The sequence below is a fragment of the Nannobrachium achirus genome (genome assembly GCF_963921795.1).
Source record: "Nannobrachium achirus genome assembly, chromosome: 9".
NCBI classification, from domain to species: domain Eukaryota; kingdom Metazoa; phylum Chordata; class Actinopteri; order Myctophiformes; family Myctophidae; genus Nannobrachium; species Nannobrachium achirus.
The window spans coordinates 17614996-17759174 of NC_137818.1; the positions used below are offsets into that span (position 1 = coordinate 17614996).

Consider the following 144179-nt stretch of genomic DNA (forward strand, 5'->3'; position numbering starts at 1 on the left):
AAGGGATCAAATAATCATAACCTGCCATCCCATGCCAGTGACAGACATACATGCAGACAGACAGACAGCAGTGCTATCGTGGTGTTAACATTATTAAGCGTTACCTCTTACTCAAAAACTTTTTCAGATAGCAAAATACATATTAATTTGGGGGTCTCAAGTTTCAGAAGATGGCCACTGAGACACATGAATTGGGATGGCTCTTAAAACAATTATAGATTAATTAAGAGGTAACGCGTGATAACACTACAGCACTGCTGTCTGTCTGTCTGTCTGTCTGTCTGTCTGTCTGCCTGTCTGTCTGTCACTGGGATGAGACGGCAGGAGAGACATCGTTGTTGTTTTGTTGAAGATTAATTGACATAAGAAGCAATGTCAAACAAATGTCATGAAGTCATTCTCAAACATTTTCATGTCAAGGACCCAGAAATGACAATACGTATTTGTCCAGGGACCCCCATCTGAAAAGATCTTGTGCTATGATTATTTGATGCCGTAATCCTGTAATCCCTATATGAGAGCAGTGGATTCCCATTAGGATGTTGGGTGTTACAAAGATATGATCAAACGTATAAACACATGTTTATAATTCATTCTACATGATCACAGATCTGATAACAAAGTGATCCCACTGCTGCTTTTGTGGTTTCAAAACTATTCCCTAAAATCCAAATCTTATCCCCAGTAGGCTAGGGCAGGGGTCTTCAACGGACCCCTTAGCTGAGAGAGATGAATCAAGGACTAAAATTGAAGCAGAATTATTGCTCATGGAAAATCCAGACAACTCTGAGGTTGAAGATTTATCAGATGGTGAGGATAATGATCCTGCTGTGGATGAAAACATTCTAACGTGATTTTAACCCTCAACTTCACTGAATGTAGAAGTCTGTGGTTTTACTGGTCAGCTCCCAGTACAACAGTAGCAGACTGTGGTTGTACTGGTCAGATCCCAGTGACATAAAGTAGAAGACTGTGGTATAGTCAGATTGGGGCGGCAGTGGCTCAGGGGTAGAGAGATCGTCATTAGAACGCAGAGGGTTCCCAGTTCGATTCCAGGCTCCCCCAGAGTTAGGGTCGAAGAGTCCTTCAGCAAGACTCTGAACCCCTAGTTGCTCCTGGTGAGCAGGTTGGTGCCTTGCATGTTTTCCTTGTGAATGTAATGCACAATCTCTAAAGCACCTTGGATAAAGGCGCTATATAAATGCACCATTTACCATTTACAGTGACAGTAGAAGACTGGATGTACAGGTCGGCTGAGCTCCCAGTACAACAGCACTTTCGGATGGTAAACAACATATTAATTTGGGTGATAACGTGTGATAAGCATGTTATAAGCATGTTGTTTGAGTAAACAACATGACAGCGCTACTGTCTGTCTGTCTGTCTGTCTGCCTGTCTGTCTGTCTGCCTGTCTGGTCTGTTATGGGATGGGACGGCATCGTTGATTAATTGACACAAGAAGCAATGTCAAACCAACAAATGTCATAAAGCAGGAGTGGCTCTCAAACATTGTATGATTAGGCCTATTTGATCCCTTAATCCCTTTAATCCCTATGATAGCAGTTTGTTCCCATTAGGATGTTGAGTGTTATAAAGATATAATCAAACGTATAAACGCATGTTTATACGTTATACATTTTACCTCTGGATATGACGCTGAGCACGTGCACTCAACTTCTCTGGTCGACCATGGCGAGGCCTTTTCTGAGTGAAACTGAGCACTATAACATCCACAAGCTCTGTGATGTCATCATGGAGGATTGGAAGCTCTGGTGAACTCCATGACCAAGAAGGTTAAGGCAGTGCTGGAAAGTAATGGTAGCCACACAAAATATTGACACTTGGGCCCAATTTGGACATTCACTTGGACATTAATGGCTGTGTTGAGTTATTTTGAGGGAACAATTACACTGTTATCCAAGCTGTACACTGTATCAAAGTGTAATTTCTTCAGTGTTTTCCCATGGAAATATATAATTCAATATTTGCAGGAATGAGAGAGGTGTACTCACTTTTTGTGAGATACAAGATAATGTGTAAGCAAACAAAAATCCCTGCTTAATCTGTCTCAGCTAATGGGTCTGCTGAAGACCCCTGCCCTAGCCTATACCAGGGGATCAGATTTGGATTTGGGGAATAGTTTCGAAATCACTTTGGATCACTTTGTTATCAGATCTGTGATCATGTAGAATTATAAACATGCGTTTATACGCTTGCATTATATCTTAATAACACCAAACATCCTAATGGGAATCCACTGCTCTCATAGGGATTAAGGGATCAAATAATCATGTATTTTTGACATTGCTTCTTGCGTCAATTCATCTTCAACAAACAACAACGATATCTCTCCTGCCAATCCCAGTGACAGACATACAGGCAGACAGACAGCAGTGCTATCATAGTGTCATAACAGCTTATCACGCGTTACCTCTTAATCTATAATTGTTTTGAGATCCATCCCACTTCATGTGTCTCAGTGGACACAGAAATTACAATATTCATTTGCCCAGGAACATCCTGATAGGTAAATGTGTTCATTGCAACCGTCAGGGTCGCAAGTTACTATGAAAAGCTCCACCGCCTGTCAGTCTGTCTGTCTGTCTGTCTGTCTGTCTGTCTGTCTGTCCGTCACATGTCACACTTTTGCCCTGCTCATATCTCCGCCACAGTTGCCCCTATACATCATTTGTCTTCTAGCGCCACCATGATTCTTGCAAAACACATTTTTGGACACTGCTCTTACAGATTCTGCCCTAAAATCACACAAAGCGGTACACAGTATGTCTAGAGTCATGTAATCAACATGAATCTGTCCCATTTCCCATATTCCCTCCTGATTGGCTACCATTGCCTTCTAAAGTTTGTGTATGCGACCTGACGGTTGCTTATCTCCCAATTAGAGAGTCTTACTGGTAGTTAATATTGTATATTGCGGCATAGCTCAGGGGTAGCTTAGGGGTAGAGAAACCGTTATTAGAGCACAAAGGGTTCCCGAAGGGTTCCCAGTTCGAATCCGGGCTCCCCCTGAGTTAATGTCGAAAGGTCCTTGGGCAAGACTCTGAACCCCACATTGCTCCTGGTGAGCAGGTTGGTACCTTGCATGGTTTCCTCCGCCACCGGTGTATGAATGTGTGCGTGAATGGGTGAATGTAATGCACAATCTCTGTAAAGCGCTTTGGATAAAAGCGCTATATAAATACACCATTTACCTTTTTTTTTTTTTTTTATGGATAAATATTGAACTTGCATTACTGTTTGACACAGTGGACCAGGGCCATACCACTGTCTGGGTGCAAAGTGAACATGCACTCTGTACTTGATCCGCTCTTTTCCCCCCTCCGATACATAATACACACAGTTGTGATCAAAAGTTTACATATACTTGTAAAGAACATGTATGTCATGGCAGTTTAGACTTTCCAATCATTTCTAAAATTCCTATTTTTCTGAGATTGATTAGAGCAAATACTTAGGCCTATTTGTCACGCAAAAAAATCACCAAGTTTATTTTATTTTCATGAATCTATTATGGGTTTTCTGAAGATTTGACAGAATCTGCCGGGAATTAATTCTGTTGTCAGATGAAAACACAAATTAAGGTGCCGCTTCTGGAGCAAGGGCTTCCATCTTAGATGGCAGGTTCTTAACCCATGGTGATGTAAAACATGTTTGACTGTAGACACTGACACCTGTGTTCCAGCAGCTTCTAATTCATTGAAGACCTGCTTTTTGGTGGTTCTGCGTTTACTCATCAATCATTTTTGACCCAGCTGATTTTGTCACATTTCATATTAGCATTGGTGTATATTTTCGACTTTTATCTCTTTGTCCTTGTCATCCCCTCCGGTTTTCCTTTTTATTTTTAAATAAACTTTATTGAAAATTTCGATTTACAATCCTGCCCTAGCCTATACCAGGGGATTTTGAATCCACAAATGCAGCAGCGGGATCACTTTGCTATCCGATCTGTGATTATGATTATTTGATCCCTTAATCCCTGTAAGAGAGCAGTGGATTCCCATTAGGATGTTTTTGGGTGTTATAATGATACAATCCAGCGTATAAACGCATGTTTATAATTCTATTTCATCACAGATCAGATAACACTGATGCTTTTGTGGTTTCGAAACTCTTCCCCAAATCCAAATCTGATCCCCTGGTATAGGCTAGTGTATATCAGGGGTCTTCATAGCTGAGAGATTAAACTATATTTTTAGACTTGTTTTACTGTCTATGACCACTGTTATATCTTTTCATGGTTTAAGAAACACAGGAGAAATTACACTTAAATACAAAGTAAAGTAGTCAGTGTACAGCTTGGATAACAGTGTAATTTTCATTGTCCCCTCAAAATAACTCAACACAGCAGGGACGTCCAGAGAATGTATAGAGAGGCAGGGGTTGAGATTTGTAAAGGGCCTTTTGGTGAAAATATCAAAAATAGCAGACCTCCAAGCCCACTATTCGGCTATTTTCAGTGCTTGATACCACACTGAATAAGCACAATCAAGTCAATACTGAATATGTGGTATAATGGCATGGATTTCTACACAGAGAGCTTTCAACATAAGTTGCTGCACTCAAGTTCAGGAGAGTTTGGACATGTCAATTCTCTTGAATGCTTCCTTCAGGTATGGCATAGAAAGAGGATATTTGCATTTCTTTCACCATAGTAAAAACTGCTTTCATGGTCTGGAGAGGGTACTTTTTTTTTTACAGATGGATAAAAGGGCAGGGGCTCAAGCCCCCTTTGATGTCTATGTGTGCACGTGCCTGCTACACAGCCATTAATGTCTAAACTGCTGGCAACAAAAGTGAGTAAACCCCTGTGAAAGTGAAAATGTCCAAATTGGGCCCTGCAATATTGTCAATATTTTGTGTGGCCACCATTACTTTCCAGCACTGCCTTAACCCTCTTGGGCATGGAGTTCACCAGAGCTTCACAGGTTGCCACTGGAACCCTCTTCCACTCCTCCATGACGACATCACAGAGCTGGTGGATGTTAAAGATCTTGCGCTCTTCCTCCACCTTCCGTTTGAGGATGCCCCACAGTTGCTCAATAGGGTTTAGGTCTGGAGATATGCTTGGCCAGTCCATCAACTTTATACCTCAGCTTCTTTAGCAAGGCAGTGGTCGTCTTGGACATGTGTTGTTTGTTTGCCATTGCTTCTTGTGTAAATTAATCTTCAACAAACAACAATAACAACAACATCTCTCCTGCCGTCCCATCCCAGTGACAGACAGACAGGCAGACAGACAGTAGTGCTATCATGGTGTTATAACAGCTTATCTGGCGTTACCTCTTAATCTATAATTGTTTTTAGAGCCATCCCACTTCATGTAGTGGCCACTCTGCTTCTCAAACCTGACACCCACAAATTGTCAAAAGAAATAAGCCCCGCCCACCCAGCTTCGCACCGCCTACTATGATATAAAGAGCAGCCGTCAACATGTAGTCAGCAGTCTGCAGCACTTGACTTCACTTAACTGCAATAGCTCAACAACCCACTCAACTCAGTCTGCTTTTCATTTGAGAAAAGTTTTAATAGGCCTGAAAAAAGTCTTGGAGACGCACATATTGTGTCATTTACTCCAGTGTGTGTTTTTTTTAAAGCTACAAACACACTTTATACTCCAGAACCAGAACCACCAGACAAGAGAAGCCGATCCACGTCCACAGCAGTTACAGAACCCTTGCTGCGTTCTTAAAATCCAGCGGGTGTTAAGATCCATGGAGGTGGCCACAGGGACGGGGTTGGTGTCGTACGATCACCACCACCACCAGCAGCTGCAGGACTTGTTCCGAGGCAGCGTGATCAGCCCCTCTTACAGGCAGCTGAGCGACTCCATGCTAGCCGTCGAGGAGAAGACCGTGGACCTCTGTGCAGTGTACCTGGACCCCCAGCAGCTCCACCAGCACAACCTCTGTCAACAACAACAACCGCTGGCCATGGCGGATGCTCACCAGTACCAATACCAGCAGCAGCAGCAGTCGTTCACCGATTTCAACTCCTACAAGAGCTGCGCATTTATGAACGAGCTGGAGTCGAGTCAGTGCAGCAACAGCAACTTCACGATCAAGGAGGAGCAGCAGTCCTACGGCTACGGAGGAGGAGATCTGGACTATCTGGAGCTGCAGGAGGAATTCAGCCCAGAAGTTCTGGAGAGCTGCTACCGTGCCATGGAGGAGATGGACGGCGGAGGCTTCGACTGGCCCTATCTCCAGTACCAGTCCGGCCCGTGCAGCGGCGGCAGCCTGGGCAACATCTCGTCCACCGCCTCGTCCACGTGCTCCAGCCCGCCGGGGACGCCCTCGTCGGCCTCGGCCAACAGGTCGCCCGGCTATTCCTCGCTAGAAGAAGCTGTGTCGCCCCCAGGCAAGAAGAAGCGACTGGACAAGGACAGCGAGGAGTACAAGATGCAGCGGGAGCGCAACAACCTGTCGGTGCGCAAGAGCCGCGATAAAGCCAAGGTGAGGATCGTGGAGACGCAGCACAGGGCGCGAGAAGTGGCGGCAGAGAACGAGCGGCTGAGGAAGCGTGTGGAGCAGCTGAGCAGGGAGCTGACCACCCTGAGGAACTTACTGTCTGCTACCGGCCAATGTTAGTCGATTAACCGGCCGCGCCGTGCCCAGCAGTGTCGATTAATCGATGCCCCCTCCGGTTAATTGAAAATTGACTTGAATGCTGGCTTTGAGGGATTGACCATTTTTATACCTCATTAGCCTATTATGGGTTGATACAGAGAAAGTGGACTGTAGGCTATCTCTTCATACCATGAACTACACTAAATGTCTTATCCCCAATATGTATTAATGTATATATGTATGTGAATGTGTATATAGTTATTTAATTGCTATTTTATTTTTGCTTGGCATTTTCAATTCCAATGTAATTTTGTAATTTGACCCCATTAGGCAGTGACTAATGGGGATCTTAAATAAACAATAAATAAACAATAAACCATAATGGTAAATGGACTGCGTCTATTTTGTGCTTTTAGTCAGGGGATATCAAAACATCTTGGAATACCAAAGTATTTCTTCACCACAGTGTTTGTGAAGGTGTCCAGAAACACATCTCACAAAAATATTGAAACAAATGAAATTCAGTTTCCCAAACTGTGATATAGCTGCTGAAAGTTGGGGTCCCATTAACTTTACCAAAAACACACAAAAATAAACCTGCTTTAAGTCAAACTAGGGGTTTTGAATCCATTGCAAGCATTTGTTTTGCACAAAAAAACACTCCTTGGGCTAAAAACGTCCATAGCCAGGTCATCGGTCACAAACCATTTTGTATGTTTGGGCTGGTTTAGCACAAGGAATGTTTTTCATGCAAAACTAATGCTTGCAATGGATTCACAATAATGAAAAATCCATAGTTTGAGCCCTCGCATTCTATTTAGCGCCAACAATCAGAGAATTCTTGTCCAAAGTTGATGGCAGTGTATGAGAGCAACCATTTAAAAGACATACATGGAGGTGTTCGGGTGGTGCAGTAGTAAAGTCCCTGCCCACCACCATGGAGGTTGTGGGTTCGAATTCACCCATGATGCATTCAGCTTTGTCGGGCGTCTAAATTTAGTGGGGGGGAAAATACCCCGGACATGACGTGCTCCCAAATGATATTCAAGCCATGCTGTGACTGGTTGTGACATAAATTCTCTGATATTGACTGTTGAAAAACACGGCTTTCTATTTCTAAGTTTGCAAAAGGAGATCCTGTCCTTTGGTCTTGTGGGTGGCCACAGCTGAATGGGTAGAGATGCTGCCTGAGAAACAGAAAGTCCCAGGTTAGATTGCATGCCAGCTCTGGCTATTTACTGTATGTGTTGAGGTGTCCATGTCATGAGCAATCTGAGCACCATCATTTAGGTGAATCTGAATAACCAGGTCTCCCCTTTCCCCTTATGCCAATGCACTCTATCTACCAAACTTGTATTTTAATTATACATTCCAAAAGGGGTTTCCATTTCTTTTGTTTTGTTTTACACTTTGAAATATATTTTTTAACACAAATCTTGTATGGGGGTCCCTGGCACGAGATCTTTTCAGATGGAGGTCCGTGGTCAAATGAATATTGTTAATTGGGGGTCCTTGACAAAAATGTTTGAGAACCACTGCTGCTTTATGACATTTGTTGGTTTGACATTGCTTGTGTCAATTAAGCTTCAATAAACAACAATATATTTATTTTTGTTTCTGATTGGAGACATCTTGTGTAGAGATAACCTTAACCTACATAATACATAATATCTCACACGGAAAAAGTTTGTCAACAAGTTAACCTTTTGTATTTGTGTGTTCATGTGTAACTCCTGGGGTTCAAACACGGGTCTCCCACTTGAATGTCCATCATCTTAACCACTAGACCAAAGGGATATCCCTGTGGACCAGAGGAGATACTAGACTTTTGACACCATCAGGCTGAGGCAGTGAGTCACTGTGCTACACGTAACTAAAAGTTTATCTTGCAGGCTTTTGGTTGCATAAACGACGTTTAACGACAGACAGACAGACAGACAGGCAGACCGACAGCAGTGCGATCATGGTGTCATAACAGCTTAATCACACGTTACCTCTTAATCTATAATTGTTTTGAGAGCCATCCCACTTCATGTGTCTCAGTGGCCAGTGCTGAGCCATCCAAACTTGACACCCCTAATTAATGGGGGGGATTACAGGGATTAGGGGATCAAATAATCATAGCCTCCCCCCCACTTCTCCCAAGGACCAGTGGGAACCCCCCCACTGTGTGACCACTCAAAGTGGGGTCTGAGGTCTTTAAGGTGGTTCCAGGGGGTCCCCATAAAGAAATCATCTATAGCCCATAAAACCATCAAGTTTAACCCCTTGATTCTACATAGACTATTGGAAAATAGAAGATCCAATCTTGTTAGATCTTGTATATCAGCTTATTTTGTATATATACTTTGGAATATATTTTAACCCAAATCTTGTATGGGAGGGTCCCTGGCACAAGATCTTTTCAGATGGAGGTCCCTGGGCAAATTAGTATTGTCATTTCTGGGTTCTTGACATGAAAATGTTTGAGAATTACTTCATGACATTTTTGTTTGACATTGCTTCTTGTGTCAATTAATCTTCAACAAACAACAACGATGTCTCTCCTGCCGTCTCATCCCAGTGACAGACAGGCAGACAGTAGTCATATCATGGTGTTATAACATGCAGCTTATCACGCGTTACCTCTTAATCTATAGTTGTTTTAAGAGCCATCCAACTTCATGTGTCTCTGTGGCTACTTATACGCCAGTGCTGAACTTGGTTTAATTGGCCACATAGACACACGGATAGCTCTCAAATCAATTATAGATTAAGAGGTAACGCGTGATAAGCTGTTATAACACCATGATAGCCTCGACGACTAGCCTGTCTGTCTGCCTGTCACTGGGATGAGACGGCAGGAGAGACGTCGTTGTTGTTTGTTGAAGATTAATTGACACAAGAAGCAATGTCAAACAAACAAATGTCATGTAGTCATTCTCAAACATTTTCATGTCAAGGTCCCAGAAATGACAATATGTATTTGTCCAGGGACCATCTGAAAAGATCTTGTGCTATGATTATTTGATCCCGTAATCCCTGTAATCCCTATATGAGAGCAGTGGATCCCCATTAGGATGTTGGGTGTTAGGGTTAGGGTTATAAAATCAAACGTATAAACACATGTTTATAATCCTACATGATCACAGATCTGATATCAAAGTGATCCCACTGCTGCTTTTGTGGTTTCAAAACTATTCCCTAAAATCCTAATCTTATCCCCTGTAGAGACTAGGGCAGGGGTCTTCAACTGACCCCCTTTAGCTGAGAGAGATCAATTACGGACTCTAATAAAATTGAAGCAGAATTATTGCTCATGGAAAATCCAGACAACTCTGAGGTTGAAGATTTATCAGATGATGAAGATAACGATCCTGCTGTGGATGAAAATATTCTAACGTTATTTTAACCCTCAGCTTCACTTGTGTAGCTGCATACTGAATTGATCAACAGTAGATGGTTTTACTGGTCGGCTCCCAGTACAACAGTAGCAGACTGTGGTTGTACAGGTCACTTCCTATAGTACAAAAGTAGTAGACTGTGGTTACTGGTCAGATCCCAGTGACATAAAGTAGAAAACTGTGGTATACTGGTCAGATTGGGGCGGCAGTGGCTCAGGGGTAGAGAGACTGTCATTAGAACGCAGAGGGTTCCCAGTTCGATTCCAGGCTCCCCCAGAGTTAGTCCTTGAGCAAGACTCTGAACCCCTATTGCTCCTGGTGAGCAGGTTGGTGCCTTGCATGTTTTCCTTGTGAATGTAATGCACAATATCTAAATCGCCTTGGATAAAGGCGCTATATAAATGCACAATTTACCATTTACAGTGACTAACAGTAGAAGACTGGACGTACAGGTCAGCTCCCAGTACAACAGTGAAGACTGTGGTTGTACAGGTCAGCTGAGCTCCCAGTACAAGTTGTACTGGGAGCTCAGCTGACCTGTAACAACAGTAGAAGACTGTGGTTGTACAGGTCAGCTCCCAGTACAACAGGTGGCAATAATCCCAATCGCCATGGACCGCAGTCGAGTTGCACAGGAAATGTCACCCAATAGTGGTGGAAATCTGTAGCCTCCGCTATTTGGTATTCTCACCAATTAGTCATCTCACCCTCACCACCCTTCAAACTACCCAGGCCCGGTTCCACAGGGGTGCTCAGTCCTGCTAAGCACCCTCAGTTTTCAAGTGGAGCACCCTCAGATGAGATTTAGAAAAAGTAATTTTTTTAATTTTTTTTTTTTTTTCGTTTTGTCTTCTAAGTTAGCTAACAATGGCATGTTAGCTTTGAGAGAACCTGCAGCTTGCGCCTCCCCTCCTCACTCATTAGTGAAGCCAAAAGGTGTTAATAGTCGGCCAACGGTAAACAAAGCTTTTGTTTGGCTCCTACATTTGCATGCACATGACATGCATGCACGCACGTGTGATGTGTGGGGGGCTGACTATAGGTTAACTTAGCCCCCCCCCCAGGTTAGACCTATGTTTAATATTTTTCTCAACATTTTCTTGTCAATTATACCAATTCAATGTAAAGGAGCCTTTGGCATGAGAAACATAAGTTTACATTGCCTAAGCAAGTATCAAAATAGTAATACAATAAAAAAGTATATATGTATATATTTTTATTTTACTATTATACATTTTTACTATTTTCTACTTTTTTACTATTGAGAAGCATACTGTTTTATAGATATAAATCCGATAATGCTGCTATACATTCCCCGTTTTCTTTAACTGTTTTTATTATATTTTGACTCTTGCTTGGCAATGTAAAAAGATGTTTCATCAATAACCCAATAAATCATCGTATTTCTCACGCCGTCAAATCACCAGCCGTCACAAAGTGGAAAACTGCGTCAACTCAAGTGTCACTGACTGAGACATCCACTTCGGCCGCGATTTGAGCAACAAAAAAGGGCTTAAAATACAGTATCTGATTCTGAAGTAATGATTAGATGCGTCGCTGTGTGTGCGTGAGCGTCTGGTGTGAGGAACGCATCATTCTCTACAGTAAGATCGACAGGCGACAGGAGGATCTACTAGCCTACAACATTAATTCAACACGTCCAAAATGCCCATTGCTTACTAGCAGGCAGTTTAAATGAGGAGGGACTTTTGGATGGATGCGTGTGCAAAAAGAACAGATCTTCAAGCAAAAGACGTGTTACTTGCAGCTTAATGTAAACATTTATCCATAATTTTCTCATCCTAGTAAAGCCAGATAAAAGTATCAAACTCCCTGTAAAATGCAACAGAATACAGGAAATAACATCTACTCTTTTAATTTTTTTCTGGGGGAGGACCCCCAGACCCCCCACCAAAATGATCCACAGTATAGGCTATTAACTACGTTTCTGCCTCAAAATTACATATTATTGAGGGTTAGATTTGGAGAATTAAATAACACCCACCCAGTGCAATATACTGTACCTGGTTGGTGTAATAGTGACTCCAAGGGTCGATAAAATTATAATAATATTAAACCTAAATTATTGTAATATTTGTTGAACATATAGGCCTATATATCATTTTTTTATATTTCTTTTGAGGCACCAAAGCAGTGGGCACAGTCTATATATAGACAGGCTACAGGGGGCGCCGCTGCAGCTGCCGCGCTTTATTGGACATAAAACATTTTCAAATATATGGGCATCCTCACTTAAAAGGGGGGCACCCTCAGCCATTGTGGGCACCAGCCGGGCCTGAAACTACCGTTCCATGTTTGTTTGTTTGATTGATTGATTGATTGATGAATACTTGTGTGACCAAATGGACACGAATAGTATTGTTGAATGAATTAAAGTGACAACGCCACTCCCAATTACAGGGTGGGAGACCCGCCTAACTTATGCATTTACTCTGTTATCGTTATGACCACATAAATAATCCCCACTCAGGATGACATGACAGACAGAGGCTTTTGTGTGTACAAAACCATTAACATCTTTATTCACATAGCAGTATTAAAAGGCTCCACTATTGACACTGTGTGTCTGTACCACTTCAATGGACCGGGGGAACAATAATAACACTTGATAGAATCACACCACTGCAAAAGGGTTAAGAATAATACAGCTAAGTAACACTGCACACTGTTAGTAAAACCGACTTAAAACACTGCACACTTAACATGGGGAAGGGGCAAGCACGGTCACTAACTAGGTGGTACAATAAATGAAGACTCTCATAAAACTGAACAAAAGGAGGAGGCACTTGAGCATAGCAACTTCTAAAAATAACATGAGGAAAAGAGCAATGGCTGCTTTGCTGACCACATCCGTGTCACCAATACAGCCTGCAATATACAAATGCACTAATTAGTTCCCATATACAATTCACATTACATAATGCATATTATACTGGAGAGCTCAGCCTCATACCTCTTGGCCCGAAGCGCTTGGGCACCCAACAGGTAGGAACATGAGCTGACCAGGAACATCTGGGTATAGCGATGGCCCTCTATAATATAATACAGAACATAATTAGTTAAACACCCAAAACGGTATAAAGGTTTAACTCCCATGAACAATGGTTGAACACCATAAACCATACAGCAACAATATATGCACATGGACTTTGCTGCTAAAGTACAATGAACATAATTTACTGCCTACCTCAAGACTCTGCTAGTGCATGCGTGTTTGGTTTCTGTTTATCACACCAAACACAGCAAGTCCTGTCCAGGACCACCAGAGAATCTAGAAGTGCAGCAACATCAATGAGTACTTGTAAAACTCGTCATAAAACCAACAAAAGATACATAATCTACAGTGTCAGGCATTTGGTAACATACCTCTTGTAGTTATAATAATTTGCACGCAGCACCGGCACCTGCCGACGCTCACAGCTCCAGGCAACAGCCTCGGTGCACGAGAACAAACGAGACTCAGCTGTTCTCACGAGAGCCCTCTTATAGACGCTCTGCTGTGCTACCGTAGCCTGCTCTGAGCTCCCAGGTCCTAGAGTCCCACCCGTCACATACACCCCCACTTTAAAAGGTTGCCGTCCCGGCAACATCAAACTCGGGGCCAACGCACAGTGGTAAAAACCCAGCCATAAAGCAGCAGGGGGTGAGTCTTGACTCAAGAAAGGGGATGCCGTATTTTCCCCCCATTCAATTTTCCTCAGAACACCATTGAAACCAACTTATTGACTGTTCAGCTCCTCTGGAGAAGACATTTGTAAAGGGACAGACTGTTCAACTCCACTGGAGAAGACATTTGAAAAAGGACAGACTGTTCAACTCCACTGGAGAAGACATTTGAAAAGGGACAGACTGTTCAACTCCACTGGAGAAGACATTTGAAAAGGGACAGACTGTTCAACTCCACTGGAGAAGACATTTGAAAAGGGACAGACTGTTCAACTCCACTGGAGAAGACATTTGAAAAGGGACAGACTGTTCAACTCCACTGGAGAAGACATTTGAAAAGGGACGGAGTCTCACACAGATGAAGGCTGCCTGTTCAGCTGCCAATGTCTAACGTACAGACAGTGACTTTCTCACCTCCTCCACCCAACCTCCTAGTCCTACAGTCAACCCATCCTACACTATAGCTCCTGAAAAGCGTGGGCATTTCCTTTCCCTTGGTGCATATACATAAACCCGCTCAGGTGGTACATCATTGCTGACAGTGTTAGCAGCTACATGGCTAGATAGACCAAGGGCCTCTACATTCACCATCTCATTACCCCTGTCTTTGAGACAATTATGCTCTGCCAGTAGCTGTTTGACAAGTGCAGACAAAGCCTTGATTTGATCCTCAAGTTCACCCATTTTAATTTCTCACTGCCAAAATGTCAATAGCGGCACCAGAAATGTCCACAGAATGCATCCATAGGGTACTGCAGCTAGAGGGCGGTGGATGTCCTCTTGTTCTCCTCCTGGACAACCACTGCTCTTTTCCTCCCCAACCTGTTGCTCTACAAACTCAGTGCCTCCAAATAACACAAAAAGCCTCCGTGTCTACTGCCGACTAACGCCAAATGTGACCAAATGGACACGAATAGTATTGTTGAATGAATTAAAGTGACAACGCCACTCCCAATTACAGGGTGGGAGACCCGCCTAACTTATGCATTTACTCTGTTATCGTTATGACCACATAAATAATCCCCACTCAGGATGACATGACAGACAGAGGCTTTTGTGTGTACAAAACCATTAACATCTTTATTCACATAGCAGTATTAAAAGGCTCCACTATTGACACTGTGTGTCTGTACCACTTCAATGGACCGGGGGAACAATAATAACACTTGATAGAATCACACCACTGCAAAAGGGTTAAGAATAATACAGCTAAGTAACACTGCACACTGTTAGTAAAACCGACTTAAAACACTGCACACTTAACATGGGGAAGGGGCAAGCACGGTCACTAACTAGGTGGTACAATAAATGAAGACTCTCATAAAACTGAACAAAAGGAGGAGGCACTTGAGCATAGCAACTTCTAAAAATAACATGAGGAAAAGAGCAATGGCTGCTTTGCTGACCACATCCGTGTCACCAATACAGCCTGCAATATACAAATGCACTAATTAGTTCCCATATACAATTCACATTACATAATGCATATTATACTGGAGAGCTCAGCCTCATACCTCTTGGCCCGAAGCGCTTGGGCACCCAACAGGTAGGAACATGAGCTGACCAGGAACATCTGGGTATAGCGATGGCCCTCTATAATATAATACAGAACATAATTAGTTAAACACCCAAAACGGTATAAAGGTTTAACTCCCATGAACAATGGTTGAACACCATAAACCATACAGCAACAATATATGCACATGGACTTTGCTGCTAAAGTACAATGAACATAATTTACTGCCTACCTCAAGACTCTGCTAGTGCATGCGTGTTTGGTTTCTGTTTATCACACCAAACACAGCAAGTCCTGTCCAGGACCACCAGAGAATCTAGAAGTGCAGCAACATCAATGAGTACTTGTAAAACTCGTCATAAAACCAACAAAAGATACATAATCTACAGTGTCAGGCATTTGGTAACATACCTCTTGTAGTTATAATAATTTGCACGCAGCACCGGCACCTGCCGACGCTCACAGCTCCAGGCAACAGCCTCGGTGCACGAGAACAAACGAGACTCAGCTGTTCTCACGAGAGCCCTCTTATAGACGCTCTGCTGTGCTACCGTAGCCTGCTCTGAGCTCCCAGGTCCTAGAGTCCCACCCGTCACACTTGTGTAGAATGTGTGTGTGTGTGTGTGTGTGTGTGTGTGTGTGTGTGTGTGTGTGTGTGTGTGTGTGTGTGTGTGTGTGTGTGTGTGTGTGTGTGTGTAAATATTCTGAGTAAAAGTCTGGTATTCAAAATGTACTTGAGTCCAAAAGTATTGGTATCCTTATGATATCGTGATAAAGTAAAAGTTTTCAATTAGGCCTATCCTATGTATCAAATATGGGGCTAAAGTGGTTAATTCGTGTTTTAAAATATAATATTTTTTAATAGCAAAGTAACTAGTAACTAATGTTGTAAAATAACTGTAATGGAGTAAAAGTACAATAATTGCACTTGTGATGTAGAAGTTGAAAATTGGAAATACCCCAAGTAAAGTACAGTAGCCTACTTGAGTAAATTACTTTACTTAAGTCACTACACCTTTGCCCACATGATGGTCTGCATGCACGCGTGCCATTTCATGGGTCTGTGCATGGCTCATATGCAACCTTGTTGGAGACACTGAAAATATTGGAGCAGGTTAAAACAGTCAGTGTAGATCAGAGGTGCATGGGCAACATCTCTTTCCAGGGGGCCATAGGCCTACTGACCTTGATAAAGGACCACACATTGGACAATTGAAACTTGAAAACATTGTGCTGAATTAAGTTAACACTGCATGAATTTGATAGACACGACAGAAATACATATAGCCTATTTTGCATGGTGTTATGAATTATTTTGGATAATATGCATCCTGTTATGCAGACTGTTTCACTGTTACATTATAAACATTTAACATTTGAGTACACAGATGGAATGTACTCAAATGGTGCATAGGCCTACATATTAATAACTAATAATTAATTGGAGTTACGTTAAATTGATTTCCCTAAAAAAACATAATGCTACCTTTTAACATGTAGATTTTATGGGGGTAATTTAGTTTTTCTTGAGGACTTCGGGCGAGGGCCGTATTGAGATGGTCAAATGGCCAGGTCTGGCAATCAATCAAAAAAATATGATCTAAATTGGCGGAACTTGAAATGAAAACGTTTGAGAAGCACTGCTGTAGGCTATAATAATCTGCATACATATACTGGACATTATCTAATGCAGTGGTTCTCAAAATGCATGGACTGTATACACATGGAACCAAATGAACCCAAACGTTTGAGAAACACTGCTCTTAGAGCAGTGCTCTAAATAGCAGGAGTAGCCTATAACTGGAGTAAAGAATGTGAGTATACTTTTCCCAAACACAACACAAGAGGTCAAATGTAGGAATATAACAGTTTATTTGAGGAAAGAGGCATTGTAAAAAGAACAGGTCGCAACACAGTTATTATAACATAACTGCAGCTATCTCATCTGTAATTGTAATAGAAGAATAAAAGGTTGTCAAAATGTTGCAAATAAAAGGTTAATTGTAAAAAAAAAGACATTAAAAAGAAAGCAGAATATATAATAAATATAAAAATCACTCATATAAATACTGCATACAAATAACAATACAAATGTGACATATCAATAAAAAAGGTGACATATCAAGTCTTCACTTGTTTCAAATCCCAAATCCCTCAAAGGGGCTTTCAAGTCAATTTCCAATTAACCGGAGGGGGCATCGATTCGACGCCGCTGGGCACGGTGCGGCTGGTTAATGGACTAACATTGTTCGGTAGCAGCGGACAGTAAGTTCCTCAGGGTGGTCAGCTCCCTGCTCAGCTGCTCCACGCGCTTCTGCAGCCGCTCGTTCTCTGCCGCCACTTCTCGCGCCCTGTGCTGCGTCTCCATGTTCCTCACCTTGGCTTTATCGCGGCTCTTGCGCACCGCCTGGTTGTTGCGCTCCCGCTGCATCTTGTACTCCTCGCTGTCCTTGTCCAGCCGTTTCTTCTTGTTTGGGGGAGACACAGCTTCTTCTAGCGAGGAGGAGCCGGGTGACCTCGACCTGTTGGCCGAGGGCGCGGGCGTCCCCGGCGGGCTGGAGCACGTGGACGAGGCGGTGGACGAGACGTTGCCCAGGCTGCCGCCGCCGCCGCACGGGCCGGACTGGTACTGGAGGTAGGAGCGCATGTCGAAGCCTCCACCGTCCTGCCCGTCCATCTCGGCCGCGGCGCGGTAGCAGCTCTCCAGAACTTCTTCTGGGCTGAACTCCTCCTGCAGCTCCGGATAGCCCAGATCTCCTCCTCCGTAGCCGTAGGACTGCTGCTCCTCCTTGATCTTGAAGTTGCTGTTGTTGCTGTACTGACTCGACTCCAGCAACGCGTAGCTCTTGTAGTGCTGCTGGTACTGGTACTGGTGCGCATCCGCCGCGGCCAGCGGTTGTTGTTGATGACAGATGTTGTGCTGGTGGAGCTGCTGGGGGTCCAGGTACGCCGCGCAGAGGTCCACGGTCTTCTCCTCGACGGCCAGCATGGAGTCGCTCAGCCGTCTGTAAGAGGGGCTGCTGATCACGCTGCCTCGGAACAAGTCCTGCTGCTGCTGCTGCTGCTGCTGCTGCTGGTGATGGTACGATGCCATTGCCAACCTCGTCTCCGTGGCCTAAACTTTTCTAAACTGAAAAGCAGACTGAGTTGAGTGTGTTGTTGAGCGATTGCAGAGTGTAGACTGCGGAGTGCTGACTGCTGACTACAATGTTGACAGCTCCTCTTTATATAGTAGGCGCCTAGGCGGTGCGGCGCTGGGAGGGCGGGCCGGGGCTTATTTCTTCTGACAGGTACATGTGTGAGCGCGTGTCTCTTTCTCTCTCTCTCTCTCTCTCTCTCTCTCTCTCTCTCTCTCTCTCTCTCTCTCTCTCTCTCTCTCTCTCCACCGGATCTCAAAGCGGTGTCTGGGGACCCCCACTGCTCTTTGGGGGTCCAAAGACCATGTATAGACTAAACATTAAACACGTATTACACGTTTATAATTCTACATGATCACATCACAGATGTGACAAAGTGAACCCACTGCTACTTTCAAGGTTTCGAAATGATTCCCTAAAATTCAAATCTGATCCTCTGTTATAGGCTAGGCCAGGGCCCAGGGGTCTTCAACGGACCCCATAGCTGAGAGAGTTAGATGAAGCAGGGACCCCCACTACATATTGCATAAAACTGTGTTGCAGATTAAACTTTTTTAGACTTGTTTGACTGCCACCGATGTTGAGTAAGTTAATTATTTTTGCATTATCTTTTTTCTCAATATTGGTATTCATGTCCATGTCTATTTTCAGAAATTTAAACATAGTAGTGAACTTCTATGTTCCCCATTTTCAACAGCTTTTATTTTATTTGTGACACTTGCTCTCATTGGCATGAGAAAACGTATGTTTTCTCATGCCAATAAAGCTCCTTTGAATTGAATTTCACCGTTGGCTCTGTACTTGATCCGTACCCCCCCCCCCACACACACACACACACACACACACACACACACACACACACACACACACACACACACACACACACACACACACACACACACACACACACACACACACAGAGAGAGAGAGAGAGATCAAGGGCTTCCATCTTAGCCTCTTAGCCTCTTTAGCCCATTGTAATGTAAAACTGTGAACACTGACACCTGTGTTCCAGCAACGTCTAATTAATTGCAGACCTGCTTTTTGGTGCAGGTTTACTCTTGATCATCCTGAGCAGTTTTCTCTCAGTAGCTTGTACTTTCTTCCTGATCTTGGCAGTAACACAACCTGAGCAACAACAGCAACTCCATCCTGGGGGATCCTGAGGCGTTCCCAGGCCAGTGTGGCCTTGGTCTGCCCCAGGGTCTCTTCCCAGTGCGACATGCAGTTTATACTTAAAAACAATTGCTGCGCGGTGGTGCACTGGGTAGCACTGTCGCCTCACAGCTAAAAGGTCCTGGGTTCGATTCCCGCCGGGAGATGCTGGGGGCGTGTTCTCTCCTCTGCGTCATCAGTGCCCACACCCTAGGTGGGGTTGGCGAAAGGGCCTTACTGTGTGGAGTTTGCATGTTCTCTCCGTGTCTTCTAGGGTAGATACCCTCACAAAAACATGAAGTATTCTAGCTCTGGTCTATAGCATTAGTGGAGTTCTCCTTAACACTATGTTCCTCTACCTCCACACCTCCTTGGCAAAACCGAAAAACCTGCTTGTCTGGTCCGAAATAACAAAAACTGTTTCGCCCCTCACCAAACCAAAGGTATCAGTGGACAGTTGAAAGCTTCCCAGCAAGCACGGTCAGGACCTGGACCAATCAGTGACGTCTCGGCATGGCAAAGGGATAATATTAAGATTGTTGTATATTTTTGACCCAGCTGATTTGGTCACATTTCGACCCCTGCTCTAGGTTCTCAACCTTTTCAGGCCGCGACCCCCAAAATAATCATATTTGAACTGGAGACCCCACCCTGACAAGCACTGAGAGTTGAGGCATTACATTTTGTATAACACAGTTCTATTGTGAAAATAGCAGATCCACATGCTCACAACAATTTGACCAATGTTTCATTTGTCATTTTAGATGTTTTAAAAAGTCCTTAAATTGTCACTTTAGAAATGTGCAGATACCCTCTATAGTCTATACATTTAAACTTTATGCTGGTTTGTTTACTGTTGAGTAAGAAAACAATGTTGCACATTAAGTTATTCATCTGGGGACCCCCCAGAATAATTTGGGGACCCCTCTGGGGGGTCCCGACCCACAGGTTGAGAGCCAGTGCCCTAGCCTATACCAGCTAGGGGGTCAGATTTGGATTTGGGGAATAGTTTTGAAACCACAAAAGCAGCTGTGGGATCACTTTGTTATCAGATCTGGGATCATGTAGAATTATAAACAAACATGTGTTTATAAGCTTGATTACAGTATATCTTTATAACACCCAACATCCTAATGGGAATCCACTGCTCTCATAGGATTAAGGGATCAAATAATCATAACCCATCCCATCCCATCCCATGCCTGTGACAGGCTGCACCTGAGACAGACAGGCAGACAGACAGTAGTGCTATCATAGTGTTATAACAGCTTATCAAGCGTTACCTCTTACACAAAAACCTTTTCAGATAGCAAAATACATATTAATTTGGGGGTCTCAAGTTTCAGAAGAAAGTGGCCAACTAAATAAGTGGCCACTGAGACACATGAAGTGGGATGGCTCTTAAAACAATTATAGATTAATTAAGAGGTAACGCGTGATAACACTACAGCACTGCTGTCTGTCTGCCTGTCTGTCACTGGGATGAGACGGCAGGAGAGACATCGTTGTTGTTTTGTTGAAGATTAATTGACACAAGAAGCAATGTCAAACAAACAAATGTCATGAAGTCATTCTCAAACAATTTCATGTCAAGAACCCAGAAATGACAATACTAATTTGCCCAGGGACCTCCATCTGAAAAGATCTTGTGCCAGGGATCTACAAGATCTAACACGATTGGATCTTCTATTTTCAAATAGTCTATGTAGAATGAAGGGGTTAAAAGTGATGGTTTTATAAGCTATTAGCTGATTTCTTTATGGGGACCCCCTGGAACCACCTTCCCTCAGACCCCACTTTAACCAATGTCACTCAATGGATCTCAAATGGTTTCTGAGGACCCCCACTGGTCTTTGAGGGGAGGGGGGAGGCTATGATTATTTGATCCCTTAATCCCTATATGAGAGCAGTGGATTCTCATTAGGGTTGTTGGGTGTTATAATGATATAATCAAACGTATAAACGCATGTTTATGATTCTATATGATCACAGATCTGATAACAAAGTGATCCACTGCTGCATTTGTGGATTCAAAACTGTTCCCTAAAATCCAAATCTGATCCCCTGGTATAGGCTAGGGCAGGGGTCTTCAACGGACCCCTTAGCTGAGAGAGAAGCAGGGACCCCCCCCCCCCCCCCCACACACACACACACACACACACACACACACACACACACACACACACACACACACACACACACATACACACTATACGTATAAAACTTGCAGATTAAACCTTTTCATAGACTTGTTTGACTGTCTATTATCACTGTCACCAATGTTGAGTAAGTTAACGATGTGTTTGTATCGCTTATTATTACACATTATCCTTTCTCTTAATATGTTGATATAGGCCTATGATATGATGATATACAGTAGTACTTTAATGTCAGTTCACACTGAAATTTGTCCTGCGACACAACAGCCATGTATGCAAAACATATACCGTACACACATATCATACCAGTGAATTAAGTATGGATTCAGTTCCAACTGTACCATCTTTGACACTATAGTATATCAGGCAGTATTGTAGTGAAAGCTGAAGAAAAGTATGAAGAACAGCACCCTCGCATGATTCTTATTAGACAGATCTACAGTAGGTGTTTCGTAATTAAATGGACCAGTGTGACGACAACCGCATCCTCTGTGCCGCAACCCTTAGTTCTCATAAGCAAACTGGCAGGGATCGAATTTGTCTTTGGCTAAACGAACAAGATGTTGTAACAGTATTCTTTCAAGTGGTTTCATAATCTCTCAACTCTGATGCTACGCAAGAGAAGGAACTTTTCTTTGACGATGGCTAGCCAGATTGGTGATTTCTTAATCACTGAAGTGAGAGCTATGGGTCTATAATCCTTATTTTCTTTTGGGCATTGACATTTCAGCAGTGGTTTTATGTATGAAGTTTTCCAATACAGAGGAATTGTGTGTGTGTGTGTGTGTGTGTGTGTGTGTGTGTGTGTGTGTGTGTGTGTGTGTGTGTGTGTGTGTGTGTGTGTGTGTGTGTGTGTGTGTGTGTGTGTGTCTCTACAGAGGTTGGGATTCATGTCCATGTATTTCAGACTTTCTGGAATATGTAGGCCTATGTCAGTTTGTTTTTGTTTTTTCAACTTTGTTTTTCATATTTTAGATTGTAATTAGAGAAAAGAAAAGTAAAACATTTTTCATTTACTTCTACCTTTTCAGAAATTTTGATTTCACTGGGTGGGGGCAATAAGCTGGTGATTGCTAGTCCCCATAAGTCACATCTGCCCAATGCCATGAAAGATTGCGGTGCATCTTGGGCTTATTGTGTCTAAAAATACATATTTAGCCACTTGAACGCATGCCCCCACCCAATCACTAAAACTATAGAAAGCAGTAAATGAAAACATTTTAACACTCAGCTTTTCTTTTCTCTAATTACAATCTAAAATATGAAACCTTGATGTAAAAAAAAACAACAACAAAGAAAAAATATAGGGATGAGGCCGAATATTCGGCACCGAAAACTTTCGGCCGAAAATGGCTAAAAATGCATTTTCGGTTTTCGGCCGTATAGTTTTTAAAACCGAATAGTATAGCACCGAATAGTGTGAAGAACAGGGGTCCAGTATAATCTCTCAAAAAGCAGCCGCAGCACAGTCTCTCTCTCTCCCCCCTCCCTCACTCACTCACTCACTCACTCCGTCTCGCATTCACTTCACTAGTCTGCGCAGCTGCCGGCTAACGAGTGTAGCCTATATGTATGTCATTGCGACCTGTCGCTCGTTGTGTAAGCTTAGCTCCGTGCCAGGCAGCGTGCCTCCGTCAAGCTCGTTAAAGTGTTCATTGAGCAGGAGCAGAGCCTCCGCGATTTTGATTGACAAAGATAGCAGTTAGTAGAGTGCTGTTTGTCAATTCTTTGTTGCTACAGAGCATAGCACTAATCAGTGCTAAGGGCTAACAACAACCATGCATAAGGATGTCTCTGTCACTGGTGTTAGTTGTGTGAAGCTTGTCAGAGTGTTTGTGTTTTGAGTTCATGTTCAACCTCTTCGAGAGAGAGATGGAGACACACACTGTGTGTGTGTGTGTGTGTGTGTGTGTGTGCGCGTGCGTGCGTGCGTGCGTGTGTGGGGGGGGGGGGGGGGGGGGCTATAGGCACATGGCTAGTAAAAAAGATGTGAGATGTAGGGTCCTGTCTGGACTCTGTAGTTAGATGGATAGATGAGGGACAGACGGTAGGAAGAGTGGGCACTAAGGAGGAGTGGGCACCTTGATATCAAGTTCTAATATTTCTATAACTGCTAAAAAAAAATATACAATCATTTGGGCATAAAGAATAAGTTCAATGATAAATGTAGGGCTGATAATGACATACGTGATATGGCATGTTCAAATCATGTAATCAAAAAGTTAATTTTGAGCCCTGATAATGGTGATTATTATTATAGTTTTGTATGGTTTTGACATAATCACGTTTGCCATAATAAGGTAGCTTTACAACAAATGGTACAAAAATGGTAATAAAAATACATTATGCGCATAATATATATTAATAATATTCGGCTATTCGGTATTCGGTTTTCGGCGGAATGTTTCCACTATTCGGTATTCGGTTTCGGCCAATAATTTTGTATTCGGCACATCCCTAAAAAAATATATATAATTTAAAAAGATGTTGTCCTCTAAACCCTCTATATTTCCTAAACTTCACCATTGGCTGTATGTACTTGGTCCGTTCCTATCACACAAATATTTGCCTCCCGTCTAAGGACCCCCTGTTGCAGACCCATCAGCTAAGCGATTACAACACGTTTGTGTGACATTTCATGATCACAGATTAAAGGTGGTGTCATTTCATTATCACAGATTAAAGACGGTGTCATCATTCATAAACATGAATATAAAAAATAAAAAACAGAACAAATCTGCAGTAGACTTTTGGTTTTTATTAAAAAAAGAAAAAAGAAAAAAAGGAAAACAATGACAGATGAAAATAAAAAATACATGTTTTCTTTTTTTTCAAGCTCAGTATAGAAAAAACCTGAAGCAACGCATCATGGCTGCCTTGGGGGCGCTGCGTAGCGGGAAAAAGAACAAAACGGAAAAACAAAAAGATGTGAAAAAATATATGTGTGTCCGTGGTGAAGACATTATTATGTATACATTCTATAAGTCCTGTCAATCATTCTTTTAAGTCCCGGTCAATCATTCTTTAAGTCCCGGTCAATCATTCTTTATGTCCCGGTCAATCATTCAGAGTCATGAAGGTAAACAGAAAGAACTCCAAGCAACTCAACTGTTTACAGCAGTGGTCCCCGAACCTCTTCATGTCAAGGACCCCCAAACTGATGTGTATTTGGCAGAGGACCCCCCCTCTGAATGGGCTTTGTGCCCAGGAACAAAGAGATTTATGTAAAACAAAGGGGGAAAAAAATACAATAACTATTCAACATTTTTGCAAACATTTACCAAAAATAAATTCAAAAATAGCAGATGTACAAGCTTGCAGCGGGGCACAAAGTGACACACTGTGAAGTTGTAGATCTGCATTTTCTTTTTTTTAATAGCCAACGTATAAATGGATAAAGTGGTTGAAGTGGTCAGACCCCACTTTGAGAACCACAGCCTTGTAGGCCATAAACCTGTTGATGCTTGAAGGAAACGTTCACTCCAAAGAAATTATAATAACACACCCCATGAAGGCTTGAATGCTTGGAGATTCATCGTTTTCATTCAAACAAATGATGCTATGGCTCTGGTCATAACCCCATCCACTCCCATGTTAAGGGAAAAAAAGGCGGAAATGGCGTTAGGACGATGACCGAAGCGTCATTGAGCCTTTGCGGAGTCGCGTGCACAAGGGTTGAATACAGGTTCAGGGTTCAGCACTGCTGAACTGTCACCCCGTAGTGATAGGCAAGGCACTAACCAACGGGACAGACCTAAACGCCGGAAGAACAGCACTTTGTTGACACTCCCAAGTGTCAAAGTTCAAAGGAACGGCAGGAAATGCTGCTACTATTGGAGTAATTCCAAGCTTTAACAAGCTAGATGTGTCTGACTGGCTGCTGTTGCTGCCGTGACACTGAATCTCTGCATGGGGCTCGTTAAGCGACTTCAGTGCTTGATCATGAATTTGAATCAGTTGTGTATAGAGATCTGTCAAGTAGGCAGACTACACACACACACACACAGAGCTCCCTAGCACAGGGGTCTTCAACATTTTTAGGCCAAGGACCCCTTATTTTAGAGATGAAGCAGAGACCCCCACAACCTTTTCATAGATTTCATTAAGTTTCATCGTTTGACAGCACAATCATCAGTGTATTTTGGATTCATGACAATTTGTGTTTTCGGATATTTAACCACTTGAGCCGTCATTACTTAATAAACTTGACCTTTTACTCTGTACTTAATCTGCTATTTTTCCCCTCTACACCAAACCTCTTTGCAGAGAATTGCAGTGTGTGTGTTTGTGTGTGTGTGCCCATCCATGTGTTTCATAGAAGTATCTTCTGAAGTTCTGTTGTATTCTATTGCTAGTCTGGCCAATTCAAATACTCATATCTTGAAATTGTAACTGATTTTTAGTTTGGAGTCGTTTTGACGACTTTGTCATTCACGCCGCGGCCATTGCTACACCTCAGCCTTATTATAATTTTATTATTTTGCGGATCTGCACTGATCTCAGAAATAATAACCCTAACCCTATGGAATCCTCAAGACTGAAATCAGTCCCTAGGACTGAGACCTTTAAACCCTGTGGAGGCGTGAGAGAAAGACCTACAGGAGAAGAAGTCCACGTTCCTTCTAGAGGAAATCACAGACAAAGATGCAGAGAGACACGTGTTGTCAGCCAGTGTTGAAGACCCTGTCGTCATTTTAACCAATTCTGTCACAACTTTAACCACGCTTTATACTTTGGCTACTCAAAGAATAGCAGATCTACAAGCTCATGCACAATCACAGAGCTTGTAGATCTGGGGGAGGGGGGTCCGCAGCCAAATATATCATCTTGGAGTGGTCCTTGACATGACAAAGTTTGAGCAGAAATTGTGTTTTTTTTTCTTTTTCATTCCAAACAATAGAATAGAGGGTATGCGCGTGACATCATCATACCCGGAAGTTATGCGTGAATGCCTACTGAGTGGCAAAAAACTACTTTCTGGCCTTGACAGCCCATACATCCAAACAGAAGAGTCCTATCTGATTGCATTAAACAACGTTAAAACAAAGTTAAACTCACTTTGCCACTTGATTTGCCAATCACTTTATGCATGAGCATACCCACTATACCTACCAAACTGTCTCGAGAAAATAAGACCAAGGAGGCACCAGATTAAACATTTCACATTTTGACTCCTAAGTGTTTTTACATTAACTTGAATCACGTCTCACAAAAAAAGCAGACCCAACTCAAGCATCAGTATAGGAAAAACTCCCAGACGAATTAAGGAACCACTTGCAGGGTTTGCCAAATGCGTGCGTGAGCGCGCACACTTTGCCAAACGTGATGGAACCGGTTCCTCGATTCCGGGTTCCAGGATCCCAACCCTCTGCATGCATGCATCCCAGAGTCCACGCTCGCGTCCCCTTCCCTGCTCCAGTTTCCGTGTTTTCTCTCCAACTATCTGTACAACTAAATCATTTGGTATCTCTCTTGGGCGACATTATCGTTGCAGTCAAGCAGAAACCTCCCATCTCTGCATTATCAATGTCCTATAGAACGCTCCCCTGTAGAGGAAGCCGCCGCCATTGCTTCCGTGTCAACAACAATGGTGTAAAGCAGTGGTTCTCAACCTTTCCAGGCCGCAAACGGCAAAATAATCATACTTTATCCCCCACCCTGAAGAGTTGAGGCATTACATTTTGTATAACACGGTTCTATTGTGAAAATAGCAGATCTATATGCTCACAACGCCTCACGTTACGAGGCGTTGTGAGCATGTAGATAGGCTATTTCCCAATTTATGCCTCTAATATTTGACCAATGTTTGATTTGTCATTTCTCCTCAAATTCTCACTTTAGAAATGTGCAGATACCCTCCTCTATACACTTTTATGCTGGTTTGTTTACTGTTGCACATCAAGTTAATCATCTGGGTCCCAACCCACAGGTTGAGCACCCCTGTTGTAAAGTATTCTACATTTACTTAAGTGCTGTACTTAAATGCAACTTGGTATTTGTACTTTACTTGAGTGTTTCCCATTTTCAATCAATTTACTTCTACTTCACTCCACTCTCGAATCCAAATATTGTACTTGTGCACCACTACAATTATTTGAAAACTTTAGTTACTAGTTACTTTTCAGTTTTTGATTATTACCCACTTCATTAACCACTTCAACCCTACACATTTCGGCAGATCTCACAATGCGTCGCGAAGCTTGTAGATCTGCTATTTTTAAAAGACTTTTATAAATTGTACACATTTGAAAACGAGTCAAATGGCACATTCTGCACTCGGCACAAGGAGTACATTCGGCACAAGAAGTACTTTTACTTGAAGGATCTTTTCACCCCCAAAATGTTCTATCGAATTACATACTCACCCCATGGAGAATTTAGTTCAATAATAGTTTTTAGTTTTTGTTCATTGTTAAGATATTAATTTAGTGCCATTGAGTCCGGATGGAGACCCAAATGCATTTGGGGCGAGCTATTCCTTTTAAATAAAAAATGTGAGTACTTTTTCCACCACTGGCTGCTATTCACACCGCAGCAATGGCGCTGGCGCCCTCTACAGGGGAGCACTCAGAAATACAGTCTATACTTGCTATACTATCATTTTAGATTTTTCTTTTTTTTTTCCTCCTTTGTGTGAAGTTGGGTTTGATAAATATTAAAACAATGAAAAGTATTAACAAGAGCTTCTGACTAAATAATAACTACATTGGATCCATTGAAACAGGTCTTTTCCCCCCGGTTTACTAAAAAGTAATGGTTTTGGACATACAAGGTTTCCACCCAACAGCGATAACATCCATATCATATCCATATCGCGGTACGATACTAGAGTTTCTAATATCATGACGTGACATGACTTAAGTCAGGGGTCTTCAAGGTTTTCAGGCCAAGGACCCCTTAGTTGAGAGATGAAGCAGGGACCCCCACAACCTTTTCATAGATTCCATATGGTTTCATCGTTTGACAGCGTCAGTGTATTTTGGATTCATGTCAATTTGTGTTTTCAGATATTTAACCCACTGATCCGTCGATACTTAATAAACTTGACCTTTCACTCTGTACTTAGTCTGCTCTTTTTCCCCTCTACATCAAAGCTCTTTGCCGAAAATAACGATCTACTGTGAGGCGTTGTGAGCTTGTAGATCTTTGACTAAAGTTATCTGAATATGTCGCTAGGATTCAAGTGGTTAATATAAAAAAGGAGAAAAAGGTTTCTATCACACAAGATTTGGAGGCCCCCCCTGTAGTAACTCTGAGGACCCCCTAGGGGTCCCGGACCCCCTGTTGAAGACCCTTGACCTAAGTGTTGTCTCTTCCTGGTTTTAAATCACGTAAACCCTCTTTGAAAAACTGATTTTCTTACAATATTATCATCACAACAGCAACTTTGAGGTATTCAGTCAAAAACATGACGTTATTATCGTATTATTATTATGATGTTTTGTCCATATGACCCAGGCCTGATGCATGCGTTTGTTACAGTCCAGTCTCTTGAGACCAGCGTTTCTCAAAGTGGAGTCTGGGGTCCCCCAGGGGTCCTTGGTGGGTTTCCTGGGGGCCCCCCAGCTAGATGTGTTAATAGCATCTCAGTCATTTTAAACACTTTATATCCTTTCATATGTTGGCTATTCAAAAATGGCAGATACACAAGCTCACAGCACGACATTTTGTGCCGTGCTGCAAGCTTGTACATTGGCTACTTTTGGTTTGTAAAATTTTTAATCTTCTCAATTTGGGGGTCCCTGACATGAAAAGGGTTTGGGGGGAGGGGATCTAGTGAAATGGAAGAACACTCCTGCGTTTTTGATTTGGTACGTGAATAGAGGCGTGCGCAGCACGTTACAGCGCACGCTTCACCGGCCTCTACGGGCGCGCAGTAAAGACAACACGTGCGGACTGCTAGTTCTTTTTTTTCTCTCTTTTTCTTTGAAGTGGCCCGCATAAACAAACATGCGTGTTTTTGGTGGTGGGGGTGGAGGGGGTGTGACACCTGAAAGAAGTGACGTCCTGAGCATCCAAAGTGATGGAGGGGCGGGGCTTAAGACGAGGTGGCGAGGAGAGAAGAGGAGGCGGCCTCGCACTGCATTGCAAAAAAATAACCACTTAAACCCTGCTTAAGAAGATGTCCTCTGTACTAGTATTCTCTCCCAGCTCTGGCTCACAAGATGTGTGAGACGGGCTGTTATAGAGGCGAGGAGCGAAATCCGTGCGGGTTGCGACCAAAGTTGACGCCCCTTACAGTTTCGTGACAGTACACTTTACTGGTAGCCTACACGGTCAACTAAAAGGATACCTCAAAAAAGCTTTTTTCAAGCAATTTGTGTCCTTTTTTTTAACTTGAATGACATCGTGACATTGCGAGCCTAGCCTAGCCTGGGTCTGTAGTGACTGGGGGGCGTCAACTTTGGTCGCAACCCGCACGGATTTCGCTCCTCACATTATAGAGCATAGCAGTGGGCTGCCATTTTGTTTACACAGATAGAAAGCCTGTTCATTCAGCCCATACAGATTTCTGAAAACACTTATATTCAGTATTCAGTATTCTAGGGATGGAACAATATGAACATTTCACGTCACGATTATTGTGACCAATAATTGCGATTTACGATATTATCGCGATATAACCAAAATATCCCCAACGTCCATTATTCTGAGGCGTTGTGAGCTTGTAGATCGGCTATTTTTTGAAAAAAGTGAGAAAAAGACTATCAAGTACGTTATTTCCAGGTCCGTTTTACAAATTATAGAGGGTTTAAGTGGTACCAGATATGCAGCTCGGCAAATAAAAGGTGAATGACGGAGGATAATAATAATAATAATAATAATATCACGATAAACGATAATAAAGATTATCGCTCCATCCCTATTTGATTCTGTGTAAAGAAAATACAAATGGCAAACAAAATGGCCGCCACCGCTCTGCTCTTCGCCTGGGATTAGGGACACAAGGGTTCAAGTGGTAAAAAAAGAAGGAGAGGGAAATCCGCTCAAAAGTCCAAACAATCCACTGGGGCTGCAGTATAGTATATATATATATATATTAAAAAAAAGAAAACCCGGCAGTGGAAGCGGAGTAGAGGAACCGGGGCCGGTGGCTCTGTGAAGACAGACAGACGGACAGACAGACGGACAGACGGACATCAGTGGAAACAGACTCGGTAGCAGACGTAGGCGCCGAAGGCCAGAGCCGTGCCCACGCACACGTTGGCCAGCAAGGGGCTCCAGGACTCCGGCGGTTGTTTTTCTGTCTCGCTGCTGCTCGCTGCAGGCGGCTGGGCTTTGGAGGAGGTCTGTTCATCTGGGACCGCCGGACATTCATGCTGATCGGAGGAGGTTGGGGAGGCGGGCTCGGCGGGAGGGGGAGGGGCTTTGTCAGGAGGCGGGGCCTCGGCGGGAGGTGGAGGCAGGGAGGCTGCGGCCGGAGGAGGCGGGGTCTCTTCGGCGACAGTCCTCCTTCGCAGCTCCGGCTGTGGTGAGGAACTGTAACCGATGCGATGGATACACATATGAACAACTGAACATATGTTCACTATACCAGTAAGACGCCCTAAAGGGCGAGGTCGCGCAGGACGGAATTCGCACAGGACGGAATTCATTTGCCAAGTGTGATTCGAGGTGCGGTTGGTTGTTTAAGTTGGACAAAATGTGGTCAAAATGTTTTCCCAAATATGGACACTAACGTCTAACATCATAGATGTCTTATGTTATAGATAGAATATAGACCACATGAGACTCACACAATGTGTCCATATATGGGCATTCCAAGCTATGGGCTTAATATTGATGACATCAGGGATCTCCATATATGGGCATACAAGGGACAAGGACGGAATGTGATGTCACAATGTGATGTCATAGGTCAGCTATAGACATTGAGGCGTTATCTACCTCTGACAGGCGTTACTGACAAGATGTGACGGTTTTCTGAGACCTACGATCGCAAAGAATGAACTAAAATCTCATGATATTTAGTCGACTTAAACTAGACTAAAACTAAAACATTTCAGATGACTAAAACTAAATGGATTTTGTATTCAAGACACTATGACTAAAACGGAACCAAACAATGATGACTGACCCGAGACATTGGACGTGGTGGTTGTGTGGGATGATGTGGTCCTGGGGGAAGAAGGCGGGGGTCTCTGGCTGTCCGTTGTGGGGGTCCCTGGGGCGAGGAGGAGGGGGCGGAGGGGAAGGAGAGAACTGTGGAGGGAGGTCTTCCTCGTTGGAGAGCTCCTTCCATTCCTCCTGGAACAACACATGCATGTCACGGTTATTATAGTTCATGAAAACTAACCAAATATCCAAAACGTACAATTGACAAAAACATCTTCGTTACCTGAACTAAATACCAGTAAGAGACCCTAAAGGTGAACGAAATAAGAACTTGAATGAAATAAATAAACGTTAACTAACTGAAACTGTATTGTGTGTTTACAAAACTAACTAAAACAAACTGAATTTATACCTGTAGATCAGTGGTTCTCAACCTGTGGGTTGGGACCCCCAGGGGGGTCCCCAAATTATTATGGGGGGTCGCCAGATGATTAACTTAAGCCCCGTTCACATTGAGCCGATCCCGGGGCCGAGGATCCCCGATCAGATTTCGGGAGGACCCCCCGGGAAAATCGTTTGGTCGGCCCCGGAATCGGTCTTGGGCTTGAACAGTACCCCGACACGATCGGATTATGTTAATTAGCTTTTTTATGACCTCGGGACTCGTCGGGAGCACTCACGATAATATCAAAAAAGTTTGATATTCTCGGGTCATCGGGTAGGAATCCTTTACAATTATTGTCGTCTGAATGAGCTCACGGGATTGCTTCAGATGATATGAAGCCAGCTCCTCCCTTTTTTTAGGCTGCGCAGAGTGTAGGCTATTCTGTCACCTCACAATAGAACAGCCTACACTTTTATTATTATAGCCTACTTACTTTTTACTTTAGCTTACTTTCTCCCTAAAATGAGTTCCAGGGGGTCCCCAGCTAAATGATATTGAGGAACCTAGGCCTGTCCCTATTCTATATGCTTGGATGAGGTGGTGGGACAGTAAAAAAAAAAAAGCGAGAGGTTAAACTTTTTTTTTTCTGCGACTGCACGCCCACAACGGCGAGGTTTGGACATTCATAATTGCTATTAGCTGATTAAGCTCATGTCTGTTTAATGTCTGGCTGGTTGCTGTTAAAATGCTGGTTGATGCATTTTAGGAGTGGACACGGGCGTTCTTTTTTCTCTCTTTTTTTTTTTGCTGCGCAGATTTGGCTAGGGCAGTGTATGCTGTTCTATCACCTCACAAAAAGCCTTTTCCTTTTTGGACAGTTGGTTGAAAGCTTGGATGAGGCAATGGATTTTATTAAATCAATGATATTGGAGATGCGACACTCTCAGCCGTGTCTTGCTGGATGCGCATCACATCTCGCGTCTCGCTTGCCAAAAAAATAACTGAATATATAATTATAATATCTATAAAGTGAGCAGCGGCCAGTGTGCGCACAGTACCTAGAAGACTAGCCTACCAACCTACCTTTGTTTTTATAATGTTTTGTCATGATGGCGCAGTTATCACTTGTGTGCAAAGGACGATGATACACGAAAGAAGAATGTAACACCAACTTCTACCAATTAATCCATGGCTGTGACAGACAGGCTGAGACAGCCAACGTGCTTCCATGTAGACTACATAATCCACTGGGTCCAGCTTGGTTCAGATCAATCATATCAACATAACAGTAATAACACCAACCAAAGTCTAAAACACGGTGCCGTCAGCAGCTGTGTTGTGTGAGTGACAAGCCTGATTTGCGCTTCGCCGTATCAGCGACCACCACCTGGAACTGATGCGCTAATTATTGATCTGACCAGGGGTGAGATGCCATGGGCTCGCGTGTGCTATAGTTTCGCGCAATGATGTAATGATTAATTTGAGCAAGATATAACATTTTAAAAGGCTTTTATAGGCCTAGCCTAGGTCTACTCGTAATACTTTTTTCACGATGTAGCGCACTACATGTTCAAGTTCAAACTCTTTCATGCTCACAAGACTTCACACAACATGTCGCTTTGATGTCATGCAGGATGTAATGGGCAATTTCCTATATTGATCAGATACACATACACACCTGAAAGCATTCACGCTGATGAACAGTTAATTTGAGCAGTGATGGAAAAAGTACTCCAATTCTTTACTTAAGTAAAAGTATCAATAGGCCTACTGCATTATTAGCTACAAATATCGCACAGACAGAGAGAGAGAGGGAGAGAGAGAGAGAGAGACTCTTTATTATAGACTATAGACTATAGCGAATATATTTGTTTAATTTCGCCGTTTTAATATTTAATTAGTACCACTGCCACTGAAGAAAGCACCATGCGTGCCTTAATTGTTAAGAGGCTGCGCAAAAAAAGAAAAGGAAAAAAAGCAGCTGATCAGCGCTCGACGGCACTGTCATTTGATGCACATTTCCAGTAGGCTACTTTATGTCACCCATCCCCGCAGATAATGTGATACACGCTCCATATAAATGACGTTCCAACCTGCATCTTCGAGGTGGCTTTTGATGGCGTTTCACCTCGCTAAAAAACCTCCATGATTTTCACCTTCAACAGATTGGCAGCACTGCGGGACTCATTGCATATGCGAACAGAAGGTAATAAAATGGATTTGGGAGCATAGCCTAATTACAATGGATGTCTCATAAAAAACAATATATATTTTATAGTTGAAGGGCAAATACACTTATACACAGTAGTATGGTCAGCAATGTGCGAACGTTAGATAGCGAATATATTTGTTTAATTTCGTCATTTTAATATTATAAAATCACAACCCATTTCCTTAGAATATATGTATGTAAACATGGTTTCATCTTAAAGGAACCCTTTCTGTACATCTTGTACCCCTGTGGGTCCCGATCCACAGGTTGAGAACCATCTAGTCGTGTCTCTCATGGCACCACCCCCCCCGAGATCGTGGGTGGCTAGAATCGCGAGACGTCGGTCTCATTTGTAATGGTCTGAGATATTTCACTTGGCACAGCGGGATATACCGGGCCCGAATTCAAGACTGTCGTTTGAAATGAACACCGATAAACCCCCGGGCACGAGATCTGATCGGATCCAACATCGCGTTTCGTCTGTGAGGCTCTTTAATGTGCAACATTGTTTCTCACTCAACAGTAAACAAACAAACATAACGTTTAAGTGTATAGAGGGTATCTGCACATTACTAAAGAGACAATTTAAGGACCTTTTAATACCTCTAAAATGTCAAATTAAACATTGACCAAATTGTCAAATATTAGAGGAAGAAATTGTGAAAATTGTTAAAATAGCCGAAATTGTGAAAATAGCCGATCTACATGCTCACAACGCCTCGCAACGCGAGGTGTCGTGAGCATGTAGATCGGCCGAGTTGTACAAAATGTAATGCCTCAACTCTTAGTGATTGTCAGTGTGGGGGGTCCCCAGTTAAAATATGATTATTTTGGGGTCTGCTGCTGTAGATCAAGGCAGCAGGTTTCCAAAAATAAAATCGGATGACTAAAATATGACTGAAACTAAAATGGAATTTTAGTCAAAAGACTATGACTAAAACTAGGTAAAAGAAAAATGAACAGCGGCAGGCAGGTGCGTGTGTGGGTGGGACTTGCCTTCAGGGTGTGGTCTCCGTTGATAAGCCGCGCCCCCTCGATGACGGCCAGGTAGGAGAAGCGCAGCTGGTCGGCGGTCTGGATCAGACCCATGCGGTGGCGTCTCATCTCCAGCAGGACGTCCCGAATACGCACCGAAGACGGGTCCTGACGGATGGACATCTGGACGATACGACACCACACAAAACACACAGCTGGACGTTAGAATCACTTGTCACACGACTTGGTTGAATGCTTGATTCCAGGGGTCATCAATGTTACAATTTAGGCATTTAGCAGACTTAAAGGACCGGTTCATCTCTGGGACAACCAGATCTTATTTTATTGTTGTTTGGGACACGGTTTTTGTGTTCAATCTGTGTTTTTAGATATTTTAGTATTTCAGCATGCTACAACTGGTCATATGATGCTTTGTAGCATGATATTGCATAATCTAATTCTAATGCATCATATACCAGTTGTAGCATGCTTACTAAAATATCTAAAAACACAGATTGAAGACAAAAAATAACTCAGGATTGTGTTGATCGTGTCCTAAACAACAATAAAATAAGATCTGGTTGTCCCAGAGGTGAACCGGTCCTTAATCCAAAGCGATTTACAATAAGCAAGGTAATACATCAGTACAACAACATCAATACATCAAATGCATAGAAATCTAGAAAAATAACGTAGGTAGACCGAGCACCTAACCAGCTTTCATGTATGGTCATTGGGGGGTAGGTGAGTGCTACAGTAAGTACTATGGGCTTAGGTGGATTCTGAAAAGGTGAATCTTCAGTCCATGGCGGAAGCTAGGGAGTGAGTCTGTTGTTCTAAGTGCGACAGGGAGTTTATTCCACAGTTTGGCGGCCAGGAGAGTGAATTGTCTAGAGAGCCCCTTTTCCACTGCAAGGTGGAACCAGAACTTTCAGGAACCTGAACCTATTTTTTTTGGTTCTGTTTTTTTTTCCATTGCGTACGGCCCGGTTCCAGACGAGGTTCCTGGAACCTTTTTTAGGTCCTGCTCTTGATGTAGTACTACATTTTAGTTCTGGGAACATATGGGAGGGGCCAGCAGCGCTGCTGGTCTTTTTTTTGGGGACCTTCCCGGTTAGTTCTGGTTATATGAAAACGTAAGCAGAACTTGGTCCCGGAACTTCACAGGTTCTTGAACATTCTTGGTTCTGGAAAGTTCTAGTTCTAGTTCTGGGTTGGCCCTACAGTGGAAATAGGGTTTAGGACTGGACAATTGGCTAGGAGTGGAATTTTGTCCTGTTTTTTGTATTTTTAGCGCCATCACTGTGTTAGCGGATCTGAGTGAACGGGTGGAGTTGTAGGGATTGTACATCACACACAATGTCATTCACAACTAAACATCGCTCTCAAAACACTTCCTGTTGTTTTCCGAGGTGAAACGTTGCACTGGACGCACCATGACCTGGCATAAATTAATGGGATACTTTGATTACCGTAAGCAACAAAATTCCTTTTTTTTTTTACTTTTGGGTACATTTATTCAATTGCGTTGTGAGCTTGTAGGTCGCACGACACCACTGACAAGGAAGCAGAAATTAACCACTTAAACCCCAGCATCCTTATTGTGGTGAAGTCGTTCGCAGGAAATGGCAGATCGGCAAGCTCACAACATTGTCGATCGGCCATTTTCAGCAAAAGGTCTGTCCACAATAACAGCAAACAGAAATGACACTATTACAGAGTTATAAGGGACCGTATAGGGTTTAAGTGGCAAACCTATTTTTTCTTGTTGTAAAAAGAAAAAAGAAAAACAAGACAAGAAAAGTCAATCTACCATTGTACTGTGTGACTATATTTTACTATCCTTCATACAAGGAAGTACAGTACATATATTTAAGGATTAAGTGGACTTGCGCTTTAAGTTGGTAACACCGGTATTTAAAGCTAAAATATACTAAACAACTTCTTTGCCCTACCCAGGATTAAAACCCAAATGAGCAGCAACATTTCCAATGTTAAGCTGTAACCAGGCCCAGCGGCACGAGGGGGGCGGCTGGGGCCGAGCCCCATCACGCAGACCCCCCGGCCACATCAGTGAAACCGGCAAATACTCGAAAACAAAGGTGAAACACTCATTTGTATACTTAGTGGTAGCAACCTTAAGCTCACGGACGGCCCCATTAGCCATTGAGTCCTGCCGCCAGCACTGGCTGCAACAGAAAGCCCGACAATGTACATTGGGCTTTGACTATCGTGTAGTACCACTTGTCAGCCAGTAGGTGTCATATCAGACCATAGGATCTACACGTCTCAATAGAGGAGCAGGGAGACCAACTACAACCACATTTATATCAGTTATATTGTATTAATATACCCTACCATACACATAAACATAACATTTTATTCACACAACAGTAAAGTATTATGGACTGCAGCTTTAAAAGGTAGGGCAAGTGATGTTTGTTTGGTTATTTGCAAGGACACTCGGCGCCACGCTATGAGTTTGTGTATCTGCTATTTTTGAACAGCCAAAGTATAAAATGGTTAAAGCGGTTACGTTCCCGGTCTTAATGGGTTGAAACAAAGTAAAAAACAGCAAAGAGTGGGTGCAGTGAGCGGTACCGACCAGCAGGAGGCAGGTGTCCACCAGACAGAAGGTCCCGGAGCGCCCGATGCCGGCGCTGCAGTGCACCACCACGGGCCCCTGGTCCGCCCGCAGCACGCCCGACTCTCTGACCCGCACCAGGAAGTTCAGGAAGGAGGCGGGCGAGTCCGGGACGCCGAAGTCGGGCCAGGTGGTGTAGTGGAAGTGCAGGATCTCCCGCCGTTCTTCTGTCTGCAGAGAAAGAGTATAGAATAGAATAGAATAGATTTTTATTTGTCATTATTACACAGAACAAGTTCAGTGAACAACGAAATTTGAGCCCAATCCCACAAGGTGCATACAGTGCAAAAAACAAAGTAGAATAAAAAGATAAATAAAAAGATAAAATATGCAAGGTTGGAGAAGTTTACTACTACTACTACTATAAGAGACAGGTACCTTTGTACTCAAAATGATTAAACCCCATCTGTAAATTAGGTTCATTAGTGTAACCACCACAGATATAAAAAGTTAGATGCCTCATTCGCCTCTGCAGTTCATTGGAGCGACGTGCACCAATTGCAGTCCGGACTTCCTGGAAAAACTAAGGGATCGCGCCTGATATCTAAACGTAATGACAATTGGGCAAGTCCCGGAAAAGACGCGCTGTGATTGGCCAAGCGTCATTTAAATGGCAACCTCGCGAGGCCCCTTTTCCTCCCCTACTAATACAGACTGAATGCCGTTCCAAGCACCGGGCTCAGTGGCTTAGTGGACTAGTCACTGTGCTCCCGATCCATGCACACGGGGTTCGTATCCTGCTCGTGCCACTTTTTCTCGCTACACCCCACGGAGGTTAGGGTTTGGGTTAGGTTTGGTTGTCGAAAAGATAACGTAGATAATGTAGAAATAGCAACACGCTCCCAAAAGGGACTGTAGTGCCTTGGACTGCTGCAAGCCAATCACACGTTGGCAGGGTGTAGCTTGCCCGATTGTCAAAAAATCATGCAGGGATCGCTGCCAGTCAAAGTGACTACTGGCCAATCACAGCACGTACGTAAAGACCCGCCCCCCACCTACCTCTGATTGGCCTACCAACGTCCGTATGTGTGGCGCACGTGGAAGCGATGCACACGGATTCCCTTGGTCTCCCGATGCATATGCACCAGAGCCGAAGGAGGCGTCTACCTTTCTATGTCTATGGTAGCCACTGTTCCTTTAACCTTTAGGAACATTCAGTGCCTTTGCAATTGTTTTATATATCCTTTTCCTTTTCATTTTTTAAGCTCTTTAAAGCACAACAGGTCAAACCCTTGTGCGCTGATGAGGTAATTTGTTTATTTTTTATTAAAATGATATGTGGTAACAGGGTTGAAATTACCGTAACAGGGTTGAATAGCCATAGCCACATTACTTTTGATCATAGATAATTGAATTGAACCACAGCATTAGTCTTTTAATAACTTTTAATTACATAAATATTATTTGAATAACTTTTAATGTTATAGGGATGGGTATCGTCTGCGATACTTTTAATGGTATCGATTGCATGACATCATTACTATCGGGTATCGGTTCACGTAAAAACAAACGATAACTCGTTTCGATACTCTGGACACCTGTTTCGAATGATATCAACGCACTTAATGCGAAATATTCACGTGCTTTCAGATGCTTCAATGCAGAGGTATCCATGGATACTGGATACTGGGTATCCAAGTTTCTCACCAATGCAGAGAAGTATCTCACCAATGCAGAGATATTAGTAGTAAAATGTCGACATCTAGTGGTCAACCTCAGAGGTGCCAAATAATAAAAACAGAGCTGAATCCCAGCATCAAACCAGATGTCAAGGATTCTCTGTTCCCCGGTGTAACGCTCCACGCCACAGACCCCGACGGAGCGGCGCGGTATTGGGCGCCGATGACCCCCGTGAGTCGCCACCGAGGCGAGCGCTAGCGAGCTGAGTTGCCGCGACGAGCGGTGGGAACGGCGCCCAATCCCACTCAGCCGCGTTACCGAGATATGTGCCGTTATGGACAGAATAGTAAATATTCAGTCCCTTACTATCCACGTCTACCCCACTATCCACGTCAAAGATGAATGCACAAAAAAGGAGTCACATCATCCGTTCATTAGCTCAGTCAGTAGAGCACGGATGCAACAAACCCACGGTTTGGGTTCGATTCCCCTGAGGGGAATAATATTCAAGGCGACAGATATCGGCGCATGCGTACTTCAAAGTGCACGGAGAACAGGATACCGTGGATACTCCTCCGTGGATACCCCGTGGATACTCTCTGCATTCAAACGTCTGAGAAATGGTGAAAAAGTCGGATTGAATGCGAAGAGAGCAGTCGAAGCTGGTGCTCTGGAACGCTACTGAGAGTTTAATGACTGCTTTAGTAGGCTACACTCGTTACTGTGGAAAATAGCCGACAATAGCCTATAATGTTTATTATTATGATGATTATCCAACATCTATACTCTCCGCTCCGCCACACTGTGTGATCATCATCATCACCTCTGCTCTACCACAGCAGCGGTAGAGAAGTTAAACTTAAATAAAAAGTATCGAAAATGGTATCGAAAAGGGTATCGTATCGATTCCCAGGTATCGAAAAAGGTATCCTATCGATTCAAAGGTGAACGATACCCGTCCCTAGTTACACATAAGGCTGGTTGGCAGACAATCAAGCAATGAATGTTCCTAAAAGTACGGTTTTGAGCATAGATCACAAGTTCAAAGTTAAAGGAATAATGGCTACACTAATAAACCTAATTTTCAGAGGGGGTTGAATAATTTCGAGCACAACGGTACTTTTATTATCCTGCGGGGGGAAATTCAGTCACCCAGAGGAGGAACAGCAGTTGTGGTTTCAGGTAGAGAGATAAGGAAAAAGACAAACGTACTGTTATGTACAGCAGTGGTTTACAACCTTTTTCATATCAAGGTCCATTATTTATTCAGTATTTGTGCCACAGAACCACCATTCGATGACATTTAGCCTCTCAGGAGAATATTTTGTTGTAGGGGCGGCATAGCTCAGGGGTAGAGAAACCGTTATTAGAGCACGAAGGGTTCCCGAAGGGTTCCCAGTTCGAAACCGTGCTCCCCCTGAGTTAATGTCGAAGGGCCCTTGGGCAAGACTCTGAACCCCTAGTTGCTCCCGGTGAGTAGGTTGGTGCCTTGCATGGTTTCCTCCGCCACCGGTGTATGAATGTGTGCGTGAATGGGTGAATGTAATGCACAATCTCTGTAAAGCGCTTTGGATAAAAGCGCTATATAAATGCACCATTTACCATTTAGTTGGATCCAGTGATCCGGTTATCCAACGATAACAAAATATTCTAAAACTTCTGGGTCTGAGAGGCTTAAATGTCATCAAATGGTGGTCCGTGGCTCAAATGCCGAACAAAATAATGGACCGTGACGTGAAAAGGGTTGAAAACCAGCGATTTAGACGACTCAAATCTTACGGAGAGGTTTTGTAGCTCCAGCCGGCGGACGGTGTAGTAGGACTTGACGTCCTCGGACAGCAGGGTCAGCTTGAAGTTGGTGTCCTCAAAGATGGCGTCCACCTCCTCCCTGTGTGGCCAGTACTGAGCACACTTCACCTGCAAACAGGGATGTGCAGAGAATGTTAGAGGCAGGACTGCCATTTCTAAAAAGGGAATTTTGGTGAAAATATAAAGCTCACAACGCAACACGCTGCGACGTGTTGTGAGCTTGGAGGTCGGCTATTTTCGGTGCTTGATACCACACTGAACTAAGCATAATCAAGTCAATACGGGAGATGTGGCATAACGGCACGGATTTCTACACAGGGAGGGCAATTATTTCAACATGCTGCATTCAAGTTCAGGAGAGTTTGGACAAGCACATTTTCTTGAATGCTGCATTCAGGAATGGCAAGGAAAGAGGACATTTGCATTTCTATAGTAACAACTCCATTCATGGTCTGGAGAGGGAACTTTTTACAGACGGATAAAAGGGCAGGGGCTCAAGCCCCCTTTGATGTCTATGTGTGAACGTGGCTGCTGGCTCCATCTGACTACTTAACACTGCAGTAGGCACATGCACCCATAGAAAACAAGGTGAGCCCCTGCTCTTTTATCCGTCTGTAATCATGCATCATGCCACACCTCAGGGCAGCATTCAAGAGAATTGCCTTGCCCAAATTCTCCTGAACTTGAATGCGTCATCTTATGTTGAAAGAGTTGCCCTCTCTGTGTAGAAATCCATGCCGTTACGCCGCCACATCTCCCTTACGCGTCCATTAGGTTCCATTTGTACACACTCAGTGTTATGGGGGTCCTTGCAAATAAAACATTGAGAACCACTATAGTGGACTCCTTTTGCCATATAGTCACGTAGTAAATAAGTGTCACTCATACAAATTGTGAATAGAACCTGGAGACTTGACATTCAGTAGTTGGGTCTTATGATGAAAATAAGAAAGTTATAATGGTGTGTAAAAAGGAAAATCTAGAATTTGCCATGGACAAAACCTGAATCTTGCCACGGACACATTTGTCCGTGCACGGACACACAGTCACATCTAGTACTGAGCACACTTCACCTACAAACACTGAACACAGTCACATCGTCTCTGTCATTATGTCCAAAACTGTTGCTTTTCAGGATCCAAATTCAAAAGCAGATCCACTAGCTCGGATCTGCTACTTTTGATGCTTTTGTGTGACGCTGTAGTATGATCCAAGTAGGACAGTTTTACCATTACGTTTAATGACCAAACATTGACACATGCATGTGAAAAGGCTGCTCTGTAACGCTTTAAACCAAATTAAGTAAGTAATGTTTTACTACTGTTTTCTACTACATAGAAAACATTAGGCTACATACTTTTATTTTCAACATATTGACATCAAAACAAGACTTGTGATGTCAGTATTGTCTAATCAAAATGTTGTAGATAAAAGGGGCACTTGGATTCAGCAATCAGGAATTGGAGGTGTTGAAGCCCAAAAAGTTTGAGAAACACTGAAGTAGGATTCATTTATGAAAAAAAAAAAGAAAAAAAGAGAAAAGAAACATGAATAGAGAAAGAAAGTTATCTAAACATATACGAAAAGAGGAGTGAGATGAAGTCAAACTTAGTTATAAACTGCCATCCCTTATGCTTCCGTACTTCAAAATATACCACTCTTATGAAAATACACACATAGGGCCCTATGCTAAACCCTAAACCTCATTGCCATTTATTTTACTATTTTGAAAAACATTTTAAAATACTTCAAATAGCCAATCTACATCGACATGTTGTGAGCTCGTAGATAAGCTATTTGAACTATTTAAAAATGTTTTTCAAAATAGTAAAAAGAAAAAAAGGCAAATAAGTTTAGGGGTTTAGGGTTTAGCTTGGCGAAAATAGAGCCCATAATATCCTCTATGTGACCATAATGTTCCACTTACAGATCCTTTCTCCACCACGCGGTTCAACATGACCACTCCCGTCGTCCTCTGCTCCCACACCATCTCCCAGAAGTGACCGCACGTGTTGGGAAGAGGGCCCTGATTGGACGAGACACACAGGAAGTGACATCAGTGACATCATCATCATCAGTTTCTTTTTAACGGCAAATTTTGATTGTTTTAGTCATAGTCTTTTTGAGTACAATTCCATTTAGTTTCAGTCATATTTAGAGTTTAGACCCTCCAGAAAAACGCCAGTATGCGATCGCATCACTTCCTGCATAATCAGCCAAATGCCGCGGATTATGCGTGGGTCACGTTTTCAAAAAGGCTGCGTAATCACATGTTTCCGCCCGCATGTTTTGGAACTACCCGCATATTTCACTGCATAAAATCACATAAACCCCCGCATATTTCGCATAATTCACAACAGATATTTCTCAACTTTCTGCATATTTTGCATGTCACATATTTCGCAACTTGCTGCAATTTCACAGCATAAAATCACATAAAACCCTGCATATTTCAAATAGCAGATCTACAAGCTCACAACGCCTCGCACTGCGAGGTGTTGTGAGCTTGCAGATCGGCCATTTTTGGCAAAAAAGCTTTGGTGTAGAGGGGGAAAAGAGCAGACTAAGTACAGAGTGAAAGGTCAAGTTTATTAAGTATTGACAGTTCAAGTGGTATCTGAAAACACAAATTGACATGAATCCAAAATACACTGATGATTGTGCTGTCAAACAATGAAACTATATGGAATCTATGAACAGGTTGCGGGAATGCGGGGGTCCCTGCTTCATCTCTCTCTCAACTAAGGGGTCCTTGTCCTGAAAACGTTGAAGACCCCTGGGCTAAAGAATGGTTCAGAAGCTGTGTTCACGTTCACTCTCCCATTGGAATGAATAGACTCCAACCTGCTCCCGTGCTCCTAAAAAAAGGCGGCCAGCAACAATACTTCACACAGATACGGGAAGTAAAACGGAGATGGCATAATGTCTTTCTTTTTTTCTTTGTCTTGGGTGACATTAGTACACACAGGAAGTGCCATTAGTACACACAGGAAGGAACCATTTAGTACACAATCTATACATTCTGGGAAGAAAAAAAGGAACAGACACATTCTTAAAACTAGAAATGCTGCATAGCAGAGTTTAGCAGAACGTAAATCCCTTTGTAAACTCCTCCCCATCACTACAAGCTCATATTAAAGCTGCCCCACCCTCGCCACCCTTTAAAACCGGGAAAGCATCAGTGTCATTTTAGATTTTTGGCTAAGTATATAGAGCAGTGAAGTGTGATGTAATTTACACATCCTACCTGGTTCACGGTTTTCTTCCCCCATTCTGAATTCCCATAGACCTTTTTCATATCGCGTCATATAAGAACTGTGTTCCAATTATAAACAAATTATCTCAGCGGTTTGACTCCTATTGATATGAAGAATCAACTGATGGTGAGAAAACGCTAATGTTATTGTCACCGAATTAGTCACTTTTTCCGCTAGAAATAGGCTTTATCAAATATGAGTGTCTGACTATCATAAACCAAACAGAGCCACCTCCCCGACAATATCGCAAAGACCGTTTGTTTATTTTTGCACCGCAATGCTTATATGAGACGATTTTAAGATGACTCAATGTTATTCGCCATAGAGAAATGACTTCCGTGGAACCGGGGGATGAGCGAGTCAAGTCAAAACTTTGTTGCTCAACAAACGTTTTTTTTTTTTTTTTTTTTTTTTCAGAAAACCCTTAGAATTTAGAACGGTAGTTTAGAATAGTTGTTCTCAAAAATCTTGAAAGTGTCCTCTTCTGTTTAGCTGTAGCTGAGTCTTTGATTAATCACCACTCTGTTGGCACTGACCTCACTAACAGTATTCAAAAATACTGGAGATGTTACCGATCAATCGGCAATGGATCGGATCGGGCCGATCAAAGCGTGATCGGCGATAATCGGTGGTTTAGATCAAAAGGTAAATTCACCGATCCGATCGGTGCATCCGATCAACCAGCCGTTCAGTATGCCCACTTGAGGCCATTTTGGGGTATTGATTTCCACAGTGCTGAAGGAATAATTAGTTACTGCTATGATAATAGATACATAGTAATGCTGGTAAATAACTACCGTAAATTCTCTTATAGGAACCCGGGCTATTATTTGTCTCAAGAGTAGCGGGCACCAGGCTCTTGTTGGAAGCAGGACAGTATAAGAGACAAGGCTTTTATTCCTATTTCTCAAAAATATCAGAATGATTCAGATCAGATTTTTTTATTAGATACCCTATTTTTGGAAAAAAATATAAATATTATATATTATATATTAGGTTATTTATAAAGAAAAGCGTTTTTATTGGAAAATCATCATAGAAAGGCTCATACAGAGATAACATTCTGCTGTATTGTATTGCATTAACCAATTCATACTGAAAATCAGCTCCTCATAATGTGTATCAGAATAGAATACAGTCCACACAGCATACTGCTGGGGAATAAAAAACACTACATTTCCCATCAAGCTCAGCGGCTCGTTTCGTCATTCAGATGCGACTCTCCCTGGTAAACAGGAACCACAGGATACTAGCATGGATACTAGTATAGCCTGGTATAGCCGCATTAGCTTCATTGAGCTTCATTTACTGTTTGGATTACACTTCCACGCTAAAGATCTCATGTGCGGCCGTCATCCACGCGCCGATGTTCGCGAGGACTACGCACACGCACGCGCCCCGGTAAGTTGCCAAAGTCATCCGTCTTTGCCAAACGGAACGTGAAATGAGCGGCGTCCAAATATCGCTGCGCAGTTTGTAGACAGTGTACGGTAAATCACCGTAACAGCTGGCTTGGGATGTGAGTGACAGTCAGACAGAGTGGAGAAAGGTACTCCTGAATGATACGTAACGTAAAAAAAAGAGGAAAAAGGAGGCTCTTATTGGAGCGTCGGCTCTTAATTACTTAATTCAATTGCGCACCCGGAAATTAAAGCAGGTCCGGTTCTTTATTAAATATAGGATATTATTAGAGCATTTACGGTATAAGGCAAATATATAAATGAATTCATGAGTGAATTAATTAATTAATGTTAAAAGATTAACATTTAGAAAATATAAATAATATATAAATAATAACTTGATCGGATCGGTGATTGATCGGTATCGGGTGATCAAACTTTTGTGATCGGTGCTCGGTGATCGGTTCCAAAAAACCTGATCGGACCATCCCTAAAAAAAATCACACCTAGTGTGAAGTAAGCGTCCCCCATGGCCAATGTGACCCTGGGCGTACAACAAACTTTGAGCGCTTTGTGCCAAGATGTAGGCCAGATGTAGGCCAGATGTAGGCCACGCTTTGCGTCCCCAGACAAAGCCAGATGTTGGAACTGTGGGAAAAGTCTGACAAAGTTCAGTGGTTCAGATGAGCATCATGGTACCTGAGTGAGGATGTACTTCCTCTCCGCTTCCTCCACCGTGATGAGGCTGGCGTTGATGTAGTCGTTCATCCCCAGCTGCAGGCGGATTCTACTGTGGTCAACTGTAAACACAACAAATACGATTCTACTGTGGTCAACTGTAAACACAACAAATAGGATTCTACTGTGGTCAACTGTAAACACAACAAATAGAATTCTACTGTGGTCAACTGTAAACACAACAAATAGAATTCTACTGTGGTCAACTGCAAAAACAACACATTTATTGGCTGACCCGTTTCCATTCACTAATGCACATTTAGTTTTTTCGATAAAGCCTCAAAATCCACCTCCTCCAAGCACATAAAGGTTTTTGCGGATAATGAAAGTTTATTCGAATTTTGAATTGTTTCCATAAAAAGATTTATGCGCAAAAGCCTTAATGAGCATTAAGAGGCTTTATGGAAACGCCACTATACACTACTAGCACAGGATTCTGCAGGATAGTGACTTGTATGGTTTCCTCTGCCGTCAGTGTGTGAATGCATGTGTGACGTGAATAGCTGAATGAAAATGCACATTGTTACATGCACGCTTTGGATAGCGCCGCTAAAAGACAACAGGTTCTCAAAGTGGGGTCTGGGGACCCCCAGGTGGCCTTGCAGGGGTTCCAGGTGGGGTCCCCAGTGAAATTAGTTGAAACTATATTATAGCATCAAAAATCAGTTTAATCACTTTTAACCCAATGTTACACTTTGGCAATAAATGTTCTCTTATAGTGTCTCTACAAATGCTTTTTAGATAGGAGGGTCCACGGCGAAGTACATACAATATGATTTGGGCGGTCTTGTGTGAAAATGAAAATGTTTGAGAACCACCGCTAGAAGAGGAAATGTAAACCATTTTACTTACATGGGCTGACATCTCTGTAACGATTCCGACTTTTGTTCTCGGGCAACTTGGCGAGTTTGCATGGCAGTTCGCTCGACTGCTGACGAATTTCCTGTGTGAAAAAAGATAAAAAGAAAAACGTATTCTATTTAAAACTTGTTAAAACTCAGGAGGAAGTGGACTAGGGGTAGAGTGGCCTCTTAGCAACCGGAAGGTTCCAAGTTCGATCCCGGGCTCCCCCAGAGTTAGTGTCGAAGTGTCCTTGAGCAAGACACTGAACCCCAGTTGCTCCCGGTGAGCAGGTTGGTGGGTGCCTTGCATGGTTTCCTCAATCTCTGTAAATCGCCTTGGATAAAGGCGCTACATAAATGCACCATTTACCATTCATTATTAGTGATCTTTTGTTCCTCTGGTTGTTTACAATTCTTAAGGACAGAATGAATGGTTGAGCAGGTATACTTTCACTTACTGTAGGTTAGGTCTAAAATCTGAACAAAACAATATTCGAAAATGTATCTCCACTTGAACCCTCTCTAGACCAGTGGTTGTCAACCTGGGGGTCCCCAAATAAAAAGAAATGTTGGGGGGGGGGGGGGGGGGGGGGGTCCCCAGATGATTACATTCACATTGTGAAACATTGTTTCCTCACTCAACAGTAAACAAACCAATTTAAAGTTTGAGTGTATAGAGGGTATATGCACGTTTCTAAATGACAATTTAAGGACTTTTTTTTAGTACCTCTGGTCAAACATTGGTAAAATTGTCAAATATTAGAGGCAGACATTGTGAAAATAGCAGATCTACAAGCTTCACAATGGAATAGTCAAACTAAATAATAATGCCAACTCCTACAATTCCAAGTGCTTGTGCAGGGTGGGGGGGTCCAGTTAAAATATGATTATTTTGGGGGTCGCAGCCTGAAAGGGTTGAGAACCACTGCTCTAGACTTAAAATGGACCCGAGTTGTCTCTGTTCTTGGACCTTTTTCGCATCTACACCAAAATCTCACATTGCATCACGCGTGAGCTTGTAGATCAGCAGTTTCTTTGGCAAAAATGTTTCCACCAGAATATGGATGCTTAAAAAGTGTAACATTGCACTTTTGGACGTGAGTGAGTGAGTGTGAGAGTTAAATAGTTTATCCACATTCAATTACTGTCCATTTTGAAAAAGGAGGTGACAGTCAGCCAGTACAGAACAGCACCGCAGTGGTTCTCAATCTTTTGACTGGCAGAGTTCCCTCCGTTTTTCCGGACGTTCTGCCTCCAGTTGATATACATGCCGTTAGCGGAGCCGGCGGATGAGGTATCTATCTTTTTATATCTATGTTGTAGATGATCGGCTATTTTTTAACAAAGAGATTTGGTGTAGTTTGAAAAAGGATGCACCAAGTACTCCGTTTAATAGAGGGTCCATGTGGTTAAAATGAAGTGATATTGATAAATTCCAAATATTATCAAAGGTATACTGCGGAGGGGCGCTCAGCGCTCGCTGGCCTTGCGATCCAGGCAAATACCACATAGGCTCTGATGCCTGACAGTGTGTCGCAGGTTCGAGTCCCGTTCTTGACGACCTTTGCTGCATGTCTCTCCCCATTTCCTGTCAGTCTACTTTCCTATCAAAAAAGTAATAAAGGCCACAAGAATAAATCTTAAAAAAAAAAAGAAAAGAAGTGTATTGTGGCACCCCTGGATTTGCATCACAGCACCCACTTTGAGAAACCCTGCAGTACAGCAGTGGTTCTGGAAAAAAAATGTTGGGGGTCCCCAGATGATTAATCCCACTCTACAGTAAACAAACCAACAAAAAGTTTAAGTGTATAGAGGGTATCTGCACGTTTCTAAAGTGACAATTTAAGGACTTTTTAATACCTCTGAAATGCCAAATTAAACATTGACCAAACTGTCAAATATTAGAGGCAGAAATTGTGAAAATAGCCGATCTACAGCATATAGATCGTCTATTTTCACAAAAGAATTGTGTTGCCTAAACTCCTCCAACTCCAAGTAGGCCTAGTACTCGTCAGGGTGGGGGGTCCCCAGTTCATTGCGGCCTGAAAAGGTTGAGAACCACTGCAGTTCTCAGGGGCGGTATAGCTCAGGGGTAGAGAAACCGTTATGGTTAGGGTTCCCGAAGGGTTCCCAGTTCGAATCCGGGCTCCCCCTGAGTTAATGTCGAAGAGTCCTTGAGCAAGACTCTGAACCCCTAATTGCTCCCGGTGAGTAGGTTGGTGCCTTGCATGGTTTCCTCCGCCACCGGTGTATGAATGCGTGCGTGAATGGGTGAATGTAATGCACAATCTATGTAAAGCGCCTTGGATAAAAGCGCTATATAAATGCACCATTTACCATTTACCAGTACAGTACAGTACAGGTTTGTTGGCGAGTAGACTGGTTACCATCCCTAATAGCATCCCTATTCTGAGAAGTTTTGCCAAAAATGGATGGTCTACATTCTCACAAAAACCTCACTGCAAGGGGTTGTGAACTTGTATATCTGCTATTTTCCGCAAAGAGGTTTGGTGTGTTACTGGATAGGGGAATAAGATCAGACCAAGTACACACTACACACTGACAGTGCTGTCAAACAAGTCTTGAAGCCATCTTACACGAAATGTATGGAAAAGTGTAACCTGAAAAGTGTAATCTGCAAAGCAGGTTACACAATATAATAATATGTAGTGGGGGTCCCTGCTTCATCTCTCTCTATCTCAGCTAAGGGTCCTTGGCCTGAAAAAACGTTGAATACCCTGATCTACAGTAGACTATATAGATACGATGGGGAGGGTCCCTGGCAGTTCTATTTATGAGACACAGACAGAACATCAATCATGTAAGGACAGTGGTTCTCAAAGTGGATTCCAGGGGCTCTCTGGAATCCACAAGTCTGTAACTCTGACAGTGTCCAAATGGACCCTAGTGGGTCCATTTGATTCCATTTGCACACTGTCAGAGTTAAAGGGGCGACCTCGAAATGTAAAAGTTTGAGAAACACTCCAGGGGTTAGTAGTAGGCCTTAGTAGTTCAAAGGCTCTCCATACAAACAGAGAGTCATGCTTTCAAATCGATGTGTAAGATCTGTCTCTGAACTAATAGAGGAACTAAAACAACACTGATCATGATCATTCACGTTGCACTAGTCTTCTGTTTGGACCGCGGCGGCTCTATCCTCACATCTCGGCCCGATTAATCAGTCAATCACCTAATCGATTAACACCTTCATCGTCTAACCGAACAGAACCGACCGATCGCCCCCATCCATCCATCATTGAACGGATCATCATACCTGGTAGACGGCGCTCCAACTGCCGGGGTCATCGATTTCCCGAAACTCGGCTTCCATCGCGGTCCTCCCGGTGGGTCCCCGGTCCGTCCGTCCCACGGTAGGACGGTTCGATCACAGGCTGCCTCCCCGCGGACGGTTCTTATGATCAAAGGGTCGGTACCGTCCACCGAACCGACACCGGCAGCGGGTCCACGAGACGGCGGATCCTTTTTGTGTGAGTGTGTGTTTTAGCTTTTTAACTAAACCTTACATCCATTACATACATTGTGACTGTTGTCTTAACAGGCCTGCTGGCTGGCTGGCTGCTTCAATGCCTCTTTACCGGAAACATACTACGGCCTATGTGGCCCAAGGATGCGTCCGTGACGTAAACAGGCGGCAACGGGAAGCAGGAAGTGCTTCGGACAGGTTACTACTAGCATTTGATTGATTGAATAATGTATTAGAATGTGAATGTTGCATAGGAAAAAGTAGGCTACAGTTTCATGACTGTACAAATCACTGGTACAAGGTCAACTAAAAGGAGATCCTAGTAAGCTTTTCGGCTTATTTACTATAACAACAAACAGGGAACCACTTTATGTATCTCATAACATTGAAAGACAGACGGATAGAACACAGTACTTTGCATAGAATATCATCAATAAAAAAAGGGGGAAAAAACATTCAAAAGAAGAAAAAAGGCAAATAAAAAGGGAAGATATTTACTGTGGAAAAGGGGAGGTAAATATGGGCTTAGTCTTTGTCCATGAGCCTTGGTTCGCCTCAAGTGGTTATAGGCTAGTGGTAAAACATTTATTGTAATATTAATTCTTATTATTATTATTATGCTTGCTACAAACAACTGGTGCTGGATGATCTGGATCGGATGAAAACCTGGTGGGCGAGGTTAGCTACGCCCTACGGATTAATTGTTTGTGACATCACAGCACCATCCTTGGTATGTATTACTCAACTTGGCCGGAAACACGCCATAGACTCCTCCTACACGTTTTATCACGACCGTCCTTGTAGGTTGGGGGGCGGTGTGTGTATAATGTATACTCAATGGTACGACGGTGTCGCTCACACCCAGGGGTGTCACTTGGTGTTTTAATTGGTATTTTAATATTTTTTCATTATTATTATTATTATTTTAATTTTTTCATATATATTTTTTTTATTTTATTTTTTTAAATTGTGAAAATGTGCGCAAGTCTTTGAATATTTCTAATCCTTCTAAGGTTTTTTGAAAAACATGTTTCCCATCTCAAAATATGTAGTTCCAGGGACCCCCCAGAAGCAAAATTTTTGTTACAAATGCTTAAAAAATACATAGGCCTTACTATTCAAAGATTTGCACACATTTTCACGACTTTTTACAACTCACCGCTTTGTGAGCTTGTAGATCTGCTATTTTTCAATGTAAAGTATAAAATAATCAAGGCCCCTCCACCTTGGGCCCTAGTAACTCAGTCCCACTCACTCCCCCCTCTCTTGTGACACCCATAGATATTGCTCACATCATAAAGCAGTTCTCAAACTATTTTAATATTAGGCTATCAATCAAGGACCCCACACGATCACACGTTGTGAGTCTATTTTTGGTCCAACGTATAAAATAGGCCAGGGTATGATTGTAGGCTATAATCTAAGTCTACAAAGTAACTTGGTAATGTGGAGTAAAAACATTTTAGGCTATGATAGCCTAAATATTTCCAGTTTTCTGTTATTTTACGTCTAACATTATGTAGACGTAAAATAACAGAAAATTGGAAATAGCTAGGCTCTTGTGGAAACCTCTAAACAGCTTTTTGGAAGAGATTGCCTGATTGAAGACTTTAAGTGGTTTGCATATAGGAAAAGGTACAGGACAGTACAGTTACTGCACTGGTAGTCGGTCAACTAAACAGATACGCACCACAATAAAGACTTTAGACTTGTTTAAATTGGGGTCCCTTTTTACAACTCAAAAGCCCCTTTTCGACTGCAGCTTTAGCACCACACCACACCATACTACACCAGGGGCCATTTGCGGCCCGCGAGACGATATTTTGTGGCCCCCACCTTAATATGAAAGTTTAATGTTAGTGCGGCCCGCAAGTTTTATATGAACCTCAAAACAGTTAATAATACAGTACAGTTAACAGTACCGTACATGTTCCTTAAGTTAAACACACCTTTTTAACTTTGTTGTTCATCTTATGTGTTAAAAAATAAAAAAGACATTTGAGAAGACTGATGGGGAGATAGATACAGTAGTTGTTAGACTGGTATGAAACTACAGTGTTATAATCAGGGGCATAGTTCCGCCGATTTAAATGACTCCAATACGGAACTAAAACCTCCTATGATTGGCCGATAGTTGCGCTGTTTCCCCCCCCCCCGGCCGATCGCAAAAAGAATTGTTCTCCATTGGACCCCATTCATTTTCCCCTTTCGTTTTCTAACCTTAATTAACATTTTCATAAATACTTTATGGTTCCTATCGCTAGTTAAAAATTGCCTTTCAATCACGATTATATGCGTTTTGTGAAAATAAGGTCCCATTTATGTTCAAATTGATGATAAAGTTGCAGGGGGCGTGGCCAACTAAACTAATACCAGCCGGCTGTGTTCTCCTTCGTGTGCTGTATTTCGGGAGGCTCCGACCACATTCTCCCACTCCCATGTATCTCTGCGGTTGCACGTGACCTTTGGCAGCCAATAGCATCCTCTGGTGCCTTTACAATCTATGATGGCAGCGCCAAGGAGCCATATTGTGTCATTTGCGCTGCATAGAAACCAATGGCTTCGCTTTGTCCATATCTTTTATACAGTCTATGGTTATAATCAAACAAATTAGTGCACATGCACTAATTTGTTTTATCAGTGCATGTGCATGTGCACGCGCACATGCACGCGCTGCGCACGCGTGCATGTGCATGTGCGCTGAGGCTGCGGCCCAGCCTCAGCCAGACTCTGCCTCCAGCGGCCCCAAGGTAAATTGAGTTTGAGACCCCTGCTATAAAGTATTAATGTATTACTATGATAATTATAATAAATATATATAAATATATGTATTATTTCTATAAAGTAGGCTATTAATGTATTACTATGATAATTATAATAGTGGTTATAACAAAATAGAATCTATTATCATGTATTACAACTATATCCTGGTGGTCTAAATGAAAATGAGTGAGTGATCAGTCATTATGAAGTGTTTAGCCCTGTTTGGCCTAGCTCAGACCTACTCTAGATTGGATACTTTTATCAAGTTTAGTACCACATTCACACCACTCTACCCAGGTCCTTGTAGTGGTTATTTTTGGCAAAGAGCTTTGTGTAGAGGGGGAAAAGAGCAGACTAAGTACTGAGTGAAAGGTCAACTTTATTAATATTGACGGTTCAAGTGGTTAAATATCTGAAAACAAAATTTACATGAATCCAAAATACACTGATGATTGTGCTGTCAAACTAGACCCTGGAAACTACCGCCCCGTTTCCATTCTTAGCTCCATATCCAAAGTCATGGAGAAAATAGTCTACGAACAGATTGCAAGATATCTCGATGAGAATAATCTGATTTACGAGTTCCAATCTGGATTCAGAAAATCCCATTCCACTGACACATGCCTTCTCTATTTGACTGACCAAATCAAACGCGAAGCGGATCAGGGCAAATATAGTGGCATGGTCATGATGGACCTCCAGAAGGCATTTGACACCGTGGATCATGCTATTCTGATTGAGAAACTAAAAGCCATTGGTCTTGACAGCGCAGCAGTGAGCTGGATGCAATCTTACCTGGTGGGGAGGGAACAGGTGGTGGAGATTAACGGAACCCTGTCCCCCCCCCTCCCAGTAAGCTGTGGTGTTCCTCAAGGTAGCATACTGGGACCTCTGTTGTTCCTAATATACGTGAACGACATGGCATCTGCTTGCGACTGCAACCTGTTCCTGTTCGCGGATGACTCGGCTCTCCTAGTCTCGGGCAAGGACCACTTGCAGGTTGAAAAGACACTTAACTCTGAACTGAGTAAGATCTGCACATGGCTTAACGACAACAAATTATCAATTCACCTGGGAAAAACCGAGTCCATCCTCTTTGGATCAAATCATAACCTCAAAAAGGTAGATGACTTCACAATCAAAGTGGGTGACAAGGTCATAACACGAAAAAACGAAATCTCTTACTTAGGATGTATCCTTGAAGCTAATCTTTCCAGCGAAAAGATGACTTCAAAAGTAATACAAAAAATCAACCAACGAACTCGTTTCCTACAGAGGATCGCCCCAATGGTCAACTTCAACACACTGAAGACCATAGCTGGTGCAATAATCCAGCCCCTCTTTGACTACGGAGTCCACGTATGGTATCGTGACGCCCCACAAGCCCTTAAAACTAAACTCCAAACAGCCCAAAATAAACTAATTAGGGTCCTGCTTAACCTTCCCTATCAGACTCACCTCACCGCTACTCACCAGTTAAGAGTGGGGTGGCTCAGAGTAGATGACAGAGTACAGCAACTTGCAATGGGCCTGGTGTACAAGATACACTACACCACTATGATACCCAAGTACCTGTCAAAATACTTTATAAACGTTAAGGATGTCCATAATTACAACACCAGAGGCAGTGCCACAGATCACGTTCAACCCAGAGTCAACTCAAAGAAAGGGTCGAACTCGTTCTTCTGCTATACCACAAAAATGTGGAATGCCTTACCGAAGGCCATAAAGGAGTCACTAGCATCCTTTAAAATTGCCCTGAAAAACCACTTACAGGCAGCAGCCGTTCGCAACTGGTAAAAAACCTAGCCCAACCCTACCCTCCCTGCCCCTTCCTTGTATATACTTGTATACTTGTATATTCCTTGTACATACTTACTGTCTGTTTAGATTTACTGTATATTCCTTGTATATACTTACTGTTTGTTTAGATTTACTGTTTTCTTTTCTTTTTTTTCCCCTTTTTCTTTACATATCTACTGCATAGTACTGTGTTCTATTTGTCTGTCATTCAATGTTATATGAGATACTTAAATGGTTTCCTGTTGAAATAAGCTTAGTCTTTTCATGGATCTCCTTTTAGTAGACCTTGTACCAGTGAACTGTACCGTCATGAATCTGTACATTTTCCTATGCAAACTTCTAATAAAGCCTTCAATCAATCAATCAATCAATGAAACTATATGGAATCTATGAAAGGTTGTGGGGGTCCCTGCTTCATCTCTCTCTGAACTAAGGGGTCCTTGGCCTGAAAACGTTGAAGACCCCTGTACTGTGCTAAGCCCTGCGGGGGGGAAGAGGCTCGTCGTTGGAATGAGACCCGACGTACGCTGCTGACGTAACAACGTACGCAACATACGTTAGACGTAACGTGACGTGACGTAGCGGACTGTTTATGTCGACCACCAACCAAGGCAAAAAGCACAAGGCACATTCTCTGGTCAAAACTGCCTTTTTAGCTCGTTTTAACAAAGAAAGAAGGGCGAAAAAAACAAGCTAATGACCTGTAGCTAACGTTGACATAGTTTTGAGTCGTCATGGTGGGGTCCAACCAGTAGAACTGTGGCAGGGGAGGAGAGAGTGAGAGAGAGGAGACTGGTGCTGAAGATAGGAGGTAAACATTGTGAACATTATGTACATGCCGAGCATGTGTGTGTGTGTCAGTGTCACTGAACACCTCGTTTTATGTGCATGGCTGCATGCAGTTCCATTTAAACCTGTGTGTGTGTGTGTTAGCCTAGCCTATAGCCATGCAGCTAGTCTGGCTGTAGCAGTTACATAAAACATAATTAACACACCACAATATAGCTAACTACTGTCTGTCTGTCTGTCTGTCTGTCTGTCTGTCTGTCTGTCTGTCTGTCTGTGAGAGACACACACACACACACACACACACACACACACACACACACACACACACACACACACACACACACACACACACACACACACACACACACCACCAACAACAACAACAACAACAACAACAACAACAACAATTTAGACCTCATGATTTGATCTGATATGGTCATTTGGTCCATCATTCATTCATACATATTCATACATACAGTATTATGTAAATACAGTAGGCTATCTATCTATCTATCTATCTATCTAGATTCTAGAGAGATAACTGTGAAACTCTGACCATAATAGATGTACATGTACATATTTAGCTGGGGAGCCCCCTCAAGGACCCCCGGGGGTACCCAGACACCTCATTAAGAACCACTAGTGTAATCCACATACACCGTGTTACTTTAACTCAGAAAATGTACATTTATATGCTCTCTGGGTTAGGATAGGCCAATTGTTACATGACATTTACAAAAATGATTCATTCATTAGGCTACATAATCGCCCAATCACAATTATTTGAGATCATCCCAAAACGTTTTCTGCATAACCATCATAATCATTTCAGTGTTTAAAATGTTCTGTATTTGCAAACATTTTCAAAAAAATAGTGGAGACAGCTGAAGCTCAGGTTTTGAGCTTGTAGATCGGCCAATTCCACTATCAGTATTTTTTCTATGCATAAAATATTTAAATATGTATGTTATTCTGTGCACCTTTGTTTATGAAGCCTAAAAGCCGAACAGAAATGTCATTTTTGTTTTTAATGTTCCAATGTTAAACCACAAAAACACAATTATAAGAGTGACAATCATTAAGCAAAACGTCATAATTGTGACAGCCCTTTGTGTATTGTTATGGGACATTTGAGTGTTCTCAGTACAGGTTTACTTTATCTCAGCTGTAGTCAAAGTTATTGTGAATTCTATTGCTCTTGAACTTTGCCCTGAAGAAGACCAGTGTGCAGTACCTTCTGTTATTTTTATTTTATTTATTTTATTTTTTCAGTTTGATGATAGATTTCAGTTTAGCTTTACCCGTGCATGAATAGTTTTTGTTTCACTTTTAATTTTACATGTATAATGATGATGATGATGATGATGATGATAATAATATCTGATTGATTGATCGAAGACTTTCAACAGTACAGTTCACTGATACAAGGTCAACTAAAAGGATTAACACCAAGAAAGCTTTTGGGCTTGTTTCAATTGGGATCCTTTTTTAACTCATATCCACCTCTTTCCGCTGGAATTTACTGGAGATTTTTTTGCACTACACTTCCGGTTAACAGCAGACATACAAGCTCGCGTCGCAGATGCAACCGTTGTGAGCTTGTAGATCACACTCGGCTGCAACGCCGGAAGCTCCATGCAACTTCTGCGCAATGCACGATGGGATGTTGGAAAGTTGTGGATACAATTTCAAATGTATCCACGAGTTTCCTACGCCCCATAGTGCATTGCGCAAACGTTTGCATCGATCCTCCGGCGCCGATTTACAAGCTCTCAACGGGTTGCATCTGCGACGCGACGTGAGCTTGTATGTCTGCTGTTAAACCCGGAAGTTTGGTCCGGATAGTCTCCAGTAAACTCCCGCGGAAACTTGTGCATATAGCGCCAAAGTACCACAGACGCTTTACATGGAGGGCATGAGAAAACAAAAATGAAAAAAACGTTATTAGGGGGAAAAAAATAAGAAGACTATCCACAAACTTTCCAACGTCCCATCGTGCATTGCGCAGAAGGAGTGCGGCAGTTCCGGTGCCACAGCTCACAGCGGTTGTATCTGCGAGACTGCGACGCGACGTGAGCTTGTCTGCTGTTCATCGGAAGTGTCCCACAAATAATTCTCAGGGTTTCCTGCAGCACTTTATAGGCCAGGGGGGGCCCCTGGCCTAAAATCTGTCCCCCCTGGCCAAGAGACAAGAGTCAACCTCTCCTTTTATGTTGAGGGCAAAAATAAGAATTAGTCTAAAATAAGGGAATTAATTTAGTTGTGTTTTCCGTCATCATGGGCACATTTATGTGTTTTTTATAGGGCAAAATTAAGAATTAATATTACAAATTAAGTGAATTAATTACTTTAATTAATTAATTAATTATCAAAAGATTTCGCCGTGCGTGCGCCATGAGATCCCCCCTGGTCAAGACTTTTTCCTGCAGGAAACCCTGATTCTACAGTAAATTCTCAGGGAAACAGGTGGATAATTTATAGAAGCTGAAAGAGGAAAAATGAAAGAATGCATGACACAGACACACACACACACACAAAGACGGGCATTGGGCACAAAATACAAAATATACTTGGTCTAATACTGACCAGGATACTGTCACCAAGATACTATCCTGGTGACAGTATCCTGGTAAGTATTTCACATAGTATTTTTAATTTGTTTTTCAAATACCTTTTTTTATCTATTTATTATTATATAATTATATATATATATTTTTTTTAAATGCATTTCTCTTTTGGGTTTTAGTTAGTTTTGCATTGTCCCTTTTTTCCTCTTTTTTTGTGCAACTTAAAGTTTCAGTTAACACAATCTTTTCCCCTTTTAGTTTTTGTCTTAAGTTTTATTCGACTTATTATAATCCTGGTTTCCCATTTGTTTATTTCCTCACCTCTGAACCAGATTCTAGGAGTGTCGAGACTGTGGCCTCAGTGGGCGCCATGGCTCCCAAAGACATCATGACCAACTCTCACGCCAAGTCCATCCTGAACGCCATGAACGCGCTGCGTAAGAGCAACACGCTGTGTGACATCACACTGCGGGTGGAGAGCGCCGACTTCCCCGCCCACCGCATCGTCCTGGCCGCCTGCAGTGACTACTTCTGTGCCATGTTCACTAGTGAGGTAAGAACCATGTTCACTAGTGAGGTAAGGGCCATGTTCACTAGTGAGGTAAGGGCCATGTTCACTAGTGAGGTAAGAACCATGTTCACTAGTGAGGTAAGGGCCATGTTCACTAGTGAGATAAGGGCCATTTTCACTAGTGAGGTAAGAACCATGTTCACTAGTGAGGTAAGGGCCATGTTCACTAGTGAGATAAGGGCCATTTTCACTAGTGAGGTAAGAACCATGTTCACTAGTGAGGTAAGGGCCATGTTCACTAGTGAGGTAAGAACCATGTTCACTAGTGAGGTAAGACCCATGTTCACTAGTGAGGTAAGACCCATGTTCACTAGTGAGGTAAGAACCATGTTCACTAGTGAGGTAAGAACCATGTTCACTAGTGAGGTAAGGGCCATGTTCACTAGTGAGGTAAGAACCATGTTCACTAGTGAGGTAAGAACCATGTTCACTAGTGAGGTAAGAACCATGTTCACTAGTGAGGTAAGACCCATGTTCACTAGTGAGGTAAGAACCATGTTCACTAGTGAGGTAAGAACCATGTTCACTAGTGAGGTAAGGGCCATGTTCACTAGTGAGGTAAGAACCATGTTCACTAGTGAGGTAAGAACCACATGTTCACTAGTGAGGTAAGAACCACATGTTCACTAGTGAGGTAAGAACCATGTTCACTAGTGAGGTAAGAACCACATGTTCACTAGTGAGGTAAGAACCATGTTCACTAGTGAGGTAAGAACCAAACTGGGATTTAACTCTTTTACTGCTTCGAACGTTAACGCTCATCCCAATTCTGAACGCAGCGCAAAGCCAATACGAACGCTCGTTCTTTTACCTTGTTTGAGCACTGTAAGCTGATCAGGGGTCGAGTAGGTGTGTACAGTAAGAACAGCTCCCGTAACGCTGCTCTCAAATTTCCACCACACGTAAACATCAATGGAGTCCCAAATCACTTCCTGGCTGTATTCTGTGGACCTGATCTAGAAAACGATTTCTACGCTCTGAACGACAGAAAGTGAGGAGTGCCTTTTCACATTCATTCCTTGCATAAGGCTTCCCCCTGCCGTCAGTTTGGCTACAGTACAAATATATGTGTCCATTGAAAACAATTATGTTTGGAAATAATCCATAGACCATTTTCTATAACATCGCAAGGGTAAGGTACTTTTTGATGGCACCAGCACAAATAAATAAATAATAAATATGGCATTAGAACTGTTAACATATACAAAAATCATAACAATTATGCACTTGGTTAGTAGTTTTAGATTTCTGGCATAGTGTTAGGTATGGGTATAAGGGTTTCCAAAACCATCGCAAACAATTTGGGCTCGCCCCCCTAGTGGTCTGTCCTAGTGGCAATGTTTCCAATATTAGAAACTCCAAATAATTGATAAAAGAGATTTTTCAATGGATTATTTTACTATTGGGTATGCTAAATATGTACATATATATTCCCTCCCAGTTCAAAGGCATTTGAGGGTAAATTTGGGAGGGTAAAACACAGACAATGATTTACTTTAGTTTGTGTGCAACTTTGATATGTGAAGTTGCCAGTTCTCTCACACTCACTCATTTCTTTTCTTTTTTTTATTTATTTTTCTTATTTGTTTTTGGTTTATAGTTACTTATCGGGCCTGGCCCGGGGCTAAAGTAATGGTCCCGGTTTCGGCCTTGGTTTCCAGGGCCGTTGAGAACTCTACGGCTACCAAACAAGCCTTCTTATTAACGGTTCAATTACAGACATCATCAAACCGTGGCTGCCAATTCCCACCTGATGTTGTGTGGGAGTTCTGACTGCTCGAGACCAACTGTCCTAAGACACTGTGTGTGTGTGTGTGTGTGTGTGTGTGTGTGTGTGTGTGTGTGTGTGTGTGTGTGTGTGTGTGTGTGTGTGTGTGTGTGTGTGTGTGTGTGTGTGTGTGTGCGTGCGTGTGCGTGTGTGCAGCTGTCAGAGAAGGGGAAGTCGTTCGTGGACATCCAGGGTCTGACCGCCTCCACCATGGAGATCCTCCTGGACTTCGTCTACACCGAGACCGTCCTGGTGACTGTGGAGAATGTCCAGGAGCTGCTGCCTGCAGCCTGCCTGCTGCAACTCAAAGGTACGCTGTTTGTCTGTGTGTGCGTGCGTGCGTGGGTGCGTGTGCTTTTTCACCATGGAGACCTGAGTCCGGACTGGGACCCAAATGTATTTGGAATCAATGGGGGGTAAATTTACTATAATGATTTTTTTTGTCTTAGGAATGTGACAAATATACAAAGAAATATTCCATGGCTTGAGTAATAAATAGAAAAGAAGTCATTTTGGGGGTGAACTACTCCTTTAACCCATTTAGGCCTAGAATTATTTAATGCTTTGAAAAATAGCAGATATACAAGCACTGAGTGCCTCGCTTGTAGATCTGCTATTTGTTTTTAATCATGATTTTTAATATGTCTTTTTAAAAGCGAACATTTGCAACTCAAATATTTGCTTCTGGGTGGTCCCTGGAACAACATGTTTTGAGATGGGGGGTCCGCGGCCAAATACATGTAATTTTGAGGGTCCTTGACATGAAAACATTTGAGAACCACCAATTTAGAAGAGGGATTTTGAAAACATTTATAGAATCGGGTAAAAAATATTCAAAGACTTGCACAAATGTTAGCAGACAAAAATAGCAGATCTACAAGCTCGCAGCGCGGCACTCGGTGCAACATGTGCATACTTTTTGTTTGTGTTTTGCAGGCGTGAAGCGAGCGTGCTGTGACTTCCTGGACGGCCAGCTGGACCCCACCAACTGCCTGGGCATCCGGGACTTCGCCGACACGCACAACTGCCTGGACCTGATGGGCGCGGCCGAGCTCTTCTCCCAGAAGCACTTCCCCGAGGTGGTCCAGCACGAGGAGTTCATGCTGCTCAGCCAGAGCGAGGTGGAGAAGCTCATCAAGTGTGACGAGATACAGGTATATAGGTACACATTCCATTGACGATGGGCTATGTATGCACAGCAGCCCTTTTGGAGAGAAGTTGGGTTTCTTCTCTTCACTTCCTTCACAGGTGTTACCAATAATACTATTGAAGGCTCTGTTCCACTCTCTATAACATTGGTTCTCAACCTTTTCAGGCCGCAACCCCCCAAATAATCATATTTTAACTGGGGACCCCCCACCCTGACGAGCACTAAGAGTTGAGGCATTACATTTGATATAACACGGTCCTATTGTGAAAATAGCCGATCTACATGCAGCATGTAGATCGAATATTTTCAAAATTTCTGCCTCTAATGTTTGAAAATTTGGCCAATGTTTAATCTGTCATTTTAGAGGAATTAAAAAGTCCTTAAATTGTCACTCTATACCCTTAAACTTTATGTCGGTTTGTTTTCTGTTGAGTGAGAAAACAGTGTTTCACATTTAGTTAATCATCTGGGGACCCCCCTAAATAATTTGGGGACCCCCTGGGGGTGGTCAGGTTGAGAACCACTGCTCTAGAATACCCACGGCTAATCTCGTCACTAAAGGTGACTGGGCCTTTGCGGTAGTCAACTCTTTGGAATGCTCTACCGCTGACGAGAGAAAATGCTGAGTCGGTTGATGGTTTTAAGAACTTGTTAAAAACCCACTTGTTTCATCAGCATTTTGTTTTATGAAGTTTTTATTATTTTATTTTTACCTGACCATCTTGTGCAGGTCATTGTTTGTTTTATTCTTGTTGTGTTATTATATGTGCCTTATTGTTTAACTTATATTATTATTTTGAAATATATTTTGAAAGGTGCTTCATAAATAAAATGTACTTACTTACTTACTTACTCTGGTCACACAGAGTCAGGGTGCTGATATTGTGCATATTGGCTCACCGGAAACACTCTGCTACACCACTCAAAGTGTGGTCCAGGGACCCTCATTGAGGAGCTCCAAATGACCCCTTGAAAGGTGTGTAACTCGGAGGGTGTACAAATGGAACCACTTTTACACTCTCTGAGTTATGGGGGTCGTTCAAATAAATGGTTTGGATAACCACTGTGCTACATGAAATGGAACAGAGCCTTATTAGTTCCAGGCCAGGGTAGCAATGTCGATGTGTGTCCCTGAGCAAGACTCTTAACACCTAATTGCTCACACGCTCCTTGTGGGCAGCAAATCAGCTGGGTTGGGCTGAACATACTTAATTTCCCCCTCGGGACGAAGTAGGTATCTATTATTATTATTATTATTATTATTATTTGTGTCATTGGTAACGCCTTTGAAGGAAGTGAGAAGAGACCCAACTTCTCTCCGAAATGGCTGCTGTGCATTCTAGCCTATTGTCTTTCTCCGGGACACTTTTGACACATTGACCTTCTGTTTCCGAGGCGACCTCTCAGTGCAAAAGACACCTGACTCACGCACACAGCATAATATCTTCACCTGAGTTGAATTACAATGTTTAGCTTTGACAGCCTCTTTCTCTGCTGTTGCTAGAGAATGCTAAAAGCACAGGTACCAACCTGCTGGAACCAGCGTTGCCAGAGTTTGCGAGAGGAACAAGCTAGGCTATAGTTCAAGGTTCAAGGTTGTACTTTATCGTTACATCTTGTGTACAGGTACAAAAGAGTCAAACCTATTTTGGTTTGGCTTCCTTGCCACATGAGCACTATTATCTGAAATTAGAAATCAAATTTTGCCTCTTTCTTATATTCTTGATGGGTCTGTCACGATACGCCTAATCCACAATTCAATTCAACTTTCGATTCTTAAGGTCACGATTCGATTCGATTTTCCTATTATTTGAATAGACTAATAACATGGGAATGAGAATAACAAAGTTTGAGGGTGCGACGCCCCCTCACCTCATGCCACCGGGTCTGAAGTGTTGCCTGAGAGGGATACGGCACTTGTGACTCGGAAAGCCAAAATATTTCCATACTTTTGACCTGTATGAAGCGGGAGGCCGTTTTCCAATTCTTCTGTGGGGTTATCAATCATCATCGCACGCTGACTGCAGCAGTGGCCGTAGTGAAGTACGTACGTAACGCTCTCTCTCTCTCTCTCTCTCTCTCTCTCTCTCTCTCTCTCTCTCTCTCTCTGCGAGTCTCCGCTGTTTGCGGTCTGTATGTGGTCAGTCAGTGTGTGTATCTGTTGCCTCTCTTTTTTTCTCTCCTCCGTCAGAAGCACGCTTGCACACCCGCATGCAAAAGTTTAACTCATTTGATGCCCACGACGTGCCAACATTAAATCTTGAATAATCCAAACAAGCCCCCCCCCCCCAAAAAAAAAGAAAACCGCTACTGATATCTACAGAAAAACCCCAAGTCGCTTATAATAAGCACATATGGCAACACTGACTGTAACCTCAGTTATACAATGTCTTATGTGTGAATTTGTCTGAGTGTGAAATTGCAGAGAAGCGAACACTGAATTAAGTGAGTCTTCTTTTTTTCTGCGCTTGGAAATTCCTGTCTGTAAAAAGCGCACGCCTGGGCTTTGTGAAAACACAGGTTATTATCATCACCCCCGCCGTGATTTATAGACCCAACCAATTCCCTCAAAAGGATCCGCTCTTCTTCCTGCTGTTTGAGCACTTAGGAGAATTAAAACGAGACGGTACACGTTTATTGAGAGGCAGACACCGTTTCCCCCCTGTTACACCCTCTCTTATTACTAAGGATTTGTTGTAACTGACGGTGATTTATAGCGTGTCTTGTTTTTAGTTTGGTCGCAGGCCAACTTCCTGGTGTGACATGGATAACACCAGCAAAAGGTGTTTCTACAACTTTTTTGTGCCACGGACCCCCAAATTGATATGTACAGGGTCCCCACAGTCGTGGAAGTCCAATCCTGGAATATTATGGAAGTTATCACGGCAGGGATCCTGGAATTGTTCAAGGATCCTGGAATAATATTTGGCTATGCATTGTTTTTGCCTATAGATAAAAAAGCAATCCACAGCATAGGTGGTGTAGCAAAACATGGCACAAAATATGGAATGGAATTATAGAAGATTATATATTCTATGCTTTATTTTTGCTACACTGCCTGTCTTTGAGAGTTGCACATACTAGACGGGTAAGAGGCGTGTTAAATAGGCCTAGAAATTGGGTTAAATATTCTGGAAAGGTTTTGAAATTTTAAAAACATATAGCACATGTACGTGTGTGTGTGTGGGGGGGGGTTAACCATATTCTATGCTCTGGCTATTCAAAAATAAAGCCATAATATTCTCTTCTGGGGGTCCCTGGCACATGACATTTTCAGATAGGGGCACTCAGCCAAATACATATCAACGTAGGGTTCCTTGACATGAAACCCTAACCCATGAAACAACTTGTGCGAAATTCCTAAATTGTACGTTGTCGTGAAAATGCTGATCTGGCACATCCGCACCGCTGCAGCGAAAACATACAAAAAGGTATAATACAGGGATTGCCCGGGGAAGTTCACAAAGTGAGCCGTTCTGCACATAAATGTTCTGTAACAGCGCCCAGGGTGGCGGGTCATTAGGGTGAGGTGAGGTGGTGATGGAGTGGGTGCGTGTGTCATATACCCTCTATTGAGATTGCCAGTGCGTGCAGAACAGCTTTATTGTTCAGTTCTGTGCAGCCTGGGTGTGAGAGAGAGGAGACCAATTATCCTGGCAGCAGTGTTGGTTATGCGCTGTCAGTCAGAAAAGTTTGAATCTCCATATTCAAACTTTTTTTTTTAAATTTAATTTTAGTAAATTGATGCCCTATTTCTTACACTTTGCCACACTCCCTCTGCCAACCTGGGGAGACAACGGACTGACCTCATGCTTCCTTCTATGCATGAGTAGTCCAAGCCGCTGCTTATCACCTGACGGGGGATTTTCCCCGGGTAGGACATGGCGCGTGGAAGGAACACGTTATTCCAACCAGTTCCTTTCCCCTCCATCAGGCGCCCCGGCTAGCCAGGGGGAGACGGTATAGAGACTTTGTTTTAAAATAGCAGTGTGGACAGTCTAACAGTGTGGACAGTCAGTGAGTCAGTCCTTGTATGGACCGTCATTTAAGACAAAAAAGGGATTTGCCTGCAATCTGAACAAAGCTTTATAAAAAACATTGTTACCTGGTTTAGAGCGGCCTGGAGCAAAGCATGCTTACCTGTGGATGTGTGTGTTTGAACTACAGACATATTGCATAAACAATAAAAGTGCATTCAATAGATCAGCATTTTTTTCCCCCCTTTTTCTTGTCCATTGTCCAACTGTCCGAAAGGGGTTAGGGAGAAGCACAAGGCTTGTCGGGCCCCACCCCTGTAAAGTTAGATGTACCATGACATCTGTAGATCTGCTGTTTTTGCTGTTTTTGAATTTGAATCCTGAAAAGTAACAGTTCTGGACCACCCCACAGAGACGACATTAACCTTATCATACAAACTCTTCTTTCAGGTGGATTCAGAAGAGCCTGTGTTTGAGGCCGTGCTGAACTGGGTCAAACACAACCGGAAGGAGAGAGAAATGTGTCTCTCCGACCTGCTGGCGTTTGTCCGCATGCCTTTACTGACCCCCCGCTACATCACAGACGTCATCGACTCCGAGGTGAGTGTTTAATTTCGTCAACTAAAACCAGCCCTTCAACATTGTTAAATGGTTCAAATAGCTGATCTACAAGCTCACAACGTGTCGATGTAAACACATGTAGTGTCGGCTATTTGAAGTATTTTAAATGTTTAAAGTAGTAAAAAAGACAAAGAAGTTTTGGGATAAGGGGTAAGGCACTGACTAAAATAGGGCCATAAAAGCCCAAACTTTTGATTAAAAAACTATGATGGAAAATGTTCGTCTACTACCTTTTTTCACAGACAAAAACTAAATAACAAACTAAATAAAAACTAAGCTATGATGACTAGAACTATGGCTAAATATACTCACAATTTTGTCAAAAAGAATAGACTAAAATGTTAGGGAGGGACTAGTGGAGAAGAGATTCAGTAGAACTAAGACAAGTTATGCTGTTATGTTATGCTTGGTTGCGTGCAGGTGAGAAAATAGCTGAGAAAAAATATTCTGTGATTACTTGAAAGTGAAAGTTAAAAATGAAAGATAGCTGGTAGTGGTTTGTAGTTTGGTTAAAAATCTTGATAGTGAATGAGTCAAGTTCTGTAAATGGTTTACTGAATGTGGTCCCTATGAAGCATTTTCTTTTTTTTTTAATGTATTTTTCCCATGTAGCGTGTTTTTCATCTTGATATAATTATTATTCCAGCCACTAATACGGTGCAGTCTTCCATGTCGAGACCTTGTCGATGAAGCCAAGAAGTTCCACCTGCGTCCGGAGCTGAGGAGTGAGATGCAGGGGCCACGCACACAGGCCAGACTAGGTACTGTTACTGTCCTTAATGCAGGGGCCACGCACACAGGCCAGACTAGGTACTGTTACTGTCTTAATGCAGGGGCCACGCACACAGGCCAGACTAGGTACTGTTACTGTCCTTAATGCAGGGGCCACGCACACAGGCCAGACTAGGTACTGTTACTGTTTTAATGCAGGGGCCACGCACACAGGCCAGACTAGGTACTGTTACTGTCTTAATGCAGGGGCCACGCACACAGGCCAGACTAGGTACTGTTACTGTCTTAATGCAGGGGCCACGCACACAGGCCAGACTAGGTACTGTTACTGTCTTAATGCAGGGGCCACGCACACAGGCTAGACTAGGTACTGTTACTGTCTTAATGCAGGGGCCACGCACACAGGCCAGACTAGGTACTGTTACTGTCTTAATGCAGGGGCCACGCACACAGGCTAGACTAGGTACTGTTACTGTCTTAATGCAGGGGCCACGCACACAGGCCAGACTAGGTACTGTTACTGTCCTTAATGCAGGGGCCACGCACACAGGCCAGACTAGGTACTGTTACTGTCTTAATGCAGGGGCCACGCACACAGGCTAGACTAGGTACTGTTACTGTCTTAATGCAGGGGCCACGCACACAGGCCAGACTAGGTACTGTTACTGTCTTAATGCAGGGGCCACGCACACAGGCCAGACTAGGTACTGTTACTGTCTTAATGCAGGGGCCACGCACACAGGCCAGACTAGGTACTGTTACTGTCTTAATGCAGGGGCCACGCACACAGGCCAGACTAGGTACTGTTACTGTCTTAATGCAGGGGCCACACACACAGGCCAGACTAGGTACTGTTACTGTCTTAATGCAGGGCCACACACACAGGCCAGACTAGGTACTGTTACTGTCTTAATGCAGGGGCCACGCACACAGGCCAGACTAGGTACTGTTACTGTCTTAATGCAGGGGCCACGCACACAGGCCAGACTAGGTACTGTTACTGTCCTTAATGCAGGGGCCACGCACACAGGCCAGACTAGGTACTGTTACTGTCCTTAATGCAGGGGCCACGCACACAGGCCAGACTAGGTACTGTTACTGTCTTAATGCAGGGGCCACACACACAGGCCAGACTAGGTACTGTTACTGTCCTTAATGCAGGGGCCACGCACACAGGCCAGACTAGGTACTGTTACTGTCTTAATGCAGGGCCACACACACAGGCCAGACTAGGTACTGTTACTGTCTTAATGCAGGGGCCACGCACACAGGCCAGACTAGGTACTGTTACTGTCTTAATGCAGGGGCCACGCACACAGGCCAGACTAGGTACTGTTACTGTCTTAATGCAGGGGCCACGCACACAGGCCAGACTAGGTACTGTTACTGTCCTTAATGCAGGGGCCACGCACACAGGCCAGACTAGGTACTGTTACTGTCTTAATGCAGGGGCCACGCACACAGGCCAGACTAGGTACTGTTACTGTCCTTAATGCAGGGGCCACGCACACAGGCCAGACTAGGTACTGTTACTGTCTTAATGCAGGGGCCACGCACACAGGCCAGACTAGGTACTGTTACTGTCTTAATGCAGGGGCCACGCACACAGGCCAGACTAGGTACTGTTACTGTCCTTAATGCAGGGGCCACGCACACAGGCCAGACTAGGTACTGTTACTGTCTTAATGCTGGGGCCACGCACACAGGCCAGACTAGGTACTGTTACTGTCTTAATGCAGGGGCCACGCACACAGGCCAGACTAGGTACTGTTACTGTCTTAATGCAGGGGCCACGCACACAGGCCAGACTAGGTACTGTTACTGTCTTAATGCAGGGGCCACGCACACAGGCCAGACTAGGTACTGTTACTGTCTTAATGCAGGGGCCACGCACACAGGCCAGGCTAGGTACTGTTACTGTCTTAATGCAGGGGCCACGCACACAGGCCAGACTAGGTACTGTTACTGTCTTAATGCAGGGGCCACGCACACAGGCCAGGCTAGGTACTGTTACTGTCTTAATGCAGGGGCCACGCACACAGGCCAGACTAGGTACTGTTACTGTCTTAATGCAGGGGCCACGCACACAGGCCAGACTAGGTAATGTTACTGTCTTAATGCAGGGGCCACACACACACTTGCCAGACTACTGGGGGCCACACACACAGGCCAGACTAGGTACTGTTACTGTCTTAATGCAGGGGCCACGCACACAGGCCAGACTAGGTACTGTTACTGTCTTAATGCAGGGGCCACGCACACAGGCCACGCACACAGGCCAGACTAGGTACTGTCTTAATGCAGGGGCCACGCACACAGGCCAGACTAGGTACTGTCTTAATGCAGGGGCCACGCACACAGGCCAGACTAGGTACTGTTACTGTCTTAATGCAGGGGCCACGCACACAGGCCAGACTAGGTACTGTTACTGTCTTAATGCAGGGGCCACGCACACAGGCCAGGCTAGGTACTGTTACTGTCTTAATGTAGGGGCCACACACACAGGCCAGACTAGGTACTGTTACTGTCCTTAATGCAGGGGCCACGCACACAGGCCAGGCTAGGTACTGTTACTGTCTTAATGCAGGGGCCACACACACAGGCCAGACTAGGTACTGTTACTGTCTTAATGCAGGGGCCACGCACACAGGCCAGACTAGGTACTGTTACTGTCCTTAATGCAGGGGCCACGCACACAGGCCAGACTAGGTACTGTTACTGTCCTTAATGCAGGGGCCACGCACACAGGCCAGACTAGGTACTGTTACTGTCCTTAATGCAGGGGCCACGCACACAGGCCAGACTACTGTTACTGTCCTTAATGCAGGGGCCACGCACACAGGCCAGACTAGGTACTGTTACTGTCTTAATGCAGGGGCCACACACACAGACCAGACTAGGTACTGTTACTGTCCTTAATGCAGGGGCCACGCACACAGGCCAGACTACTGTTACTGTCCTTAATGCAGGGGCCACGCACACAGGCCAGACTAGGTACTGTTACTGTCTTAATGCAGGGGCCACGCACACAGGCCAGACTAGGTACTGTTACTGTCTTAGGGGGTCTTTATACCAGGACGATTGGAAACGCTGCCGGTCTCGTTTTGGATTTATTACCCAAAAAACGTCGCGTTTACACCTTGTTGTTGGTTCGTTTTTCTGTGTTTATACTACAAGTTGACAACGCATGAATTCAAGCAAAATGTGTCATGTTCCCAGCCTACATAGGCCTATACTGTGTATTTACCCTTCAACTATAAAATATAGGCCTAGTTTGGAAGCAACATGCGTGCCTTAAGAGGAGGCTAGACGCACTGGAGAGAAAAAGCGACATGATTTCTTTGACTGGAGGAGAGGGAGCGAGGATATGGAGGAAGTTTTTGTGATGGTCTCTGACTGACTGGACAGTTATGTTTATTCTGTCTGTCTGTCTGTCTGTCTGTCTGTCTGTCTGTCTGTCTGTCTGTCTGTCTGTCTGTCTGTCTGTCAGCAAGACTCAGCATATTACAATAACTCACTCATTACCTGAAGTCCGCTGCGTCTGTGATGTGGCGCGGTGCATGAAGAATTAATCCAGTATTTTTTGGTGAGAAGTTGAAAAAGGGGGACGCAAAATAGTCATTAATCATAGCTTTGCTTAGAATGGAATACCATAGCCTAATGGTTTAATTTAACTTTGCGGAGAGGAGAGCTGTTGCAACTCCGACAGGCCAGCTAGGGTACCAGCCCAGGTGCGACGACTTGTGCGTAATTAGACATTTTTAAAAGGCTTTCATATAGACTACTCCTGACATTTTTCAAATGAGGTTTGTGCTAATAGATCACTGGGCTATTTTCTGGGTTTTAATTAGGCCTACAACAACACAAATAATAATAATACATTTTCGGTTAGTCTGACAGACTGACACTTATATGCAGCAGGGGAAGGGGAGCAGAGGAGGGGGTGCTATGACATCATCGCACTCTCCCTCACGGCCGAATTCCGATATTACACCGTTGCGAAACTGATGCGAAACCGCAGAAATGCACTTTCAGAGCCGAATTCGGAAAAGTATCGGTTAGGGTCATGAAACCGCGTCTCCGTGTGTCAAAATGGCCGAATCAATAGTAAAAACTATCGTCTACAAAAAAATCGACCTCATGTAATGACCCCCTTAATGCAGGGGCCACGCACACAGGCCAGACTAGGTACTGTTACTGTCCTTTATTTATAATATAATTATTTACCTCTATCAGAGGTTATCAATCTTTTTTGGCTCAGGTCTCCCCTGTAAATAACCTTTTCAATCCACGGTACCCCTGAATTACATTAATACTGTCTAGACAGTGGTTCCCCAAAAGTTTTAGCCTGAGACCCAAAATTGAAAATAGACTAAAATAGTATTTTTGTTCCTTTGCTTTGATAAATGCTATATAATATATATAAGGACCCTCTCTAAAATGTGATGATTCATCTCAGGGGGTTTCATCCTTCCAATAACGGTACTATATATAAATAGTCTATTGTTGTTGTTGTTGTTGTTGTTGTTGTTATTATTATTAGAACATAAGAACATATTTGTTATCCATATTTTTCCAGGTGCCAAAGAAGTTCTGTTGGTGATCGGGGGGTTCGGCAGCCAACAGTCCCCCATAGACATAGTTGAGAAATACGATCCTAAAACCCAAGAATGGAGCTTCCTGCCTGTAAGTATAAAATATACTGTATGGCCTTGGAGTCAGGCTGAAACCTTGTAAATCCATGTTTCAACTTTCAACTCCCCCCCCCCCCCCCCCCCCTTTTTTGTATACCCTACTTCTACGCTGCAAGCTTGTAGATCTGCTAATTTTGAAGAAAAAAAACATGAAAATGTCTGCAAATCTTTGAATATATATTTTTTACATGATTTATACATGATATTTTGAGATGGGAGTCGGTGGCCAAATACATATAATTCTAGGAGTCCTTGACATGGAAAAGGTTTGAGAACCATTGATTTAGAAGACATTTATAGAATCGGGTCAATAGTATTCAAAAACTTGCACAAATGTTCACGATTTTTCAAAAATAGCAGATCTACAAGCTCGAGTGCCGCGCTGTGAGCTTGTTTATCTGCTATTTTTAATAGTTAAACATAAGATAATGGTTAAAGTAATAATGTGTAATGGGTTAATATAAATACAAATATTAACAAAAATAAGAAAAAAGCTTGTTGCTGGCATCGTTGACTGTCTGACCCCTCTACCCCGGCCCCCGGGGTCTTCTCTTCTCTCAGAACATCGCGAGGAAGAGACGTTACGTGGCCACCGTGTCGCTCCACGACCGCGTCTACGTGATCGGAGGATACGACGGGCGCTCGCGCCTCAGCTCCGTGGAGTGCCTGGACTACACGGCGGACGAGGACGGCGTCTGGTACACCGTGGCCACCATGAACGTCCGGCGCGGCCTGGCCGGAGCCACCACACTGGGAGGTGAGATGAGACACTGGGATGGGAGACAGCACTCACATGTTTTAGATCAGGGGTCTTCAACGTTTTCAGGCCAAGGACCTCTTGGTTGAGAGAGAGATGAAGCAGGGACCCCCACAACCTGTTCGGAGATTCCATATAGTTCAATCGTTGGACAGCACTATCATCAGTGTATTTTGGATTCATGTCAATGTGGGTTTTCAGATATTTAACCTTTTGAACCGTCAATACTTAATAAACATGACCTTTCACTGTACTTCTGCTCTTTTTCCCCTCCAAAGCTCTTTGCCGAAAATAGACGATCTCCGAATATGGACACTAGGGTTCAAGTGGTTAACTCATTGAATGCCATTTCAAGATGGCCCCCAAGTACCAGACTGCCACTATCCTAGATTTCTAGTGCACGGATCAATTTTTAGTGCACGGATCGTGCACGCCCATGCACCATATATGCATCATATGTGTAGTACTTTTTAACAGCTTTCAAACAAAAAAATCCGCTTGGAAATCCGTTCAGGCATTCATGAGATAGAAGCCTTCAAAGTCAGACAAAACAAACACTGCCACCTTCCAAATTTCTAGTGCACGGATCAATTTTTAGTGCACGGATCGTGCACGCCCATGCCTAGATCATGCACCATATGTGTAGTACTTTTTAACAGCTTTCAAACAAAAAAATCCGCTTGGAAATCCGTTCAGGCATTCATGAGATACAAGCCTTCAAAGTCAGACAAAACAGCCATTTTTTACATTTTGAAAGATGTGTTTGTTATGGGGCTAAACATGCAATTTCGCAATTGCGATCATGCCTAATACATTTGAGGCATTTTTAGAAATTTTTTTATAAAAAAAAATTTTGAAAAAAAAAAAAAAAAAAAAAAAAATTTTTTTTTTTTCAAAATGGCTTCCAACTCGGGAAACTCGGGCTGTGGCAGCCTGGGAGTACTGTAATAACTCGTGAAACTCGTGCCTTGGCAGTCAATGAGTTAATATAAAAAAGGGGGAAAAAAGTTTCTATCACACAAAGATTTGGAGGACCCCCTGTAGTAACTCTGAGGAACCCCTAGGGGTCCCGGACCCCCTGTTGAAGAACTCTGTTTTAGATCAACAATTTTCACAATTCACAATCTGTGGAGCCGAGTCAAACTAAATGTAATGCCTCAACTCAATTCCAAGTGCTTGTCAGGGTAGAGGTTCCCCAGTTCAAATATGATTATTTTAAGGGGGGGTCCCCAGTTCAAATATGATTATTTTGGGGGTTCCCACTGGAGTATGTTCCCACTCAATATGTTCCCACTCAATATGTTTTTAGAGCTGGTTTTGTCCCCTCTGGGCTTGGTTCTCTCTCCAGACATGATCTACGTGGCGGGAGGCTTCGACGGCAGCCGCCGCCACACCAGCATGGAGCGATACGACCCCAACATCGACCAGTGGAGCATGCTGGGAGATATGCAGACCGCCAGGGAGGGGGCGGGGCTGGTGGTGGCCATCGGACTCATCTACTGTTTAGGTACTGTCTGTCTGTCTGTCTGTCTGTCTGTCCGTCTGTATGGGTACTGGGGCTGGTAGTGGCCAGTCTGGGGCTGGTAGTGGCCAGTCTGGGGCTGGTAGTGACCGTCTGTCTGTCTGTCTGTCTGTCTGTCTGTCTGTATGTATGTATGTATGTATGTATGGGTACTGGGGCTGGTAGTGGCCTGCGGACTCATTATGTAGGGCATAGCAGTGGCGGCCATTTTTAAGAAATCGAAAGCCCATTCATTTTCCCTATAGAGATTTCAGAAAATATTGCTATAAATAATCCTTTGCCTGGAACCAAGCCATCCAGGCTTCTGATGATTCATGACCATGAAACATTTGATTCTGTGGGAAATAATAATAATGAATTGAAAACCGCAAAACAATTGGTATTTATTAATTATAGTATTGTATAATTATTATTTTTTTTCACAGAACCTGCAATGTTGCAGGTCCTATGCAGTATGAATGGTGAAGATCGCCACCACTAAAGATTTGGCACACGTTCACACATCAAAATATTTTTGATATCTCAACGGGACTTAATACATTATACTGCCTAGGTACAGTAGATACGCGTATGAAGCTGACATGTGCTTTTTAAATAGTGGATTTAATTCTTTAATTATTCACAGGTGGCTACGATGGCTTAAACATCCTGAACTCAGTGGAACGGTATGACCCTCACACAGGACACTGGACCAGTGTCACTCCTATGGCCACCAAGAGATCAGGTAGGTTTACCCAACCAAACAATCCATTCAATAGGCTCTATGCACCACAGCCATATTGTAAAGACATTGGGCCCTTCCCTCACAGGTGTTACCAATGATACTGATTAAGGATTTTTATTTCGTTTTCGTCAGTGGAAAAAAAGGTAGTCGAACCGGCATTTTTTCATCACAATTTAAAGGCCAGTCCATACTCTCTCTGAAACCAAACTTTTTCGTCAGAGAGTTCGGACTTTCCGACGTGCAGCTTTCCGAACTCTTAATTCGGGGTAAGGCTTTTCAGAAGTTGGCAATGGATGTAATTCTGTAGTTGCACCGGTCCTTTCCGACGAAAAGTTTTATTTTGGAGAGAGTATTTAGGCCTAGAATTGTTTTATACTTTAACTATTGAAAAACAGCAGAATACAAGATCGCAGCGCGGCACTCAAGCTTGTAGATCTGCTATTTTTGAAAAAGTTTTTCTTTTTAAAAGCGAACATTTGTAACTCAAATATTTGTTCTGAGTAGTCCCTGGAACAAGATATTTGGAGATGGGGGTCCGTGGCCTAATACATGTAATTTTGGGGGTCCTTCACATGAAAAAGTTTGAGAACTACTGAAATGAAGACATTTTAAAAAATAGCGGCTCTACAAGAGTGCCGCGCTGCAAGCTTGTATACCTGCTATTTTTTTTATAGTTGAAGCATAAAATAAGGGTTAAAGTGGTTCAAATCTAAAGTGACACGGATTTGCGTTCAGGCCTAAATGGGGAGACTACAGTATTAAGGCCTTTAGTCGACGAAATCAACACTGTGGTGTTTTTTGCGCTTTGATCCGATTTCCGACCGGCCGGTGTGTTGCAGGTGCGGGCGTGGCCCTGCTCAACGACCACATCTACGTGGTGGGGGGCTTTGACGGGACGTCCCACCTGGACTCGGTGGAGGTGTACAACATCCGGACGGACTACTGGACCACCGTGGCCAGCATGACCACGCCCCGCTGCTACGTGGGGGCCACCGTGCTGCGAGGACGCCTCTACGCCATTGCCGGGTAAGAACTGGAGATGGACCCATAGCAGTTTTTATTTTATTTTCCACTTGCCGATATCGTTTCCGATCTGATTCTGGTTTGTAATTGAACCCATTAAGACCTGGAATAGTTTTATACTTTAGCTATTGAAAAATAGCAGATATACAAGCTCACGGCACTGCGCGGCACTCAGTGCTGCGCAGGGTTTCCTGAGTTTTTATAGTACTAAATTCCCTGCCAAACCCAAAATCAAATATCTAAATACTGAATCGAGCAACTCAAAAACTGTCCCCGGGTGGTCCTAAAAGTGTGAGTAGAAAATAAAACGACCAAAAGTCTTTTTTGAAAGTGAAATATCCCTTTTAAGGTGCCGGCTACACAGAGCTGGATATTTCTGAAGCTAGACATTTCTTTGGGGCTTGCAGCCATACGAAGCTGGATATTTCGGCCTCGAAACTGGATATTTTTTAAACCGGATAAATAAGTGAAGACATTGAAAAATATCCGATTCACTGGATCCATGTAGGCATGGAACCCAGATATCTCTGAAGACTTTACTGTGTGTGTGCTTGTCCCCCTAGTGGAGGTCTGGGGACTCAGATTATTTTAGACCTAGATATCTTTGTCCTGTGGACCTAGATATCTTTCTATGTGGATATATGAAAAACCGGGATATATGAAAAATCCAGCTCCATCTGGCCTAGGCCTAAGACTGAGAAAGTGACGTTGTTTCTCTGCTCTGTTCCCGCAGGTACGACGGGAACTCTCTGCTCAGCAGCATCGAGTGCTACGACCCCGTCATCGACAGCTGGGAGGTGGTGACGTCCATGGCCACGCAACGCTGCGACGCCGGCGTCTGCGTCCTACGAGAAAAGTGATAATCTTTGCCAACGATATCTTTGCCAACGACAAAGTTATTGTTTTTTTTAAAGAAGTTCAGTTTTGGCAAAGGAGGAGTTGTTGTTGTTGGTTCAAGGCAGCTAGACGTTGTTTTCGACGTGCCACAAAAAGAACACAAAAAACAGAGCCACAGACCGACCCGGACGTTGTTGTTGCTCGGTGATCAGTATGCAAAACGAAGCTGAGTGGTGGAGCTTCTCTCTCACCTTGGACAGTGAAGCCTTTTCGTACAAAGATGAGCTAAAAAGGAAACATCAACCACTGCATGAACTCTCTATGGTGGCACCTGTTCGTACTTGTTCTGTCTAAAACTATACTCTTTCGCACGAAAGGGCGGGGAGGGTGTAAGTGATGTTATGTTTTTGTTAAAATAAGCGTTAAGTAGCTCCGTATCCAGATAGTACTCGTTGCTATAGTGTGTTTGTTCGGTTACGGGGGGTCTCCCCATCTCTTTGGTAAACAGAAAATACATTTTCAGGTCGGGGTATCGATATTATTAACATATTGGAGAGATGTTGGGTCGCTTCTCACTTCCGTCAAAGGTGTTACCAATGACACCAATGAAGGCTCTGGTCCATTTCAGGTTGCACACCTTTTATTTCAAGGACCCCCATAACTCAACTCAACTGTACAATTGGAACCAAATGGACCCTATTTGTACACTCTCAGAGTTACACACCTTTTTAAGGGGTCATGTTGAACCATGAGGGTCCCTGGACCACACTTTGAGACCCACCGGTGTAGCAGAATGTTTCCAATGAGCCGACATACACAATATCAGCACCCTGACTCTGTTTGACCAGAATGGAGCAGAGCAGAAAAGATTAGAACCCTATGAAATTTAACAGGGTTCTTTCTCTCTTGATTGGAGGAAATTGGTGACCCACCCGAGAATGTATTTTCTGTTTATTAAAGAGCTGGAGTGACAGAGAGAACCCCTGTTACTGAACAAACACTCTATAGCAATATTTACTATCACAATATAGAACTTTTAACAAACCGTTTAACAAACAAAAACATTTTTTGTTCCAAAAAAACACAAAAATATCACTTGCGGCGCCTTTGAAGGTGAGCGACGATACCATCGCACTGCAGACTATGAGTTTAGCTCCACTCATCACCTGTGAGATTAAGATTTCATTTCTGTCCTAAAAGTGCAATATATTCTATTTTATAATCGTTTGGAAAACAAACGGAGAGAAAAAAAAAAAAGACGGAGCAACCAGACACTCCCACTTTGCTGCTACATGCCTTATACGAATGAATCCCTCGAACCGCCATCCACCAGAGCAGGGGTCTTCAACAGGGGGTCCTCAGTGTTACTACTATCTTTGTGTGATAAGAACCCTATTCCGAGGGGAACCATTAGCCAAAATATAGCCCGGCTATATTCAGAGGTTTGGGGTAGGGCAAAAAAGGAGCGAAACAAGTGCAAGTTTCCCAAGTATTAGTCAGCGTTGACAAAGCTGACGAAGACCAACAAGGTCAAAACGCGTACGTTGCTCCTGTCCATGAGGTAAATAAAATCATGCAGGAGATTCCTTGAGGGCTGTCATCTTCTTCCCTGTCTCATGTTATTTGGAGCCGTGCACCAAAAAGACTTTATCTAATTAGGAGTGTTGCGGGCTTTCTGCTCTGTTGCAGATATCTTTCTCTATTAAGTGGTTAACTGCCTGAAAGTACACATGAACACTAATCCAGTGGTGGAAAGAGTACTCACGTTTTTTACTTACTGTAAGTCTACGTATCAATACTGAGACTGTAGAAATACTTTGTTGCAAGTAAACAAAATGTACTTAAAAGTACCACAAGTAAAAGTACTCATCGTTATTATGCAGAATGTCCCATTTCAAGTTTTCAAACGTATGCAAATATTTTGAAAATAGACGATCTACGAGTTGACAATGCGTCGCATTGTGACCTTGTAGGTCGGCTATTTTCAAATGGCCGAAATGTTCATAGGGTTGAAGTGGATTAATGTATGTTTTGTAATAATAATCAAAATCTACAAAGTAACTATAGTAACTAGAGATTTCAAGTAAAGTACAAATACCTCAAAATTGTACTTAAGTTCATTACTTAAGTAAATCTACGTAGTTACTTTACAACACTGCACAATTCTGACACAACTCTACACGTTTGACAGTGCTATGAAAAGGTTGAAAATGCATTGTGCACAACACCATTTTATACAGACATGGGGGTCCCTCAGCTAGGTGGGGGTCCCTGCTACATCTCTCCCTCAGCTAGGGGGGGTCCTTGGCCTGAGAAACGTTTGAAGACCCCTGCGACCATAGAAGACGACGTCCGCGTTGCCTCCCCTCGTTCTGACTGTGATGATTGTCGCGTTTCTCTTTCTCAATGAGTTGTTGTGGTCGTTTAAGTCTTTGCAGAATCCATGGGTCAGTAATTCACTACCTTTTTTTGTAATTATTTTCTGTAAAGTGCTTTTAGAATTCAATCACTTTAATAAAAAAAAAGAAAATGAAATAGAATGTTTTTATTGTTCCAAGTTACCCAAGTGTGTTTTATCCTATATAGGTAATTTAATGGGACCCCAACTTTCAGCAGCTGTCAAGGATTCTAGGGAAACTGAATTTCAGACTTTGTGAGATGTGTTACTAGACACCTTTACAAACACATTGGTGAAGACATTTTTTGGTAAGGAATTTATTCCAGGATATGACACTATTTCTGAAGATATCCCCCGACTATGAAGACGCCAGGACGGGCGCTCGCCCTTCCTCGATTACTGTATGGTGAAAGGCAGGGACATCTGCCTGGAAGTCTATATTTGGGCAATGGTTTGGCCTGTGTTACTTCACGCCCAAGACATAAGCCTATATAATGACATCTAGAAATAAATTACCCATCTGGGATGAGGAGAAACAAAGACTGTTAAACCTATTGGCTGATAAAAAAAGACAAGATGGTACAAATGCGAGAGTACATGAGAGATCAGCAACAAATCGCTAATAGTAAACTCAAAGATAAGAAAGAACAAATATGTGATATGAAAGTGGTTGACCTGCAGGAGAAAATGGCAGAAAGAGAAAATGAATTGAAAAATAAACTCAAAGCACAGCTGGCAAAATCCAAGGAGAGATTGGTTCAAGAGTTATACATGGCAGAGCAAAGGATTATACTCTTGGAGAAAGACAACGCGGCCCTCCAAGTTGCCAAACAGACTTTTGCCGAGCAGGAAGAGGAGATCGCAAGTCTCAAAAACAGTATGGCTGAGCAGGAGGCGGAAAACACCACCCTCAAAGAAGAGAACACGGACCTCAAAGGGACTCTGGCTAAGAAGGAGGAAGAGATCAAAGACCTCGAAGCAAGTCTGGCCGAGATGGAGGAGGAAAACACTGCCCTCAATGCAGAAGTTGCCGACCTCAAAGACAGTCTGTCTAAGAAGGAGGAGGAGAACACCGAGCTCAAAGAGGCTCTGTCTATGATGGAGGAAGAGAACACCTGCCTCAAAGAGACTCTTTCGGCGAGGGACACGGAGATCGCCGGCCTCAAAGAGTCCGTTTCTAAGAGGGACGAAGATATGAAGGAATTCCAGGAGGCTATGGCTGAGGAACAAATCCAATGGGAGAAGAAATGGGAGGAATGGCTTGAAAGGGAAAAGGTGTTGAAAGATGTCCACAAGAGGTTGCTCACTGAAAGCTACCAGAAAGAATTAGCGCTCAAGAACGAACTGGGACAAACCCATGAAGAGCTGGTCAAAAGTAGACTGTATGGCGATTTGTGAATGGTGATAGCAGTGAAACCATAGCGACCCATTCAAATTCATATATCTGTCACCAACATAGACAGTTAAACGAAGACTTCAGAAGAGGTGTTCAGAACTCTCGAAACACCTGATGCAAGGAGGTTCAAGGAGGTTCACAACACCCAGGCTTCCATCAGGAGAAAACATGATCTGGAAATGAGTAGCGTATGCGAGGACGAATAAGACGAAAACGAAGTAGAACCGGAACTAGAACACGATCACGAGGAGGGCGAGGATTGTCGTCCATGCTGCGTGGACAAGGTGGAGCACAAGGCGGGCAACAACCAAGACCAGGTGCAGGATCAGGAGCAGATGCAGGAGGTGCAGGAGCAACCAGCCTAACGCCAAGGCTTCCTGGGCGAAGGCAAGATGGAGGGACCAGTTGAACCGGAACTAGAACACGATCACGAGGAGGGCGAGGATTGTCGTCCATGCTGCGTGGACAAGGTGGAGCACAAGGCGGGCAACAACCAAGACCAGGTGCAGGATCAGGAGCAGATGCAGGAGGTGCAGGAGCAACCAGCCTAACGCCAAGGCTTCCTGGGCGAAGGCAAGATGGAGGGACCAGTTGAAGACAGTAGAAACATCCAGGATTCACCACTACTTTGAGGATCCCACAGATGTTCCTGGCCAGCACCTCCCCCGTAAGGAGTGGACACAACCTCAATGGCCCGAGGACGGGTGTGGTTTGGTGGTGTGTCAATGATGAATTCAAGGCTTCATGGGGTGTGTAAGTGATACCACTCAACCAGTGGTCCGGCGACCACCCGTGGTCCTTCCAAGGGGTTCCAGGTGGTCTTCTGCTAAATGATGGAGTCATGGAGAGTTGGTAACCATATGGACCCTTAAAGATATAGGTCTATTTGGTTTCCGCTCTCAAGAGTAAAATTATTGTTAAACATCTGCATTACTTCATTCTACACCAGGGTTTCCCAAATAAGTGCCGTGATGCCAGTCCAGGGGTGCCGCAGAATAATTTTATATTTGGAATCTACCATATCACATCGGTTTAACCACTTATACCATCTATGCTTAGTAAAAACAGACCTGATTTGCACTGTACTTGATGAGTTATTTTTCCATCTACCCCAACTCTCTTCACCAAAAATAGCAGATCTACAAGCCCGTCACGTGAACCTTCCCCCGAGAATAGGTATGCTGAGTTTCAAGTAGTTAAATGTCAAGTATAAAGTTATTTTCAGTCAGTTCTGATGGATATTTCTCTGTGACATAACGTATCGTAAAAAATAACAGTGTAATTCAGGGGTGCCGTAGATGAAAAGCTTATTTACAGGGGTGCCCTGAGTCAAAAAAGTTAGAAAGACCCCTGGTCTACACAATTCGACACCATTAGAACATTGTTTTGATTGACGTATTCCTGTTAATATCCTCTATTAGTCTGGTTGAATTTCTGATAAAAGGCATATAAGGAGGTTAGAGGCATTTTGGGGTAAAAGTGGGGAACCAGACCATTCTACATAATTCAAGGGTGCAGAATCTGAAAAACCTGGTTCCCAATCAACATTTTGAGTTTTTGACCTTCTAATTTAACAAGGTGGCTGCCGAATTGTACATTTTGAACTATTTATTCAAGCAATATTTCTCTTTCAAAAAACTTTTCGTAATTTGATCATATAATCAGGCTTTTGCGACCACCCAGGACAGTTTTTTAGTTGCTTGATTCAGTTTAGATTAAGATATTTGATATTCATTTATTTAGACACGCCCCCTTCCTATACAAGTCCATTGTAACTTCAAACTCCATTCTAACCATGATAGATTTAATGAAAACCTGTCCTTTTTTTCTGGTGACTCCTGACGCCCTCCTAATACCGTGAGCAGGTTGTGTTTTTTCGATGACATTTATTTTATTTTTTTAAATGCTGTTGTATCTCCTAATACACGGACAGGCAGTGTTTTTCGATAACTTTTTTGTTAATTTGTAATAATTATTTGGGAAAATGAAATACATAAAATACAATTAAGAAATTATTAAAAATAAATGAAAAAATGTTATTGACAAAACACAACCTGCTCACGTATTAGGAGCAGGTTGTGTTAGGAGCAGGTTTTTACTCCACAACTATTATCCCAAGACATAGCCTACACTAGCCCAATGCATCATAGCCTATTGTGAGCTTGCATATCAGCTATTTTCGAAAGATTCTTTGATACATTTTGAAATAGGACATTCTGTAGGCTACACAATGAGTAGGCTACTTTTACTTTTGGTATTTTTTTCAAGTATATTTTGATGCCAATAGGCTACTTTTGCAGTTTTACTCCAGTACATCTTGAATACAAACAGGACTTCTACTTGTAACAGAGTAGGCTGGTGCAGACAGTTGATACTTTTGTAAAAGTCTTTTGCTCAAGTAAAACACACACACACACACACACACACACACACACACACACACACACTCCGTCTCGCTGTCTCTCTCTTCCTCTCTCTCTATCTCTCTCTCTCTCTCTCCCTCACACAGACACACACACACACACACACACACGCACTCACATGCACATGAACGCGCGGCGCGCTCTCCTGTATAAATGGCACGGTGTCACGTAACAGCTTTTATTGTGAAAGTGTTGCGTTGAGTCCGACGCGTTGCTCGTCAGACCCAACTCTAACACAACTTGAACTTGAGAAGATCTTTTTATTTTATTTTATTTTCAACACCCAACCTCCCCGGCTGACCAACACCTGGACAGACATGGTGAGTGACTGAATAATCTTTGTAGCTACATTTCCAACTTTAAAACTCTTCCCAAAGAGAGTGTGAATACAATTTACAGTTTAGGCATTTAGCAGACGCTTATAAATGGGGGTCTGCAGCCTAATGATTAATGAACCACTGCTTTAATGCTTTTGAAAATGTTGAATGCAGAAGTTCTCCTTGCAAACAGAATAGGCTGTTGAATAAATTAATATTTGGGGAATAAATCAAACGTGCATTTAGAATTTGGTTAACATTTGCAACACATAGGTGTTGTTTTAATGATAGCTTGCCTTAATCCCAATGTAGCAATTGTTCAATTAAAGTAGGCATTTCCTTCTTGCAACTTAAAGGAGTATTTCACACCCAAAATGACTTTTTTTTGTGTCTCCAGATCTGGAATCAATAGGGGTACATTTATTATAATCGAATTATTGTCTTAGGAATGTGACAAAAACTTTTTAAATTTAACTCAAGGCTCCATGGGGGTTTGGGATATGAATATAAATGCAGGATTATATCTACTTTTGACAATCTGTTTAGGCAAAAGTAAACCATGTGGTGGATCAGATGGAAGGAACAGATGTGACTGCACCGGATACAAAAATAGAGTAGACATTTCTGAGAGCTTTTCAACTGTGAACTTTTGTCCAAATAGGCTAACATGCTATTATTACACCTGTCCACTTGTGGATATTTATACATGTCTTAAAAGCCTGCGCATGTATAGGCTATTCCACCAAATAGTTAATAGAAAATTCAATGAATCAATATTTAGCCCCTCCAGAAATTACTCCGGTTGATAATTCTCTATAATAATCTAATGCATTGGTTCTCAAAGTGGGGTCCGGGGACCCCCAGGGGTCCTTGAGGGAGGTATCAGGGGGTCCCCAGCAAAATTGGGACATAATTTTAACCACTCTAATCCTATTTTATACTATGGTTGCTTTTGAAAAACTGCTTGTTCATGTCACTCTCCTGCAACGATATTCCGGTTTAGTTTTAATACAGTATCAATATACAGTAGCAACATGCAGCCTACTCTGATTGCAAGGAGAACTTCTGCATTCAACATTTTCAAAAGCATTAAAGCAGTGGTTTTCAAACTTTCTCATGTCAAGGACCCCCAAATCCATTTGGTCCCATTTGTACACTCTTTGTGTTACATGCCCATAAGGGTCCATTTGGTTCCTAACTATCATTTAGCTGGGGACCCCCTGGAACTCCCTCAAGGACCCCTGGGGGTCCCCAGACCCCACTTTGAGAACCAATGCATAAAGTATCAACATTACTGTATACTTACAGTATGCCAAAAGTAAAAGTAATTATTTTGCAGAATTACCCATTTCACAAACTTTATCAAAATGTGCGCAACTTCGTTTAAAAAGTATTCCAAATTATAAACTATTTTTGAATAGCCTATATAAATAAGCTCAGAAATGGTTATACTCGTAATCTAAATCTGCAAAGTAACTAAACAAAATCTCTATACTGTATATAATTAGGCTAATAATAATAATACATGTATTTGTAATGCCCTTTGTATTTGAAACAAGCCTCAAAGTGCAACATTGTAAAACTTTTTTTAAGATTTTAAAATAATAATAATCAATAGTCGTTGGGTAAATATTTTATGGTGGAGCCTGAAAATGTCAGACAAAGTAAAATATCTCTCAAACCTGTACAGTACTTGAGTGCTGTAGTACTTAATACATGTTCCTGTCAGTCAGCACCATCAAATCATCATGTACTGTGTGTGTGTGTGTGTGTGTGTGTGTGTGTGTGTGTGTGTGTGTGTGTGTGTGTGTGTGTGTGTGTGCGTGTGTGCGTGTGCGTGTGCGTGCACGTGTGGTGGGGGGACTTCCCTTGGGATGAAGAAAAGCAACAAAGTTAAATTCTTCACAAGTAGAAACACGGCTGCTTGAAGCACTTCGCTAAATGTAAACTACTAATCCAGTCTGTCCTGTTTCCTTAAGTGTTTACAGCTTTTATACTTGTACTAATAGCTGACACACTCGCACACACACGCACACACGCGCACACACACACACACACCACATACATACTTGCATACATACCAGCACGCATTCTTAACCTACATAATCAAGTGACAACATGTCTGGGATGGGATGCAAGCACACCTGCCTTAGAGGCAGGCTTCATTGTGACAGCAGATTTAGTTTTAGGCTACTTTTAGTCAGCTAAATATTGTAAGATTTGAGTCGACTAAATCTATTTAGGCGGGGTCTTGGTGGCGTCGTAATGGCCGATTTGACATTTGGTTGCATGCTGAAAATAGCCGATCTACAAGCCCAGAAGCAAAGATTTTAGTTAAAGTGAGCGGTGCTATTTATTAGTTAATTTCATTAAGCGCCCCGCGGCACGAAGCTTGGCCAATGTGACCCTGGCGTACAACAAAATTTGAGCACTCTGTGCCAAAAAGTAGGCCAGATGTAGGCCAGATGTAGGCCGCATAAATGCTTTTCAGGACGTCTAAATGGGTATAACAGTGTTTCAGAGAGAGTGCATCTCCATCCACGTGGGCCAGGCGTGCGTGATGTTTAATGGTGTTTCTGGGGTGTGTTTCAGACAGTGCATCTCCATCCAGGTTTAACAGTGTTTCTGGCAGTGTTGTTTTTGACAGCAAAGTTTGATTTAGTTTTAGTCATAGTCTTTTGAATAAAATGTCATTTAGTTTTAGTCATAATTTAGTCACCTGAAACGTTTTAGTTTTAGTCTAATTTTAGTCGACTAAATGTCATAAGATTTTAGGTGACTAAATCTACAGTTGATTTTACACTTGGTTGCGTGCTGAAAATAGCAGATCTACAAGCTCACAACGCGTCGCAGCAACACCTGAGAGCAACCAAACAGAAAATTACTCTTCTCCACTAGTCCCTCCCTAACGTTTTTGTCTAGTTTTTATTTTGTTGACGAAATTGTCAATTATTTAGTCTTAGTTTTAGTCATCACAGCTTAGTTTTTATTTAGTTTTCGTCAGTGAAAAAAACAGTCGACAAACATTTTTCGTCATAGTTTTAGTCGACAAAATTAACACTGGTTTCTGGGGTGTATTTCAGAGAGAGGTCCTCTCCATCCACGTGGGCCAGGCGGGCGTGCAGACGGGGAACTCCTGCTGGGAGCTGTTCTGTCTGGAGCACGGCGTGGGTCCGGACGGCCTGTTCGTGGACGACCCGGACCAGCGGCTCAGCAACTCCCGCAAGGACCCCTTCAACACCTTCTTCAACACAAGCGGCTCCGGACACCATGTCCCCAGAGCCCTGTACGTGGACCTGGAGCCCACCGTTGTCGGTAAGAGACACGCATTTAAACACTGTGCCTTGGCTTTTCAGCGCGTGGTCCTGGGATGTGCAGAGAATGTTAGAGAGCCAAGGGCTGAAATTTCTAAAAGGGCCTTTTGGTGAAAATATTTAAAATAGCAGACCTCCAAGCTCACAACACGTCGCAGCGCAACGTGTTGTGAGCTTGGAGGTTGGCTATTTGCATTGCTTGATACCACACTGTAACTAAGTGTAATCAAGTGAATAGCCTACTGGAGATGTGGCGTACGGCATGGATTTCTTTCAAGTTCAGGAGAGTTTGGACAAGGGAATTCTCTTGAATGCTGCCTTCAGGTATGGCATGGGAAGGGGGCATTTACATTTCTTTCACTTTCACCATAGTAAAATCTGCATTCATGGTCTGGAAGGTTGGATAATGTAAGAGAATGGAATAAAGGGTAACCTTGGGATAGGAATAGATCAGTGGTTCTCAATCTGGACCACTTCAGTTAAATAATGCCTGGGCTTGATATAATTCGTTGCACGTAGTATCATGCAACAAATTAAATGAAGTGTTTTTCTCCCACACCACGCTTATTAATTCAAATTTAAACCCATTTTTAATACATTTAACAAAGGTCACCTATTTGTGTATTTACATAAAATAAAATAAATCCCATGGAAGTCGGGAATGGGACTCGAACCCGCAATACACTGTCAGGCTATAGGTTGTCTGGGCCAACAAAATATATATAAGCCGAAGCCAGTGGAGGGAGCGGAGAAGGGGGGAAACGTGTGAGGATGTTGGCTGGTTGAAGACCAATCGTGCTGCGGCATTCTGGATCATTTGGAGAGGCTTATGTGCACATAACCCCACTAACCCCTCTGCAATCCTGGTCTCTATATATAAATAATAATAATAATAATAATAATAAAAAGAAAGAAAAAATAAACTAACCCCTGGAGGGGTCCCTAGCTCAAAACATTTTCAGATCGGGTCCTTGAAAAGGTTTGTGAACTACCGTTTAGAAGTCATTTGTAGAATCAGCCTCAGGTCTTGATGGGTTGAGGAAGTTTAAGTGTTTATAGATTCACAAATGTATGTTCTGCTCTTTTCAGATGAAGTCCGTGTGGGGAAGTATAAAGATCTGTTCCACCCGGAACAGCTCATCTCTGGGAAGGAGGACGCTGCTAACAACTACGCCCGAGGATACTACACCATAGGAAAAGAGATCGTTGATAAAGTATTGGAACGGGTCCGGAAAATGGTTAGTAGGCCTATCCATCTTTAGAGCACCTGATTCATCTGCACACACTGTTTATGTCACGCAAAAGGATCAAACGTAGCCGGTCTGCAAGATCGAAATGCGGTGCGAAGGGACGTGTTTCCATCTTGCATGTAGATCTGCTACTTATGCTGCTTTTGAATTTGAATCCTGAAAAGTAAGAATTTTGGACATTTTCTACGAGTTTTCCAACCGACAGAGTCGACATTTGAATCATTCGATTATATTATAAAGGCCTACTATATTTAATAAAAACCCTTTTTGTGTGTTTTCAACACAATATCAACTGTTTTATTGTCATGATTCACCATGAGCCTGACTGGCTCGTTGCAGGCTTAAAATAATTCACACAAATATTTTTTTGGGCCCCCCTGGATGAGGACCCAATCAATGGGGGTAAATTTAGGGTCAAAGGTCAAGTAAATTTACCCCCATTGATTCTCACACAAATGCATTTGGGTCCCCATTCAGGCCCATGCACTGGGTCCCCATTCAGAATCAATGGGGGTAAATTTAGGCTACTATAATAATTTTTTTGTTTTAGGAATGCGACAAATACAAAAAGAAGTCTCCATGGTGTGACTAATCACCAAATGTAATTTTGGGGATGAACTACTCTGTGAAATCACTTAACCTACCTTTAAGGGGAAACTTTTGAGAAACTCTTGCCCTGTTGTAACATATTTCTACGATGTTTACTTTGCAGGCCGACCAGTGCGAGGGCCTGCAGGGCTTCCTGCTGTTCCACAGCTTCGGCGGCGGGACGGGCTCGGGCTTCACCTCGCTGCTCATGGAGCGGCTGTCGGTGGACTTCGGCAAGAAGCCCAAGCTGGAGTTCTGCGTGTACCCGGCGCCGCGGGTCTCCACGGCGGTGGTGGAGCCCTACAACTCGGTGCTGACCACGCACACCACGCTGGAGCACTCCGACTGCGCCTTCATGGTGGACAACGAGGCCATCTACGACATCTGCCGCCGCAACATGGGCGTGGATCGGCCCGCGTACGCCAACCTCAACCGCCTCGTCGCTCAGGTTCGGCTTATAGTATAGATACTGCGTATAGAGTTCCAAGGATGTCAAACTCATTTTTTGGTTGAGGGCAAACGTTGGTCCAAAAGGTGACTTGATGTGGGTCGCCAACGGTTGCGGCTACTCTGAAACTCTGTTACAAGTAAAAGTCTGTAATAAAAAATGTACAGTAGTTGTGTAGTGTTGTGTAAAAGTACAAAGGTTATTGGTATCAAAATGTACTTAAAGTATCAAAAGTAAAAGTATTCATTATGCAGAATGTCCCATTTCACATTTTCTAATGAATGCAAAGCTTTTGAAAATAGCCAATGAACAAGCTCACAATGGATTGTTGGAAAATATTGGAAATATTCCAGTGTAAGTAAAGATTACCTCAAAATGGAGATTTGGTAGAGAGAGAAAAAAAAAGACTGTATCTGTTATTTCCAGGTCCGGTTTAAATGGTAAATTTAATTGAAAAAAGGGAATTGATCCCAGTGCATGACAGAGGATAATTTCACGATAAATTCAAATCTCCACAATATGACTATTGTGAGTGTTATTTATCACGATAAACGATAATAACCATTATCGTCCTATCCCACTGGTTTCTCTTCTGGTCCAGGTGGTGTCCTCCATCACCGCCTCGCTGCGCTTCGACGGGGCCCTCAACGTGGACCTGATGGAGTTCCAGACCAACCTGGTGCCGTTCCCCCGCATCCACTTCCCCCTGGTCACCTACGCTCCCATCATCTCCGCAGAGAAGGCCTACCACGAGCAGCTGAGCACGGCCGAGATCACAGGTGACTGATATGCTCAAAGTAATTCACAGTACAGTGTATTTTCTTTTTTCCTTTCTTCAGTATTGACAGTACAATACTTCCACTCCACTAAGAGCTCAGAGGCAAATATTTTATACTTTCACTCCACTAGAATTATTTTAAAGCTGTAGTTACTTGTTGTAGATTTTATTATTACCTGTAAGACGCTCTAAGGGCGAGAAGCGACCTCACCCTAAAGGGAGAGAAGCGACTGAAACAACAGAGACTGACACAATATGTCCATATATGGGCATTCCCAGATATGGGCTTAATATTGATGATATCAGGGATCTTGGCCATATATGAAGCGTGACATGAGGTGTGACGGACGACATGATCTGCAGGTTTTCATACTAAATGCGACCTATGGCTGCAACAACAAAACATACATCAACCACTTCAGCCCTATTATAGGGCTGAATTGGGCTATGATAATAATAATCTGCCATTTTCAAATGGCCGCGACACATTGTGTCCATTTAGAAATAGCAGATCTACAGTAGGCCTACAAGCTCCACAATGCGGCACGATGTAACGCAATGTGAGCTTTTAGATCTGCTATTTTCAAAGGATTTTTATACATTTGAAAACTTGTGAAATGAGACATAGCCTACATTTTGATACCAATACTCTTGTAATTTTATCCAAGTAAATGTTGAATTCCAGACTTTTACTTGTAACAGAGTATTTCTACATTGCGGTATTGATGCTTTTACTTTTACTTTTACTAATAGGGCTGAAACCAAGGGTTTAGAGCTACTTTTAGAAGTTGGGATAACGCATCTACAGTATAGTGCTTTTTCCCTAAATAGCAGATCTACAAGCTTATAGAATTGGTATTTTTAGCTAATGCCTGTATTTTTTTTTTCTTTTTTTTTACTCGATTCATTGAATTATTGATAGTGTCTTGTATTGATGAAGGATTTGACGCGAGAACATTCTGATAATAGTTTTTATAGTGTGTGAAAATTGCAGATCTACTAGCTGCTCACGCATGAGCCCATACATCTGCTATTTTGTATTCTTTTTTTATTTGAAATAACATTTAAATAAAATGTATTCCCCCTTCCAAAATCAACCATTTTAATTTAAATCAATAGTTGCACTGAGTATAGGACAGGAAGCACAGCTGGAGGATGCAGAGACTAAAACGTTGAGGTTCTCTCTGGGAGCAACGAGGATGGATATAGGATCAGGAATGTTAGATGTTTTGGAGATAAAGCCAGGGAGGCCAGACTGAGATGATTTGGACATCTACAGAGGAGGGATATTGGTAGGATGCTGAGTTTGGAACGTCCAGGCAGAAGGCCTAAAGGACTACGGAGGAAGACAAAAGAGGATATTTATGGATGTAATGAAAGAGGACATGAAGTTAGTTGGAGTGAGAGAAGAGGAGACAGACAGAGGACATGAAGTTAGTTGGTGTGAGACAGAGACAGAGTGACAGGGTGAGATGGAAGAAGATGGTTCGCTGTGGCGACCCCTGAAGGGAACAGCCGATCATTGAATGGTTTTCATAACAATAAAAATGGATTCTTTCGAGACCAAATGTTTGCGCCTCTTGCAGGCGACTGCTTCGAGCCGATGAACCAGATGGTGAAGTGCGACCCTCGGAGGGGTAAATACATGGCCTGCTGCATGCTGTACCGCGGAGACGTGGTCCCCAAGGACGCCACCGCCGCCATCGCTAGCATCAAGACGCGGCCCTCCGTCCAGTTCGTTGACTGGTGCCCCACTGGCTTCAAGGTGAGAGCATGACCAGGATGTTGTTTGTAATGTAGTTACATGGTTATGCATGATCACTAGGGATGGAGTTTGTTAATTCTTATTGATAATGAGCACTTTATCGATCCTGCTTATTGAGCCGGGCCATTATCGATTTTCTAATATTTTGTGGAAAGACGTGAGAAAGTTCGGAACAGAACTGGATCTTTTTTTATTGGCCAGTTGTTGTGACTGTGAGTTTGTGGCTGACCACCATCTATGAAGATGACTGTCGTAGATTAGAGGTTATCATGATTGATTATGTGTGGCGTTATAGAGTAGATCATGTATTCATTGATTATATTAATATCTAGGTCTGTATGATACTAATACTTGATAGTTAGCAGTAGAGAGGCCTTCAGTAGGCCTCAGTAACTATTGTTTTGGTAAAGCATATCTTGTTATGGTACGCCTCGTTCCAGAGGCCTTGAAGCCACACAGTATAACTCTAGTGTTTGACCATTCCTCTTGGCAGAACTATATACCACTGTCCAGAGTGATAACTGTACTTCTGTCCGTGATATCATGTTACATAAACTTGACCACATCACCACCTAATATAATTGTCTTGTCTCCTCATTTTCTCATGATTATTGATTGATCTGAATTCCACCACAATGACAATTGACAAAAGTAACAAATATCAATAAATATCATTAAAACTATCAGTCATTAGTGTGCAATAAGTGTTAAATGGCTTTATATAATGAATAGTGCTGTAATAATTTATTGATCTCCTCTTGTCTTGATTGTTTAAACATGATCTCATGGGCCGCTATGCTCGATAACAGGCTTAAAAAAAGAAAGATCAACAATACAGAGCAGTTGTAATGTAGTGTTGAGAACAGTCAAACACAAATAGTAATACTTATAGTAATAATTATAGTACCACCAGGGACGTGGGCAGCTTGCAGCTTGGAGGTCGGCTATTTTCTGTGCTTGATCCCACACTTAACTAAGCATAATCAAGCCAATACTGGAGAACAGCATGGATTTCTACACAGAGAGGGCAATTCTTTCAGCATAAAATGCTGCATTCAAGTTCAGGAGAGTTTGGACAAGGCAATTCTCTTGAATGCTACCTTCAGGTATGGCATGGAAAGAGGGCATTTGCATTTCTTTCACCATAGTGAAAACTGCTTTCATTACATGGTCTGGAAAGGGCCCTTTTTACAGACCGGTAAAAGGGCTTTGATGTCTATGTGTGCTGTGCACGTGCCTGAGTACAACTTATCAATGCAGTGCCAAACAAAAAGAAAAGTGACCCTAACCAAATAAAGTGTTAAATAAAGTTTGTATCTTTTTCCCCCACCACTGCCACGCAGGTGGGCATCAACCAGCAGCCCCCCACGTCGGTACCCGGGGGCGACCTGGCCAAGGTCCTGCGTGCCGTGTGCATGCTGAGCAACACCACGGCCATCGCCGAGGCGTGGGCGCGCCTGGACCACAAGTTCGACCTGATGTACGCCAAGCGCGCCTTCGTCCACTGGTACGTGGGCGAGGGCATGGAGGAGGGCGAGTTCGCAGAGGCCCGCGAGGACCTGGCCAGCCTGGAGAAGGACTACGAGGAGTGTGGCCTGATGTGTGACGACTGCGACGAAGACGACGACGACGAAGGCGGCGAATTCTGAAAAACGTTTCTGAAAACCGATGCACTTATCTTTTGTAACTTTATTTTTATGAATAAAATGGAATCGTGTCCAATCTGTTTGGTGGAGTTGTTGTATGTTAAGTAAAGAATAACGTCTGGCTCAGTGGTCATATCGATAATGACCGCTAAGCCAGACGTTATCCCACTTATTACATGGTTAATTAAAAAATACATTAATAATTTGACTCAAAACTAAAAACAAAACAAAGTATTTTCTTGCTTGCAGTAGTGAAAGTATTCCACAAAGTCGCACAAGCACAGTCGCCTCGGGAAATCACAAGGAAGTTGATCAAATAGAATCCATTTTCTGTTATGGCTGTCAAAATAACACACCGGTGATTTCAGCGATTGACCAATCAGAATCAAGCAATGGATGACAGGGTCATTACAGCGATGCGTCACCCTGAAGGCTTTCATTTCTCATTATTACACAGCTTGGTGGAATGCTTGATTCTGATTGGTCAATCGCTGATTTCATGGAGATTTTTTAGTTTTTGTTGCATTTCAGTAATTTGATGACCGGGTCATCAGACAGATTTAGCTACTACATTTGTGAACTTCCTGTGCAAACTGGTGATATTTCTAATGTGATTAATCCATTCTCAAATCCTCTATTAACAGCTAGGTACGCTGTCATGCTCATTTCAGCATGGATGAAGAGCCTATTTCAACCAACTGCTTGGTCAGAAGAACTACCTGTAGTATAATAATATTTCACTCCATACTTATTTTTGGGAAACTCCTCTGAGTACCACCAGAGGGGGGCCCATGTACCACCAGCGGTACACGTACCACAGGTTGAGAACCACCGGTCTGTTAATATTTCTCGTTGCTTCATAGCTTATGATTTTGGAATAGAATGTTTATAAACTGTACATACATGTCTCTGTCGGGTGGAAACCTCATTGTGTCCAAAATTGTTGCTTTTCAGGATTTCAATTAAAAAATAGCAAAAGTAGCAGATCTACAAGCTCGAAAGCTTGGAGCTTGTCAATCTGCTACTATAGCCATATAAAGGCCTATATATATATATATATATATTTTTTTTTTTTGCATGAAATTGACATGCCAAAAATAGGGACATATAAATATAAACTATATAAACTATAATATACATGTATAGGTCTACTATAAGAGCCTGTAACATCCTATATGCATTTGGTACAATTTGTACCCTAGCTGTGTCGGGGTTAAAAGAACACTTTTCGTCTTTCAGTGTAGGCCATTTAAAGAAGAAGTCCCGGTGGCCGTGAAGGAGTCACCTGAAAGTATCACTCCGCCAAGTGTAAACACACACACACACACACACACACACACACACACACACACACACACACACACACAATGATAACGCTGACTCCCCCACAGTTACAACACAATAAAAATTAGATCTACTTTTAACTGTGCTGCTTAAATAACCTATAAATGTCTGTTTGTTATCCATAAGGCTATCATAACTTTGTGGGTGACTTAAATTTGTATCATTGACTTTGAGCTTTAGACAGAGCACATAAAGTTTATGCTATTAAAATGTAAATCTCCTTAAGTGTATGGAAACCTATAGACTTGATATATGGTGTATAATAGCCTAATAACAAACCTACTAGGCCTACTACTAATGATAATGATAATAATAATCTTGGAGCATGGACTAGGCTACTTTATTAGGTTACATAATGATTAATTTTACTCTATTGGATTTTCTGATTAGCCATCCATATGAAAATATTGCATTTTTTTGCTTCTTGACAGCTTTAGTTACTAGTTATGCACATAATATGTGGATTATTAATACAAAACATATATGAAATGATGTATGTTGTAGACTATATGCATTATAAAGGTTAATATATACAGCAGCAGCAAGTCATAAAATCATCTTTACCAGCTGCCATAAAGTAGGCTAATTAACAGTTTTTAAACACATCAAAGATGCGATTATAATCCATTTCTAATGGATAAAGCCTTGGCCTGGGCGAGAGGTCATCAGGTGGTATTGATTGATTGATTGATTGAAGACTTTATTAGAAGTTTGCATAGGAAAAGGTACAGTTTCATGACGGTACAGTTCACTGGTACAAGGTCTACTAAAAGGAGATCCATGAAAAGACTAAGCTTATTTCCACAGGAAATTCCACAGGAAACCATTAAAGTATCTCACATAACATTGAATGACAGACGAATAGAACACAGTACTATGCAGTAAAGAAAAAGAAAATGATAGAACATAAAAAAGGAAAACAGTAAGTCTAAACAAACAGTAAGTATATACAAAGAAGGGCAGGGGAGGGTAGGGTTGGGCTAGGTTAGTTTTCTTACCAGTTGTGAACGGCTGCTGCCTGTAAGTGGTTTTTCAGGGCAATTTTAAAGGATGCTAGTGATCCACACTCCTTTATGGCCTTCGGTAAGGCTTTCCACATTTTGGTGGTATAGCAGAAAAAATCACACCCGTGTGAAGTGGAGCTGTGTGTGTGTGTGTGTGTGTGTGTGTGTGTGTGGATCATGATTTTTGTGACATTTGAAGAAAATATGTAGGAAAAGGAGCAAAAAGTGTGTTTTGGAGAAAATTCAAGATGGCGGAAAATCTATCCTGGCGCAAATGGGCGTGGCCTATATGGGGAGATGCGTCTTGACCCAAGGAATCCAGGGAAAAAAGAATTTTAATTTTCCGATCCACGGTTCAAGAGTTACGGGGCAAAACGTAAAGTGGGCCGTTATAGCGCCACCATGAGGCCGATTGATGTAATTATTTTTCGATTCATTCTTAAAATCATTATGAATCTCCTCTCCGAGGTTTGAAACTGTAGCTCCTATGGTTTACGAGAGAAAAATACTTGAAAGTGATTTCTTGCATTGTCCCATTATAAGTCAATGGGGACAATTAAGCGTCGTTTTTTGCCGATTACGTCGGCATGGTAAGGCGGATCGGAACGAAAGGTAATAGAACACCATTCCCGGCCGAGCCGCACATTTTGATGTATATATTGCGCGAGTGGCGTAAATGGTGCGGCACTAGTTACGCGCCGAAGTCAGGCTACATACACACAGACAGACACACAGACAGACCCACACAGCCACGTATAGGGAGCCTGTGTTTCACACAGCTCCAAAAAGAGTTTGACCCTTTGTTGGTTTTGACTCTGGGTTGAAAGTGATCTGTGGCGCTGCCTCTGGTGTTGTAATTATGGACATCCTTAATGTTTATAAAGTATTTTGACAGGTACTTGGGTATCATAGTGGTGTAGGCCTTGGGTAGGCCTACCCAACCTTCCTAATTAACAAATTAATGCATTAATTACAATGCAATAATATGATTGTGAAAAGGAACATTCTGCATAGTGAGAAATTTCATGTTTACACTGTAGAGTAGACTATACTTATAATGGAATGGGCTGTGTTTTGATATCAATAGCCTATACTTTTGTAGAGGCCTACACAACCTGTACTCAGGGCCAGGGACATACTGAATACTTATTTTTTAATTCTAGAGTATTTGTGGATTGATTGTGTGGATTGATCATTTTAGTGATGAGAGTGATTAAGTGTGCGTCAACAAATATATACAGTAGCCCATTTTAGAATCTGTAGCTTATTGCTAATATATACAACAATAGTAGCCTAGCCTACACAATATTTCCTTCATATTGCATAGGACTATGATTTAGTCTATATGTTGGCCCTCACAAGAATGCTTTCCAGTTTGACACGTGTTTATTGTTCATCTTTTTAAAGTAAAAACCACAACAACAACAAAAACAAACAATAAAAACCCAAGAAAGAGCACTTTCTCCCATCATCACCACTGGTGACACTTCTTACACAAACTCCAGATCTAGTTTGTGGAGCGGACGTGCTCGCTGCCGTGGAACAGAGAGTCTCTCCACTCTAGCGTGGATGTGTGCGACGTGCGCGCGTGTGCGTGTATAATGCTTGTGTATGTATGTGTGTGTGTGAGAGAGGAACGCACACATCGGAGAGAGCCACACACACACACCATAGAAAAGCAACCCAGGATTTAAAACCCCCACCATACACACACAGTGATCCAAACCCCCACCACCATCCAATCCATCTGACCCCAGCACCGATCCAGAACCCCTGACCCGGGCTACGGTTACGGTAAGGTCCCCGGATCGAGACCCGCGGACCCGGATCGGAGGAGATCGGATCAGCGGCCCCCCTCTCAGCCACCACCAGTCCCAGCACCATGCCCCAGCAGCCCCAGCCTCGCCGGGATGAGTTCGTTCCTCCTCCGGAGTGCCCGGTGTTCGAGCCCAGCTGGGAGGAATTCTCGGACCCGTTCGCCTTCATCAACAAGATCCGACCCATCGCCGAGAGGACCGGCATCTGCAAAGTCCGACCTCCTCCGGTTAGTGGGGGTTCTGTTTTAATTAAAACCCGGTTTTATTAAAAATCGGAATCGGTTCGGGTTTCCCTGTGGCGATCTGGTCTGATCCGGATCATCGTCGATCGTTTCGGAGCCACATTTAAAGAGATGAGCTGAGCTCTCAGAGCTGAGGGGGGATTTAAAGGGACTAGTAAACATGGCGGATGGATGGTTTCATTCTTTGTGCCACTATAGCTGCTGCTACTAGCTCTGGTCCAGAGCGTTATATTATAGAAGCAGTTCTCCTTAACGCTATGTCACCGACGAGCCCTTGCTCTCACATCAACGGCTCAGCCTGTCATCTGTAGTAAACAAAATAAACAATACACTTTTGCTACTCACCAAAACAAAGACGGTTCGAAGATGTTGAAAGCCTACTTTCCTTAGTGGCAACACTCGGAGCCCCCCACCTCACGTCCAAAATTAACTTTTTTAGCCAGAAAAGAAAAAGATTCACCGAAAGTTTGTAGCTACTCCACAGCGCCCTCTACAGATCTTGTCAATAGAAAACGCCATTGACCAGATTTTGCCTGCCAGTGAAAACGTTTTCTTTTCCGGCTAGAAAAGTGTATTTTAGACGTGAAATGAGAGGCTCAGTGTTGCCACTAAGGAAAGTAGGCTTTCAACATCTTAGAACAGTCTTTGTTTTGGTGAGTAGCGAAAGTGTACGTGTTATCTTTTACTACAGACGAGAGGCTGCCGCGGCGTGAGCGAAACGGCTCATCAGTGACATAGGACCAGAGCTAAGCTGCTATACCTGCCTCAGTCTCTCTTTTTCCTTTCATAACGACCTATTTATTTGTGGCTGTCGTTGTTTTTGTTCGTTTGTTGGGTTTTAGTTTTGGCCACGTTTTTGTTCAGGCTGTCAACGCGTTGTTAGTTTGTGCTGTTGTTCGTGTGCGTCAAACAAACGTAAACAAAAACACAAGCCCGTCCTGTGGTGTCCTGCTGCTCTGGGCACTTCATTGGAGACCTAGGCTAACATGCTAACGTTAGCTTAGCAATGAAGCTAAGGGCGCTAGGGGTCGCTGTCGCTCGCTTCAGATCTACAAGTTATCAACGCGTCGCGGAGTTTGCGGAGCGACGCATTGACAGCTTGTAGATCTGTTCTTTTTTAACACGGCAAGCTGTGACACCGTCCTACGGTGGAGTGAATGTCTATTGTGAGGATTTATTTTGGTTTCTATGCGGAAGGACGTTGAACACATGAAATATGATTGTATTTTGGTTGCTTTTTGAGTTGTTCACACGTTGAAACCAGTGCAACTATTATGCTTTGTTTATCCTTGGTGGTGTTGGTGGTGATACATCTTATCAACTCCTGTGCGTGTGCGCGTGCGCGTGCGTGCGTGTGTGTGTGTGTGTGTGTGTGTGTGTGTGTGAGAGAGAGAGAGAGAGAGTGCGTGAGCCATCATCCGATCCCAAGTATTATCTATTTCTTTATTGTTTTTTCCCCTTCTCTTAAAATCATTATTTTATTGACATTCTGTTCCAAAGAAGTTATAATCACACACACACACACACACACACACACACACACACACACACACACACACACACACACACCCTGCTATTGTTCTCCTGTTTTTAAGTGTGTTGTCTATTAGTATAGCATAAACTGTCATTTGTTACAATAGTCCTGCAGTTATGATAATACCATGGTCCATGGTTTGCATCATATCCAGACTTTGTCGTGTGTGTGTGTGTGTGTGTGTGTGTGTGTGTGTGTGTGTGTGTGTGTGTGTGAGCCAGTGTTATGGGTGTTGTCCTCCATATTGCCTTTGTGGGTTTTCGCAGGGCTGTTGACTGAAGCTCCATCTGGCCATTTTGTGTGTCAGACAGTGGGGGGTTGTTGGCTTGTAGAGCACTTATTCTTCAAGTCCTCTCGGACCCCCATGCATGCTGGACCTGCATTATTAGGCCATGGGTGTGGATGATGGACCCCCCATTATATGTAAAATCTTGTATAATCCCATGGTGGGACCCTAAACCACAGTAAACTGCACAGTAGTAGACTAGACACATGACAGGTTCATTCATTTTTGTTGACATGGCATGCTGCTATAGTAACGTATAGTTCACTTTCAATGTACGGATTAAGGCTGGGCAATATTAGGAAAACCTTCGGTATTCGATAACGTTGAATACCTCTATCGATATTACTCACGATATTAGTAAAAACAATTGCATTATATAGTTTTTAATGTTTTTCTGCTTTAGGTCCACTGCCTGCCTAACCCAGATAATGAATAGCATATCCATGCATGCACATAGCACAGTACACATAGAATAAAGACATTAAATGCCTTATTTCCATTTTCCAACAATGGTTTTATTGAAATAACCACACCTGGTTACAGATGGACTGTTTTTTTTTGCATTTGCTACGTGTATGCATAGTGTCTGGTAATGAATTTGACACATACACCAATACCTAATTTCAAGCCGTCTTCGTCGGTATGTATACCTCACATGTTGATACCTCGATGAAAGTAAATATATTGCCCAGCCTTAGTTTCTGCTAAATGCCTGGATTGTAAACTATAAATAGTAAAATTCTCAGTGTTTATTTAACTCTGAGAGAGTAACGATCAATAATTTGATCGTTTGGGCCTTTGCGTAATTATGTGATGATGGTGTATTGTTGGCCATCATTAATACTAATCTGCCTCGTGAAGTATGTCTGGAAGTAAAACAAATATTGATTGATTTTGTGAATTTCCTCTGACAAGACAGTCGTGGTAAAAGTATGTTTTACTTAAGTAAAAGTATCAATACTGTCTGGAATGTAGCAATACTCTGTTATGTAAAAGTCTGGAATTCAAAATTCACTTGGGTGAAAGTACAAAAGTATTGGTATCAAAAAATGTACTTAAAGTACCTAAAGTAAAAGTACAAAATGTTTGAAGATGGCAGATCAAGTTCACAACGCGACGCATACTACATACTGTAGGCTCTGTTGCGAGTTCGAATCCCATTCCCGATGACCTTTGCAGCGTGTCATCTCTCTCCCCATTTTCTGTCAGTCTACTGTCCTATCAATAAAGGCATACAAGCTCTCAACGCCGTGCGCTGCGAGGCGTTGAGAGCTTGTAGATCGGCTATTTTTGGCAAATAAGTTTGGTGTAGAGGTACAAAAGAGTAGGCCAATTGCATAGTGAAAGGTCAAGTTTACAATATATTGACGATTTTAAGTGGTTAAATGTCTGAAAATACACATTAACAGGAATCCAACATAGACCGATGACAGTGCTGTCAAACAAGTCTTTGAATCTATCTATGAAATCGATGAAAATCTGCATCACACATTTATACAATATGTAGAGGGGGTCCCTGCTTCATCTCTCTCTCAGCTAAGGGGTCCTTGGCCTGAAAACGTTGAAGACCCCTGATATAGAAGACTCCCCTGATATAGACTCTCATTGTGTATCTCAGTGTGTAATGGAAGACACCGTTTCAGAGGCCTACTGACGCCAGGTATTTAAAGATATTTTTAGGTCTTTCCTGCCTTTTAATTGATAGTTTACAGTAAAGTTTACAGTAGAGATGGACAGGAAACGGCCTGGGATCAATACCAAGCAAGACAACAATATGAATGCTATGGTGATTAGTCCAATGAGAAAGAGCCATATAGAAAACCATAGCAGCAGCCGTGTGTGTCTGTTTGTCTGTGTGCGCGTGAGGTATTAGTAGGATGTGACTGTGTGCGTGTGCGTGTGAGGTATTAGTAGGATGTGATCAATGGACATTGTGAGGACCATTTTCTTGGACCAAAATATTTAAAACAGATTTTCTGTTAAGATATTACTGTTTGGAAAAAGATTCAGGTTGGGATTAGACCTTCACAGGTCACAGGTTTTAGGAGTTATCGTTATAGAGTTTTCCCTCGTGGTGTGGCCACGTCGCAAACCGGAAAACGGCTGACCTACAAGCTCACAACGCCACAAATGAATTGTCTCAAAACATTGGTGAGAGAGAGACAGAGAGAGAGAGAATAGGGGTGGGGGCTACAAATAAACATGGCTTATAGGGTGAAGGATTGGGGTCATGGGGTCATCATGCCATGGTCCAGTTTTTTTTTTGTCTCTAGTTGGGACTCGGGACAGCTTTTAGGAACAAATCTATTGTCTTATCAGGCAGAATACTGGCCCCAAAATGGCCCCGACTGACCTTCGCTGCTTATCTGATCATGACCTATGTGTGTTTTTGTGACCACCAAAGAACACTGCTCACTTCACACAGGGTGTGATCTTTTAATAGTGTTCACTATTCTTCCGTGATGATGTTCAAAATAGCAGATCTACAACCTACTCGTATAACGTGCGACTGTTGGGGCAGAAACCTCTTATCTGTTTTTATTTTTTAAACATCCTGTAAATGAATGCCCTAATTGATCATACTGTAGTGTCACACGAAAGCATCAAAAGTAGCAGATCTGCAAGCGACACGTTTCAAGGTTGTCAGTCTGCTATTTTTGATGCTTTTGAATTTGAATCCTGAAAAGTAACATAATATGGGGTCGTGGTATAAAAAAAGTTTGAGAACCCCTGATTTTTGAGTGCTGTATTGTATTTCTGTGTGTGTTTTAGGGTTGGCAGCCTCCGTTCGCCTGTGACGTTGACAAACTCCACTTTGTCCCACGGATCCAAAGGCTCAATGAGTTGGAGGTAAAGTTCACTTAATTCACTTATGCATGTATTCCATTTGTGCTCGTAAAATATCCACCTCTTTCCGCGGGAGTTTGCTGGAGGCGACTGGAGATTATTTGGACCACACTTCCGGTTTAACAGCAGACATACAAGCTCACTTCGCGTCGCAGATGCAGCCTGAGTGTTGTGAGCTTGTAAATCACACTCGGCTGCGGCGCCGTAAGCTCGGTACAGCGCCTGCGCAATGCACTATGGGGGGCGTTGGAAACTCGTGGATAGATATAATAAAATACTCAAATACTGTACTTACAGTACAGCACAGTATTTGAGTAGTTGTACTTAGTTACTTCACACCACTGTGCATGAAGATGGCTTTTCCTAAGATGTGAGTTAAATCAGCTTTGTTTTTATATAAGGAGAGAGGTTGGCGTGAGAGAGAGAAAAGAGAAAGTCACACTAGCATGAAGGGGCTGGAACTGTACACACAGCTGTCTGTAATCTGATTTAATAAGTGGCCGTTTCAAAAAGAAAACGAGCAATGTTGACATTTCAAGGTATGTCGTCGCGGACATGATGTTTTCAACTCCACCTGTTAACCCCCGTGTCCCCGTGAAAATGAATAACAGAGAGAGAAAAAGAAAATGGATGAGAAAACTGTTAGCTTATCCTCTATTATTTTGATGGATTAAAGTTACAATCTTTTGTGCTTACAGTCCACCTCTCGTGGGAGTATAAAGTTAAATACTTAAATACAGTTAGAAAATAATCAAATGAAAACAGTCGCTTATCACAGTGGTTCTCAACCTTTTCAGGCCGCGACCCCCCAAATAATCATATTTTAACTGGGGAACCCCCCCACCCTGACAAGCACTAAAAATGTAGGCATTACATTTTGTATAACACAGTTCTATTGTGAAAATAGCAGATCTACATGCTCCTCACTTACAACGCCTTGCATTGCGAGGTGTTGTGAGCATGTAGATCGGATATTTTCACAATTTCTGCCTCTAATATTTGACAAATTGGCCAATGTTTAATTCATCGTTTTAGAGATATTAAAAAGTCAAAACTTGATGTTGGTTTGTTTACTGTTGAGAGAGGAAAACAATGTTGCACATGAAGTTAATCATCTGGGGACCAGTCAAAATAAGTTGGGAACTCATCTGGGGGTCCCGAGTCCCGACCCACAGGTTGAGAACCACTGGCTTATCAGACAATATAGTAACTTCTGGTTGCCAAGGAAGGAACGTGAAAATGTTCTCCCCCATATACATGATGATTATATATGCAGTATAAACAAGACATTTGCGTATGTACTGAACAGGTTTTCGCGATAGAATAAGTCGAATGCAAAAAGGCAGGTATTGACACTAAGGTCTCAAAGGCGCTTGCCCGTCTGACAAGTACAGGTCACGCCCACTTGCCCGAAAAGTAAATCGTCCATTGTAAAATGATTGGTAAAAATGTAGTTACTGTTAAATTTAACACACTTACATACCTAATTTCTAACGCCAAATACCTACATAACTATGATTATGACTATGGCTTCCCACTTGTTATTTTATATATTTAAGTGTAGCAAATTAGCAACAGTGAAAACGGCACATTATCGGTAAACACACAAACAAAAACTAAAGTATTTTACGTTCCACAGATCAGAAGACAGATATCTTGTGTTGTGTTTACAGACTGTTGCGTCCCCTCTCAAAATGAGCCCGGTCAGGCAACCTGCAAGCAAACTCCACCTGCCCCAAAGTTTTGTTTACCTGCCAGGGGCAGGTGGAAAGCCTTGGCGTCAATGCCTGGAGCGTTTCTGCTTTAATTGTAACCACCTATACATAGCTCGAGACCCAAAAGAGAAATGAAACTGTTGCCCGCAGGATCTACAAGCTCACAACACCAGCTTCTTCTAAAAAAACATTTTTTAATTTTTTTAATGTATTTATGGAAATGTATTTGATTTTCTGATTTTATTTATGAAATACTTTGGATTGTTAATTGAGGAATTGATTTTGTTGTTTAAACGTAAAATCTTTTGAAACTAGTCCTTGCCCATTCGAACATAATGCTTTATGGGGTGTGCACAGTATATGAGGGATTGAATGTATGAGTCTCAGAAGTAAGTTGGAGAACCCAGACGCATCAGTGATGTCAGTCATCTCCAAATTCGGATGTTACCATGGCGGCGACGCATGCGCAGTATAGGAGGCGGTATCAGTGATGCCAGTTATCTCCAAATTTGGGAATTGTTTTGTATGATGTTTAGTGATGTCAGGTATATCAGACAGACATCGGACAGACAGACATTCGGACGTTTATTAGTAGGATAAGATAGCCTATTTATTTTTGGGAATATAAGAAACGAAAAAAGGAAATATTTACTTGTGAGCCACAAATGGGTCCCAACACCACTGTTTGGGAAAGTGCTTTGCAGCCTGCTCTGTGATTTGTAAGATTATGGAGATTAAAACATTCAAATAATAGATAATTAGAGATTCGCTGATACTCTGCACCTTAACCCCTGCATTATTACTTTAACCAGTATTCTATGCTATTGAAAAATATCAGATATACAAGCTTGGTGCAAATCTTTGAATATATATTTTTGAAAGTGAATCAAACATCTATACAAAACACAAATGTAAGCTTGTGTGCGTTGTCATGTTTCCCCAGGCTCAGACCAGAGTCAAACTCAACTTCCTGGACCAGATCGCCAAGTTCTGGGATTTGCAAGGATGTGCACTGAAGATCCCCTTCGTGGAGAGGAAGATTCTGGATTTGTATAAGCTAAATAAGGTCAGTGTTTGATGCTCAATAACACCCAATGTTTTGGGTTAGGGAAGGGTTATCAAAGTGTACTTAAGTACCAAAAGTAGAAAGTACTCATTATGTAGAATGTCCCATTTCTTTAAAATGGCATATTGAGGGTGGGTGCAGAAATCTCTCTTTACACGCCTGATTTCTCTTTTTTTGGCTGTGTACGATATCTTTCTTCCAAATACGATCATTTGAAGCCTCCGGTTATGGCTGTCACAATTATTACATAATCGTCTAATCGCAATTATTCTGCATAATCGTCATAATCGTTTCCAAGTTGAGAAATGATAATATAGTTTCAAACACTTTCAAAAAGTAGTGGAAATAGCAGATCTACAAGCTCACAACGCGTCGCATCATGATGATCGGCTATTTCCACTATCAATGTTCTTTTTTAAGTATAAAGTTGTCAAATATGTCAGTAATTTCTTAGATATGTGTCATAATTGCCACATGCAACTTCAAAGCCTAAATGCCAAACGGAAATATAATTGTCAACGACAAATACACAATTAAATCTTTAATCGCAATTATTTGAGTGACAATTAATCGTCATGTAAAATGTCATATAATGTCATAATCGTGGACGATAATTCAACATTTCTCATCTGGCAACACTCTTTTGCCACACAGCTGGTGGCGGACGAGGGCGGCTTCGATCTGGTGTGCCACGAGCGGCGCTGGACCAGGATCGCCATCCAGATGGGCTTCACTCCGGGCAAGGCCATCGGCTCCCACATCCGCGCTCACTACCAGAAGATCCTCTACCCCTACAACCTGTTCCAGATCGGCTCCACACTCCTGGTGAGCTGGGGACTCAACCTTTTCTGGCTGCGACCCCCAAAATAATCATATTTTAACTGGAGACTCTCCACCCTGACGAGCATTTTCAAAATGTCTGCCTCTAATATTTGACAATTTGGCCAATTATTATTCATGAAAATCCTTTTGGGAAATGTTTTTAAATAATAATCATTGAAATATAAATGTAGGAAACCAAAAAAATGAAGGGACCCATAAAAATGTGTCTGTGACCCACAAATGGGTCCCGACCCACTGGGGAACAGTGGTATTACAGATCGCTGTTTTCTTTTAACCCATTTAGAACGGGTACACATTATTGTGTATCATTGTTTTGTGCTTTAACTATTGAAAAACAGCAGATATACAAGCTCACAGCGTGGCACCGAGTGCCGCGCTGCGAGCTTGTAGATCTGCTATTTTTGAAAAATCGTCAAAATTAGAATTTTGACCTGATTCTATAAGTGTCTTTTGAATCCTTCTATGTTTTTTTTGAAAAACCTGTTTCTATGTCAGCAATCTGGCTAGCTATCGTCAAATAAAAGGTCCTTTTCACTTAACTGAAGCTCAGTTAGTCTATTCTTGAGAGACTACTATGTCAGTGGTTCTCAAACCTTTTCATGTGAAGGACCCCCAAACTGATATTTATTTGGCCACAATCTCAAAATATTTAGTTCCAGGGACCACCCAGAAGCAAAATTTTAGTTACAAACGTTCGTTTTAAAAATACATATATTCAAAGATTTGCAAACATTTTCACGACTTTTTCAAAAATAGCAGATCTACAAGCTTGCGTGAGCTTGTATATCTGCTATTTTTCAATAGCTAAAGCATTCAATAATTCTATGCCTAAATATTAAGGAGGAGGGAAAACCCTCCTACCAGGAACTACTTTTTAAAAATGCACTGTATGCATGTAGACTAGGCCTCACTCTCTCTATAAATATCCATGGAAGAGAGAGTGATGCAGTGTGTTTCTGTATCTCACTCCCTCTGTCCAGCACCTAGGATTGTATATCATTTAGATGTTTGCAGGATTGTATATCATGTGGATGTGTGCACGTAGGATTGTATATCATGTGGATGTGTGCATTCATGCTTTTGTTAAATGTTTTTTTTGCTAAAATCTTTATTGCCATCAACTCTGTCAGGTGGAAACCTCATATGTCCAAAACTGGCACTTGTCAGGATTCAATTCTAAAAAAAAGAGAAAAAAAGAACACACACACACACACACACACACACACACACACACACACACACACACACACACACACACACACACACACACACACACACACACACACACACACACACAGCAAAGGTAGCAGATCTGCAAACTGCTTCTATTCTGAAATTGATTCCGAAATGCTTTTGTGTGACCTGGAGCCACTTTAACCATTATTATATCTATTTAAAAATTGCTGATATACAGTGAGTTTGTATATCTGCTATTAGTTAATAGTTAGAGCCTAAAATATTGGTTGAAGTAATAATGCGTAATATGAAGATGAGAGGTTTCTGCCCGGCAGCATGGATTACATATAGTTTAATCGTTTGACAGCACGATCTTCAGTGTATTTTGGTTTCATGTCAATTTGAACTTGAACTGTCAATTCATCTCCCCTCTACACCAAACCTCTTTGCCGAAAATAGACGATCTCTGCGAGGCGTTGTGAGCTTTTAGATCTACTATTTTACCCGACTCCCTGTTGAAGACCCTTGCCATAAAGTGCTAGCTTGTTGCCTGGTGTCTAGTCCAGCTATGCCATCATGTTCAACGGACATTTTGCGAATAGAGCTGCCGACCCCTCTGCGGGTGTATTGATTGCAAGGTCGTGACACCAACGCAAGGTCAAAAGGTCTTTCCAAGTGGGTTTTGTAACAACCAAAGTTCTCTCCTATGCCTCAGGCCCCAGAAACAGCTTCCAAACTGATGGGTTTGGAGGCTGATCCTGAGCATGAAGAGGTATGTTGGTGTCGTTGCTGAGGATGACGATATGGTCCTACTTAGCCTATATTAACATGCTGCATGTTTATTAACCACGTCTTAACGCCGCCTTCACATGGGGTTATCATTCACCCGCGTCGGCAGGTTAGCTTTTCACCAGGTTAAAATTCACCTGTGTTGAAAGGATGAACGGTCGAACAGATGCTATGTCACAATGTCGACACGCTCCCGACTGACATTCAGTAACAGCTACTACTGTATATGTTCTGTCATGGTTTCTGTGTTTCCTCTGACGGCTGAAATAATTCAACTAACCTCTCGGCTGCTTCTGCCCGTCTCTGGTTCTCTCTTCACCCAGATCAGAGGCTAGAATCACTGAATTGAACTGAATCGAATTGAACAGTACAGTTTACACTTACAATTTAGTCATTTAGCTGATCCAGAGCAACTTAAAATAAATTGTAAGTAACTTCCAACAGTAGACATTGTACGTTTTTGTAAGCACTGGTTTTCTCATGTGTCCAAGGCCATTCATTGATTGTTATGTATTAAATATTGTATATAATATAATTAATTATTCAAATTTTCTCTTTTTCTTTTGACACAGAATTAAATGTTTTATGGTCATGATTCTTGGTTCCAGGCTTAAAATAATTGCTATAAATATTTTAGGAAATCTCTATCTGTGCTATTTAGATAGCATATTATTGCATCCGTATAGTGTCAATGTACACAGACTATTGTTTTTTTGTTGTTGTTGTTATGATCTAACTCTGGTTGTTCCGTTCCCTGCAGAAAGGGGGCGCCGTGCAGAAGGTAGAGCCACCGCCAGAGAAGAAGGAGGAAGAGGACGAGGGTCCCGACAGGAAGGAGTTCAAACCTCATCACAATGACCTCCTGCTCCAGAGACACTTTGTTCCCCCGGTGCCTCCGTTGTCTCCGTTGTCTCCCTTGTCTCCCAGCTGTCCCAACGCTCGGCGAGGCAAGCGCATGAAATCCGAGGTGATTGGTACTACTTAGTAGAATTTCAAGATAAGGGGGCACAGTGGCGCAGTCGTTATAGTGCTGTCGCCTCACAGCTAGAAGGTCCTGGGTTCGATTCCTGCCGGGGGACGCTGGGGGATGTGTTCTCTCCTCCGAGTCATCAGTGCCCATACCCTAGGTGGGGTTGGCAAAAGGGCCTTTCTGTGTGGAGTTTGCATGTTCTCCCTCCTAGTGTAGGTACCCCACAAAAAACATGCAGTGATCCTTGTCTCTATACTGCCTCCCCCTGGCCAGCCGGGGGCGCCTGATGGAGTGGAAAGGAACTGGTTGGAATAACGCATTCCTTCCACACGCTACGTCCAACCGGGGATATTCCCCCCTGTCAGGTGAAAAGAAGCAACTTGGACTCCTCATGCATAGAAGGAAGCATGAGGTCAGTCTGTTAGTCTCCCCAGGTTGGCAGAGGGAGTGTAGCGCCCAGGATTATATTAGATAATTGACACTGGGTGAAACTGGGTTACAAAATCGTGGGATAAAAATGTAAGGGAAAATAAAATGTCATACATATTCTGAAGACTTGACATTCAGTAATTGGGTCTTTTCACTCTCGTGATCACAATAAAAACATTATAATGTTGTGTAAATCTAAGATTTGCCACAGACGAGACCAAGTCTTTGCCACGGACACATTTGTCCGTACGGACATATTGAGATGTTTTTTCTTCTTTTCTCTTAGTCTGCCTGTGTGAAAAAGGAAGGAGAGGAGTCTGGCGAGAACAGACCCAACCTGAGGAGGCGGATGGGCTCTTTTGTTGCAAAGCCAGAACCAGGTAAACAACACAGCGTGGCTGTCGTACACAAACAATTACATAAAGGGTCTTCAACAGGAATGAAAGCCTAAAAACCCACACCAATAACTGTACAAACTCTGAGTACATTTCCTTAACTCATTGACTCCTCTATCACGAGTTTCCAGAGTTATTCCCGTTGTTTGACGCCGCCACGCCTGAGTTTCCCCGAGTTTTGGGCAGTTTTTGCGACTTCCTTCTATCTACTAAGCAGCGAATGAGTTAATAGCCGACGTATAAAATATGGATAAACGTAAAATGACGCAATGAACCACTGCATTAGACATTAGATACGATTTTTTGTTTGCCCACGTTTTGGGACTTTTATTCTTATAAGCCTATATTTCACCTGCTGTTATTTATTTCTTTTTGTGCAGAGAAAGAGATCCCTGTCACGGTGAAACAAGAGCCTGTGGAGAGTCAAATCGCTGAGCCTGTGGTGGAAGCCGAGAAAAACAAGTCACGCTACAAGAAAGCCATCCCTCCAACCATCCCTCTGAGCCCTGTAAGCACACAACACCCAGAAGTAAGGCAAAGAAAGATTGATTCACTTGCAGTTTTATTGTCTCCTCACAGGTTTACAGAAGTAAAGTTTTGGACATATGAAAAGATCAAACAAGAAAAAATAAAAGTCTTCAAATTACACAATGGTACATGAGATAAGATATAAAGGTGCGTGAGCATAGTAGATGTTCAGTATACTGTGCTTGATATACTACATAGTATGTATAAGGTGCTCTAAGAAAAGACAACAAAATCACACCCAGTGTGATATGAATGGTGCTATTTATGAGTTATTAATTTCATTAAGCGTCCCGTGAAGCTTGGCCAATGTGACCCTGGGCATACAACAAACTTTGAGCGATTTGTGCCAAGATGTAGGCCAGATCTAGGCCACGCTTCAGAGCCCAGACAAAGCCAGATTTTGGAGCATAGCTCCTTCCAGGAGCACCGCTCAAAGGATACACAGAAAAAAAAAAACATTCAAACAAGTGTCCAGTGGTTTTCAGAGTCCCTCATGGAGCGTGGTGTCTCCTCCTAACAGGTGGACCTGGTGGTGTGTCTGGCGTGCTCCAGCGGCGCCGACGAGGACCGCCTGTTGCTGTGCGACGGCTGCGACGACAGCTACCACACCTTCTGTCTGCTGCCACCGCTCCACGACGTGCCCAAGGGGGACTGGAGGTGTCCCAAGTGTGTGGCTCAGGTAAATACCACACCCAAACCTCCCCCTCCCCAAAGGGGACTGTATGGAGGCAGTGTTCATAGTGTTCATTTGTTTCATCATAGCTTAGTTTATTAGTTTTCGTCAGTGGAAAAAGGTAGTCGACGACGACGACGAATGTCTTTTGTCGACGAAATGAACACTGACCGGAGGTGTCCCAGTGTCTGGCTCAGGTAAAGAACCAAACCTCCCAGGCTCCCATGAACAGGGACGTGCAGAGAATGTTACAGAGGCAGGGGCTGAGATTTCTAAAAGGGCATTTTGGTGGAAATATCAAAAATAGCAGACCTCCAAGCTCACAACGTGTTGCAGTGTGACGCGTTGTGAGCTTGGAGGTCAGCTATTTTCGGTGCTTGATACCACACTGAACTAAAGCATAATCAAGTCAATTCTCAAGATTTGTGGCGTACGTATGGCATGGATTTCTACACAGATAGGGCAATTCTTTCAACATAAGATGCTGCATTCAAGTTCAGGAGAGTTTGCAATTCTCTGGAATGCTCATTAGTGCCTTCAGGTATGGCATGGGAAGAGGGCATTTGCATTTCTTTGACCAAATGGCTATAGCTCACAACGATGCTTGTATGACCAAGCAGGTCATTTATTCATAGAAAAAGAAGAAAAAAAGGAAAGTTAAAATATGAAGAAACACCAGCCACCGTAATGCAACATTGTGTGTGTTTTTGTCTTTCATCTTTGTCGAGCAGGAGTGCTGCAAGCCTCAAGAGGCGTTTGGCTTTGAACAGGCTTACAGGGACTACTCTCTGCGCGCCTTCGGGCAAATGGCCGACGCCTTCAAGTCGGACTACTTCAACATGCCCGTCCATGTGAGTGTTTCAAAGAAGGGTTCTTTTTTCACAAAGACATCTTGTCCACGTAACCGTTTTCTCTCTGGAGGGCAGATGGTAGTCTAAATCAGTAGTTCTCAACCTGTGGGTCCCTACATAAGACCTTTTTAATACGTAAAAAAAAGAAAGAAAGTAAAGAAAAATACCATTACCGTTGTCAAAAGTGATCAACAAACAGCACTATAAAAACTGGTCAAACATTGGCCAAATTGTCAAATAATATAAGAAAGAGGCTGTGTGTGTGTCTGTCTGTCTGTCTGTCTGTCTGTCTGTCTGTCTGTCTGTCTGTCTGTCTGTCTGTCTGTCTGTCTGTCTGTCTGTCTGTCTGTCTGTCTGTCTGTCTGTCTGTCTGTCTTGTCTGTCTGTCTTCCTGTCTTCCCGTCTTCCTGTCTGTCTTCCTGTCTTCCTTCTCCAGATGGTGCCCAGACTGCCCACAGAGCTGGTGGAGGAGTTCTGGTTTATAGAGTGTTTATGGTGTGTGTGTCTTCTCCAGATGGTGCCCACAGAGCTGGTGGAGGTTGATGGTGTGTTTATGGTGTGTGTGTCTTCTCCAGATGGTGCCCACAGAGCTGGTGGAGGTTGATGGTGTGTTTATGGTGTGTGTGTGTGTCTTCTCCAGATGGTGCCCACAGAGCTGGTGGAGAAGGAGTTCTGGCGGCTGGTGGGAGCCATCGAGGAGGACGTGACGGTGGAGTACGGAGCGGACATCGCCTCCAAGGAGTTCGGCAGCGGCTTCCCCATCCGCAACGGCAGGTTCAAGGTCTCTCCTGCAGACGAGGTACACTTAATACTTTTAGTGCCTTTATTTTTGTAATCATCCAAACGCAGTGTGCTGCGCATTCACTGCGCTTTATTTTGAAGAGCCCCGGAAGCCACAATCGTGTCCATGTTTTGTGGCTATTTATTTTGTTAATTCTTTGTTTAAAAAGGAATTCACGGGATGATTAATTACACAAAATAGTTCCATCCTTTCTTTTCAACCTGCTATAAACGTTGTCATCTATCTGTCAATAAACTGGAAGTTGAAGAGTGCAGTCCAACCTTAGTTTACTGTTAATTTTTACAAAACTGTTACTTATCAGGTAGCAAAAGTAGCAGATCTACAAGCTCGTGACGGTGATGTTGTTATTGTTGTTTCAGAAATACCTGAGCTGCGGCTGGAACCTGAACAACATGGCCATGATGGAGCCCTCGGTGCTGACCCACGTGACGGCCGACATCTGTGGCATGACGCTGCCCTGGCTCTACGTGGGCATGTGCTTCTCCTCCTTCTGCTGGCACATCGAGGACCACTGGAGCTACTCCATCAACTACCTACACTGGTACACTATAATACTAACTACTGCATTAACTACCTACACTGGTACACTATATATACCAGTAAGACTCCCTAATCGGGAGATAAGCGACCGTCAGGTCGCAGCGTGATTTTAGGGCAAATGTGTAGGAGCAGTGTCCAAAAATGTGTTTGAAAAAATTGGCCTGACGGTGGCGCTATATGGGATAGATCCATGTTGATGAGATGAGTGTAGACATACTGTGTACCGATTTGCGTGATTTTAGGGAAAAATCTGTAGGAGCAGTGTCCAAAAATGTGTTTGAAAAAATGGGCCTGATGGTGGCGCTATATGGGACAGATCCATGTTGATGACATGAGTGTAGACATACTCTGTACCGATTTGCGTGATTTTAGGGCAAAATCTGTAGGAGCAGTGTCCAAAAATGTGTTTGAAAAATTGGGCCTGATGGTGGCGCTATATGGGACAGATTCATGTTGACGGCTCTCTTGGCGCCACCGAGGCGGGTGCGTGGGTACCGGCCCCGGCTCACTATATATACTAACTACTGCATTAACTACCTACACTGGTACACCATATATATAACTACTCCATTACTACCTACACTGGTAGTTACCTCCACATATACCATTATCTATGTCCTTTTATACTAACTACTCCATCAACAACCTGAGCTGAAGTCATGTCCTCTTGCGCCGGCTCACCAGGGGAGAACCGAAAACGTGGTACGGAGCTCCCGGCTTCGCGGCGGAGCAGCTGGAGGCGGTGATGAGGAAACTGGCCCCGGAGCTGTTCGAGTCCCAGCCGGATCTTTTGCACCAGCTGGTCACCATCATGAACCCCAACACCCTGATGAGCTACGGAGTCCCAGTAAGACCACTCATACACCCCTAACCCTAACCCCACCACCCTGATATCCTAGAGACCGGTGGTGTCCAAAATTAGATATTATATTTAGTATAATTTGTCAGGATTCCTTATTCCCTGTTGTCTCATTCTGAACGGGTAAAAATAAAAGGCTATTTTATTGTATTTTTTACCTTGCACGTCTGGTTACATTTGGTAATGTGAAATAAGAGTTATTCGTGTTTGTTCAGAGCACATACCTGACCAAAGACCATTGATATTCGATGTACTGATGATGATAGTTAAATGAAATAGTTTAAATACAATGTATGTATGCAACTTTGTAACGGTCTGACCAAAAGTACATTTCCCTTGGTTGTTTTAATATTTTCTAATGTGGCCCCCTTTGAAGAAAGTTTGGACACCCCTGCTATAGACCATATTCACATTCGCAAGATTGGCCATCTTGCCATTAAGTTAATGAAATGCCACCCCGTTGCCACCCCAGTTTTTCAATGAAAAATACAAACATGGCCGCCCGGTGAATATGGTCTATGGCACATGTTCCCAAACACTGGGTCGGGACCCATTTGTGGGTCGTGGACACATTATTATGGGTCCCTTATGAATATAAATGTGTCCGCACTCCACAAATGACCCAGTGTTTGGGAACCAGTTGGTCTTGACCATGTCTACAGGCCTAAATGCATTGGAGTTTATATCTGATTGGTTGTCTCTCCTGTGTGCAGATCTACAGAACCAACCAGTGCGCGGGGGAGTTCGTGGTCACCTTCCCCAGAGCCTATCACAGTGGATTCAACCAGGGCTTCAACTTCGCCGAGGCCGTCAACTTCTGCACCGTCGACTGGGTCTGTACCGGGAACGCATTATTACTTTAACCATTGTTTTATGCTTAAACTATTAAGAAATAGCAGATCCAAAAGCTCACAGTGCGGCACCGCGCTGCAAGCTTATAGGTCGTCTAAATGTCGTCTAAATCCTTCTTCGAAATCAGTGGTTCTCAAACCTTTTTATGTCAAGGATACCCAAAATTACATGTATTTGGCGGCGGATCCCCATCTCAAAACATGTTGTTCCAGGGACCCCCCCAGAAGCAAATAGAATGTAGGATATAGAAAAGAATTATAGCTTCATCTTTCATAATAAGTGGATTAATTATCGAAGGCTTCTCAGCTACAATCGTGCAGGTTGTGTCTGTGGCTGCGTGCGTAACAGAACTGGGATCAGCCCAAAGCCTGAACGTTACAGACAGCTTTGTGTCCTACCCGAATCGACATCCAACCATCAATTATTAATAACTAGCCCTTACCCGTTCAAAGATATGAGCTCCGAAATGATGTGCAGTGTGTGGGTTATGGGATGTGCACTGTGCACACAGTATATGAGGGATGGAAAGTAACTTTAACTGGTGCTTGCATGCTAATATGTAGGAGCATCAATGTAAGAAATACCCGTTCCATTTAACGGCTACAGAGATACTGTGTACCGATCTGGATGATTTTTGGACAACATCTGTAACAGGGCCAGAACCCCCCCCCCATCATCATCTGCTAGGCCTTTGCTGCCCCTTGGTGGCAAGATTCTGATCCTGCATTCTTGGTAGATGTTTCTGGACTCTCTGGGTGGAGTATTCCTCCTCCTCACTGTCCGTAGTGTCCCATATAACTAACTACCACATCTCCTCTCCCTGTGTCCTCCTTCTTATGTTCAGGGTTCCCACACATTCTAAACAATGATTCTTCAAAACCTTCCACAACTTTTCCAAAGTATTTTATCCGATTTTCAGACCTATAGCAATCATATGGCACAATAATGAGACTCTGAAACCAGTGTGTTATCAACGCACCAAGACAGACTCGAGCGAAGGTGTCGCGTGCTCACAACATATCACGTAGCACTGCATTTTACCATGTTACATCTTTCACGTAAACAATGTATTTCGTTGTAGTCGGGTAGAACTCTCTTGTCTTGTCTCCCCAACTTTTCTTTTCACTTCGTAAATTAACACCCTACTTGATCATACTACAGCGTCACACAAAAGCATCGAAAGTAGCAAATCCGCAAGCTCGAAATGCGCATTTCGAGCCGCATTTCGAGCTCGTGGATCTGTTACTTTTGTAATTATTACACCAGCAGAGTGTGCAAGTACTGCGTCCTGTGTTGGTCCCCTGATTGGCTACGGCAGACAGACCCGCGACAGATACGCAGTACTTGCGCACAAGTAGGCCATACATGGCCACGAGTGCACAAGGCGTAAGTTGGCACCTCGACAGAGTGCAAACATTTTGTATTAATTCCAAACCTTTTCCAGGACTGGAAAACAGTTTTTTCTGATTTCAAAATATTTCCAGGAATTTCATGACCATGGGAACCCTGAATGTTGGTCCTCTTCCATCGCTACCTCCTCCTCATCCTCATCCTCATCCAGTCCCCAGTCATTGGTCAGAACCTGGCCCACCTGGCCCACGCCCGGAGCAGGAAGCACAGGAGACGGCACCTTTTGGGGCGGGGCCTCAGCTCTCCGGATGACGTCGTTGGCTCTTTCCGTGACCTCCTCCACCTCCATCTCCACCGGGGTCTCGTCTGCCGTCAGCGTTGTGATTCGTTCCCTGGGCATGGACGCAGCAAAGCCGCACCTTCCCCCCTCCTTCCTGGCTTTCTTATCGTTCGCCAGGGCTTCGGTGATGAGCTCTGTGATCTCGGACACTTTGACGCCGGCAATCTTACCGCATCTCAGAACCTGTTCTTTGAGCAACATGATGCCCCCGCAGGACTGGAGTGAGCAGATCTCTCCGTGTTTGTTCATGGCGATCGTCAGTAGACCGTCCATCACGCGCTCCTCATGCTCGCTTGGGTCTACAAGCAGGCGGGTGCCCTGTTGGAAGAAGGCGAAGCTGACACAGATTGGCATGTGGTGGATGCTCAGGGGAACAGGGTCTCTCTCCTCGGGACCATACACGGTAACTTCGTGTCCTTGGGTTCCTACGTCGGGCCTCTTGAAGTGGCAAAGCGCAGCGATGGCGGCTACACTGGCAGCATCCATCAGGTTGCCGTCGTGATTCAACGTGTGAACGTCCACTCTGATTTGCCACACCTTTTCCCCGGATACCACGCACAGAGACTCCGTGTCGATGCACTTGGAGTTCCTCAGGCATCTCTCCAGCTGTCCGTTTAGCTTCACCGACAGGTCGGACTGCCGTCCCGCTTCAAACGCCGGTGAGGCCATGGGTGACAACTCTATGTTGAAGAACGTGATTCCTTCATTAGGCCGATTCTGTTTGGGAACGACCAATTCACAGGACACCTGGGCCATGACTCTGGTTCTTCCCAAATCGACAGAGCAGCATCCGTAGTCGGCCCCGAAGGAGATCTTTATGCTTCTGTAGTCGTATGTCTGCCGTCCATCTAGACGCCTTTTCTCTTCGATTGCTTTAAGCAAGAAATCGCGCTCACAGTTGGATAACGGAGTGTCTTTCATTCTGTAAACTAATATAAATAATACTAGTCCTTTCCCGCGGTTGTGTTGTGTACTGAGGTGAAAGTATCGGCTCGTAGGATTGTGGGATTTAAGACGTTAAAGACGTCAGTCATCTTTGTTTGGTCACTGTTTCAGCATGCAGGAATATCAGATTTGGGCACTGTTTAGTACCAGTGATGTCAGTCATGAAGTCATCTCCAAATGTTGGTATTGTTTAGTATAAGTGATGTCAGTCATCTCCAAATGTGGGCTGACTGATGTCAGTCAGTGATGTCAGACATCTCCAAATTTGGGCATTGTTTCAGCATGCGGCTGTTACCATGGTGGCGACACTGTTTAGTATCAGTGGTGTCAGCATGCAGACAGATGGACAGACAGACATTCTTTAAGTGAATAGCTAGAGTATGGTGAATTGCTTAACGTTACTTTAGTACTACTAGTGCAGCTCGTTCAAAAGCAACATGCGTCCACCATCAATGTGTGGTGTGGTGAACTCCAACCCGGGAGAGCATGGATCTCTGTAGTAGAAGATCACCACAAAAGCTTTTTACATTTTCTCACAGTTGCATCATAAACGTGTTTCCCCATATGACCATATGGTGAGTAGCCTATTATTTTGGTTCATTGCTGGCAAGCTGAGTCAATCAACCTTATGAAAGATTTGCACAGCCCTGACTTCTAGACTATATTGCTCATTATTCCGAAGAACATGTTTTACCATAAAACCAATGATGCAACACCTTGTTGAGAAATCATTACCCACGCAGCCAGCCACGGACACAACCTGCGAGATTGTTGCCTAGACAATGAATCTCCTCATGCAAGATGAAGCTGTAATTACTAGTGTGGTTGCCCTAACAGGGCAACACACTATAGTACTTGTCCGACTTTATTATTCAAGAGTGACCAAAAGTTTGGCCGCGCTACTCCTCGCGCCATATGTCAAATCGACCGGCTTCATCTGGAATCGTGTGCTCTACATTTCTGTAGAGAAATGTTCTATAGTTAAATAGATATTATTTTCCCCATTGACTTATATTTACGTATCACATATGGAGCTATATCCATATCTGGAGTTCGTGATGTCAGACATGACGCGTTGTAAGTGTGTAGATCGACTATTTTTTGGCAAAGAGATTTGGTAGAGAGTTGAAAAAAAGGCTCTCCAGATGCCTCTGGGCAGGCAGTGTGTGGAGACCATTACCACTAATAGTAAAATGTGATCTTTTCTCTCTATAGATGCCTCTAGGCAGGCAGTGCGTGGACCACTACCGCCTGCTGCATCGCTACAACGTCTTCTCCCACGACGAGATGGTGGTGAACATGGCGTCCAAGGCCTCCACCCTGGACGTGGTGGTGGCGTCGGCTGTGCACCGTGACATGGACATCATGATCCGGGACGAGAAGGACATGAGGGACAAGGTCAAGAAGATGGTGAGTTTAAAGAAGGACATGAGGGACAAGGTCAAGAAGATGGTGAGGCTTAACTCATCCAGTGCCTATCCCGATCTTCGGCAAAAAACATTTATTTTTTATTTTTTTACTCACCCTGAGCTGCTTGGACCAACGTGGGTGGTCCTGGCTCGTCCAGCGCTTCCCAACGAGCCATTTTAGATGGTCCGACGATTTATTCCATTGAAAATGGTTTAAAATAAAGTTTAGACCCCCCCCAATGTTCACCGAATATTCACTGTCGGCGGCGCGACGTATTCCAGTGTGCCGATCCCGAACTAGTACGGCTTTTTTAATAAAATGAATAAAATAATCCGAGGCCGCACCAAGCCTGGCTCTAAATTTAAAATCTAGGCCGCCGACCGAAAGCCCTTTCCACCGGCCCGTAATCGGGTAACGCCGCCGAATCCAATACAAAGTCACATCTTTAGAGAGCATTTTCTCTGAACTGTGTTCTAATCTTAGCTTGAATGTTTTATTTACGGCTTAAATCGCCGGATATCTATCTTCTAAATGAGCTATCAGCCTATAGCTATCTGTAGCCATTTCAGGTCCTTCTCATCACAAGCACAAACATGTACACAGTACACACGCGTCACTGCCACGTGGGTCCCTGTATGTTATTACACTTGTCTATGAGAGAGACCCTGGCCACTCCACAGACCTTGGGCACCCCAAGTGGCCCGGCACTGGAAGTGTTAAGTGTCCTCCTGCTTCGTGATGGCTGTGGAGAGGGACTCGCTGTCTGTCTGTCAGCTACTGTATATAGGCCCCGTGCTTCCCAGACGTTCCCACAATTAGAATAGAATAGAATAGAATTTTATTTGTCATTATTACACAGAACAAGTCAGTGAACAACGAAATTTGAGCCAATCCCACAAGGTGCATACACAGTGCAAAAATAATAAAATAAAATAGGATAAAAGTCAAGTAGTGATAATAATAATAAACTAGCAACAATAATAAATTAGCAACAATACACAGTCTCTAGGTCAGCCCAGCTGACACGGTTCCTTACAGTCACAGTTCCCATAGTTCCCATATTGCACAGTTTGTCACAGCCAATGTTCACAGTCCAGCGTGGGGTTTCAGGGTATTTTGTACGTCAGGGACGTACAAAATATATTGCACTCAGACCCAGGTGCACATCCGAGGTGGCAGCCGATCTACAAGCTCACAGCGCCCCGCAATGCGAGGCGCTGTGAGCTTGCAGATCCTACCTACCCCTCTCAGAGAGCATGTCTTCATTCAGTGCCATAATGGCTCTCGGGTAGAAGCTGTTTTTGTACCTACTTGTCCTTGTGTTTAGCGCCCTATAGCGTCTGCCCGAAGGCATCATTTCAAGGTTGCCGTGTCCTGGGTGGAAGGGGTCCTCCACGATGCTCTCAATTGATAATACTTCTAATCACAACATAACCAGCGTTAAAACACATGCCCTGGCAAACACGACCCTGTCCTTCAGAGCTGTTGCGTTGTGTCTGCTCCACCACCAGGGGGTGATGCAGTGCAAGGAGGCCAGGTACGACCACCTGCAAGACGACGAGAGGCAGTGTGCCAAGTGTCGCACCACCTGCTACCTGTCGGCCATCACCTGTCCCTGCAGCCCGGGGCTCCTGGTGTGTCTGTACCACGCTCAGGACCTGTGTGACTGTCCCCTGGACCACCTCACACTGAAGTAAGACCTGTTACTGTACTGTATGTCCCCTAGTAGACCACAGGACCTGTGTGACTGTCCCCTGGACCTGAGGCTCACAACGCGACGCCTTGTGAGCTTGTAGATCGGTGATTTCCACTATCAATGTTCTTTTTTAAGTACAAAGTTGTCAAATATGTCAGTAACTTCTTTGTATATTTAGCTTATATATCATATCTGCCACGTGCAACTTCAAAGCCTACAAGCCAAACAGAAATGTAATTGTCAGCCACGAAAACACAATTAAATTGTTAATTAATCGCGTGGCATTGAGTGACAAATAACCGCCATGTAATATATCATAATAATCTGGACAGCCCTACAGTGGTTCCCAAGCAGCCCATTGCAAGTTGCATGATCATGACACCCTCTCTGTTTTGTTCAGAGAATCTGTTCTTGAGAGATTATGATGGTGATGGCGTGTGTGTTGTGCTCCAGTTACAGACACACCCTGGATGACCTGTACCCCATGATGGCAGCGGTCGGACAGAGAGCGGGGCTCTATGACCAGTGGGCGTCCAGAGTCACCGAGGCCCTGGAGGCCAGGCTGGACAAGAAGAAAGGTCAGCTTCTCTCTAGAGCAGGGTTGGGACACTTGGATGATGGGGAGGGCCACTCTATTTTCACCGACAGAGGTTTGCTTAAAGATTTCCAGAGGTAGCCTGATTTTGTGCCCTGTTTGAGGGATTTCTGGAGGGGAGGGACTTGGTTATTTGTCCCTCCCGGCACGGATTGGTTATTTGTTAAACCCACCCCCACCCCCTGCGCTAATTGGAGGAGCCGTCATTTCGGCTCCAGAAATCACTTATTATGAACACAATTCCAGACCAGAGAAACAGTCCCCTCTGAGAGTGGGCGGGTCTATGGGCTGGCTACTCCAGAGGGCCACAATGCATATACAGTCAAAAATAGCAAAAATAGGCAATCTACTAACTTGAGCTTGAAGATTAGCTATTTTTGCTATTTTTTAAATAGAATCCTGAAAAGGGTACTTTGTATTTTTTTCGTTATTTCGGCGGCTCGGAGTAAAAGTAATCTGAGTACATGTAATCCGAGTATTTGCTGTTTTTCATTGCGATGGTATTTTCTTTCACTCAGAACAGAAAAAATGACAATCGTGGCCATCAGTTCTTTTGTAACGGCCGGTAGAGAAGGACTCGTTTTAAACATGGAACATGATCTGGAGTTAGATAAATAGTTAGATGAACGCATGCTTGTGATGATGACAACGTCACTGCGTTTCTTCTCCCCCAGGTCTGGCCACGTTCCGCTCTCTCCTGGCCGAGTCGGAGGCCAAGCTGTTCCCGGACAGCGACCTGCTGCGGAGGCTGCGCCTCGCCACGCAGGACGGCGAGAAGTGCTCCTCCGTGGCGCAGCAGCTGCTCAACGGCAAGCGCCAGACCAGGTACGCAAAAACCTTTTACCCTCACGCAGTCCTCTAATTCAGTGGTTCTCAGTCTCAACCTGTGGGTCGGCACTGCTCTAATTCAGGGGTCTTCAATGTTTTTCAGCCAAAGGACCCCTTAGCTGAGAGAGATGAAGCATGGGGCTCCCATTACATATTGTAAATGTGTTGCAGAATAAACATTTTCCTAGGTTTCATAGATACTGTAGCTTCATAGACTTGTTTGACAGCACAATCAGCACATTATGGTTGCCGAAGAGCGACCCCACTTTGGGTCGGGACCCATAGTTTGAGTACCGCTGTCCTACACCATACCTCTTTGCTGAAAAAATTACATTGTTAGCTCAAAGATCTGCTATTTTTTGGCTAAAGTTCTCCTCAGAATGGGGATGTTAGGGTTCAAGTGGTTAATGCAAAAATCACACAAAGTTTGTAGCGTAACTCCTGTGACCCCTGAGGGGTCCCGGAACCCCTGTTGAAGACTCAGTTATGTTTCTTTGGATGTCTTTGAATGTCCTATGCATTTGTTGTAATGTTGTTGATGTACTGACACATTAACTTGCTTATTATATTGATGTATTACCTGCTTATTGTAAGTCGCTTTGGATTAAAAGCGTCTGCTAAATGCCTAAATTGTAAATTGTAAATTGCAGGATAGAACAGAGGATGGTGGCGTTACCGCTACGTTTCATTTATGCTCTGTCCTACAACCGCAAAATAATAGCAATTATATTCATATGACATCATTCTTGGAAACATGCTCTCTGTGGACACAGCCCCCTTAAGTGGTTGTTTTTATAGGCGATGAGGAGGATGATATGAATTCAGTGTTTGTGTTATTGTTTCCAGGTACCGCTGTGGGACCAGTAAATCCCACAGTCAGCTCACCGTGGAGGAGCTGCGTTCGTTCGTCAGGCAGCTTTACAACCTTCCCTGCAGTCTGTCCCAAGCCCCACTGCTGAAGGTAAACACCACACTGTCACCTTTACGGCTGAGCCTCATTTATATAGTTATTATTATTATTCAAGTGGTTAAACTGCTAGTGGTGTAAACAGGAATTTGAGCGGTGCTCCTGGAAGGAGCCAAACTCCAACATGTGGCTTTGTCCGGGCTCTGAAGCGTGGCCTACATCTGGCCTACATCTTGGCACAAAGCGCTCAAAGTTTGTTGTGCTCCCAGGTTCGCATTGGCCAAGCTTCATGGGACACTTAATGAAATTAAGTAGCACCGTTGATTCGGCAACAGATAAATTAAACTCATGGAAATTGGCCATTCAGGAAGATATTGATGACGCAGAGTGGAAACAGGCATGTGTAAAAAAACAGACAATTAATACAAGGTTTAAATTACTCCAATATAAGTGGTTAATGAGAACATACATAACTCCTGTCAAACTCCATCATGTGTCCGCCAACATTCCAGATACCTGTACCAAGTTTCACTGTATGTGGGAGTGTTCTAAGATGCACATTTTTTGGAATGAAGTCATGAAATGTCTGTCAGGAATCTTTAAAATCACAGTTCCACTAAGTGCTAAACTCTGTATACTCGGAATTCATCCAAAGAACTTTACACAGTCAGCGAAGCTAGCTAAAATCTTAGACTTTGGTCTTCTTCAAGCTAGAAGAGCTGTGGCATTATGCTGGAAAAGTGTTGAAGCCCCAAAATTGAGGATGTGGCATCTGGCGTCTTTATTATGTAAAAAAAAAACTAAAAAAAACAACACAAAAAACAATAAAAATATATATAAAAAAAAAAGTAGCACCGCTCAATTTTTGGGGTTAATGCCTGCTCCCCCCCACCCATAGGAGCTGCTGAACTCCATCGAGGACTTCCAGCAGCACAGTGAGAAGCTGCTGTCGGACGCCGAGCCTCCGGCCGTGGCCCACATCCAGGGCCTGCTGGACGCCGCCGCCCGCTTCGACGTGGAGCTGCCCGAGCTGCCGGGCCTCCGCGTGCGGCTGGAGCAGAGCCGCTGGCTGGAGGCGGTCCTCCGCCAGGGAGGGGGTCCGGGCCCGGGGACCCCCTCCTCCTCCGCCCCCCCGCCCAGCCTGGAGGCCATGCGGAGGCTCATAGACCAGGGCGTGGGCCTGGCCCCGCACCCGGCCGTGGAGCGGGCCATGGCCCGCCTGCAGGAGCTGCTCACCGTGTCCGAGCACTGGGAGGAGAAGGCCGGCGCTCTGCTGAAGCAAAGGTGAGAAGGCGTCAGGGGTGTCGCACCAAATTCTGGGGCCTGGGTACAAGGATTCACTGCGGGCCCCACCATGAATGTTCTTCATAGGGAGGGGGTTTAACCCATTTAGACTAGGAACACATTATTACACGTTATTTTGTGCTTTAACTATTGAAAAATAGCAGATATACACTGAGTGCCGCACTGCGAGCCTTTTAATGTGAAGGACCCCCAAAATGACCCCCATCTCAAAATATTTGGTTCCAGAAGCAAAATTTGAGTTACAAATGTTTGCTTAAAAAATAAATATATTCAAAGATTTGCACACATTTTCACGACTTTTCCTGTACCTTTTCCTTTGCAAACTTCTAATAAAGTCTTCAATCAATCAATCAATGGCAGTTTTGACTTTCCAATACTTTCTAAAACTCTTTTTTTTGGGTCATGGATTTATTATGGGTTTTCTGAAAATGTGACCAAATCTGCTGGGACAAAACTATAGATTTGGTAATTTTTCTGAAAACCCATAATAGATTCATGATCTACAAGCTTGCGACGTGTTCAGCAGTTTAAGCCCTCTCTGATTAAATCTATGTGTCATGGGGATTATGAATAGGATCATAACTGATGTTATGTCAGCACTCCTGATTCAAATCCACTTTTATTTGTATCCCACTGCTATTTTTCAGGAAGGGAATGAACAGGGCTGTGCAGAGAGCATAGAGTGGGCAGGTGCTCCTCAAAACACACAAAAGGGCACTTCTGCGCGCGCTGATCTTTGGAGTGGTCTATTTGTGGGGGTGCCTCGTGGCATTTCACACCAGAAATGCAGCTACTTGTTGGATCTGTGTAATAATAATAAAACACTGCTCTGTCTCTTGTCTCCGCAGACCCCCGCACTCCATAGAGACCCTGAATGCGGCTGCGGAGAAGGCGGGCTCCATTCCTGCCCACCTGCCCAGCGTCCTGCTGCTCCAGGAGTCTGTGAGGAGGGCCAGGGAGTGGCTGCAGGAGGCCCAGGCCATCCAGGTTAGTGTGAGGAGGGCCAGGACATCCAGGTTAGTGTGAGGAGGGCCAGGACATCCAGGTTAGTGTGAGGATTGCCAGGACATCCAGGTTAGTGTGAGGAGGCCCAGGACATCCAGGTTAGTGTGAGGAGGGCCAGGACATCCAGGTTAGTGTGAGGAGGGCCAGGACATCCAGGTTAGTGTGATGAGGGCCAGGACATCCAGGTTAGTGTGAGGAGGGCCAGGACATCCAGGTTAGTGTGAGGAGGGCCAGGACATCCAGGTTAGTGTGAGGAGGGCCAGGACATCCAGGCCATGAACGCAGATTTTACTATGGTGAAAGAAATGCAAACGCCCTCTTTCCATGCCATACCTGAAGGCAGCATTCAAGAGAATTGCCTCGTCCAAACTCTCCTGAACTTGAATGCAGCATCATATGTTGAAAGAATTGCCCTCTCAGTGTAGAAATCCATGCCGTTACGCCACATCTCCAGTCTATGCACGTCCCTGGCAGTAGATGCGTTGATGGGTTTGGTTCTGTGTCGTCGCAGGCGGGGGCCGGTGTTCCCGCGCTGGACACGCTCTCTGACATGGTGCTGCGAGGCCGCGCCATCCCTGCACACCTGGAGCCCCTGGACCAGCTGGAGGCTCTGGTGGCCGAGCTGCAGGAGTGGAAGGAGTCCACCGCCTCCATGTTCCTCATGAAGAGCTCTCCCTTCACCTTACTGGAGGTAAGCTCAGCTACACAGGGATGCTGACAGAACCCTCGCTAAAAACCCCAGGTCAGAAATCCACTCGTCCTAGACAATTCGCCCTCCTGGCCCCCAAACTGTGGAATAAACTCCCTGTCGCACTTTGAACGACAGACTCACTCCCTAAATTCCACCGTGGCCTGAAGACTCACCTTTTCAGACTCCACTTAAGCCCATAGCACTTACCATAGCACTCGCCTACCCCCCAATGACAATACATGAAAGCTAAAGATAGGATACTTAGGTTTTATATAAAGTTGTTTACTGATTAGGTGCTTGTTCAACCTACGTTATTTTATACCATTTAGACCATTCGTCCTAAAAGTGGGGTCCAGGGACTCTCTGGGTTCCTTTTGGGAGGTCAAAATTGACCCTTACAAGTATGTAACTCTCACAGTGTACACATCTGGTTTCATTTGTTACTGAGAGTTAAGGGGAGACTTTGACATTTTAAAGTTTGAGAACTACTGATTTAGACCAAAATGCAACAGGATCTTTTTATAAGGCTCATTGTATTTTCGATATATATACGATATCTCTGAAAAGGCATATCGTGGAGACATTGTATTGTCTCAGTGATATTTAATTACCATATCACTCTCCCCTACCTCAACAGGTGCTGTGTCCTCGGTGTGAGCTGGTGGGGAGCGCAGCCTCTTCTCCCAAGAGGAAGAACAAGAAGGCTAAAGACGGGCCTCCGAGCGGGAAGAAGAGAGCGTGCACGCTCCGAGACCTGGAGAAGAGCCTCGCACGCTGCAAAGACACTACCTCTGCTGTACGCACACACACACACACACACACACACACACACACACACACACACACACACACACACACACACACACACACACTCGCACACACAAGTGGACCTAGCGTAGAGCCTTATGCCTAAACTTTTTTTTATCATTTTGAAAACAGAAAGCATTTTTAAATGGTAAAAGTGGCTGATCTACAAGCACACAGCATGTGCGATGTGAGCTTGTGGATCTATTTTTTTATATTTTCCCCACAGAATAGGGATGTGAGGGTTCAAGTATGTCAAAATAAGTTCCTATCACACAAAGATGTGCTATTTTTGGCCATGTTCCCCCCAAAATAAGGATGCTAGAGTTCAAATATGTAAAAATAAGAAAATTGGCGGATCAGCTTGTGACGGCTATTTTCACCATTTTAAAATGTTTTACAGTAAAGTAAAAAAACATGCATAAGAAGTTTAGGCATAAGGCGCAAGACAGTAACCTGACTTGTGTCAGATGGTGGCAGTAGTGCGTAGGCTACCGCTCTACTTTACCATCTGAGATCTCTCGGGCAGACTCGCTGTGAGTGGCGGGCCATTTTTTGAAATTCTTTAGCAGGTGATTGGATGTGGCCGTCTCTGTCACAGTCTGGGAGTGCCAACTCCAACCACTCATATTGGCCTGTCTGCATCCACGTGGTCTGCAATCAGACTCTATTGGCTCAGAGCCGCTCAGAGCCTGCCCGTAGCTGCCGCTGATTGGTCCGGCCCGGGGCTTTACGAGCGTTATCAACTCCCACCGAGAGATCTCAGATGGTAAAGTAGAGCGGTAGCCTATGCACTACTGCCACCATCTGACGCAAGTCAGGTTAGCAAGACAGGGCACTATAGTCTTAGAGTATGGGAGTTTATCATGTGTAATGTTGCGTTTCCTACCACCAGATGGCGATGCTGGAGGACGTGCGTCTCCGCGAGATGGAGGCCCTCCTCGCTCTCAGGGCGTCCAACGAGTCCAAGCTCCTCCCCGCCGCCGACTGCAGCCACCTGAAGGTGTGCGTGTGTCACAAGCCAGCCATGGGTGCCATGCTGCAGTGTGAGCTGTGCAGGTAGGCTGTGTACCATTATTTAGACTATAGAGCTGTGCAGGGAGGCTGTGTACCATTTGGGATTAGTCTTAGTCTTTTAGTCTTCGTCTTTTAGGCTCAGTCTTACTAAAGTCTTAAGGGCTTTGCACACTGGCGTGATTTTCAACAATTGCGTTTTTTTTCTGTTTGCTGCATGATTAAAACGCATTGGATTTGGTGTGCAATGCTGTGCGGAATCCACGCTGCGGATCCAAAAAGGAGTCATAAAAGGAGTGATGAGTTTTTACCACATGCGACAAGACACACGAATCGAACCTGGATTCGATCGGGAAAAAAACGCACTGCCGCAGCCACCTGCCGCATGGAAAATGTGGAGCCGGTGTGCATGAGGTCATAGAGAATCATTGTTTTCTTTAAAAAAAAAATGTGTAATTTTTTTCCGTGCGAGAAAAACACATCTGTGTTCAAAGCCCTTTAGGCTCAATATAACCACATATATAACTCTGAACAAGTCATTGTCTTCTACTGTCTGTTACTTGGTCTAAAAAAAATATTTTTTCTCAAAAAAAGAATACAATAAAACAAAACAAAACAAAACACATGCCTAGATTAGTTATATGCCACAGTGCTACTGCCAGGTACAAAATCTCTGCTCTGCAAATAATATAGTAACAGTATCAATCACATCTGACACTGTCTGCTACTCTCTGTGCAAAACCAACAAGATTTGAAAAGAACAGATAAGTGCCATTCTCAAATTTGAGACTAATTTGGCCAATGTTTTACCAATTTGTATGGCTTGTCAGATCAAGTCTTGGTCTGACAAACCATACACATTGGTAAAACATTGGCCAAATTGTAATATAATAATAAGAATGAGGACAATATTTTGAAAATAGCCACACACACCGTATATCTAGGTGTGCCCTGGGATCTTTTGGCAATTAAAAGTGTGCCCTGGGAGAAAAAAAGGTTGTGAAACACTGAGCTAAAGTATAAAATAATTCCAGGCCATTATGGGTTCTAACAAACCAAACGCTGTGTGTGTCGTGCAGGGACGCCTTCCACAGTGTGTGCGTCAGGGACCCGTCTGCCGCCGTCGCGGCAGAACCGTGGCTGTGCCCGCTGTGCCGGCGCTGCGAGAAGACCAAGCCCTCGCTGGGCGAAGCCCGCGCCCAGCTGGCCGCGCTGCAGCAGTGGGCACGGCTCCCTGAGGGCGACGCCCTGCGGCACGCCGTGGAGAGAGCCCTCTGCTGGCAGCGCCGGGCGCTGCAGCACCTCTCCATCTCCGACGCCTCGCAGCAGTGCGACCGGCCGGGGACTCCGCCCACTCTGACGCGCTGCATGGCGGCTTCATCGCACCACGGCGGCCTCGCGGCGGAGGATGACAACGCACAGGTCAGGAGGAGGGGTCAAGCTCTTTGTCCCCTGGGTTTGAACTGGGATTGGGATCCATTAGAGTTTTAAAGAGTCCAGTTCCTTCACGATTGACCTCTTTAATGGTCCAATTCTCCTTTTGCGCAAAGTAATGCAATGCAAGATAGAGGGCGCCAGATCCCTTTGAGTCACACCCTATACCACTACTTCCTGTTCATCCACAGAGCATTGATTCTAGTCATTTTCTCCATTAGATTTCTTTTCACTTTTTTCAACTTTTATTACTTGGGATGGTAAAAAGATGAGGCAGACAAATAAAATGTATTTTGACAAGTAATAAAAGTTGAAAAAAGTGAAAAGTAAACACTTTAATCTAATGGAGAAAACAACTAGAACCAACTTGCCAATTTTTATGGGCCACAACTTGAGTAAAAAATCGCACCCGTGCGAAGTGAGCGGTGCAAACTAATTCCTGTAAGGGCGCCTGCGCGAATCAGTGTTGAGAGGCATGCATGGCAATATTCTTTGTGTTGTGTATGATGTCAGTCTAGAGGTCTGCTCAGACTATATAAGGTTTTCGTGTGTCCTGACCTTTACACCGGCTCAAAACGAACACCTCCCAGGATTCGAAACAGCAACCATAGACTACAGGGTTTAATGTAGCGTGGTCGCTGTCTTGAATCCTGGGTGGGGGTCGATTTGCGCCAGAAAGGTCCAGGATATGCGGTTGGTCAGACTTTTTCCCTCTAACTTTGACTGACGGCCAACGCCAAGAAGTGCTGGGTTGCCTCTTGGAAACAGATTATGTCGGGAGTATATTATGCGCAACATACCAGCCAGGTTTGTTAGTATCCTTGACCAGACCAAAGGCTCATAACAATTTATCGTGCACATTCATGTGCACATTTATGTGTCACCAGAAACTCCATTTTGAGTAGCCGAGATGCAGGAGAAACTCCTAATTGTCGCTGTCTGAAACCAGATAGAGCCAAATAGAGCTTCTTGTGGGTTATAAAGCAAGGGGGAGACAGAGGGAGAACAGACAGGATGTCAGACAAACAGCCTGGCCATTAACAGCCTGGTGGCAGTCAAAGAGTGAATAGAAGAGAAAAATAATATGCAGTCCAGACCAGAAGCTCAAACAAAACAGACAGAGGGTTTAGGAAAAGTCCAGGATATGAAACAACCTGGCCATTACGCCTGGACCTTTCATGAACTTTAAACCGGTCTCAAGTGCAAGTGTAATGGCCAAGACAGATCTAAATTAGCATGAACAACACAGCATTTGATTGGTCTGTTCTGTTTGGCTAACACATGTCGTCACGAGTAGAACGGTTTCTGATTGGTCGATTCTAATGTTTAGTTAATCAACTAGCCAATCGATGAAGAATGAAAGAATCGTCCCGTGCTAATATGTTTTAGCTAAATAAACCGAAAGTGAAATATAGGAGCGGTTTGCACCGCTCAAAAAATAGAAGTGATATAAAAGTGAAAGAAGTAATATTAATTCTATATAATAATAATTATTATTATTATTACACTAATAATAATATGTATTTCCCTCCATCCAGGCTCCATATCTGACTCCAGAGTGGAACAGGACGCAGCATGCAGTCTTCTACACAGAACACAGATGTATTCCTCTGCAGGGTCAGTCTACTAGTCATTCTTCACTGTATATTAAACATTATATATACTGTATATTTAGCGCTACCTAGGTGGGAAAGCGCAAGCTGTTTTGTAGGAACATTTTGATTTATTTAATCTTTTAACAACTTGTTTTGTGTGTGTGTGTTTGTGTGTCAGGCTTGAGTGCAGAGCTGGAGGAGCTGATGGTAGAAGGTCTGCTCCTGCCGCTGGGGTTACCAGAGGTCAGCCGTCTGTACCATAGTCTGCTGAATGCACCTCCCAGCATGGCCTGCAGTCTGGCGCCCCCGCAGGACGACAGCCACACTGCAACGCAGTGCAACAACAACAGCAGCAGCAGCAACAACTCTCAGGGAAAGAGCCACCCGCGGAAAGAGGTTCAAAGCCTGATTGTTATTAGTTTCTTTTATGATTCAAACCAAACACTTCCTGGTTGAAGGACTTTCATTGTGTCGTTTTACTTTAAAACGAGAACTAATGCAGGCTTCTTTGTTTGGCTTTAATTTATAGTAGAGGGTAGTACGAACAAAATCATAATTATTAATTATTTACTGGACCCGGTCCCAAACAGACCAAGGAGGATTTGAATCTATCTATCTATTACACCCCTCTTATGTATAATTTTCAATCCGAAAGTTTAATATAATAACCCGACCAGTGGGAATTGGATTCAATGTTTTGGACCCGGCTCGGTTCTCGGTAGTACAATATTTGGATCCGAGATGTAGTCGAGTAGAAGTAAAAGTATTGGAAACACTCAATAAGTGTACTTGAGTACCGTACAGTAAATGCACTTAAGCCCCTTTTTCGACTGCAGCTTATCGGTAAGAAACAAATTGACCCTTTTAACTGTGATTATAATGCAATATAAATTTGTATTACAACTATCCTAAATTATAATACACTATAATGGATTATAACTATAGTATTAATGTAATACTATGATAATTATAATACACTATAATAGATTATACTGTAATAGTGGTTATAACACAATATAATCTATTATCATGTATTACAACTATATCCTGTTGGTCTAAATGAAAAGTCATTGAGTGATCAGTCATTATGAAGTGTTTGGCCCTGTTTGGCCTAGCTCAGACCTACTCTAGATTGGATACTTTTTAGTACCATGTTTAGTACCACTTTCACACCACTCTACCCAGGTCCTTGTAGTGGAAAACCTGGCCCAAGTGGGCGGTGTGGTGTGGTGTTGGGCCTGTGGAAAAGGGGCTTTAGAACAGCTGCAATACTGCTGGGTGACCAAGTGGTGCTGTTGAGCAGCCTAGACACACACACACACACACACACACACACACACACACACACACACAGGGTATAGCTGCTCAAATGCTGCGCTCCACTTCTAACTGATGGGTTTGATAAATTGTTTTCCTCTAGGGTGGCGTGGACGACGTCGACAGGGCTCAGGACGCGTTGGGCGTCTCCCCGGAGAAGAAGCCCAAACGCCCGCTGGAGCGGGACGTCCCGGAGGAGGAGGTAGGAGGAGGAGGAGAGCAGCGCAGCGAGCGGGACAGGAAGCTGTCCCGTCACAAGAGGCCGAGGATCAACAGGAAGAAGAGGAGCGCTAGCGGCGGCGAGCGGCGCGCCACCTCCACCTCCTCGTCCCCGCGCTCCTCGGACTCCTCGCGCTCCGGCGGAGAGTCGGACAGCGGCGAGAGCACCGCCGCCTGTCCGGCACAGAGCTGCCTGCTGCCGGAGGGAGAAGAGGTAAAGGTTTTACCCCGACTTTACCCACATACGGCTAGGGCTGTCACGATCATGACATTTTACATGACGATTAATTGTCACTCAAATAATTCGATTAACGATATAATTGTGTTTTTGTCATTGACAATTACATTTCTGTTTGGCCGTGAGAGATGTAAGCCATTTACCATGAGAGGGAGTGGGTTGTTGGCTGATTTACCACTGTTTCAGGGTTGTGGCACGAGGCGAAGCCGAGTCCCAAACAACCCTGAAACAACCACTTCTACCATATAAATGAAAGAAAACACAGTTGTAACTTCCAAGGTTATTTAGTTACAATCATTAATTGTTTCAGTGGGCGGGGTCCATGAGCCAACTCAAGGTTGTTGACTGATTTACCACTGTTTTAAGCCAATCAGAATCCAGTATCTGAACATGTGACCACAAAAAGTGGTAGAAATGTGATATTTAAGCAATATTACACGAGAGGTTGTGCATTATCACGGTTATCTGGCACGACAGTCTTGCTGCAGGAACGAGCCGAAGGCGAGTTCCGTAGGCAGGACTGAAGTGCCAAAAAAAAAACACGTCAACTTCATTTCATTGTAATTAAGATATTCGATAGGAATTTGAAATTTTTTAATGCCACATTTAGCTACTATGTCCCTGAACTTCACATGAAAACTGCTAGCCTAGCCGCCTAGCATAGTGTGGGGAGAGAGAGAGAGCGCACAGCTGAATTATTTTCTTGATGAGACAGTGCAGTAGTGCTCGTTATCTGCACTGTTGGAGAGCCTGTTTTTCATTGAAAGCCCGACTACCCGTTGTAAAATGTGGCTTTAATACATGTTCGGTTGTGAGATTTTTGCTCTGATCCACGTTGTCTTCTCTCTGTCTCCCCCTGCAGGTGGACTGGGTCCAGTGCGACGGCAGCTGCAACCAGTGGTTCCACCAGGCGTGCGTGGGCGTCACGCTAGAGCTGGCCCAGAGCCAGGACTACGTGTGCCACGGCTGCACCGCGAGCGGCAGACACGCCCGCGCCCAGTGAGACTGCATGGAGGGAGGGAGGACGGTGATGGCTGTACCCTACTATAGCCCCGCTTGGAACCCTCGCCCTCCGCGATAGCTCCCGACTCTAGGTCCTGCTTCGCAGGTCGACCGCAGAGGGTGACACCGGGTTAAAGCTAAATCAAGGACGTTGGCCACAGTTGGCCGGTGTCACACTCTGCTGGCAGCCTATGCGCAGCGGAACTCCTATACTGTATATCCACGGGTTTCCCAAGGAGTTTACTGGGGAAAAGGGGGTGTGTTTATGCGGGCTTCACTTCCTCCACACAGCTGATTCAAATCACTTACTAAAGCACCAAGTAATCACCATGCAGAGATTCAGGTGTGACAGGCTCACAGCAACCAGTCAGAATGAAACAGCTAAGAGGAACAGGAAGTGATGCTCAACTTTTACACAAGGGCTCATGGGATACTAGTCTCGCGTAGCCAGACAACTATTCCACAATCTCTGAATGCTATATAGAGTCTGGAACTACACCTCCTGAAATCCCAGTATCGGAAGCTGGCATTATCATTGACGGAAATATATTTTAAAGTGTAATTTCTGATAAGCAGCAATATATATATATACAGTATATGCTTAGATGATTTGTATTTATATTATGATAAATATGCGCGACTGTAAAAACGAAACGGTTCTCATGCCGGATACTCATGATTATTAGAACTTCCTTCTCCCAGGCTGTATGACCGGAGCATTTGCAAATTGTAGGAGTCAACAGTCTGGCCACGCGAGACTAATGGGACACTAGAAACCTGTGGATATATAGCGGTGGGGTGGGAGAGATTTCCGACCGGGAACTAGGCTGTACCATAAACCACACAGACACAAACCACCCAGTTGTGAGACGGGGCGTATATCGGACGATAAAACAACAAGACGCGCAACACGAAAGCGAGCCGTTAGCTGTACGATAAAATGACAGACACGACCCGGGGGAAAGCGAGTCGTACTCGCGACACAAGAGAACGATGACGACGACGACGACGGAGTGAAGGAGAATTAAAGAGCAGGAAGTGATGGTTTGTGGGAGGAAGCCGTTAAGGAATGTCACATGACTGTCTCTGTCCCTCGCTGTCCCCACTTTGTTTTTGTAACGACGGTGCTATTTTTCCTCTCTTTTATTGACTTGTTGTCCAGAACCATACGGTTCGACTTATTTTATTTTATTTGTTTTGTATTTTTTACATATATATTATATTATATATATATTTCTTTCTTCCTATAAAAATGTTTGTGGTTGTTCGAATAATTGGACTGTATGGGAGGGCGCTTGCATGGCAAATCCATTACATTGGTGTGAAGGAGGAGGGGGTCGTCCCCCCTCCCCCCATGTGAGGATTTAAGGGTTAAGCCTAATTTAAGGGTCTTTACATACCGGGGGAGCGTACAAGAAATAAACCACACCAAAAATATCATACTTGAATAATTTACATCAAAGCTATTTGTATAGTAGTTCAGTGGTTCTCAACTGAGAGTGCACCATTTGGTGTCCATTTGGTTCCATTTGTACACTCTCAGAGTTACAGACCTGTTTAAGTGTCAATATAGAAGCCCCTCAAGCAACCCAGAGGGTCCCAGGACCCAATTTTGAGAACCACGTGATATAGTCGATGCCTCATCCTAATCACATTGATGCTTTCTATCTTTGGTCCATATTCTAATTCCGTTGTTTTTAGTTCTCCATTTAATTCCGTTCTCTCGCTGCGTAATATTTGCGTTTCGGTGTGGATGTACTTAGTTGTGACATAAGCGTCCTAAAAGGTATATATTTTAGGGCTAAATGAATGCCATTTATAACAAACGACCTCCCCGGTGTGTAAAGCCCATTTTCCACTACGAGGCGGAGCCAGAACCTTTTTTTTGGGTTGTGTTTCCATAGAGCACAGCCCGGTTTCAGGCAAGGTTCTGGGAACCTTTTTCAGGTCCTGCTTTTGATGTAGTACTAAACTTGAGTTCTTTTTTGGGACCTTCCCGGTTAGGTCTGGTTATACAGTATATACAGTATATATAAACGTAATCAGAACTTGGTCCTTGGAACTTCACAGGTTTTTGAAAGTTCTTGGTTCTGGAAAGTTCTGGTTCTAGTTCTGGTTCGGCCCTGTAGTGGAGAAGGGGCTTAAGAGACCTCTTATGCTTCATCGCACGGTGGAGTGTTAATTAATGAAGCTTCATATAAAAACGATAATTATCTACTTTGGAAAACCCTCCTTGCATGCAAAACCAGAAACACCCCCCCCCCCCCCCCCAACCCCAATCCCTTAGGGAGTAAAAACTATTAAAAAAAGATAATTCTGTTACAAGGTTTTGTAAAAAAAAAAAAAGAAAGAAAAAAAAAGGTTTTTGTTTGTTGTTCTTTAAACCCGGTGTTTAGCACATTGCATCTTAATATAATTATTCCCGGTTTTTTGTTTTGTTTTGTTTTTTGTAGGTTTTAGGTTTATTTATCTGAGCAATAACGTTTGTCTGAATTTTACCTTTTTAAAAGAAAACGATAACGGCTTGGTTCTCCCGCTGATGTGTTGGTGCTTTAGCAATGTTTTTGTTTTGGTTTTGTTTTAATTTTTTTTCTATGTACAGAATGCTGAATAGATGAGATGTCACGCCTAATTTATGCTCTTGGCACAGGACGGGCGTCGCGCGGACAAAAACAGCTTGCAGACCGGCTGTTGTTTGCCCTTGCGACGCCCGTCGCGCGGCGAGAGCGCGAACGGGGCTTTAACGATGTAGCAGAATGAAGGATTGACTGCTCCAGCATGGGGTTGTGTGTCTTTTACCTGTCTTTCTTTCTTTTTTGTCGGGGGAGGGGGAGGGGGAAGGACGTGGGGCTCGTTTAAAAGACGTGGCAGTTTATATTGTGGAATAAAAAAATGCATTTGTTCTATTAAAACGTCGTCTGTTCTTTTCACTCGACGCGAGTCGCCAGGTCTACAAGCTCGTGCGTGTTTTGTGATCATCTGAATCTGTAAAGTTACTTGTGCAACTTTGGGTTTCGATTGAATAATCGTAGCCGAGTAAAAAATAAATAAAAGTACAATATTTGGCGTCAGAGATCTACTGCCGTAGAAGGTTAAAGTATTGGAGAAATTTACTTGATTTGAGCAAGTACCTCAGTCCTCAGAAATTGTACTCAAAGGGGAGCACGGTGGCGCAGTGGTTAGCGCTTTGCCTCACAGCTAGAAGGTCCTGGGTTCGATTCCCGGCGGGGGACACTGTGGGCACTGGGGGGCGTGTTCCTCCCTCCGCATCATCAGCGCCCACACCCTAGGTGGGGTTGGCGATAGGGCCTTTCTGTGTGGCGTTTGCATGTTCTCCCCGTGTCTCCTAGGGTTGATACCCTCACAAAACATGCAGTAATCCTGGTCTCAATAATGCCTCCCCTTGCCAGCCGGGGCGCCTGATGGAGGGAAAAGGAGCTGGTTGGAATAACGTGTTCCTTCCACGCGCCACGTCCAAACCAGGGAAATCCCCACTGTCATGGTGAAAAGAAGCAACTTGGACTCCTCATGCACTGAAGGAAGCATGAGGTCAGTCCGTTGTCTCCCCAGGCGTGGCAGAGGGAGAGCAGAGCCCAGGATTACATATGCAATTGGCACTGGGTGAAAATGGGTTAAAAAAAAGAAAGAAAAAATTGTACTCAACAAGTACAGTAGCCTACTTGAGTACATTTAGTTCATCATCATAACCTTTATTTCAGTTTTGAGTACAGTTGAGGAGCAGGCCCTCATTTTCAACGTAGCCAGAGATACAGAACACAACAATCCACAGGAATAGACATTCATACACAGCAAACATCAAAACACATGAATCAGGAAACACTAAAGTTATTGTTCCAACGCTGCCATTGGTCCAGCTCTACACCAAGTTAGGGAGTGAAGAGGGAGGCGGAGGTTGCAGTTTTAAGTTAAACAGCCAAAGTAGGACGGCTAGGCTTGTCCATTATGGTCGCTCTTTGGCTGTATAAACGACAACCTCTTTCCGGGGGGGATAATGTATAAGAGCGGGAGCAAAGCTTCCCGAGAGTACATAAACATGTCTCTTCCGTCGGGTCAGATCTTAATAACTCTGTTACGATAACAATAACACTGACACTAGTCCACTCCAGGCCCCACTACTTTTATAACAAAGACAACCATGTCGGAGGAAGGAGACTTTATGGACGACAACACGGAGGCTCTGCTGGCGTCCCTGACGGCCGCGGAGCTGGAAGAGCTCAGCCAGGAGGTGTTGGACATGGACGGGGACGGCTGGGTGCCTGCAGGCCTGCGCCAGAGGAACCAGACGGACAAGCAGCCCTCGGTGCGCTACAACCGTATGGCCATGCTGGACTTCTGCGAGCAGCAGACCAAGAGGCTCATCCAGAGAGAGATGTCCACCGAGGTTGGTTGGAACTTTTCTTATTTCGTTTGGGAAAGTTAAACGAATCTTTGACCAATCTGGGAACTAAATGCTTACTTACCAATACCTTTCTCTACAATTGTGTTCATAAAGGTGTCTACTATCACCTCTGAATGTGTTCCAACCCAACTCCCATGGGAAACCTTGTGGGAGCCAATCAAAGTTGGTCCCATTGACAAAACTATGGTTTAGTGATGAGTCATCACTTTTCACAGTTTTTAGCCGTTTATTAGCCCAAGGAATGTTGTTCGTGCAAAACAAATGCTTGCAATGGATTCAGAATCATAGAAAAACCCCTGGTTTGATATTTTCAAAGACTCCAGATCAAGATTTTTTCACTGAGTGCCGCGCTGCGTGCTTGTAGATCTGCTATTTTTCAATAGAGGGTATGCGCAATTGCGCATGCATAAAGTGAATGGCAAATCGAGTGGCAAAGTGAGTTTAATGTCGTGTAACGTTGTTTAATGCAATTAGATAGGACTTTTCTGTTTGGATGTATGGGCTGTCAAGTCCAGAAAGTAGTTTTTTTTGCCACTCAGTAGGCGTTCCTGCATAACTTCCTGGTATGATGATGATGTCACGCGCATACCCTTTATAGCTAAAGCAATAAATAATTCTAGGCCTGGGTTAAAGTAAAAACTAGAATTGAAATATTTCAATAAATACTTTGTTGCTTGTCGTTTTCTTTAGCATAACAAAGAATATTAAATTCGGCTATAAGTAACCGTCATTTTTCATGAGGCAATGTCCAGTCCACGATAAAACTAAACAGCTGTGTCCACTTAAAGGCAACGGCATCACAGCAATGACGGCATGCTTCGTTGCGCTCAGACATTAACTCTATGGCGCAGCACAGACTAAAAAAAAAGAAGAAAAAAACAAAGAGGAACGCACGTGCACACATAGACATGAAAGGAGGCTTGAGCTCCTGCCCTTTCATCTGTCTCTAGCAAAAGTGCCCTCTCCAGACCATGAATGCAGTTTTTACTATGGTGAAAGAAATGCAAATGCCCCTCTTTCCATGCTATAGCCTGAAGGCAGCGAGAATTGCCTTGTCCAAACTCTCCTGAACTTGAATGCAGCATCTTATGTTGAAAGAATTACGTAGTGTAGAAATACATGCCATACGCCACATCTCCAGTATTGACTATATGCTTAGTTCAGTGTGGTGTCAAGAACTGAAAATAGCCGAACTCCAAGCTCACAACACGTCGCAGCGTCTGCTATTTTCAATATTTTTAGAAATGTCAGCCCCTGCATCTCTAAGATTCTCTGCACGTCCCTGGTAGACTAGCGCAAAAAGGCGGGAGAACTAGCAACTACAGGGGGGAAATCTGTCGGAGTGCTTTTCGAGTGCTGCATGATGACGTCGTTTCAGTACAGTTTTGGAAGCTGGTTATTGACTTTGTCGCTTCGCAACAGAGTAAAAACAACAACATGTGAGCACTTCTTCCTCCACCTCCACTGCCTAATTTGAAGACAAAGTACATTCCTTCTGCCAACAAGCTGCCTTTTAAGGTTGGCTCAGCTGCACTTCCTAACAGCCTGCTGTAAACTAAACCGCCTTCTGCCCTAACTCAGTGGTTCTCAAACATTCACATTTCAAGGTCTCCCCGTAAATGGTAAATGGTGCATTTACACAGTATATTGCACCTTTATCCAAGGCACTTTACAAAGAGTGTGCATTACATTCCCCCATTCACACACACATTCATACACCGATGGCAGAGGAAACCATTCAAGGCACCAACCTGCTCACCGGGAGCAACTAGGGGTTCAGAGTCTTGCTCAAGGACTCTTCGACACTAACTCTGGGGGAGCCCGGGATCAAACTGGGAACCCTTCGGGAACCCTCCGTCTTGAGCTTTGAATTCATGGTGATTTTTAGTTTTTGCCGCATCCCTGAGCCAATCGTTTGATGACAGGTGAAGTCTTCGGTTAAATTAACACATTTAGCTGGGGACCCCCCGGTACAATGTTTATATCATTGTGTAGACCCTTCAGAAAAATGCAATTATGCGATAGAATTTCCCGCATAATCAGCCAAATGCCACAGATTATGCAGGGGTCACGTTTTCAAAAAGGCAGCATATTGCATATTTCTGCCAGCATATTTCTGCCAGCATATTTCGGAACTACCCGGATATTTCACAGCATAAAATCACATAAACCCTGCATATTTCGCGTAATTTCGCAACTTTCCACAAACTTTCTGCAATTTCACTGCATAAAATCACAGAATACTCAGCATATGTCATCGCAAAATCAATGATTTTAGTCCGCATAATCAAGGATTTTTGCCTGTGTTTTTCTGGAGTGTCTAATTGTGATCTTGATGTTTATTTTTATTTTCCTGTGTCTCATTAAAGGGGGAAACAAGCGGAGATGGAGGGGAGAGAAGAGGGAGCCATGATGATGTGAACACTGAGCAGGAGGACAAACCAAAACCGCCAGACGATCACACCTGTTCACCCACCGCAGACCACTCCTCCTCTGGCTCCGGGAACGCAGCGGGAGGGACCTCGGACACAAGCCCGCGCGACGACGTACGCCTGTTCGACACGAGACCATCCGACACAAGCCCGTCTAAAGTGGACGCAAACGAGGACACGCACGGCCGCGAAGCGGAGCGGCGGGCGAACAAACAGCAGCAGGACCGCGAGGTCGTTGCGACAGGCGACGAGGGCAAAAAGGACTTTGGGAAAGACGCGGACGAGGAGGCCGATAAGAACCCGGAGGGCCGTTGTCGCGCAGAGGTCAAAGGCGAAACCAATCGGGGGAAAAAGGAAGAGAGGAGGGGCAACAACAAAACGCTGGAGCTCATCTCCAAGTTGCAGAGGAGAAACGAAGCGAGACGAGAGGAACCCGCAGGAAGCGAGGAGGACGGTCACAAGAGGACAGAGTGCAGCAAGACCAAAGACCTGGTCTCAAAGCTGCAACACCAGACTAAGAGAGACAAAAGACGGGAGGCGGACGGCGGTGGAAAAACTCCAAAAACGAAAGGACCGCCCACCGGAGCGGAAACTGTGGTGGTTGACGAGAAGGAACGTGTTCCAGCCCTCCTCGCAGAGAAGGAACCCAGCGGACTCCAGCACAGCATCAGGCACGTGCACACATCAAAGGGGGCTTGAGCCCCTGCCCTTTTATCTGTAAAAAGTGCCCTCTCCAGACCATGAATGCAGTTTTCACTATGGTGAAAGAAATGCACTGAAAATAGCCGACCTCCAAGCTCACAACGCGTCGCAGCGCGACGCGTTGTGAGCTTGGAGGTCTGCTATTTTCGATATTTTCACCAAAAGGCCCTTTTCAGAAATGTCAGCCCCTGCCTCTCTAACATTCTCTGCAGGTCCCTGCACAGCAGCAGTCCCACACAGAACACCACGGTCCGTTCCGAGGGGAACGCGCGTGACAGCAACGATGTCCAGATGAGAAGTAGAAGGAGCGAGGAGGAGAAATCTGTGGCAGCCGGCGATGGAACGGAACAATCCCTTGATGTTTCAAGTACGTTCGACGACGAGCCACTTAAGCCCATTTTCCACTGCAGCTTTAGCACCACACTACACAACACTACACCGCACCGCACAGGACCACATAAAATATCAACATTTTTCATTACACAAAAGTACCCCTATTGGTAAGAAACACATTTACCCTTTTTAACTGTGATTATAACACAATATAAATTTGTATTAGGCCTACAACTATCCTAATTATAATACACTATAATGGATTGACCAATAAGGAAAAGGGGTACTGAAGCCCAAAACGGTTGAGAACCGCTGTCTTAGACAACTGTGACCGCTCGATTTACACCAAATCTTGCAGCCGTATTGTGAGTTTGTAGATTGGCTATTTGTTGGTGATGTACACAATATAATCTAGTAATCTACATCAGGGTATTGTGAGTAGGGCATTCACGAATAGTGATTTTTAGTATTCGAATTATTCTACCTCAAAGTATTCGAATAGTCAAATATTCGACAGGGCTGGCCAAACTGTCAAATATTAAGTAAGCAAGAGGCGAACATTGTGAAAATAGCCGATCTACATGCTCACAACGCCTCGCGTTGCGAGGCGTTGTGAGCATGTAGATCTGCTATTTTCACAATATTTATCTGCGGAACCGAATCAAATTTAATGTAATACCTACAATGTGTGCTTACCAGGGTGGGGGTCCCCAGTTCAAATATGTTTATTTTGGGAGTCACAGCCTAAAAAGGTTTGAGAAGCCCTGGTATAGAGCATTAACAAATTCATCCACCAGGGGCATTGACAACTCATTCTTATGACTTCCTATCTAGCCAAGCTTTATGAACCATATATTTTTTAAAGAGAAAACAATAATAAAAATAATTTAAAAAAGCAAATATTCGACTTCGGTGAACAACGTCGAATAGTGACTTTGATGTTCGAATATTCGAATATTCGGTGAATGCCCTAATTGTGAGTAACCCTAGTACTTGGTCCTGCAGTGTTCGAGGATCTCCTGGAGCGCGTCAGGGGGAACGACCCGTCGCTGACCGAGCTGAACCTCAACAACTCGGAGGCGGTGCGGGTGCAGACCCTGGTGCAGTTTGCCGAGGCGCTGCGGCTCAACGCCAGCGTCCGCACCCTGGCGCTGGCAAACACCCGCGCCGACGACCGCGTGGCGCACGCCGTGGCCCGCACCCTGCAGGAGGGGCACCCGTCTCTGACCAGCGTCAACCTGGACTCCAACCTCCTCACCAGCAGGGGCATCCTGGCCCTGATCCGCGCCATACAGAACAACACGAGTACACGTTTTTACAGAATCTTGCATGAAGATGTGTGTCTTATGAATATTTTTGAATATTTTTGACCCGATTCTATAAATGTCTTCTAAATCCTTCTTCTGAATCAGTGGTTCTCAAACTTTTTCATGTCAATGACCCCCAAAATGACATGCATTTGTCCCATGGACCCCCATCTAAACATATGTTGTTCCAGGGACCAGAAGCAGAGATTTGAGACAAAAGTTTGCCTTGAAAAATATATATTCAAATCAAAGGTTCAAAAGGCTGGTATATCTGCTATTTTTCAACAGTTAAAGCATGAAATATACCCAGGTCTTATAATGGCTTTAAAACAACAGGCGTGACGGAGCTCCGCTTCCACAACCAGCGGCACATCTGCGGGGGGAAGGCGGAGATGGAGATGGCTGAGCTGCTGAGAGGCAACACCAGCCTGCTGAAGCTTGGCTTCCACTTTGAGCTGGCCGGGCCGCGCATGGCAGTTGCCGGCCTACTGAGCCGCAACGTGGACCTGCAGCGCCAGTGGCGCCTGGCCCACAAGCTGCAGGCGGAGGAGGAAAGACGCCCGACGGCCCCAGTGTCGTCTGCCCCAGTCCCACATCTGCCGGCGCCCACGGCGGCGTCCAAGGTGGCATCAACAGCGACGTCCACGGCGTCGTCCAAGGTGGCGTCCAAGGTGGCATCAACAGCGACGTCCACGGCGTCGTCCAAGGTGGCGTCCAAGGTGGCATCAACAGCGGTGTCCACGGCGGCATCCACAGCGGCGTTCACGACGGCGTCCACTGCGGTGTCCAACAGACTGGCTCCTGAGCCTCCCCAGGACAAGAAGAAGAGGAACATGTTCTCACACTTCATGGAGAAGAAGACCAAGACACCTGCTGCTCGGGATGCTTCCTCTCATGGACCTGCAGCCCACAGCATCGCCGCAAAGCATTCTGGACCTCAGGTCGGTACACTTTAGGATCTTTCTTTTTAGTTTGACTTGTTTTCAATTTCAAATTTAATTTAATACCTAATAGGCCTGTATCAGTAGCCTGGCTCCAGCCAATAGACCCGCCCACTC

General features: G+C 43.7%; 5 protein-coding genes across 5 annotated transcripts; 3 read left to right on the forward strand and 2 right to left on the reverse strand.

Moving 5' to 3' along the window:
- Nucleotides 1-30507: 30507 nt before the first annotated feature.
- Nucleotides 30508-50980, reverse strand: ptpn1 (protein tyrosine phosphatase non-receptor type 1). Its single transcript, XM_080733092.1, has 9 exons — nucleotides 50840-50980; nucleotides 47576-47666; nucleotides 46685-46785; nucleotides 43256-43354; nucleotides 41299-41436; nucleotides 37861-38070; nucleotides 35277-35438; nucleotides 31706-31875; nucleotides 30508-31107 (listed from the first exon to the last, which is right to left on the reverse strand). The coding sequence occupies exons 1-9, from the start codon at nucleotides 50894-50896 to the stop codon at nucleotides 30768-30770; spliced, it is 1368 nt and encodes a 455-aa protein (XP_080589218.1). The 5' UTR covers nucleotides 50897-50980; the 3' UTR covers nucleotides 30508-30767.
- A 5305-nt stretch (nucleotides 50981-56285) lies between these two features.
- On the forward strand, nucleotides 56286-78000 carry klhl12 (kelch-like family member 12). The gene is made up of 12 exons (XM_080733252.1): nucleotides 56286-56426; nucleotides 59304-59524; nucleotides 61467-61620; nucleotides 62247-62464; nucleotides 66888-67037; nucleotides 67705-67819; nucleotides 72370-72476; nucleotides 73046-73241; nucleotides 74590-74748; nucleotides 75389-75487; nucleotides 76327-76513; nucleotides 77244-78000. Exons 2-12 carry the CDS (start codon nucleotides 59342-59344, stop codon nucleotides 77368-77370), a joined length of 1695 nt encoding a protein of 564 aa, XP_080589378.1. The 5' UTR covers nucleotides 56286-56426; nucleotides 59304-59341; the 3' UTR covers nucleotides 77371-78000.
- Nucleotides 78001-81533: 3533 nt separating this feature from the next.
- On the forward strand, nucleotides 81534-93673 carry LOC308290681 (tubulin alpha chain-like; the record flags this gene model as incomplete). The annotated part of the gene is made up of 7 exons (XM_080732592.1): nucleotides 81534-81671; nucleotides 86965-87196; nucleotides 88285-88433; nucleotides 89158-89481; nucleotides 90083-90260; nucleotides 91846-92024; nucleotides 93368-93673. The coding sequence occupies 7 exons, from the start codon at nucleotides 81534-81536 to the stop codon at nucleotides 93671-93673; spliced, it is 1506 nt and encodes a 501-aa protein (XP_080588718.1).
- A 4195-nt stretch (nucleotides 93674-97868) lies between these two features.
- On the forward strand, nucleotides 97869-136200 carry kdm5bb (lysine demethylase 5Bb). Its single transcript, XM_080732594.1, has 29 exons — nucleotides 97869-98062; nucleotides 102670-102747; nucleotides 105403-105525; nucleotides 106180-106350; nucleotides 108260-108316; nucleotides 109094-109300; nucleotides 110019-110112; nucleotides 110508-110635; nucleotides 111176-111334; nucleotides 112060-112179; nucleotides 112820-112978; nucleotides 113341-113522; nucleotides 114206-114368; nucleotides 115094-115213; nucleotides 119083-119277; nucleotides 120789-120970; nucleotides 121427-121551; nucleotides 122243-122393; nucleotides 123243-123357; nucleotides 124202-124587; nucleotides 125457-125595; nucleotides 126125-126304; nucleotides 126942-127100; nucleotides 128004-128167; nucleotides 129202-129544; nucleotides 131095-131173; nucleotides 131330-131547; nucleotides 132572-132901; nucleotides 133788-136200. The coding sequence occupies exons 1-29, from the start codon at nucleotides 97901-97903 to the stop codon at nucleotides 133926-133928; spliced, it is 4830 nt and encodes a 1609-aa protein (XP_080588720.1). The 5' UTR covers nucleotides 97869-97900; the 3' UTR covers nucleotides 133929-136200.
- LOC308291750 (exosome complex component RRP45-like) lies at nucleotides 116722-117843 on the reverse strand (the record flags this gene model as incomplete). Its single annotated transcript, XM_080733878.1, has 1 exon — nucleotides 116722-117843. The coding sequence occupies one exon, from the start codon at nucleotides 117841-117843 to the stop codon at nucleotides 116722-116724; it is 1122 nt and encodes a 373-aa protein (XP_080590004.1).
- Nucleotides 136201-144179: the final 7979 nt, after the last annotated feature.

Coding starts and splice junctions, on each gene's coding strand:
- kdm5bb (XM_080732594.1), top strand. CDS start 97,901: ATGCCCCAGCAGCCCCAGCCTCGCCGGGATGAGTTCGTTCCTCCTCCG. Junction 110,113..110,507: donor TGTTGCAAAGCCAGAACCAG/GTAAACAACACA, acceptor CTTTTTGTGCAG/AGAAAGAGATCCCTGTCACG. Junction 112,180..112,819: donor ACTTCAACATGCCCGTCCAT/GTGAGTGTTTCA, acceptor TGTCTTCTCCAG/ATGGTGCCCACAGAGCTGGT.
- ptpn1 (XM_080733092.1), bottom strand. CDS start 50,896: ATGGAAGCCGAGTTTCGGGAAATCGATGACCCCGGCAGTTGGAGCGCC. Junction 38,071..41,298: donor TGGAGCTACAAAACCTCTCC/GTAAGATTTGAG, acceptor CTTTCTCTGCAG/ACAGAAGAACGGCGGGAGAT. Junction 31,876..35,276: donor ACGGAGACCACACCCTGAAG/GCAAGTCCCACC, acceptor GTGTTGTTCCAG/GAGGAATGGAAGGAGCTCTC.
- klhl12 (XM_080733252.1), top strand. CDS start 59,342: ATGGCTCCCAAAGACATCATGACCAACTCTCACGCCAAGTCCATCCTG. Junction 75,488..76,326: donor TATGGCCACCAAGAGATCAG/GTAGGTTTACCC, acceptor GGTGTGTTGCAG/GTGCGGGCGTGGCCCTGCTC. Junction 76,514..77,243: donor CGCCTCTACGCCATTGCCGG/GTAAGAACTGGA, acceptor CTGTTCCCGCAG/GTACGACGGGAACTCTCTGC.